Genomic DNA, 119,743 nt, shown 5'->3' with positions numbered 1-119,743 from the left:
CTGTTTATTACAAGAACCAACACTTCACAGTATCATTTCTGTCTCTTTCATACACAATCATATTGTCACATTCCTCTTCTTTACATAGGGTGGTAGTCATGAAACACATTCAGCCAATAATTGTAATAACTATACAAAAATTCATTATTAAACATTTTGGAGGCATTATACCAAATGTATAATTATACCAAATATTTGTTATATTTTTTTGTTATATTAAAACACACACAATTTGATTAGTCAAAACATCCCATGTGTAAAGACTCATGGTGAGATATTTAATTTAATTCACTTTTTGTGCCATCACCAGACCAAACAGCATCACAAATCCAAGATGTTAGATGTCATTTTTCTTTTATTCATCACATGTGATGCAACAATGCAGTGTCAGAGTCAATGCTTTCTTGCGACTATAGATCACAAACAGTAAAGTCATGTCAGTATCTATCACATCAATCAGAATAAATGAGACACACAACATGGTCTGTTCAATAAAAGTGGTTATTTTAATTTCCTGTGTGCTCCATCATGTTTGTACAGTTCAACACTTTCTTAAAGGTTCTGCTCATTGTTACAGTCAAACATTTCCTTTTGATTGTGTTGCCAGTTTTGTGCTGGGAGCCACTTCCAGCAGTTCCAGTGAGAAACACAGAAGAGATTGCTTACAGTGACCCGAGACCACTCCCAGTTCCCAGTTCACTGTAACAACAGGATTTAATCTACTGGATTAGATCAGCAGCACACAACACTGAGAGAGGAAGAAAGAAAAAACACACACACATTTAAACACCAAAGATCTACATATACTTTTACTTCACACATACACACACTCAAACATACACTCAAATACACACACACAGAGTCACAGCCGCTCAGCTATTTCGATTGAGAACAACCACACACTAACACTAGAAACCAACAGACACCAAAGTAACTTTACCTACAGTACAAAAATCAAAAAATATCTCAAAATATACAATTATTATTTACAGCTCAAGTATACACTCTTACTATAGATACTCAGTGTGATTTTATCAGAATGTCTATCAATATGTACAGGTTAAATACATTGTCTTAAATACTATAAATATAACTATGGGTTTGGTCACATAAAGACTATTTGCACAGTCAAATAAATACACTATTACTTTACTTTTGTTGAGTTAATCTCACTTATTTGACTGAGATAACCTCTAGGAGTTGCTTTGTAGTACATAATGCAACACAGCTGACACATGGACAAGACAAAGCGACCCTGGAGTTGGAGTTTTTCTCAATAATAGATGTCAAATATCAATATTAAGTGCCAACATCTTCTTACTGAGCAAATTTGAACGAATATGAGAAGACGTTTTTACACTGTGCAGAGAATTTCAATAGTGCTGGGAGGTGTTTTTTAAATGTCAGAGGCAAGACCTGCTGCGTCCGGAGTAAAGAAGTGATTTTGTGCAACATGTATTGAGTTCAAACATGAGGATGCTGTTTTTGAAAGACTATATTATCTCATGTGTTTTGATTGTGCTCTCTGTGTGCAAGATCCTCCACCTCAGGTTTGTCACCTCTCACACACCTCACCTATTTATTGTGCAGATCCTTTTGTAGCTACAGTGTGAAGATGGCAGTGCATTTCAGTGTGCAGCCCTATCTTCCACGGCGTGAAGGATACAGGGATCGGACCACAAACTATAATAATCTACGAGTTTCATCATCCAGTTCACCCACACAGACTCACAGTATTTTTTTTATCTCATTGACTGGTGAGATTGATTTCTTGCTGAGACATGAAACTCCTTTGTGCTCACTTTGCTGTGCTTCCCTAGATGTGCTTTACTGTAACACTAGATCAAAGCTGCAGGTGAGTACAGGTGAGTGCCTCCACCTGAGGGTATGTGCCATTTGTGTCACAAGCCAACTGGCAGAAAAAATCTGGTTTCTTGCATGCAAAATTTTAGATAACAGGTATAACAGGTTATAGTCTGGTGTTTTAAAGACGTTAAGAGCATGTTTACATATTCTTTGAGCCACCTCTTTTCCTGTGATGTAGGAGGAGACCAGTGTGAAAAGATCTCTTTGTTTAACATCGGCATATTACTGCCCTTCCCTCCCTTTTTGTTTACATAAACAGTGTTAAAGAACATAAAAACCTATGAGAGACAGGCAAAAAAATAGATTAAATAAAGGGGTTTATGGTCAAAAAGTACGGAATCTATTCATAACTTCAATACAAAAGTACATACCGCACAATATATCAAAGCTATTGTAGGCACTACTAAGCACTAGGTACTGGAGCCTGAAACCTGAGCAGATGCAAGAGGCCACATGACCACAGCAGCCTCGACATGGTAAGCGCTAACATCACATACAACAGGGAGGATCTAGCAGTGAGAGCCAATGGCATGGAAGCAGAGTGCAGCGTATCCACATGCTTTGAACGTCATAAGATGCCAGATATAACTTGTTAAAATACTCAAATTTAGAAGATCTTGCATACTAACACACAAGAAACTAGATGCCTTTTCAGCCCTTCAGCCCCCTCTCTCTCTGTATATATATATATACATATTGATAACTAATAATAATATTCTCTGACAGCATTCTTGTGATTGATGTGTATAAAGGTTTTTGTCAAATCTGTACTCAACAAACAACTCCAGGGTCTTTACTAATTAAAGTGCTCGAGTGAATGAGACAAGACATTGGTCCGAACTATAGACACATTCACTACATAATCAAGAAAACCAAATGACAAAAGCATAAGGCAAACAGACAACAGAGATGCTGTTCAGGCACCAAACAATGTGACTGACTGTGCTTCACACTACATCTGTTCAGTGTCAAGTATTGGTGTTGTCTCAGGGAGGGGCTACGAGACAGAGATAACCTGTTGTCGGCTCTTCTGCTGGCCAGCAGAGACACCCAGTGGTGAAATCTGAGTATTACCACTTATTCCAAACATTTATATCACAGTACATTTCGCACATTATACCCCGAAACATACATTATACATTAAAAAATAAAGAAGGGCTTTAGTTTTCACAAAAAGACATCAAAGTGTAGATTTATAGTGCTTATGAAATGATGTCACAATTTGAGGAATGTATAATTAAACCCAAAAATCATTATTTTAGGGAGGAAGTGAGATAAATCCACATGGCTGTGAACCTCTTTTTCACTGCACTGTCACAATATTAGAGATATATTCTTGCAGGACAGTAAAATGTCTCATCTCTGTATTGCTGAGCAAACAGCCGTGCAGGTGGAGCAGACAAAGCAAGGTGTCCGCTCTCCTCTTCCTCCTCCACATCAGAAGAGAATCTGTATCTATGGTGCGTTGCCACGGCTTCCCCTGGGTAACGCAGCTATTTTTAAAGAGGCAGGGTCACCGGGAGCTCTCATTCAGTGGCAGACAACACACTGACGCGCACACAGTTGCGCACACTGCCACCTCTGCCCTTCTAAAGGCATTGATTAAAATGGAAACGCTTGATTGAAGTGATTGATTAAAATGGAAAAGCTTTGTCTAGGCCAGCTGCGTCTGCAACAGCACAGAGATGATGTGCGCAACGCTGCTGGCACTAACTCCAGAGCCTTGTTTGTCAAGGTTGTTTCAAAGAAAAGTGCTGCTCTGTGTTAAGGCTCAGAGATGCTCTAACGATAGCGGGCGTCTGTGCTTCGGTGTTCGCGGAGACGAAATGAAGATGTGAAAAGTTTCCCCTTGTTTTGCACTACTGAGGTGTATGTACACAATTTACGATGACTCAAGACTATTGCACAACACATATGTACAGTATTCTACATTAGTGGGGAAAGTAGGCATAGAAGGAGATCTGCGGTTTTACGAGGACCCTACTTTGACTGGTTATTATTGCTGATGCATGATAGGCACAATAAACTTAAAGATGTAATGTGCTTGTAACACTGTTCACACTATCAGAATCACTTTTTACATACTGTTATGGATGTATTTGTGATCATTTTATTCTCTAGAGAAAGAAATGTTCTTGTATGGAGATACAGGCCAGGGCAAAATGTTTGTTTTCTTTGAGTCTCCTTCCATCCTATCCCCACAAATAACAATCCTCTGCAGCTGAACCAGAATAAGATGATGATCTCCCAAATCTAGGAACATCAAACTGTCTCAAAAATAACCTTCTTCAAACGGATGAACACATGGGATTAGAGTTCAGTACAATCTAAAGCATTTTAGCGTTGCACACACCTTAACCTTGGCCAGAACTTATTACAAAACAAAGCCTGTATCTGAGCCCTCATTGAGCCTTTCTAAGCCTCATTCCTCCCTCTGTTCCTGACTCTGTCCCCCTCTCTCTGCCCCTGTAATACGTTGACAGATGGAAAAAGGTCATCATATCTGGTGGGACTCACACTCCACGATCCCGTCATTACATCTGGGATTGACAGGCAGTTAGCAGCACAGATCCTACGGTGGGGAAGAACCACAGGCGAGGAGCGATGGAGCAGAAAAAGGGGGATAGAGGGATTCAGCTCTGGGGGTTAAGGTGTGATGAACGCTGCAACAACCGGCAGTGGATTTTCTCTCTTGACCTTCCTCTCTTCCTCTTTTTCTTCCTCTGTTTCCCTCTCTCCAAGCAGGGCCGGGGATTAATGGACGAGAGGATCTATGAGCTCAGTGGATCATAGTTCAGACTCAGGCGAGCCGATGTTCTGGTAGCCTGTCTTGGTGCTGGTGCCATAGTTGGTGTTGGTCATTTCCTGGGTGCCACCCGGGCCTAAGTAAGCACGGTGGGCAGGCATCGGGGAAGGAGTCTCGCTGGGGTTCTTACCGAGGATGAAGCGCTGCTCATCCTGCTCTTCGAGGTTGGAGATGTCCTTCATCATGCCTTTACGGTAGGAGACGGACAGCTTGTTGGAGCCGTCTGAGATCAGGTTGAAGTGTCGGACGATGTAGACTATGGGTAAAGGCAACATGGCCACCACGATGAGGGCATAGGCCATGGCTAAAGCCCAGGGAGGGTAGCTATGGAAACGCTCTGCACCCTGGCAAAGAAAGAGAGCAGACGTAAGATGATGAAGACAACAAAGATGTATAAAAAGGAGGTAAAGAGGAGAAGGACATTTATGGAATAATCATGCAGGTCTGATAGTGCTTCCACCACTCTGTTTATCTCTTTTCCTACTCTCTTTCTTTCTTTGAACACAGATTAATAGGAGAAACTGAACACTGACCTCAGCCTCCACCCAGGCGTTGTATCCTGCAGGACTGATGGCCATCTCGATGACAGTGGCGATGATGAGCACCACCAGGACAGCTGGTGACACGTACCTCCACATGTAGTAATAGAATGAGTACGGCTTGAAACCGAGCATGTCCTCCAGGTCCTGCATGAACCTGTGAGGAAGGGAAGGAAAGAAAGAGTGGGAAGGAAATCTCTTTAAATGGACTGAACCATGACAGTTTAATCTGTGCTTTTCATTATATGACAACTCAAAATGTCTGCTGCATACGAGCTCTCCTGTGTCACTTATTTACTACTCCCCATATGATAAACACTTGTGTATCAACATTTTATCACTCACAGGCATCACATGACTAAAAAATATAAATATAAAATGCAGGGTATTGAATTGTGGGATTGTTAGTATAAAATAGCGTACATGCCCTTGATCATATAGTGCATAAATCTGCTCGAAATTCAGACACAGAAATTAAATAGTGGACAGTAAATACTGTACCATAGCTATAACTGAGTGATTTAGGATATAGACCCAGTGACTACAGCCACACTAGCAACTCTGTGAATCTTAACCATGGTGTTTTTTTGAACTAAATGCTAATATCCAAATGCAAACAACAAAATGAATGTGCTGATATTTAGCAGGAAATGTGTACCCTGCTCACCATTTTAGTTGAACCTGCCAGCTGCTCCTTATTTGTTAACAAACATTTGCTTATGAAGACAGGTGGACTTAATCACTGTAATGATGGCCCAGTTCATTAAGTAACAGTCAAGGTGAACCAGCTTACACAATAACAGGACCTCCCCCAAGTGAACTGCAGCAGTCATTAATATACCGGTGATTTTCCAGTTGTGCAGCCAGTCCATTAGCGCCAAACACAACTGAGGCTGATGTGAATGTCATTAATTTTGTAGCTCTTGCTGGTCATAACATATTGGCCAATTGCAGAAATTTCACATGATGATAAAAAGGACCTGGATTATCAAAGTTATTACAAGTGATTTTAAGGGGAAGATTCATGTCTTGAACTGATTTTACGCCAATCCATCCAACTGTGTTATAAACATTTCATGGCGGCACTAGAGGAAGATCGGGAGATCATCAAAAGTCAGAATTCTGATAATGAGGCTAAAATTAATTAGATTGTGAACTTTCCTTTTGGACTTGAAATTATTTTGAAATATGGCCTTGTCTGCATATCGAGTTGAGTTACCTCTTAGTGCCGTAGATCCAAGCTACAGAGATGTTCTCCAGGATCACCACCACAGTGAGAGGCAAACCAGCTGAGTAGTCGTCAAACATGGTGACAAAGTAGTTTCCTGATCGCTGCACAAACAGCAGGCCTAACAGGAAGGCTATGACACAGCAAGCCACTGAGGAGGATAACAAGAAACATCCAGTGAGAATCACAAATATCTCATCAAACACAAGAGATTTGAGTTTAATAACGGCAGAAGTAAAGACAGGTAGCTCACCACACAGGATCTCTTTGCGGATCTTGAAAGCATCCAGTATGGGTGTGGTGATGCCGGTCATGGTGCCAATCATGCTTCCCAGACCTAAGTTGATCAGCATGAAGAAGAACATGACAGACCAGAAGGGACTGGCAGGGAAATGTGTCATGGCCTCTGTGAAGGCGATGAACGCCAGACCAGTGCCCTGAACCGCCTGGGGGACGGAGAGAAGAAGCGTTAGAGTAGTCAAAAGAAAATTAATATGAATTCTAGGTTAACTGCAACCATTTTTAAAATAATCAACATAATGATGATCACTGTGTCCTGGCAATATTTATGTGAACACTGAATGAACTTATTTGAGGACATAATATAATGTACATGTGTAAATTGGAGATGAACAACCAAAACTGGGCTTCGTATCCAATGAGAAGTGAAAGCCACTAGATTAAATCTCACATGCTCACTTTTCAGTCCAAGATATTAATTAGTCAGTACAGTAATGACTCCACCTGATTGATCGACCCTGGATAGGGTGAACTGTGGGCAGTGGTTTAAATTAACAAACAGCATGACGGTGAAAATGAAAATATGGATTGACCTCATCATCTGCAAAGTAGTTTTAGCTTTCTACTCAGTGATGAAGCTCCATGTTTAAAATATACAAAATATTGTATATATTGCCTCCGGTAAGTGGTCATTAGAAGGTAATACTACAGTTGCAATAATACAAAGAGATGTCCAGTTATAGAGGAAACTGAAAATGCATCTAATGGTTATTTTGGTCACAATTTGTCTGCTGATTATTTTCTCAGTTAATCAATTCTCTTATCTCTCTTATCTTGTTAAGCTGTCTGACCTTGTTGAGTTCGTCTTCCAGCATGCAGGCATCCAGGCCCAGTTGGTCAAAGCTGCCCTCCTTCACCGTCTTAATTACGCCGTACATCTCTGCGTAGTCTTCGGTAGACAGGTGGGAGAAGTTGATGTGAGGAGGGATGAGCTCTTTGCTCAGCACACCTGTGTTTAAAAACCCCAGGATCTTCTCTGCATTGCTGCACACGTACAATTATACATGTGGAGAAGAGGGATGTGTTAGTGAGTGGTTACAGTAATAATAGCTGCTAAAGAGAGACATATCATGTAGCGTTTTGTTCAAGTATGATGCACTCACTCGACAACACACTTCTCATTCATTACGTTTGCTTTGAACCCCAGGACAGCAAACACAACTAAAGTGGCCAGGATGGAGGTAACGAAGTTGATGACGGAGACCAGCGTTGCATCAAAGTGGCAGTTGTTGTCACGCTTGTTGTAGCTGGAGAAAGCAATGACGCCTCCGAAGCCCAGGCCGAGGGCGAAGAAGACCTGCGTGGCTGCTTCTCGCCACACCTGCGGCTCCAACATCTTTTCCAGCTGGAGAAAAGATAAAAAACATCAAACATCAGTGACAGATTACATCATATTTATAAAAAACACATTAACATTGATGTTCTTTCCTCAAGTAGCTTCATGCCAATATTTCATAGATATTCTATATCAAATTGACAACTCCATGTACATTATTTTATATATCATCTCTCTGTAATTCAACATATTTGGTATATTTGAAGACATTATTTGGTGAGATTGGGAGGTTTTGAGAAATGAGATGCTATCTAACATGTGTTTGTAAAAACAGACCCACATGTGAGTTTGTGAACTTCTACAGATTTATCTGGTCTTATCTCTAATTCAAGCTTTTTAGTTTTAATATTTCATAATGCAATAGTAACAAAGAAATCCATGTGCCTACTTGCAATATATGCAGCACAGTGCATCAGCTTCATCACAGCTCTGATGAAGGCCTGCGTGAATCTCAGTTCATTGCAAATGCACTAAATTGCTAACTATTTCTACATCTACATCAGCAGATTAAAAAAATAATTCACATTATATAAAGCAACTAATAAAATAACCTTCTTTTTTTTTACAACATGTAATGACGCTATATGTTTTCCACTTATCTATGTAATTACACATGTTCGCCACTGGAGGGAGACATCAACCCAACACATGACACAATGTGGATATAATGACATTTCTGTATGAGCGGATCTGACTGGCCTTGGTGGGAAAGCAGTTGAATGGCTGAAGAACTTGCACAGACAGTGTGACTTATCTGTTTGGCTAACAGTCTGTGAATGAAGGATAAGGACCAGCGAGCTTGAGAGTGCAGCACACAACGTACATCATATTATTTTTATTCTCTCACTTTTGGGGTGAACATGTGAGCAATGCCGTCCACCGCTCCCTTCAGCAGCAAACCTCGCACCAGGAAACAGAAAAGCACCACATATGGGAAGAGAGAGCTGAAGTACATCACCTTAGAGAGAAAGAGAGAGTCAAGTACATTACAATGTTACCATGGACACGCTTTTCTGAGGTCTCACACATGAAGAAAGACAAAAACTGCAACCAAACATTTCACACACACACACATGAATCAAACCAAAAACTGCTTTATGTTTGCTTGGCACTGAATCTGTGAAATTTTACCAAATGTGGAGAGAGGACTCGTTGAGGTTTGGAGAGACGAGTCAAAAATCCTTCATATAGCATTTCGGGGAATCATAGCAGTACTGACTATGATAATTGGATTACTAAGTTTAGTGTTTAAAAAACCGTGTCAAACCTTGGCGATGTGTGTATTTTCCTATTGAAAATGTGAGCTGGATGTTGTGCTGTGGTACGTGACTCACTCTTTGGATCGAGATTACAGGATGTTGTTCCAGTTGTTGCCAAATGGAGCATTTTCCATCTGCATCCTGAACCAGTCTTTGCTTGGTTCTGTTTAAGCTTATTAATGTTGCATGTGTCTCTCTTCCATAATATAGATGAGATCCAAAAATAGACCAGTGCTGATGACAGGCTTTAGGATCTTACCTTTGACTGAAAACCATTAGTCAAAGTGAATAAAACTCTCACCGATATGAATCAATCATAAATTAAAAATAGAATTAAAGCTTTTGTTAAAATGATTTATTGTGTGCATAAGCGGTGTCGTCTATGGTGCAGTAATCTCTGTAATTTAGTAGACTCGGCCCCTGCCATGATGAAGCCATGGAAACCCCGTACCTTCCCAGAGGACTGGATGCCCTTGATGACAGCCAGACAGACCAAGATCCAAGCCACCAGCAGGGACAGTGTCATCTTCCAGTTCAGGCCGCCCGTGTCATCAATGGAGCTGGTGATGTTGAGAGTCTGGCGGTACCAAAAGTAAGTGGTGGCTGAGCTCTTTTCACACTCTGGCACCACGACTATGACAGCAACAAGGATAGAGAAAGAAATGGCATTAACAGTGCTCTGACAGTAGAGTCTGCACATTTACAAAATTAGTGAAGGGATGCCCAATTAGTTGGTTTATTGTTGCTGCATTTGCATGTGTGCAGTATTTTAATGTAGCTACTCAGATAGATATATAATTGAACTATAAAACCTGCAAAAACCTCTATCCTAACAAGTACCTATTATTGATTCAGAAAATCGTTATTTTCTTAAAACTAGAGAAACAAACCAACTTGTCAAGTGTCATCTTTCTTCATTCAATGCAGCATTATTATACTGGAAACTCTTGAAATGAGCTAAAATCATCTCACTGCACTGATTTAATGCAAACAACCTATTAATATAGATATTTTTGCACCTATGTTTTGCATGTGCTATGTGCTGCCAGGTGCTATGCAGAGTTTTCTTGTAAACAAACAAAAGTTTCTATTTATATTCAGTGTTGAATGCATTTCCTTGAACATTTATTTTCATCCCAGCTTGTGCTGGTGCATTGTATGCATACGTACACAAAAACTCTGCCGACTAGCAAGTACTGGTAACTGCAAAACAGAAAATACTAGTACAAGTACTTCATAATTACATAACTCCAGCTAAATCCTATTGGATGCTCCACAGCATCTCAGCTGGACTCATAATAATAATAGTCAGAGTCAACATCCTGTGCTCGAATGTTAATGAAAGCTGATGCCCTTTATTTTGCCAGAACCTGCATGTGCCTCCACCCCGGGCTACCAGCTGACACTGTCAGCCGGGTCATACCATCTGACAGGCCGCGCCAACAGAGCTGCTCTGCGGGCTGAAGTGCAGGACCATCTTGGCTATAGAGACAGCACAAATACATCTCTGTTAGCCTGCAGAGACACTGCTGCTTGACTGCAGAGCCACGGTGAGGCAAGCTGTTTGAATGCAAAGACACGTTCTGCAGCTTTAAGCACCGTCCTGCGTAGCACACAGCCTGTGTGTGTCTGCATCTGCTGAGATACTTTGCTGAATACAGAATTGTCTTGTAGGACTCTGCAGTATTTGTTTTTCTTCTACGTAGTGTCTTTTGTATGGGGACTTGTCTCTGTTATAGTTTCAGCTGTGTTGTGCACTCACTGGCTTGGGTTCCATTTCTCTGAATAGGGCATTCAGCCCAGGGCAGTGGATACTGGAACGACTGGAAGAAATAGAAGATGCTCCATCCGATAATCACGTTATAATAGAGGCCCACGAAACCGCAAACCTGAGGGGAAATGAAAGAAAACAACACTCACTCCCAAATATACAGAACAAACACAACCAGCACAAGGGAAAAACAGCAGGCAGTGTGTTGGGGTGAACGCGTCTTCTTGAGTCAGGGCACAGACACTGAGCATACAGCTTAAGTCGGAGAGTGTATGAATTATTAAGCTGTTTGCTCTCAGCAGCCAAGGTTGGGGTCCTCTATGAGAAGGTATTTATAGCTGCTGAATCTCCCTCTGCCACATTCGGGCTTCCACACGCCTCACTGCCCCAGGCTAGGCCTCTCCCTCCTCGCTTTTGACGAAATCACTTTCAGAAGGACTAACAAACAGAAGGAGTGACGCAGTAGATCACAGACTGACCGGTTCAGCCACTGGCTCACTACGTTTTAGGCTGATAATGCTGATGGGATGGGGGACATTATGGGTCACTGCTCCTGCAGATGATGGAGACAGATTATGACAATGATTGGTGCTGGTCTTTGCATGCCGCTTGCTGTAAAACATCAAGAGGAAGTAAATATGAGCAGGCAGAGGGAGTTCCACAGTACAGTTTGTCGTCTCTGAGCCTGCACATGACATCCCAAAGTCTCATGTGGGGCAATGACCATCTTCGATACAACACCAGTCCAACAACAGTAGGTGTCTGTGTTTAAAGATCTTTATCCTTAATACAGATTTTAGTCTTCAGCCTAATCATGTGTACAATTATTATGGTATTATGGTACTGTATATAATATTTTACAGAAGGGATCATAAATTTTCACTAATTAGATTATAATGGTAAATCAATCATTCATTAATACTTAACAGATCAGTGATGAGACATTAAAAACTAATGAAAAGTCAGTTAGTGAGGCCGCAAAAAGCCCTGATGGTTGCTGCATATTTTTTCTTAATTGTAGCTTAATTGCTTTATTGTTTTACACGTTTACTATAAAGTGGAATAAATATGTCTGTATGTTTTCCACTAATAATTCATCAGTCATTAATAAATCAGCCTCCCTGCAGAAGGTAGGAACTCACACAGTTTAATAGACAGGTTCCTTTATGGATACATAAGGAGACAGATGAGTGGAGTCAGCGGCTACAGTCAACTTGAATTCAGTGTTGGTTGGTCGGTCCACTACTTTGGTGATAAGAAGTGGAACCAAGTCCAGTTTCCCCTGATTTAACTCTTCTCGAAAAGATAAATTCTTATATAATTTTGTACAGTCAATCATGTCCGCAGAGGACGAACTGCAATGGCTTTGGTGATCCTTTAGCTTTTAATCTAGCTCCACCATTCCAATTTTAATTTATCAAACACTTTTATGACAGTCCTATCAGCCTCAGTTGCCCTTTGGATCAAAATTATATCTGCTAAACAACTCCCTATTAGCACTGTCATTCTGAGGAAGCATCACTGTGTCTAAATATAGCCTCACAGAGCTGCTAGTAAAGTGGGGGGAGCTATTTTGGGAGCCCCTGTCCTGTTGGTAAAAGTCTTATTAATTTTCTCACAGTCAGTGTCTCATGTGGCTCACAGTTGCAGCTCTTCATGTTGGCACTCACCATCAGACTGGAGACCCCGATGCCTCCCAGCTGTGGGTAGACGTAGTTCCACACCCCGATGCTGCCACGCCTGATCCTCTGACCCACTGCCAGCTCCAGGAAGAACAAGGGGATGCCGATGAGGAGGAGGAGAATAAAATAGGGTACTAGGTATGCACCTGAGACAGAATAGGGACAGAGGAAAAAGGCATTTTTGCAAAGTGTACAGCTTGATTATCTGGATGTTTCTTTGCTCTATGTTTGACATCTCTGTATAGTAAAGGACAAAATGCTCATTTAAAAAACAAAAAAACATCAGAAGATTAATTGTTAAATTCTCTGTTTTGGCATCTTCCTTGTCATCGTCACCTTCCATTCACCATCTTTTTTGCAGAAGGGGCAGAGAAAGAAAAGTGCAGTGCACACGCAAAGAGGACAAGTCACGTCCATGTCCTGCTTACGTCAAGACATGAAGGGGCACCATGGTGACAAAACCATCTACAGCCAGAGAGGACTGGCTCATACTGATGGACAGCTGGAGGGGGCAGCCTGTTTCCAGACTATAAAACAAATGTCGTTTGACTCAATCAAGAATACTGATCGTGCCGTGAGTGGCTATGAGAGCTTGCAGCAGACAAGGGAAACAAAGACAGGGACACAATGTCATGTTACACAGTGGTATCATTATCTGTTAGAACTGACTAATTTCACTGATCTTTGATGTCTATTCTGAGCACACAGAACAAAGGAAAACAAAATGTGTTAGTGAGGATATAGGGAAACTGTCTTACCCTATTGTATTTTCTTGTTCCTTGTTTCCTTGTATTTCCATTAAAGGAAATATTAATCCAGAATACATGATGTTACAGGTTCAACTCTTTATGGTTGGTACAATAAGGTCTATGATAAACTCTGTGTAGCTACAGACTGTTAAAACTGACCCTATGTACAGAGCAAATATGTATACATTGAAATATGTTAGTAACAACAGTTAATTTCAGAGAAACATATATATGTGACTGTGGACAGGAGATCAAAGAAACAAATATCACATGTAAGTTTGTCCTAGGTTTGATGATGAGAGAAACACATTACAGTTAAAGGAAAATACTGGATTAATCTAAGCATTGATAAATAAAACAATTCAACACTTTAAACATCAAATAGTTTATTAATCTCATTAAGTTTGTTAAAATATTTACCACTATGATTTACTCATTGTTCTGTTCTGTGTTGCTGTCAACTTTATTTCTCTTTGTTTTTATTTTTTAATTGTAACTATGTCCATAAACCTCCTTGAGGGGTAATCATGGAATAAAAAAACAGTCTAAAAAGTCTTAAAAATCTCAAACACTATTGGTCTCATGAATACTAATGGCCAGGTTTTAATGAATTTGCAGCAGGTATTCATACTCCTCACAGTCTCATGTTTTTGATGACCTTTCAAAACGCATTCAGGCTCCACAGAGGACAAACCCTTTCCTCTTGTGCCTCCTATCACCACTTTCACAGAGTCATAAAGAGCATAAAAGATACAGCTAGTGGTTCCATTATCTTTCCCGGAGAAAAGTTTGGTACTTTTTGTCTAGTGTGGACTACTGTGATCGACAAAGACAAACGTTAACATCAAAAAGGTTCCATCAGGAAGATAATAGAAATAAATTACTTAAATTATTTTTTGTAAGACAGGATCATTTAGATTAGTTTTTCTTTGGCTGCAACTGCTTCACTGAGGCAGACTGAGCTTGATAGGTGAGGTAAGGAAGCCTGTCAACATATTTCTTTGTGTTTTGTGTCCATGATTTATTTTAACATGAGCCTTTGTGTTGAAAGATAATACTATAAACCTTTGCTTGCCTAGAAACGATGAAAAAATGGACAAAGATGGACTAGAGACAGTTTGTTCTCATCTCTGACAAGCTTAGACAAGACAATGCAGCACCGCCTCCAGAGTCAAATTCTGCAGGGGATACACTCATACACACTCTGAATAAAATTATCTAGCTTTGTTATATCATGGATTTCAAATACCCTCGTACACACACCTCCCACGCTAGGTAGAGCCAACAATGTCTGAAAACCCAGGAAATCAGTGTTTACTCTTCCACTTCCTCCATCTTAGTCATAACCGCCCTCTCATCTCACCACAGAACCCGAAAATCATAAAAGGAAAGAGATAAGGCTGAGAAATATGCAAGAAAAGCAAATAAAGACTAAATCCTAACGTGTTATACCTGCTGTGCAGAAATTATTTCATCCTGTAGCTGCTGACAGCACAAGTTTACAAAGTCTGAGAAATGTCAGAGAGACTGCTTCTCCTCGACTTGCACGGTTAGTTGGCTAATTGTCTGACAGGATGCAATTTCTCAAGGACAAGGAGGAGGCTGAAGCTCCTTCAGAATGATGAGAAACTTGCACACAGGGCATGATATTTACTGGTAATTCGTATAGTGCGATGTATGCAAAATGACAGGTAAAATATCATCAAATGTATTTAATGCAATCAACTGCAGTTTGTTTGGAGTCACAAATCTGGATGAGAATTTTGTAAATCGACAACAATATTATCTTATAATCAACATACTATTAAACTAAACGTCAATATATAATATGACGCCTAGTCTGGGATATTTTAAGAAATAAGCTTATTTATGTGATTGCCAAGAGTTAGATGAGAAGATTGATACTACTCACATGTCAAGGGTGAAAACAGAAAAGAGTGGTATCTTCTCATCTACCTCTTGACAATAAAATAGAATAAACTTATTTCCCAAAATGTCAAACTTTACCTTTAATCAAAATGAAGAATGCAGGCTGAGAATCGATGCTATGTGTACACAATTTTATCAATCAAATTATGGTGCAGCAAAAATCCACAACACAACAAGACAAAAGACAAACTTTATAGGAGATCATCTTCATCACATCCTGGCTTATTTTAGAAAAGCTACTTTGTAGCGTGCCACTGTTTTCTTTTCACTAAACTTACTCCTCGGACAGATGGTCAATGATTCAGAATAATGTAAGATGTTGTGGCAGTTTGGACAAGTGCAACATTTTAGGTGGCTGAAACTGTCACCACGCTGTTTTCTCCTTGGGCGAAATGTTTACATGCTGGGAAGAGCAATTGGGTTAGTGCTGTGTGTGTGAGTCAAGTAGAACAACAGCCATGAAATACATAACTGTGCTTATTGACTTGATCCTGAAGAAGAAATCATTCTATAGTATTTCTTTCTGTAATGTGATGCAAATGAAGATTTTATGAGATAGAGCAATACTGCATTAAATGTCATCACAGAGACCAGTTGGTATATCTGCCACAGAACAGTATCACGGATGAGACTGCAGACAGGAAAATGTAAATCCTGTACTCAAACAAAGGGAGAAAACTGAAATTGTGTTATCAAGTTAACTACTTCCATCTGGTAGCTTATTTCATTGAGGATTTTATAGAACTAATAAAATACAAATTGTATTAACAGCATTGACTCAGCACAACATTTCTTGTTGTTAACAATTACTCAGCACCCTGAGGGGACACATGATCACCATGGGTGGCCCAATTAGGAACCGACTTCCAAACCTGGGAAGTGTTACTATGCTTTGCACGTTGGGCTACACAAAACTTCAGGTTTTAGTGATTCAGACACTGAACTGTTAAAACACACCAAAATCATGTACACACATCCATCTGCTTACCTCCACCATTTTTCTGGCACAGGTAGGGAAACCTCCAGACGTTACCCAGGCCCACAGAGAAGCCCACCTGAGCCAGGATATACTCCAGCTTGTTATTCCAGGCTGGTCGCCCGTCCTCAGCGTCTGGATCAGGGGAGGGTAGCAGGGCCTTTACTGGAGCAGTCGAGCCGGGACTCAGACCCATACTCATCTGACTGCTCTTATAGTCCATGGGATGCTCCAGGGACAGCAGGTCAGCCACAGACTCAGTGACTGGCTCATTGCTGTGCTCCCGCTGCGTCACCTTGGTGTTCTTTGGCATGGCTGCAATTCAGGAGCTCCTTCAGGTGGAGGGTGGTTCAGGCAAGAGGAGGAGCCTGAGGTGACTGAGTGGAGGGAGATCAGGAGGAAGCAAGGGGAAGAAAGGTGTGCTATTTTCTTAAATCTGTAAAGAGAACAGACAGATGGGGAAAGTAGGTGGCTTAGGAATAACTACAGTACTTCTTTCTGCTTCTTCCTAAACCATAAATGTTGTCTTAACACCATACATATAGTTATACTGTAACTGTTTCTCCCTCATTGTCAAAATATGATGATCTTGTTCCATAGGAAACTAGCAACATGAAAACTTTCAAATAAGTGAATGACTAAAAGTAAAAAGGTTGGTTGCTATTCCTGTTACCATCACACTAACTGAGCTGAACTCTTCTATCATATAAAACAAAAGCATTTTTAGCATCTGATCTGCTGGTTTGTTTGATGAATAAACAAATTCATCGTAAAAAATAATCCGATTAAGCAATAATGTAAGTAATCATTAGTGGCAGCAGAAAAACATATCAGGAGTCAGACCTGTCACAAGTCACTTTAACCATTGTGGGTCAGAATCATATGCACTGTTTTTCCGGTTTGCTAGTTAGTACGTGGAGTATTTTAAGAGGGTAGTAAAACTGCAGCACTCTAGAGCCATACACGAGGTATTTCAGTAATCCACTTCATTACAGAGAATGAAACCTAAAGATTGAATTACAATGTTTTTCACAGCAGAGCCCATTATACTAAAGTTGAGTCATGTGAACAGCATGAACAGCAGTGTGTCTGTCTGTGTTACTGCTGGTCTCAGGAGAACGCAGGGCAATAAAACTAAGGCCTCTAAGCACAGATTCAATCAGTTATTAGTGTATTTGTTTCTAATCACATGGCTTTAACGTCTTGTCTGCAGATTGTTTTAAAATTTCAGAGTCTGGTAGTCTTTTTTCCTAAAGAGAAAGTTTTTGGGCGTGTGTTACCTTTTCAGTGCCCCTTTGTAAAAAATCCACTGATTATCCTACAAACCTGTGTAGTATCTGCCTCCAGGGAAACTGGTGTAGAAAGTAACTCAGTATAAGAGCTCCTGTGTCAGAAACTAGAAGGTCTGATTCTCCTGAATAAATTAGATTTTTACAGTTACTGTTTTAGCAGAGGAGGTAAGCATGATCACAGACACCTCTTTTGGTTTTGTGCCAATTTAATTTAGTAGATAATAGACCAATAAACAATAGGCACATTAAAAGAGCACTGATGTTGTTTGATACTATACTGCCCATCATTGGTCCAATAATTTTATAAGAGTGCAATACTAAAAGTATCAAGATTGATACAGCATAATCAGAGATATTGTGTTTTTATAACACACATTCTTCTTCCCTGTTAAAACATAGTGCCTACATTACCCACAATGCAACCTGAACAGTTCAGTCAGATATTCAGGTGTTTTATGCTGAAAGCAGCTAAAGCGGCCTCAAGCACAGCTAACTCACTTGACGCACACAAAACGTATTTCACATATGCAGTAGTATGAACTCGCTAACATGTGTAAACAAGCTTTGATGGGTAATATCAGTGGAGTTCCTCTTTAAATACATTTGCCGAATAAAACAGCACCTCTTCCCAGGATGGTGTTGCCCACCTCTTCTATAAAGCACTAGGAAACCTTGTATACATGGAGGCTTAATACCTTTAAATTAAAACTGAAATTTGTAGCTGCAAGCATGAAACACTCAGAATGACGTGACCTGTGACCCTCAGAGGCTGGTGCTTCTAAATTACATGAAAACATGATGAGATGAGTTAGCATTTATTGCACATTAACTAATTAACTAAAGGTCAGCAGAACAATGAATGATGCAGACAGCATTGATTAAATGCCTGAAAAGAACAGAAAAAAACAGAAACCCAGACAGGGTTAGATGTGTGGGATGGATGAGATTTGACTTTTCACTTCAAGGGCTGAGAATAAAAGCCAGAGGTGTTTGATCTGAAGACAAGGCCTTTAATCTGAAAACAGATGCAGCTAACTGAAATCAGAGCTGGGCTTTTATTCACAGTGACTTCTCAAGTACAGTTGCCAGTCGGCTGGACTCTAAGCCTACCCAGAGGCCGCACCAGCAGCACGCACATCACATTCCTCAACAGTGGCGATAAGCCCCTGCAGTCACGACACATAGCAGCTCCGAGGCCGAGAGCTCCACACGGAGTCCCAGAACAGGAGTGACCTTTCCCACAGCAGTCTACAACTTCACAGTACTGAGTCATCTCTGAACACTCTCCAAATGAGGTGTGGAGTAACGACATGCATGTTTGGAAACAAAAATATTTTGGGGCCAAGCTGCTGAGTTTTTTGGGGGGATTTTGAGATGTGTAGAGCCGAGCTCTGAAAGACTTTACACAAAGTTTTGCGGTTTATAACAATCCGTTATTGGCAGAAATGATTCTCGCTCTGGCTTATTAATCATGGGCAGTGAAAGTTTTCGATGTTGAAGCAGAAATTCACAGGCAACTTTCCGAGTTTCACAGTATGTGCTGACACAGATGGCACATTACAGAGACAGCAGGACCTCAGTGCAAGACACTCTTGTAGATTATAACTCAGATTTCAATCTTCATGTGAGGGAAACATAGTGAGCGGCAAGTTTTTTTCAGGATGCTATGAGAAAGTGTACTGAAGAGAACAAAATGCATGTAATTAGGAATGTTGTGGAAGCAAGAAAACACGAGAGAGGTGCTAACAGACCCCCAGATGTGTGAGTCTGCTGCATGTTCCTAGAACTACATATTCCTAATTCTCCATAGATCCTTTGGTGTTGATGATGCAACAGCACAGGTTCTCTGTGTCTCCTACAAAGATACGCTCTCACTTTTATCTAGTCTGGTTGCTAAGCAATGGCTCTTCCTGCAAAATTGAAATCACATCCCTGCAGCATCAATGGTCGCCTATCTCGCCTCTCACCATCAAATGATATCCCCTGAGGGTCTGCTGCAAATATCATTGAGCTGCCCTGACAGGACTGAGAAGGGATGATAGATTGTGGCAAAAGGGTGATTGGTCTGTTGTGGGATCTGCTGCTGTGTGTCAATCAGGCAGCCATCACAGACAGACTTTAGAAAATGGTGTCATTGTAAAATGTAACGCCACTCAGTAACGATGAGTTACTTTGCCTCCCAGTGGGATGTGAGCCTGGACAACATGGTGATTCCGACAGGTACAAAACAGCACCTGCACGGCCATGTTGAGGTATCCTTCAAACACGTTACACAAAGGCCCATATACAACCCAGCTTTAGGGCTGTACGTGGATATAACCTCCGAAGCAAGCCTGTCAAGGTCAAATGAACCACCTTATAACAGCAATGCGGAGCTGCAAACAGCACAGACAGCAGTCAGCAGGTGATCGGCTGCTCCGCGATCTGTCATATACGAGCCAAATGTGGACACACATGGCGCGGCATCGTCAAACACGGAGGATTAATGAGCGACGCTCTCTGTCAATGTTATCAAGACATTACATTTTTACGTGCGGGGGAATTAAACTACGGCAAACTAATATCATAACATAATCTGAATTCTGATCAAATTCTTCGTTCTTACCTTGTATGCAGTGTTATAACAGGTTATAACGGGTCCGAGTCAGCGCGACAGTATGAATCCAAAAGTGATGTTCGCGTATCTTCATTCAGGGACTGTCTCAGTGTGCAGCATCTCTGCGCGCAAAGAGATGCGAAATCACACAGCTTCCAGCCACACGCAGCGCATGGTGCGTAAAGTCTGACGCAGGAGCTCAACGCCTGCCACAAGTTTGGATACTATAATGATATTAACCTATGCAGGTAAACGGCTCACAGCGACTGTTTAGTCTCAGTCCGGGCACATCAACGATGTGATCTCGCAGCCCTCTCTGGTTTCCACGTGGTTGTGTGGCTGTGTTGTGGGATAAATCAGCTCCCAGTAGGATGGATAAATTACTATGGAAAGTCACGACGAAGTCTGACGCAGGTTTGACTCACCCGGTCGTGCGCACGTCAGCAATTGATGAAAAAAAACAAAACGCACACATCTGCAGTGTTCACAGGACGGTAATAACAGCGTCACACAGGTAGCCTGCATTCAGGTTCATCAAACGAAGTAAATGAATCCTGCTTGTGCAAATGGTGTCTGGATTGGCCAAGATGCGTTCCCACCAGCCTAAATGTTAAATTCATGGGCACATTATCATTATTATTATTATTAATATTATTATGTGCATAAGTAGTAGAAGAAATGAACAGATCTATCACTTTCAGATTTGTCCACATTGCTCTACACTGATGGAAGATACCCTGACACAGTTCACATCCATTACACAGGAGGTGCTTGATGTTTATACTTAATAGACATGTCAGGCGTGTTGTGTTGTGCACTGGGATGTAGACTAAAACAGGTTCTTCCTAATGGATGTTTCTCAAGTGAAGATAATTTGTGGCGCAGTCATTTTTCTTTCTGACACCAGCCATTTATCCTGTCCTTGCCTCTGCCTGCCACTTTCATCTTCTGGCTCAGTGGGTGGCTTTTTATTTTCCGAATATAGACAGGAGAGAAGTTTGCATGGCCTTGTTGTGTTTTTGCAGCCGTGTATGTAATTCTTTGCCTGAATGATATCAAGGATGGGAATCATTATTCTAAAAACTCAAAGGTTTGTCAACTCAAGATCACCGTTCAATTTGAAACACTCAGCTCAGGGCAACATCCTCCCTCTGTCACCATAATGAGCTTAGAGAGTGAAAAAGAGGCTGTCAGAAGGTATGAGTCAAACAAGGACATGGATGCTGTTTGAGGCATTAGAGTATTTAGAGATGCAATGTGCTACTTGTGTGTCGGACACTGAAGGCTATCCACAGGAGTGACAGTTTGACTTTCCAATGATAACATATTGACTATCATCATAGTCCAAAGTTTCCAAACTGTGCATCATGTTCCACTCTAATGTTTTAAAAAGATAACATAGAGGGCATCCTAACTGCACTGTGCGTGCAAACTGTGCTGCCCAAAGTTTTTGAGTTTCATATAGTGTCAGTGTTTGATGTTCACAGTAACATTGCTGTGATAAACATAGAGGGCATGCTAACTGTGCTGTACGTGCTAACCCCGGGCAATTCTCTGCTTCCATCACAAGACAACCCTAAAACACAGACACACACTCACGCACGAGTAGTTCTGCATCAACTGACAACATGTATGCACAGTATGTCTCCTGCAATTCACTCATGTGACTCACTTTCCAAGGGCTGACTGCTGGGATCAGTTGCCATGGCAACCACTGGTCCTATGACGATTATTCACCCTGTGAGCATTTTTTATTTCTTTTCTAGCCCCCCCCCTCTCCCTCTCCCTGAAGCCACTGAAGTATCGTAAAACACAACTTATCACAGGGTTGGTTTACCTGCCTGTGTTTCACCGCTTCTGACGTGTGACTCAACTCATGGACACATACTTTAAATTATGCAGATACCATGCGCCCTGTTTCCTAGTCATAGCCAGAATTCTGCTGCAGTATTACTCAGCTTAAAGCTTCATGAATAAACACATAATTCTCAGAGTGATGGCACCGAATCACTGAGGCGGGCACTGTGCAACATCAACACAGCTCTCCATCATTACAGCTTTGACCTGAAACATCTTGACCTTGAGCTGGGTGAATTTATTTTTAATTCATGTCACACAGCAGAGAGGGTAGTGGAGAGAGAAGATGCAGTGAGGCCAATATTTCACGTTAAACTGGAGCACAGAATTAAGGCGTAATGAGCCATCCGATGGGCTGTGATTTACCGGGTCTTTCAAGACCATCTATAAGAGTTCAGTTCTGTGGAGTCGGGCTGCTAAAGACCCAGTAAATAGAGAGGAGATAAAGAGCACCCTTAAACTGACTTCAGTCATATGCAATAATATAATCCAAGAGTGCATCATCAAATATTGATTCTGGATGTGAAAACTCGCATTGGAACAGGTGGGAGATAACATGTTTCCCCATCGCACCGCTCAGTAGGATTTATCAGCTCGACAGAAATTTATGAATGGTGGTTATATTTATACATTTGATAATATTGTGAGAATCCCATTCACCATCAGTGGAGCACCAGTCTTTATCTCAGGAGAGCCAGGTTGCCAGGCCACAATTACATGCTGACGAACACCGGCGGCCTAAATCTGATCCATGTCTCGGGGGGTGTTAGTGTGCAGCTGAGCCTCTTCGGCACTCACAATTTAACTTCCTCCCTCTGCTCCCCCCCTTTGCCTGCTATAAATGGTGCAGTCCCAACCCTGTCAGTGCACTGACACCTTTGCCTACCCCCCTTTGGGTGTGTAATCACTGCCATAGGAAAGAGATGAACAAATGTGGAGGGAAGGATAATTTAGCTAGTCCCCTGGCTGACTACCTGCTGCTTTTCTGTCCATGAATAAACAGCAGCAGTAGGTTGCAGGGCAACTGTAAACACACTGGCTCACCTGTCCTCTTCATAGAAATGCTGCTGGTACAACAGCACTGAAAAGGAGCTGTTTTTTTCACATTTGTTCACCAAACATTACTATACATAATCTTCTGGGACAGATATCTCATTAAGTATTCCTACTCTGTCCCTTTAATTTTTACTTTCCATTAATCGCCCATCCCTGCTTTTCAACTAGTAAAGCGTCACTCTTCTTTCCTAGATAAAGAAACATAGAAGTCACGACTGTGAGAGGACAAGCAGTGGTATTGACATCTGTGATGAATGTGCTGCGGTAAAATCAATGCTAAACTGATGATGCATGATAGTCCGACACAAGACACCATCAATAGGCAACAATCATTTAGGTTTGGTTAAATAGCTCCTGGAGGCTGTGACTCTGTTGGATGAGTACAAAGATGTCCATCTTTCTCAAAACAAACTATAAAAATGTTTAATACAAAGGAAACCTCACAGAGTGAAATAGTTTTTTTATGAGCGCAGAAAGAAGACAGTTACTAGAACTACTATACTATATACTATATACTATATACTATATACTATATATAGATAGATAGATAGATAGTAGATATGATAGATAGTATAGTATAGTATAGTATAGTAGTAATATAGTATATATATATAATTATTAAGACTCAACCAATATATATATATATATATATATATTGGTTGAGTTCTTTAATAATTAATAATTTTTATTCACATTTGAAGGGCTTGTTCAAATGGAGAAGAGAAACTGCACTACAAACCACTCATTGTGCCTTGTGGTTGTCTATGCAGTTTGTGTGTGTGTGTGTGTGTGTGTGTGTGTGTGTGTGTGTGTGTGTGTGTGTGGGTGGGTGTTTGAGGACAAAAGGATGCTGGAAATAGATCAACAACTTATCATGCAGGATTGTGACATCAGTAACTGTTCTATTCTCTTAAATATTGTGCAGTGTTTCTGGAGCCATTAGTAGTATAGTGTGATTGTGAAATTGTTTCTACAAAAGGCAGAAACAAATCTGCACTCATTTCCTCGGAGAAGAAAATCAATGAATTGTGAAATGAAACAAATGTCACAATCCTTGTATTAAATCTGCAGTGCAGCTGCTTTAAAACAACGTGTTGTTCTTTTTCAGACACTGCTGTAAAAGTCATCGTGTAAAGTGAAGCTCAGGGAGGGTTACAGTCATCCCTGTAGATTTTGGTGATATAGTGTGAACACTGGTCCGCCTTGTCCTGCCCTCCAGTATACCAGATGGCAGTCCCACTGTTCAAGGCTGTACAGTAAAAGAAATAAACAAACACTAAAGACTTGTACAGATCAATGTGCATTCATCCTGATCATGCATAATGGAAACTCATTGGTCCATGTTGGTATTAATGGGCATGAGCTGGTTTGTCCTGATTGAAACAACAAAACAATTGATTGGAAGCTGCTCCTGTAAATAAATAAAATAGCAAGCAAAGGTTTGGTCACATTATTTATAGTTATAATTACAGTTTTTGGTTGAAAGCCTTAAATACATCAGCTGTGCAGTGATATGTACCATGGTGACATGATATCCCAAACCCCCACAGACCCGATCAGTGGCCTGTGAAAAGTCTACATCAGACTGTGGACACTTCTCTGCCACCTCATGATGACTAACATGCAGCAACTTGTGCCAGAAGGACACTACGGCGCTTAAAGAAACAGAGCACGCATCGTATGTTATGTAACAGGATAAAAGACTGTGAACAAAATGTTTGCACTCTGGATGTTGTGACCCTGCAGCTGCGTACTTGTCATAAATCTGCACTCCCTGCGGTCCATCGGGATATGTTCACGTGCATGTGTTGTGGGTGTGTATTTGTGTAATTTGCAAAACTGGATTAACCAAACCTCCTGTGTCTCTGTCTCTTGGTTAACCAGCCTCAACCACAGCAGATGCTACAGTTCAATTAAGAACAGAGGATGTAATGAGGTCTCTCTTTGTCATATTTCCCAAAAATCCATGTTGCACCCAAAGAGTCCCACTTCACATCATGTTAATTAAATCATAATCAACCCCTGCTGTGCTGGCACTGCAATGGATTTTTAGTAAAAATTTAAATAACACAGCACGCAATATTGGCATCAGGAATCTAGTGTTGGATAACATTACTACACCCAGCTATGGAAAACCTATGGGCTATATTTATTCATGGATGAACATCTAATGGACCTACGTGATTTAAAGGCCACTGCTCACAAACAGACCACAGGGTGACTCATGTTCCCTTGGCGTCAATACCTCAGCCAGCAGCTAAAAAACTGAGCAGCTCTGAATAATGGAAAAGACAGGAAGTCCTGCACAAAAATTGGATTTAAGAAATTAGATGAAGGGGATTCTAATTCAATTCAGCCTCTGCACTCTCTAAGTTGTGAATTAAAAAATCCTGTACATTTTTTTTCACACTCCACTCTACACAGCTCTGAGTGCGCAGAAGTTCATGTGTCACACAGCAAGCGGCAGTCATAAAGTGACATGTAAATAACGGTCCAAACGAACTGAACGTATTGCTGTATGTAGTCTGTGCATCGTTTATATAAATTCCAATAACAGCTCTGTCACATATTCTACCTTTACTGAGCTGATAATGGCATGTTTTTGTTAAAATTTCCACGTTAATTTAGTGTAGGATGGAGTTAGTGGTGGTGTTTCACTGAACTACCTCAGTGCAACACCACAGTTTGTAAATCAGATACAGTTCTCAATATAATGCAGTCCACCACTGCAACCACAATAATGCACACTGAGTTGAATAGTTGAATGAACACCTTTCTGACAGTGTCAGTCAAAACTGAACATTATAATCTTTATAAATTCTGAATTAATGGCTGAGCTTAGATTTTAAAGCTATTCCCAATAAAGTGGTGAGTGAGCGTAAACCTTAAAGAGACTGGTCAAAGTTAGGATGCTGGTACTGTGATATTATTACGCCCTCTACTGGTTAGAAGTGCAGCAGCACCATCAAACCTTCAGGCTGTGAGATCGTTTCAGTACAGGTAACATCTTCTTCCTGCCTGCAGTGTCAAATGAAAATGTGGGAAATTATCAGAGAATATCTGCCCATGTTGATGACATGTTATATAAACATGTTCACTTTGTAATGTTGCTCAATTTACATTGGATTGTGCAATTTGTTGTTCTATGAGATCAGTAAATGAGAAACATTAGATATAGATAAGCCATTTTCCACAGTTTTGCACAATCAGTCTCATGTCTCAGAATGATTAGCATAGTAATCCTCTCTCCTCCCTCCATCTCGTCTCCGGCTGTTGAGGCAGGCTGCCGAGACCTCTGCTGTGGAGGGAGGGCTTCGCTGCCATCTGGGCTTATGCAGCAGGGAGTGGCAACCAAGACACCAGCACCAGACAGACATTCAACCTCTATGTACCATCAGAAAGACACATGGAGGAAGAAGTGCCTCGTTTAGGATTGAGGACAACGAGAGTCGACAAAGACAAATAAAATCCATCAAAATAGCAAAGATGGAAGGCATTTAAGTTTGGTCTTCATATAAATCAAAGGCAGCATCACTAAAAACATCCACTGTTACAGCAAATGGATGCTTAAGACGTTAAAAACTGCTCAGCTTTGCAGAGTACCTAGCTTCAAGGTCTGTTGTGAATTATTCTGGGATGACAGCACACTGTATCTAAAAACAGGCCTGTATTTACTTTAGGAACCTCCAGAAAAAAGTCTGTTCTTTAGAGTTAGTCTGAAAAGCTTCAATCTGTATTCGAGAGAGCGTTAGAAGCGTACGGTTTTTAGTGTATTCAGAAATGCTCAATAAATGAACAACAGCCAATTATGCTCTCTTCTCAAACAGAAGAGAATACAGTGATTTGCACCATTAAAAACATGAGTTATGAATCTAAAAGCAGGGTGACAGGGAGCATAATGAGATGAGTTATGAATCTAAAAGCAGGGTGACAGGGAGCATAATGAGCTCATGTGTACGCAGGCGAATAAAGTATAAGGTAAAAAAAATTGAAAAATGTGGAGGGCTGGGCTTTTCAGCTGAGAACGGCTGATATAACTCTGTGCTCTCCAGCCTGATTCACTCTCCATGTTCAGATTCATGTCTTCATCAGTAACAAGGCCAGCAGTCACTGTGATGAATTCTGCTGTTGCTCAGATGCCCTCATACAGAGTCTGGCAGGCTGCCAGCTCCATCGGCAGACAGCTTCGTCTGTATACCTCCTCTTCTTTCTCTCGCTCTTCCTCTCCTGAAGACAAATGACCTCATCTCTGCCATCGCTCTGTGGCCTCATCAATTATCACTGCTGGCTGTCTCGTTCTCTCGTCGTCTCAGCTCTCCCTCCATTTATACCTCACTCTCATTTCATTTCTTGTTTTCTTCACACCCTGTTTCATCGTCAATTCGATTGCAGGGTGACAAAGGCTTGATGTCTCTTTTGCAGTGGGCTCTTTTGTTGTTTTACAGCAACAGTAAAAGGTCCCTCGGGCTAAAAGCAAATATAATAACAGCAGGAGCCATCACCTATATATTACCATCCTTTTCACAAGCTGTTGGGTTGACAGGATGATTCAAATGATTAAGCGAGAGTGTCATTCTTGCTGTAAAGATGCTTAACTTTGGGGTCAGCAGCATGTTGCCTGAATTAAAATCAGCCACCGCAGCCATGAAAGCTGGCAACAGTCTGCCATTAAAACCATAAACAACAGAGTAAAGGGTGAAATGACCTGGTCATAAAATCTGGCTAGTGACTGGGTTTGATGTACAGTTCTGGGCTCTATAAAAACTGCCTTTGCTCTGTGCTCCACGGCCATTAGTGGGAATGATTATTGCCATATATTTCAACCTGTAGTCGCCTACTGAAGTTTTAGGTAATAGCAACTCCAAGGTCTTGCTCGTGACAGTAGGGAAAACAAATGATTATTATAAGAGGGTAAAGGTAATTGGCCATAATTCACAAGGCCCACAAAAGAGTTTCTGGCTGTAATCAAAGCTGGTTTCCATACATTGAAGGTGCCTGTTTGACAGGCCGTTTGTCTGGCTGCATGAAGTTATTACACTGCCAGCTCTCCGTATATGTGCCACCTTTAAGAGGAAAATAAAGTTTTGATGATACTATTTCACTGGTCAGAATCTAAAAGCATATTTGGGCTTCAGGACATTTATCAATTATAAGACCTTGTTCTCCACATTTACAGGATACAGAAGTGAAATACAGTGCAGGAGGAAGCATTCAGATCCTTATACAACTATCTCTAATTTAAGAGCAGCAGTTGATTATACTTAGTTTACTTTCCACCACTGGTGAAATGTTCAAAGCTGAAAACCTGATTGAATTTTATGTTGTAAAATCAGTACCTACTAATAATATACTGAATGTTTCACCCTTTACATATAATCATATAGCCATAAAGACAACCACTGTACTCACTGTTGACAAATCAAAAATAGCGGAGTGCAAGTGCAAAAGATTTAATTTGGTTTGGTTGATATAACCATTAATCACCACTAGATGGTATCATTAATGTCACTGTGCTTCAGGAAGTGACACAATGAGGATGACTAGCTGACTTTAGGCTTGAGAAGTCCATCCACAATAAATATGTCAGTCACTTAGGACAGTTTAGAAACACAAGCTGCATGCTGGACGGTGGGAAGAGGTGTCTTCATCTCCATACACACAATACATCCTGAATCTTAATTTAAAGCTCCTCTTGACTGTATGGAGACATTTTGTGTCTCATTACACAGCAACTAGACTGAATGGGCATAGACAATGACATCTGATATCACTGATATCTACAACTGGGAAGTTAGTGGGCCAAACAAAACAAACACTGGTTTCTGGCTGTAACTATAGATAGCATCTTACTTGTGTGTGCAGGAGATATATTTTAGCATCCTAATAAAACAGCAATAAACTGCACAAAACAAGTTAAACTTTGCTGCAAGTCTTAGTGAGGCAATAAAAATTAATAGCTTTTTTTTGTAAAAAGTGTAGACACACAACACATGGACAAACAGACTTCAATAAGCACAGTTGCCTGGTTGATACACAAAGGCCGCTGCTCTTTAGTATTTTTCCTTGGGGTCAAAGGTAAAGCCCTGACCTGATGAGGCCAACATGCCCTTGTTAATAAAACAATAAACAGCAGTCTTCTCTCAATAACCCCCCAGTCAGCACCCTCAAAAGCAGGGTTAGCTTTCTGAAACCCGCACTTTCATCCTCTTATAAAATACAACTAACATGCATGCGTGACATGAGGGCGTGCTCAGACACATGCATGATTTTGTTCATCATTCTTACCATGGGAATATAAGGCTCATAATCATGATGTATACTAAATCCTGTTTACGCATGACTGCTAAAAAGGAGTTTAATAAGGCTTTATTTACTCTCTGTCCACCATATGTGATGTTCCTGAGTGTTTGAAATCTAAGATCAGTCACAGAGGGGGGGCCCTGTGGCTCCCAGGATACCTAATACTCTGCGTGCTCCAGGGTCGGTGAGAAGAAAAAGAGCACAATTGGATTAGATACCAAAATAGGGTCAGTGTTTGTTTTAATCAGTCTGGTGACACAGGGAGCTCTTGAAAGCACTGGGTAAAGAGAGCCTGGAGAGAGAAAACGAGAGAAAGAGGAAGGCAGAGAGAGAGAGTAACAGACACAGATAGTGAAAGAGAAGGAGAAAGGGAAAGAGAGAGACAGGGAGGGCAGCCGGGGTGATTGGTCCCCAGGCTATGGCTGGATAATGGAGACTAGGCTGGAGGGAAAGCTGTCTGGGAGGTGGCTGGCCTTTCAGAGTTCACTGTCAGGTCTCCAAACCAAGGGCAGTGGTCACTTCCACTATCCCACTTTTTGACAAATAATGTGGTGTAGCTGGGGTTTTTTCCCACACTAACACCAACAAATCATGCATGCATCATGCACAAAGAGTGTCTCTGAAGAAATGAGCATCCATGAAATTGATGATTTATCCATCGACAATGATTTAGATCAACAACTAACCATTGCTTTGTTGGTTTTGTGTTGGCGGGAATTCAAATAAAGTTGTTGCAAAAACATTTGAAATCTGAGGCCGGGGAATGTCAACTGTCTTGTCTTAGTCCTGGCTATCTGATTACCAAACGTTTTTGTAATCTTAGGCACACTGGATGAGAAGTTAGTAAGTGAGAGTGCTAAAGCTTATGATTGAGAAAGATAGTACACTATCTGGCAGAGGCAGATCTAGTGTAAGTGCTAGGCTTTGGCTTTTTTTCCCCCCATTTAGGTTGTTGTAAGATTACACTCCCTCGCCAAGTCAGCGAATTGTGGCTCTTGGGGAACGCATCGTGGTTGCAGCTGACTAGACTTTCCATGGCAGGGCTTAAAATCCTTACTGAGATACACCGCTGAATTTCAGAATGTCAGAAATGATTTTCCTATGTCCCTGGACAAATTCAGTCTGTTCGGGGGGTGACACTTACTATTGTTTCCCACGGACACAAAGAGACAAAAACAGCAGTATCTTTGCCCATTATCTGTGATCTCACATCTCAGCACCACGAAGAATGAACAGGAAAAGACAGAAAGGTCGGTGGATTTTTGATCAAATAGATGTATTTTCTGGTTCATTACCAACCTCAAAGTCAGTCTGCAATTTATGGTCAGTGAAGTAGCTCCAGACTGTGGATCTAAGTGGTATTACAGATTAATGTTTTAGTTCCCTGGCTTTGCAAGTTACTTGGTTATTCAGTTTCAAAATACCCTGTGAGCCATGACATACAAATACTTAAAAAGAATGCTATTCCCCTTTCAATGCCACCCATATACAGTCAATTGACTTAAGTTAGTTACACATACATTAAGGAAATTAAAAACAAGGCCATCTAGATCAAGGTAAATACAAATCTTCATGTCATTATTCCTATGTAAAGTTGCACACAGTTAGTTGTAGTGTCATATACTGTATTTTGCTCTAGTATGCAATTTGTCTGCTATGTGAGCATATGCATGTTTGTGCGCCAGCCTCTATAAATATACAGTATATTTGTGTGTCGCAAAGAGGCAAGAGAGCAAGAGCGAGTGTCCCAACTATCCATCAACCTTCTCCATGGTGTTTGGTAATGGTATCCCCTGGTCGGAAGTGCAAATCCAGCTGCTGCGAAGTGGCCATAAATTAGATTTTCTGAAACTTGGTGCAGACGGGGTCTCCAGTGTGTCGTTTACTGGAGCGCTCAAGCCCCACTCTCCCACTGCAGCTTTCATTGTCATTACCTAAAGCCCCTAACTTCACTGATCAATTGTCACATACCTTAAATGATCTCAGTTGTGCATCAGCTCTTTCGACTGCTGCATGGCTGCCTCCCTGCAAGTCAACGCAAAAAAAAAGAAGTTAGTTTCAGTTTTACTTGAATCTCCCGCAGTGCAATTTATTTCTTTTAAAAAAGCGGAGACATGTTGAAAACATTACAACGCGTGCTTTTGCTCTCTGAGCCTAGAGGTTAGTGTGATGTGCCTGCTGAAAGCTTTTCCAAATCGTAGAGAAATCAACTGAGTAAGTTCAGATTTTTGCAGCTGCTTTCTATTCCTCAATGTGCAGAGTAATTCCAAACAGTTTATTTTCTATCCAGCCACTTCAGCCCCCAAGGTCATTTGCTTTTTCTCTTTATAAACAGCCTGAAATCTCACATGTCCTTTCTTGGTGGAACTCTACTCAGTCTAATTTGCTATGCTGGTCTGTTCTTCCCCAGCAGAGTTGTGATAGCCTCATTCAGATGTGTCAGGAGTTCCTTTAATTTACAGACCTCTTTTTGCCTGAGATCCTCTGATAATAACAGGGCCATTCCCCACAGCATGAAGTCATTCACATGGATTATACACTTAAGAGCTGAACATTTAGTGTGTTGATTGAGATGTTCTCTGTTGCTTTTATAATCATGCACACACAAGAAATAAAGGAATACCTTCTGAGTGTGCAGATTGAGTTGTATGTGCTTAAATGTTTTTGCATATACTGGCATAACTGTAGCTAAGTTCTATTTGATAAAAATACAGTTGAAAGCCAAAGATGAGTCAGAGTGGAGACAAAACACCAGCCACCATGCTAGCTTCAGTGAGCTGAGGGTGAAGGAGGGCATTATGGACAGTATCTGTTTGGGGGGTCGCGCTCTGTGCCCAGGCCCTCGGGGCACCAGTAGCAGGATGGGCCCAAGCATCCGCTGAGAGGATGACCCCAGCTATCCCTGTGGAGTTTGGCTTGTACAGCTGTATCTGATTGGACAGGAACAAAGAGCTGCACTGCACCAGGGGGTTTGGCATTCAGCAGATATAAGAAGTGATCCTCTTATATGAGACTCACTCCTATATTTTCACAAATACTTTAAGATTGAGTTGATCTGCACTTCCTACACTGAGAATAAAAGAAAAATGTTTAAAGGAACTAAATCAAATAGACATGGTGGCTGTTATAACTCATCTTGACAGTACTGCTGATGTTAATGTACATTTTCAGACACATTTTTTGAGTATTAAAAAAAACTGTAAACACTGTGAGTTTATATTGTTCAAATGAATAAAAGAATACATGAAAAAGGACAATGAAAAACTGATTTCCTTCAGCGTGTTGAACTTTTTGTTCCTGTTTCTCGTGGACTACAGGAATATTTCTAAATGCAGACTACTTACCAAACTTTTATTGTTCAGGAAATTTTTGACGCTGTCACATACAACTAAAAAATATTTCTCTGACATATTCTGTAAGAGTCTAAATGTATGAAATATAATCACATGAGCACCTATCTATCTATCTATCTATCTATCTATCTATCTATCTATCTATCTATCTATCTATCTATCTATCTATCTATCTGTTATTTCACGTTGTATTGCGTCAATGATTGCGCTTGTACGTCTGGAAAATCCACTACAGAGGAGAAGCTTGAGGAGATTTCACACCTTGACTCATTTGTACAACCTATTAAATAACATAGTCCAACAAATCCCTCTGACACTACTGATAGCAACAGAGAAATATGAGCACATTAAATTGGTTATAATTTTTTGCAACTGTCATCCTTTCCCTCAGCTGAACTCGCAAAAAATTGGCTGATTTATTGTGAGGCGCTATACACGAACAAAAAAAAACGTGTTGTTCTTCGGCGGACTTTTCTAAGTATTTATCCAGAATATAGCTGACAGGTTTCTTCACCAAAAAATGTGAGAAAGCTGGTCGGCTACCGGAGACCTCCTGTGCGTCAGGAGTTTTCTCATTTGATGCGCTGGAGACGGAGGCCGCTGCCAAAGCCGCAGGTCCTGTCTGGAGCCTCAGGATTACAGACCTGTGAGTGTCTGTCTGTCAGTATGTCTGTCTGTCACAATGCCAGAGCAACCATACAGTACAGACTGTCACACACACACAAACGTAAAAGCTTTAATGAGAAGAAGACACTTGATCACCAATATCTCAACTAAAGTCAAGTGTGCTTTCAGAAAATTACGTCTCCATGGTCAAATATCATGTTTGTTGTTTTATAGCTATGGTCAGCTTATATTTAGTTAAACAGTTGTTTCTATTTTCAAGAAAAGTTGTCGATGCCTGGTCTGTAATATACCGTAAAATATAGAAGCGAGAGTAAAAATATGTTATTTCCCTACATTTCTAAACTGGGAGTAGGCTATTATATTTTATAGACTAGGCTGTAACGGCTTCAAGCTTTTTGTGAACACAGATCATCATAATAATTTCACTTATTTTGTAATTCGTCTAGCTATATGTTCCTATTTATTTAGCCAAGGTAATTTTGATTTATCTTACTGAATTTCTAATATCTCCTCTCAGTTCTTCGTCCTGAAATAATTACCCAACAATACATTTTTTTTTCGCTGTGAAATTTACAGTGCAGCTGATGCATTGGTAAAAAAAAAAAATAGCTCCTGCTAAATTTATTGTCTATCCTTTATTCGTTTTGGTGCTCTAATTCATTAGTTCGCATTGGAAATATGGCCTATTTTGGCAGAAAACTGTGAGATGATATGTGGATTTCCTGCGATCATCAGAAAAAAGAAGCTCGTTTCCTTTAGTCACATGTTAAAAACGATCTTAATTTACCTCCGGAAAATAATCCCAGAAAAAAGGGGAGTTTACACACCTGAAAAACATATTTCCGCCCAATATTCTGCTTTTATTTGGCTGAGATTGAAACTATAAAAAAGAGAAATAGTGCTGATTAAGGCATTATTAAATCAAATCAATAGATAAGAAAAGATCAACTGAGCTTTATTCACAATAAAACATTCGTTTATTAGTATGTTCTTCCTTGGTTAATTTACCCTGTATTTTCACTATAATGGCACACATTAGGTAGGATTTTAGGTTTAGTCGTTGCCTAAATTGGTTAAAAACTACAATACATTAATGTTATTTAGTATCATTATAGCCTGCCGTGATTTATTTATTTATCTTTTTTTATTGATTTGTAATTAAATGATTTTCACAGATCAAGTGTGCACTGTTTTGACTGACAGGTGAACATCAGGTACCACGGACACTCTTAATCCACTCACCGGAAACCCCGCAGTGGCTGCGGGACTGAAGGGCCTGAAAAAATCCCCTGTCTGTCCTCTTTGTGCCTCTGGATAATGAAAACCCCATGATCTCCAGTCCGTGCTGCTTATCGCTTGCTCGACCACCAACTAATTCAATCCGAGACCCCGGGTCACGGGCAAAAAACAAAAAATAGCATCAATACGATTATAGCTTAAAGTGATCCAACTATTCGTAAGGACATTAGCCCACTTTCTCCTTAATATTTGGGCGGAAATCAGTCAAAAATAGGCTAATTCATAACCTCTATCTTAAGCTTGGCCTGTAATGGTCAAACAGACAGACGAGGGTGTGAGCTATAGAATATATACTTTAAACTAAAAGGAAATAGCCTTTATTGACCATCTCCAATCTGATGATTAATGCTTAATTTAACCTGCGTCATAAGGAGGATGATTACTAGCTAGCTTATATTTGACTTGGGTTACCTCAGAGATGAGAAGAAGGATATAAACGAGGGATTTTGATAGGCTATAATATAATAGGCTATAAAAATAATTTCGATACTTAGCCACAGGTGCTAACGGTTAACAAACGCTACGAGCTAACTTTGTTTTAACGGAAATTGCAGCTGTTGTCTACGCATGCGTCAGGGTCTCTTCGTCAACGGCTCCCCGTCCGCTTTAAAACATGTTTATATTTATTTTTAGCTCTGGCGTGTGTCTGTGTATCGGGGCCTAGGCTTGTGATACACCCAGATGGTTTTTGCTAAGGTGCATGTTTACGGATTCCTGGAGATTGTGAGTAAGGACCGAGTCTGTCCTTCATTAAGGGCCAGTCGGAGTAGAGAGGCATTTATCACGACAGAGTTAGCTTTTATAACCCGGTGTTCCCACACACACACACACACATACAGACAGACAGCATTTCTCTCTACTGTGCCTCCTCTTTCAGCTCTTTGTAACCAATATAAAAGAGGTTAAGTGCTCATATTAAACCGCCAAAATGTCAAAGAGTAAGCTAGCACCTGTGTGGGTCCTTTACCTTGTTACTATGACAACCCCAGCCAGTGTAGTGTTGTAGCGCAGCTAGCTAGCCATTGTATTTTTTTGTTTCCTGCGTCTCATAAAACATTCATATTTACTCTGAGAAAGTAAGTAAATGTGCACAGTGAAAAAACAAACAAAAACAATCTGAGTCAACTGGCAATTTTCATACACTGTAGGGTTATCTTCTGTGGGCCTTGTCAGCCTTTGTGGTAGCCCTGTCTTGGTGTGCTCCCAATTTTCTAAAACTACAGTAAGAAAGCAGCACACAGCATGCGTTGCAGTAGAAAATCTCTTTTATGATAAATCAGCCATAGACGAATTGTGTCCAAATTTAAATTAACAAAGGGTGCAGGACTTGTCATTGTTAGCCTGTCTACACTGTCAAACATCAAAGTCCTTTTGTTTGAAGTACACCAGGGGGTTAATTGAGTAGCTTGATATGTCACGATCTTTCCAGCTGTGAAATGAATGGAAAACCTCATCCTCTTCAATGTTTTATGCTCTGTCAGGGCAGTGTGGAAAATAATATTTTTATACAGTAAAATCCCAAGCAAAACAATACCATCTACCATCCATTAAAAGAAGCCTTGGTCTTTTCTTCTGACAGATATGTACCCAGCTCTTCTTGTATGTTGTGGCTGTGGATCCTGACTTGCTGCTAACACTCACTGGGCTCCAGTGTGCTCCATGACGCCTCGTACGAGGTCAGACAGAGGACAGCAACCCCACTTCCCATTTCCCTTCAAAACCTCAACCCCCTTTACTACAACGGACCAGTTTTGTGCTTCCCAGAATGCACCTCTCCAGCCGGCTGACCCCTGGGTCGGCAGCTGTCAATCACGTCCTCAGCTGGCTCTGCAGCTTCTGGACATATTGGAGGATGTGAGGGAGGCCTCTGAGAGGAGCCCTGGCTCTGCATATGGGATCATCTCTGTGCATTCATGGCGGGTAATTAAATTAGCTATCCTTCTCCTATTCTAATGCAAACCTCAGGTTGAATCGCCACCCTGTACGTGAGAGGAAAGGCCCCGGGCGGTGATAGCCAGACAAAGACAAGCCAGCTTGTATGAAGTACAGACTTGTACTTCATTCTCGCTGGCTGTCCGTATTCATCTGGCAGGTCGATCTTAGTAAGTTCTCCATCTACATGCTGTTGGGCGATTGTCGCTGAAAAAGGTCAGACCTTTGTTTACTCTCTGCACAGATGACAGACATGATCCACTATTATAACGTCACTAAATTATTCTATAAACTTTGAAAAGTTAGATTTTGTGTTGTGCCCGATTACTTTGTTAATTTTATTTAGGCTGTGACTGTGTCAGTACCATTAAGTTGTATGTGAAAGAGAGAGGATGTAAGGTGTAACAGGGTGTGACAAAGCCCTGCAGACTGACAGTCGAGAGGATGTAGTGGAGGGAGGGTGGAAGTGGCTCTCTAGCCCCGAGGGCCGCAGGGTGCGCGGTTAGAGTGCAGGGTCACCTTTATCCACGCTGTCTGTGCCCAGAGCCGGGAGGCAGCGGGGGGAGACCTGGGACTCCCAACAGGCTGAAATGATTTCCTGTGCAGGGTCATGCCCAGGACAGGCTTGGGGGACAAGGGTTTAGGACCACGGGGAGTAGAGAGTGAAGCTTGTCATGGTATGGACAGCGGGTTGTTGCTATTTTCTGCCATTTCCCTGCTTTTAACCACCGCTCCTTTCCCCGCGAGTCGGTGAAGATAAAATACACACTTCTCTGCCTGAGGTAGGATTTAGTTTTAATTTCATATAATGTGCTTATTTTACAAAAGACACTGCACTGTTTTGTTTGATGTGGCAGAGATGTCAATGTCTATTTTACTCTTAAAGTTGGAGTTTTCGGTGCATGCCCCCCCCCCCCCCCTACAGCACACAGACATACACATTTGATTCCTCAGCAAATAACATACCCATAATCCTCTACATCTTATACTTTCTAGATGCAGTATTCATATAAACACTTTTACCTGCGGCGGCTCTGAGATCATAGCGCAGACGTTCTTCCTCTTGCCCACATTTCTGGAATGCATTTACTCAGCTGGGTTCGTGTATTGAAGAGTGCTTTGCTGCCTCAGGCTACAGAGGACATGCTTGTCACGAGATTTGAGAAACATATCCGTGTCCCCCTGTGTGTACATCTTAAAATGTATATTCCCCTCTAATAGAATTATGAGGTTTTAATGGCGGTCAACCAGACAGTTTGATAAATGCTGGCAACTACACCTAGGCTGAAGTTTACGGGGATGACTACACTCAAGAGTGTGAGAGGGTAAAAGGTGGCACTGTGGTTGTGATTAACATGACAGCACGGTCTTTGCTCCACTGACCCAAACATGTTAATTTATGTCATGTTACTCATAAATGTCATTAGGCCTTATATATCTAAGGAACTCTTCCTTTTCATGCAAGCAGCCATGTCTTTGCAATTTGTGTCCAGATGAAGACTGGAATTTTCATTTTGTTCATGACTACACTTTTATGAGCCTCTTGGTAAAGTGAGGAATGTAGTTTATAAGCACATTGCAGTATGAATAAGATTATCATTAGGATATAAAAATGTTTTCCTTTCGGTTCATTAATGTCAATTTTTCGACAAGTACAGTTGCTAGTTTTTGCAGCCTTTCTCTATTTGTCATTGCAGTTCTGATGTAAGTTGGACTTTGTACAAATAATGATTCAAACAAAAAAATCTGTGCTCACTTGGAGCCATCATTCACAACTCCATACATTTGGATCTGTAATGCGCACTGTGAAACACTTTGATATTTCAGAGCTCAAAATGGAATCAAATGGGGCTTATGAGGCCTCTCAGCCCAAATGGACCTCATGTTTACACACTTGTCCATCAGCTGAGCAGCGGGCGGCCTCAGGTATCCAGAGAGATGGTGAGATGTCCCCAAAACCAATGGTACCATGTCTGAACCTGGTAAGTGCACTGTGTTTAGATGAGGTTTGTCTAGATCGGAGATAACATGTCAGTATCAAAAGCCTTTTATCGTACTGCTGAGTCGAACTCTGAGGATGTTCAGTCAGTTTCGTGCTGCATGGTAAAAAAAAATGAATAACACATTGTGTGCTCTGTGCCATGCACAAAGCATATTTTTCTGCTTTTATTTGAGATATTGTTATTCTTCTATTGGCTCTTATGAAAACAGTTGTCAAGTGAACTCAAGTGAAAAAAATCCCACAAAGATTTAAGCTTTATATTCCATTAATTAAAACTGTATTTCACTGCAAGGAAAGAAATGTTATGACCTTCATAACTATTGTTTTGCTGTTTCCATCATTTCTAATAGGCATTCAGTATTATTCAGTACAACCACATGGAAATCAGCACCATAGTTTAGAGCGACAAGGAAACGGCGAGCTAAATTATGTCCGGCAGACGCATCGGAAACATAGTCTTTTGTATTTAATCGGTTTGAGAATTATGTCGGCCTATAATTGTTTTTCTGGGATGTTGCGTCGGATGATAGAATAATTGTTTAAAATAATAAGCTGATGGACGTTTTGTGCTGCAGTTCAGAGTTAAGCATTAATATTATTTATACAGAAGCCCCCCAAAATACACAAATGATCAAGTTAGCTGTATATCTTTGTCTTAAATAAATGTAAATTAAATACGGTCTAAATATTTTTTTATATACTTTATATATGTTTATATCTTTTTTTATTTAACGCCGACGCATTTTCAACGAAAATGTTTTTTGGGCTGAATCAGTCCAAAAACAAAGCCGGGGAACAAAAACTAGTGCAGTGAGTCGACAGTTAAACGAATGATCTGAATAAAGTTTTTTATATTTACTTTACATTAATCAGCATATTTAATGATTATGTTTGCGTTCAAATTTGGGTCTAATGTAATTGTAATGTAATTTTGTTTGACCTCGGCAGCCTCTTGAATTTATTTCCACATGCTCTGTAATTTCATTAGTCGTTTTCTTTTCTTTTTCTTTGACATCGGGCCTTTTAATGGTCAGAGATTTGTGTCACACAACAGTAAATGTTCTGTGACATGGAGGATATCAGTGGCATCTCTGGTTTAACGGCAGAAGGACACAGGCTATTTAGTGGCAGGGGAATAAAGCATCGGAATCTAATGGGGGAAAAACAAATATGTTAGATATTTGACACGTTGAACACGTTATTGTGCGTGCAGAAATGTTTAGATTAAAATAAGAAAGTCTGACACCCTATATGAAAATAAAAGATTCAGGCCCGCGCGTTATGCCCGGCGTCCTAGCAGAGTAAACCAGAGTAAAATGAAACACAATCTAATGAAAAAAGAAAAAGAAATGATACACGCTGTCACGATGGCCTTCGGTGAAAAAGTGTGTTTTTATTCTGCCAGTTTTCTGCGCGTAAACAGTTGTGTGTGTGTGTGTGTGTCCGTGTCCGTGTCTGTTTCTCCTGTCCTGCTTCATTTGGTGATTAGACCCATAACAATATATGAAATAGGAATTAAATGGTTAATTGAAGGGACAGAAAACCACACGTGATTGAATTTTTGGCGGATTATATCAGACTGCTGGATGCTGTAACAGACACCCCACCACACACACACACACACACACACACACGCACACAACACATAGCCTCTCTCTCTCTCTCTCTCTCTCTCTCTCTGTCTCTCTCTCTCTCATACACACACACACACACAGTCCAATCCCGGTTTCACGGGTCTTTGTTTCTGATCTGTTAAATCCCACCCACTTGACATGAGACACAGAAGAGAAAAAAAATCTCTCACTCCGGCGCCCACACTATCAGCGCCCAGTCGCTGTTGTCTCTGCTGCCTGCTGGACCCGTAAGATGGACACGGAGAGTTGTTTGCCTTTCTCTTCGCAGACCAGCAGAAGAACTCCGGAAAACTCTCCGAGACTGGAGCACGGCGGCTCCGGCTCCTTTCTCCCCTGCGATGAGCTGCAGAAACCCTCGCACCTTCCTCCTCCTCTTCCTCATCGTCTCAGCCTGCGCGGGGATCTGTACGCCGCCGCCATGGGGAGGTTTGGTGATGCTGCGGCGGACTTTACGCACGGGGCTGCCTCGGCGAACCCGCCCGGCTCACCGTCCAAACACAGCAAGTTCTTGGACAGTATAAACCAGGATCAAAAGGAGTCAGCGATTAGCGGCAAGCCGGCATTTTATGAGAACAACTCCGAAGGTAAGTTAGAGAAAAGTTAAAAGAAAAGGAATGAAAAATGAGCAAGTGACCAATAAGTAAAATTATGAGAGCAACAAGTAAAAAAACGATCACCTATTTGCTTGTTTTTATATTTGTGTGCGCTGTCTTAGTATGGTGACAAAGCACAGTTGATTGACATTTATAATTAAGAGGAATAAAAAATAAAAGTATTACATTTCTCCAGTGTTGAAAACAACGCTTACATGACCCTTTTAGATTTTCTCCTAATTTTAATATTTCATAAATAAAACAATGGCCCTCCTACACAGGTAAAGCAACTTAAAAAAATAAACATAGGAATAAAATATGAGAATAATATTTGAATGAATCACGATGCACTTTGTGACTCTCTAAATGTGACAGTTCATCTAATATCTACAGAGAGAAGTGTTACTTGATTTTCCTTTTTTCTTCAGGCTATGCAAATGAAAGCAATGCCTTGATAAAAATGGCAGCGAGTTTTCTTTCACTTGACAGTCCTTGATGTAAAGTGAAGGTTAAAGGTCAGACTGGCAGTAAGTTGGGTGTGTCATTGAGCTGCTTAGTCAGTCATGAGCTCTCTAGGCTAATTAATATTTCTCTGTATTAGCCCTTAGACTCTCAATTCAATTAATTATTTTTCGTTATATGAAAGTTTTGTTTTGACTGAAAATTCCACAATCTTAATTTATTTTGAACTTTGCAAGCGGGCGGGTGCTCAAACGCTGTCAGACATTTCAGCCTACAAATGTCCATTTGGGGAAGAAAAGTAACGGCTGTATATGTTGAACCGAAGCCTGAAGAAATGATGTTGTCTTTCACTTTATTTATTGGTGTTGATGATTCTGCAAAGCAACAGAGGATATGAGCGCCGATAAGGTCTTTGTGATATCTGTGTCCAGAATAATATACAACAGTTTGATTCATGTGACTGCCAAAGACAGCTGACTTTTTTTTTTTTTTTTACAATTAGTTATGACAATGATATCAGCTCTCCTGGCTGAAGTTGGACTTTTATTACTTTTCTTTTAAATTCTGTTTAAATAAGCGAAGGAGGGCATGATGAATGTTTCCTTATTCCTCTTTTGCGCTCACACACACACACATACGCTTGTGCACTTACAATTGTTGAAAATTTGTTTCATTTATTTTGTAAATTACTAGTTTTATCATTGTGAGTGAATAGTGCGTTTGCATGTATCCATGTGCAGAATGGATACCATGTGTGTGTGTGTGTGTGTGTGTGTGTCTGCGCATGCTACTCTATATTTGTGTTTTTTTGAGTTTGGCTTCATTACACCTTCAAAGACAGACACATCTTCCTGTTATGTCTACAGTGGGAGGAAAGTTCAGTGATGGTGGGACAGGCCAACACATTTAAAACCCTTTGATAATTTTCACACACTTTGTACTTTTAATTTAGTTTCCAGTATTGTTTTTAGCTGTGACCAGCGGCTCCATAGCTCTGATGGTTGGTCACTTGGTCCGCAAAAATTTCACCACCCTTTGGCGGCCACAGTTTTCGCCCCAGGAGTCTGAAATTTGCCATGGAGGTCAACTGTTCGTGAGGTTGTGTGTGTGTGTGAAAGCATTACTGCATGGATTCATGCATGTACAGGGTTGCAGCTATTGCAAAATTATGTTTGTTTTGTAATACATTTATGCAGTTTTTATACAGATTTAGAAAATTTTAATAATTGGGTGAGTTGATTTTTATAAATTTGGTTTCACAACAAATTGCATGAATTTTGTCACGCAAACTTGTAGTTTTTCAACAAAAATTGCCAAAAGATTTCTCACTAATTTTACAAATTAAAAGGCATCAGAATGTGAAAAAATGCTTCTTTTCCATTTACTTATTGAGGAGATTTAACACATTACATATTTGCTATATTGCTAAATTCTATTTTCTGTTTTCTGTATGATAATCCCACTGGGAGATTATTTTTTTGTCTATATATGTGCGGCATATTCGTCACAATATATCTCCAACAAAATGTATCCACAGGCAATATATTTCTGACGTTATTCATGTTTTGTATAGAAATATGCGACACACATCTTATTTCTACATAAAAATAAAATGAAATACCCGGTCACTATTTAAATCCTTTTGTTAACTCAGCAGCATAAAGTTCCGACCTTGCTATTAGAGGCCGAGATTACTTTATTTTAGTTATCTAAATTTTTCTGATTCATCTACTGGAATAACTATAGCAGATTTAAAACCAGTGAATATTCTATATCCATCAAGGACACAGGATAAAACACACGCTTTAAATACGGAAGTACCGTTTTGCACAAATTGAAAACCTTCATGTACAGAGCAAGAGCCAGGCGAAGAAGCAGCTTAAATTTCTACCACGACTCTTTCAGCATATTGGAACTGATATCCAACCTCACAGCATGATACTACCTACACATTTTGAATTTATCCCCTATTTGCCTTTTCCTGTATTTCGCATAGCTCTCCAGTTACACTGGAGTGGAGTGGCAGAGCGGATATGGGTGTTTGACAGGGTAAAAGCTATACAATGTCCTGCTGACCCCAGTTTGCAATCTTACCATATTTCAGCACGAACTGCGATGTGAGGTGGGATCTAATGGACACGAGGCTATTAATGCTGCAATGAAAAGTGCTTTCTGTTGGGCCCCATATTGAATTAGGAGAATAGCAAAGTAGTGTCTTAGTCGCCCCCAGTGTGTAAGTTCCTGCAGATAGATGGAGACTGAGTTTTGTTTTGGAGTTCAGGGTTAAACATAATGAACATGGACAACAACATCCAAACACTGCAGGAGGGAACAGCCCTTTCCATGGTCTGTTGACAGGAAAGGAAATAATGCTTTCAGATTTCCGCTTGTGGCTCAATGTAAAGGACAGAATGTATATTATTAATTCAAACCATCATGTGCTTTCTTGGACATCAATTTGTCATAGAATTCAGTGCTGTAGCTTAGTTTTCTTACTTAATGTGAATATTTTGACATGGATATCAAATTGAGTCCCATAAAATAAAGTGGTATGTCTGTTTGAAACGTGACCCTAAACATTCCTTTTCTATATTTTCAAATGAACCAAATCAAATTTTGTTTTTCATTTATTGCCTCGTGGGTTTAATTCAAGCCAAAGCACAGAGAGTTCACTGCCTAAACATGGGTTGTCTGAGATAATCAAATTAAAAACATTTTGTCTGCATTAGTGTTGCGTGTTGCTTTTCTCAGGCGTCTCACGGTTCAGCCTCTTATAGCACTTTGCAAATCAAATTAAGAAGCATGAAAAAAATAAGCAATAGATTAATAGTTTTCAGTGATACCTCACAAACAAAATGTTTAATGTGATATCCTGTTTAATTTAAATTTTGTGTGTAGAATCTTAATGAGTTGTTCTTAAAATCTGACCACTGTGCCAGAACCATATCAAGGTCAAAGTGTGCTGTTGCTGACCTTTTATGTACAAAAGTTGTGTGTTTCTCTATGCTAAAATTAACGATTTCCTCACCATTTCAAAAGATAAGTTGGCTATGATTCCTCTGAAAAGGCTGCAGATTTGTCCGTGGTGTTTCTTGTCATCGATCGTCATACACAAAAATATATATATATTTATATTATGTGACCTTTGACCATGAAAGCTTCACTAAGATTAGATCAAAATTTTATTAAGATGTTCTTAAGGGTGGCTGGCAGCAACAACAGTGGAATCCAGACAGAAAAGATAAACACATAACACAAAATATTTGAAACAGACACAGTTCTTAAAATCGTACTTTATGATTGCAAAATCCTTAAATAAAATCAACACTATGAAAAAGACAATCTAACAGCTGTGTAACCCATCAAAAAATAAACTGAATGCTGATGAATTGACAATAAAAAAGGCTAGAATTTTCATTTGAATTTATTTAATATATCTACAACTGTCAACCTTTTTCTGTGTGCCCTCCATGCCTCAGTCAGAGAGAAAGGAGCTCCAAAAACCATGGGCTATCCTGGTATCGGCACGGACTGTTGTGGCAAGCTGAAAGAGCCAGGTTTGCATGGGGACTCTATTGCTGACTCCATTGACCTGTCAGGCAAGAACAAGAAGCGGCGCAATCGCACCACCTTCAGCACCTTTCAGCTGGAGGAGCTGGAGAAAGTGTTTCAGAAGACACACTACCCTGATGTGTACGCTCGGGAGCAGTTAGCCCTGAGGACCGAGCTCACTGAGGCTCGGGTTCAGGTGTGTTTTCGTTCAACTATCTCATATTTTACACTTTTTCAATTTCATATATACGCAAAAAAAAAAAAGTTTCTGACCTGAATGAGACCTGTTGTCTTCTGAGACTTTCCTCTTGTACTATATTTTTCTAAGGTTTGGTTCCAGAATCGTAGGGCCAAGTGGAGGAAACGGGAACGCTATGGGAAGATCCAGGAGGTCCGCAACCACTTTGCTACATATGATATTTCTCTTCTCCCTCGCCATGACACATACCAGGTGAGCCATCTTAATCTGACCTTTGGTGATATTGTATCTTGATTCAGTGTTCAAAGTATGAAGTATTTCCATGTTCATTCCTTAAAATTCCAAATGTGTTCCATCCGAAATGTCTCCAGATGCAGGGCAACCTGTGGCCGGGGGCAGCTTCAGGAGGAGGTGGTGGTTCAGGTTCGGGCTGTGTCCTAGGAGCTGACTCCATCCCCTCATCCTGCATGAGTCCATACCCTCACCCCCACAGCAATCTACAGGGTTTCATGGGCATGCCACCATCCCCCGGCCATCCCCATCATCACCACCCGTCTCACCATCCGGGCATTAATGGCCTCTACTCGCTCCACAGCTTCCCAGGAGGCCTTGGGTCCCCTTCCATCGAGGGGCCTGAGACTGAATACAAGCCAACGGGTCTTGTGGCGCTGCGAATGAAAGCCAAAGAGCCAGGCAGCATCCTCTCCTGGCCTACATGACCACAACAGTGCCAACTCCCCATTATGCACTGACTGAGCCAAAGCATATTACATTGCTGACCTGACAGTGCCCGGTGTACACACCCACCTCAGCATATGACTCGGATATTTCCTCCTAACATTTATATAAGCCGACTTGGAGACTTTTCACAATTCAGAAGATCTTGAAATAGGAATACATGAACATTGAGGGCAACTTGAGCCCCTTGCACGAAAACCCAGCGTATTAATAGGAACTTTATCGTTTTCAGTTTTAGTTTGATATCAAAATGCTGAAACCAAAGAGAAAAAAATTATTTAAGCATGTAAAAATTGTAATTATCATATTAATCATTGTTTTTGTTTTTTTTGTCTGTTGTGCTTTATAGTGTGACCAGTAATAAAGGCCTCCATCTAAAGCATCTGTCTTATTCAGCAGGAAACTATTTTTGGGAGAAAATCGAAAAACTAGAAGAAAAAGAATCTTCGCCGGTATTATTTTAGGCTGGCAATGGCTCTTTTAAAAAAACGATAACCAAGAGAGTTAACCAAAAGTCTGTGTCACAAATTTAACTGGGAATGTGGTTGTGAGACAAAAATGCTTCACAGGCTGCGGTTGCCATAAACACAAAGATTTCTGCTGTGTGGGAAGTGAGCTTCTTTGTATTCGTGAAGTGTACAGAGTACACAGACTGTACATGTGCAGCCTACTTGGCCTCACTTCAAGAGGCCTTCAGGTGGCTCCTCATGTATCAGGAGCGAGTGGCAGGTTCATTAATGAAGAGCTAACTGAGCGACCACACTTCACTATTGATGATAAAGTAGAGAGCCTCCCACGGACGGCTGGCTTCGCATTGGGGCAGGCATTTCTCATTCACATCTGGCATCAGTGGTAAACCCGACCAACTGAGTAATGAGTTATAGTTTAATCGAAGAAACTGGGGTTACCATGGCCCAGAGCGTGTTTGTTTGGTAATATTATTCACTAAAGCCATTTCATCTGCTTTCTGCTTTTATTTATAAGTACGTATGTGTTCATGTATTATCTTCTTTAAGAAGAATATGTCATAAACATGTAGCTGTGGCATTCTTAGTCTCACATGTATTCTGAATGCATTCCTAATAATTGTTTTCAGGAAATCTCCTTGTTGTGCTTTACCCCAAACAATTTACTTTATTGTCAAGGAAACACTGAATAGCATGGTACCATCCCATCTGGTAAGGATTACTAAATACCAACATATTCATGTCAGATGTGCAAACATTTCAATCTGTGTGAGATTGAAAATGCAACTTGAATAGAGAAAAAAAAAAGGTTCCACTGGTGGACAAAGCCTTTCCAAGCTCCACTTACTCCCCAGGAGTGTACATGGCTTACGGCGGAATATATTGGCTCTCCTTTCACTTTGCTTGCTTCACCATGACAGCCATGCTGGAGCAGATTATCTGCCATTCCCTTAGTCTGTGCCGGGGTTTTGTGTGAGCCACTAACATGTGGTTCCAATAAAAGAATGCACAAACCCATCAGAAACACTTTCCACACCCACAGCTTCAAATTCCAGCCAGGCCCTGGGAGACGGCAGCCCTTACTGCAGTTACATAGCCCCCCTGATTAAATCCCAGATTAAGTGGAGAAGATAAGAAGACCTGTCAGTAAAGATAAGGGATTGAGACGATGGCCATCTTTAGGAAAGCTGAAGAAATAGCAGATGGTGGATCGGTGCTCAATTTTAATATTTATTTTTAAGGTAGGAAGCAGGTTAATCAAATGTATCTGTCCGTAAACAGGGAAACTTGGTGGCTTAGTGAATTTGATATGTTAACTCTTAAACATTGTCAGGACAGCTGTAATAGACTAACTCACAATATTATAAATGCAGTATATGGTTTATTCCACCTTACAATAGGCTGTTTTAAGTTACAGTTATGTGGCATAAGCTTTGATCTGTATCAGCTCAATATATCAGGCTACAAAGGCTGTTATGATTTGTCAGAAACAAAATGAAAACTCTTGAGTTAAGACTGCACAAAGTTGGGGTCAGTTATTAACTAAGCATCACTGTGTGTGTGTGTGTCAGGGTCACTGGGTGAAGACTGTCACTAGAGTCTGAAAATTACTATACCCTGAGCCTCATTAATGGACAGAAAATATGATTTAATGCTCATTAAAATCTGTACAGCTGCCTCTTGGCCACTGTTCTGAGCTTTGATCTCAACAAGATTTATTTGGCCTTCAAAAGCAGCTATTGTGACACAACAGATCCTTACATTTGAAGTAGTGGAACAACATTATGTCCCACTAAGCTAAACAATGTGGTATGGCCCACTCTGTAACACAGTTAAACAGCACAGTGAAGCACGTTCAACACAGTCTGTGTTGGCCTCATCCAGACATTTATCAGTAGAACTTAATTTAGCAGGTCATCGTCTGTAGGAAAATAAGAGATTCAGATTAATACATACCACCATGAGTCAACTATTTACATGCACAACATTTTTTTCCAGGCTGATAGAAACAGATAATTCAGTGTTATTTTATTTAAGCATGACTCTAGCAAATGTTTGACTTCAAATAGAGAGAAAATAACTCACTTGTTTTAATGTGTACCTCCAAAAAGTAATGAATGTGTTCAGAAGTAAGCTATTAAAAGGCACTAATGACATGGCCTACAATCCATCCAAAGGACCTACAGTTAACTGGGCTTATTAGTTACTGAATTTTTCATCTCCACAAAAGTCCTGCAATTATGACTTGGCTACTGTGTCCTTGCTGTGTCCACATGCCCACAGAGAAAAGACCATGTGTTTATCCAGGGTCTTTTTTAAGGATTAGTTAAGGGGGGTTTATGGGCTACTGTAATCTTTGAGCTGCTGTTCAAATACTGCCATCTTGTGGTTTTAGGTCGACGTGTTAAAAAAAAAAAGAAAAAAGAAAAAGTTTTTTACCCCTACCTAGAAGATTTACTTTTTCCCCTCCTTTGACTCCTTTGTGGAGGAATTTTATTGTCACAAAAGTAGAATAAAATAGAAAGCGTTTATTGTTATTGTACAACAGACATACTGTAAGCACAACGAAATTACAGGGGGCTTCAACGAGGTGCTGGTCCTAATGTAGGTAGTAGTACATATAGTATAGACAAAGATAAAACCACAATATAAATGTGTGCTGTCCATAATAAGTGAGTCATTTGACTCACACAATGATGGTAAATTGTAAATATCTAGATAAATAGCGCTTTGTTATGCTCACAACAATGACAAGAACTGTCCTAAAATGTAAAAAAAAAACATTTTCGTGTAAAGGTCCCAGCAGATGATGATTGACAGGCGCTGTAGCGTTTTCCACCCACTTTTTCAACCAATCAGAGCGAAGGGGCGGGAAGTCGCGCTAATCTTTACAAAATGGCGACTGTTGTTGTTTTGCCGCAGGGTCAGTGAATAAATCCGTTTTTCATTTCAGTAAAATTCTGCACTCAGCTGCAGAAACAGCGCTAAAAAAACAAGCCCAGGCGTCCCGAGGGTCGGCTCCGTGTGGACTGAAATGAAAGGTAAAGAGCGGTCGCCTATTAAAAAACGCTCCCGGGCCTTGGATGATATTCGAGACAGGGGAGGATGCCACCCGACCAGCAAGAAAATGGGGGCTCTCTCCGTGTCCAGTGGGAGTAATAATGGAAATAGCTCGACCAAAGGCGACGGAGGCTCGACGAGAAGGAGTCTGCTAGGTGAAAAAAGAGACAGAGATTTCGACGGACATAACAGAGCTGGGAATAATCACAGTTTGTCTGCTGCCGCTAGCTCCGTCGGTAAAAACCACAACCTGAGCCTGACGCTGGATTTAGCCTCAGCGAGGACCAACTCACGAGGGGATCAGCGGGTTCAGCCGCCCGGCGCCGAGAGTGAGTACAAAACCCTCAAAATAAGCGACCTCGGCACCCAGCTGAGCGACGAAGACATAGAGGACGGACTCTTTCACGAATTTAAGAAATTTGGAGACGTGAGTGTTAAGATAAGCCGCAGCAACGACGAGCGGATAGCGTTTGTGAATTTCAGAAAGCCGGAGGACGCCCGAGCCGCGAAGCACGCCCGGGGGAGGCTGGTGCTGCACAACCGGCCGCTGAAGATCGAGGCAGTTTACATCAACAGGAGGAGAAGCCGCTCCCCCGTGGAGAGAGACTTGTACGGCGCAGCTCAAAGCCATAGACACTTGCCTAGACCCCTGTCGCCCACCGGGCTCGGGTATAGAGACTACCGGCTCCAGCAGCTGGCCTTGGGTCGGCTTCCCCCTCCCCCGCCGCCCCCTCTACCCAGAGAACTGGAGCGGGACAGAGAGTTTGCCCTGTTTGAAGCCAGGGCACGTCCAGCTTTCATTGCAGAGCGAGCAGCTTTCCGTGAGGAGGATTTTATATCTCCAGAAGATGACCAAAGAGCCAACAGAACATTGTTTTTAGGCAATCTGGACATAACTGTTACAGAAGCTGACCTGAGGAGAGCTTTTGACAGGTTTGGGGTCATAACAGAGGTGGACATTAAGAGACCCACACGGGGACAAATCAGCACATATGGATTTCTGAAATTTGAGAACCTCGACATGGCTCACCGTGCCAAGCTTAGTATGTCTGGCAAAGTAGTGGGCCGCAACCCCATAAAGATAGGTTATGGGAAAGCAACTCCCACCACACGCCTATGGGTGGGTGGACTTGGACCTTGGGTTCCTTTAGCTGCTCTTGCAAGAGAGTTTGATCGTTTTGGCACTATAAGGACCATTGACTACAGAAAGGGGGACACTTGGGCCTACATTCAGTATGAAAGTTTGGACGCTGCACAAGCAGCATGCACGAACATGAGGGGCTTCCCGCTGGGAGGTCCAGAGAGGAGACTTAGAGTTGACTTTGCTGACACTGAGCATCGTTACCAGCAGCAGTTCCTGCAGCCTCTCCCAATACCACCGTTTGACATGGTGGCTGAGTCGTTTGTCCACCGTGCCACTCCTGAACCTCTGAGGGTCAGGGAACGGACTCCTCCGCCACTTCACTTTAGGGAGAGAGAGCTCTTTCCTGGAACCGAGTGGCCCAACCCGGCTATTCGCGATCGAGTACGTGCCTCACCTTTTGAGCCTCTGGAGCACTTGGAACGTGAACGGCGAGCACGGGAGCCCTGGTCTTTGGAACGAGAGCTGCAGGGACGAGAGCCCGCACGCAAGCGACGTGTAATGGAGGACGGACGCCATCTAGACCACTCCCCCGACAGCACTGAGAGGACAGTAAGGCGTAGGCGTGCTTCTCCAGATGGTAGTCCTGGGGGTAGCAGCAGGGATGGAGGGCGATTCAGTGACTCAGAGCGCCCTCTGCGGGGCGAGAGACCCTCCCCGGCACGAGAACATCACAGCAGCCTGGAAAGAGGTGGGGCTGAAAGGAGACTCAAAAGCCAGAGTCTCTCTGACAAGGGACCTTCAAGCAGCAGCGTTTCAGCTGTTGGAGAACGTAAGCGCAAAACAGGCGATGGTGGTAAGGGGCCAGCCAAAAGAGAACGTTCTGAGAGCAGTACCAAGGGAGGCCAGCCACCCAAACCAGATGGCACCAAACTCGGTTTGGCCTGGCAGGGCATGCTGTTGCTCAAGAACAGCAACTTCCCAGCTAACATGCACCTCCTCGAGGGCGATCACAAAGTAGCCAGCGACCTGCTAGTTGATGGCACAACAGGGAGGCAGGTGAGCGAGCTAAAGATCACCCAGCGTCTCCGTCTGGACCAGCCCAAGCTTGATGAGGTGTCCCGGCGCATCAAGGTGGCGGGTCCTGGTGGCTACGCCATCCTGCTGGCAGTTCCTGGGACCACAGAGGATACATCATCATCCGACCCTGCAGCATCAACTCAGCGCCCGCTTCGCAACCTGGTGTCCTACCTCAACCAAAAACAAGCAGCTGGAGTCATCAGCCTGCCTGTGGGCGGGGGCAGAGATAAAGACAACACAGGGGTTCTTCATGCTTTCCCTCCCTGTGATTTCTCCCAGCAGTTCCTGGATTCCTCTGCTAAAGCTCTGGCTAAAAGTGAAGAGGACTATCTGGTCATGATTGTGGTTCGTGGAGCATCTTGAAAAAAAATCAGAACACACTAAGTTCAAGTGGTGTAAAAAAAAAAAAAAAAAATCTGCTGTATGTCAGTAACTATTGCATGCTGTGTGTTCTGCATTATGGGGTACACTAGTATGGTTCTTGAGTGTTTGTATGTTGCCATGTAATCCACTAAAAGTACAAACAGTGCCCTCCTACAAAACTAAAAGGATGTGTGTTTTTGAAATTATTAAGGGTGTTTGAATTGCTCTCAAGGTCATAAACCTGCAGTAATTCAGTCAGAATACTGTAAAACAGTAAAACACGAGGAGAATTTGTTGAATAAATTTTAATTTAAGAAGTGATAAGTTATATAGAAAACAAAGTTTTGGTTCATTTACAGGTTTAAAATCTTAGCTACCAAACTCCACTACAAGAAAAGAGCGAGCGAATTTAGAAATGCAATAAGTGGACACAATAACACCACTATTACAATGAAACCCAAAACAATGGCCTCACAAGCTACTGTAGTGTTGAAGCCACATCTCTCTGACACAGTGTTAACAAAAGCTGGAAAACGTACAAGCGTAACAAAGGTCAGTTTTGTTTCTGTACTATTATACTGTATTGCCTCAGACTGTATAGGTGTTGTTATTGTGTCTACCCCTGATACAGGTATTTACACGAGGGGAATCAGAAAACATCCTTTTTCAAAAAAAAAATAATTACAGTGCAATAATATTTTTACTATTATCATTTTTTGGTGGATGGAGACAAAGAGCGCATGACATTTTTGATGGTATTTAGTAAAGGGAATTATTTGGTACTGTTACAAAGCTACTCTCTCTGGAGAAAGATTCCTGGTAGCATTTTGAAGGTCAAATATGTTGCACAACTCTTCTTCAGCATGCCACACTCCATTCACACCAGATGTGGTGTTTTTTTTTTGTTTTGTTTTTTTGGCTTGCCTCCCTCAGGTAGCCACCCTGATGACAACAAGATAGTTTAAAAAGTTTGGTGAGCGCAGTGTGGTGTGCTGTAGCAGATTTATGCGATCTGTTCAAATTTTTATGGACATCTCTATTTACACGTCACACATTTCAGTTACCTATGTTGTGAATTATGTTTTGAAAAATGACAAATTATGTTCAGGTTCATGGTTTGGATTTGAGTGTATCTTTTATTAATGTGTTCCTCAGTGTTGGAACACAAAATTGCAAGATAGACAATGAGCCCAGTGTGTGTGTGTGTGTGTCCACTGGTAAAACTAAGTTGTTATGTCAACTCTATGTGGAATGCTGAATACTAACAGATGTGAGATTTTTTTTTTTTTTTGCCCAGGGAACAGCCCATAACACAATACACATAGCATAGTCAAGCAAATACTAACATTTTTTTTTACTTTATATTTTATTTTGTGCATCCCTACCTTTTAGAAATGGTTGTGTAATGTGAAAAAACTACAGTAGTAATGGGTAAAAACTTAGAGAGTTTTGTGTTGTTTCATTTATTACGCTGAAGCCAGTAGGTATTCACAGAAAAATAATCTTCAGTATCAGTAAAATGTTGGTACAAAGTAACAAAAACCTGCTATTTGTTCAATAAGTTGGGTCTGTGTAATTTAAAAAGTCTTAGAAACACTTCAGCAGTTAATGTTTGAATTTAAATTTTAGTGGTCTAAATTGGACAATATTTTACTCATGCCTGCCAACAACATGTTCCCAAGGCCTACTTACCTTATTTTGTTTTGACATTGTGTGTTTGTCATGCAATAGTAACACACCCTGCATTATAATTTGCTGACTTTGGTTTGTATTGAAAACATTTAATATGTCAGAAAATTGTTATGTGTGTGTGTGTGAACATCACACCCGCTTCAACGTTGGACTCCTGAGGAGACGAGCGCAGAGCTGAAAACCTCTGCAGAGAAGGCAACCTCTAGTGTTTGTGAGTCCTCACTAATGAGGCAGCTTTTAAGTTGTGTGTCCCATCTGCACCTGTGATGACTTCTGTTTTAAGTGGAAAATTGAGCAATGTACACTTTGATGTCATGGGAAAAGGAAAATCCGTAGAGCCCATGCGAAGCTGTTCACATACCTGCAAGTGCTTTTGGGCACCTAATGTGACCGATTATCAATAAATTGTTCATTTGAAGGGAAACATGTTTCTTCGATGGAAGTGAATTGAAGAAACAAGCAGCCGTGCCTTATTGTGTTTCGAAGGAGTTGTCACTTGAAATTTTGTTTCTGCACACGAGACAATTTGCAGTTTGTTTAGCAACAGTGAAGAGAGACCCCTGTTTCGTGTGAGGATCGCTGTTTGCTCACAGGCCTGTTCTCGACTCCTAAGTTACACATCTTAAATTACTCCCCATCATCCCCTGTTATACCCTCGACTGTTCCTGTCGGCATGAGAACACACCTGATCAGGATGGAGGAGCCTCGGCTGCCCCTTGTTTACAGCCAGAATCCAGTTTGCAGTGTGAAACATTGGCAGAGGCACACAGCGGTGCAGTTCGGGAGTCAAGGGCTGGAGCAAACGGCAGCACGTGCCAGTATCTTCCCTGCTCATTACTCTAAAGGTTTCATGCGCATTGTTCCTGGTTCTGAATAGGAGCTGAGGAAATCCCATCACCGCCTGTCACACACTCCGCTCGGGAGATTGTGGGTGACACCGCTCTGAAATTTCCATAGCATCTACAGTTCAGGCTGTCTCACTGCAGAGGCCAAGCTGAACCACTGGGCTGATTTGTCTTTATTATACTTTGCCCAGTTATGATTTGATTTGACTTAAAGTTTGGCTCAGGAAAGAGGATTGGCCCAAACCTCAGCTAGGAATATTGTTTGCTCTCGTCTCGGTGTTCTCCTCTGATTGAACCCGCCCCGAGGAGACGAGCGAAGATGTGTTTACTGTGCTGAAGCTGCTGTGCTCCATCGTCATCTGAGGTCTGCTGCAGCATGGAAATGAAATACGAACAGGGCAAATTGTTTACCCTTTTTGACACCGCTGGAAGGAATCCACGCTGCGGACCCCAACCCTTCCCCCAAATTCTTCTAGGAGACCTGTTTATTTATGTTTATGGCCACTTTACACAGGAAAGAAAGTTTTCCATATACTCCTACCATCCATTTTAGTCATATTAGTGTGAAAACAAATGCTGTCCTGTGTTGACAAGGACCCACTTCACTAGAGAAACATTGCCATCTTGAGGACCACGGAGTTCCAGCTTTCCTTCTCGCACAGTCTACCTGACAAATCACACTCGTGCACACCAGACATCCAGGACAGAGCTGGTATCACTGTACGACTGTTGTATAGAATCCGCATGAGGGTGAGTAAAGAGAAAAAGTGCTGCCTGCCAGGTCTGTATCGGTGGTTTAGGCAGCAGTGGTAAGTATAAAGTGTCAGCACCACTTGTTTTACAATAACAAATGCAAAAATGGCACACTGTAGGTTTCAGTCATTACTGACATTATTTATTATTATTTATCGTTGGCATCAATCCAGTTGACAATTTACTGCCCAGTTGTGCTGCTTTGATTAGCAGCTTAAGAATCAGCAGAACAAAACGATGAATTTCCTTCAAGTATTGAACATTTGAAAACACATTCTTTTTTGATAATATAGTCATGCAGAGCATTTTGTTTACATTTAATACAAAATTTAGTTGTTTTACAGACTTAGTAGATGTAAAATTAGTATAATTCACTGACTACTGACACCTTCATTCATATTGACTGTGTTAATGCGCCTCTCCCGATCATAGATAGTGTTATTGATCCTGCTAAAAGAAACCCTTATTAGATTATTTCATAAAGCATTATCAGTAAGCTGTTGGGCAAATTAGGTGATTTAAAGGAATTGTAATAACAGAAGAAAATGACTTCTGCGACAAAATTGTCTTTTGCATTAGGAGACGTTAACAGCTACAGGCCACAAATAACCTCCAGCTAATGAAATGGAGAAAGATGTACGTCTGTCACGTCACCAGTTGGCAATCAATATATAGCTTGTGAAAATAGAATCAATCTGTGGACAATACTTAAATCTGGCAGCCAGCACTTCACTGATAACAGTAAACTGAGGCTGTATGAGCAGCTACATGTGCTATTTGTCAAATAATACTGAGCTAATCAAAACCAGAGACATGCAGCTACATGGTAAGGTTTTTTTTTTTTTTCAAGAATGAGATATTCACAATTGAAAAGAAAAAAGATATACATAAAAATAAACTTTAGTTGTTAGTTTTTGATTTACAGGCCAGACTTTTGGTATTGATCTATTGTCTTGAGACACAGTGTTAATAAAACAGGCACATTTTCATATGCATAAAACGAGTAAAAGCTCATTAACATATACTGACTCTGGTCAAAGTGTGACCAGTTTTCCAAATGTAGGTTGTTACTCATAATCATTTGCAAAGGTACATGGTAAGTACTAAAGTATTAAAATTTTGTGCCAGTGTTTGTAAGACATCGTTTGGCAAACTGCTGTTCAACACATCAGCCTCATGTCATAATGTTTTCTCATGTTTGAAAGATCATCTAATTTACTGGTAGACTAATTTATAAAAGTTGCTAATTACAATTTCACGCTTGACTTATGTTATCTGTGCTGATTGCAGTAAAACAAACACTATTGTGTTGCTCAGTATATACATTTTTAAAAACAAGTGTTGACTTGCACTAACAAGCATTTTCAAATAATTTACACTGTCATAAGTGAACATATATAATAAGATTAAACATGTTTGTATGTTTTCTTCACAGAGCTCTGCTGGACAGCAGTTGAATCATCAGTCTGATTCCAGGCTGCGAATAAAAACACCATCTGGTGTCATCTACTGTAAGTAACCTGTTTGCTTTAATTAACAGTAACAGCAACAATCTTAAATGACAACTTTTTGGGGGTCAATGGCTCTACTTTTAAAGCTAATCTGTAATATATAAAAAAAAAATCATTGTGTTTATTCACATCAGTGTGTATGAATAATCTGTCAATAAATCATGTTCAAGATGTTGCGATGAAGTTGTGAGTGTTTTTTTGCAGAGAGATAGAAGGAGGTCTGGTATCAGTGCATTTATTGCTTGTTTTCTGAATCACAAAGGAACAGACTTGAGTCACATTTCAGTTTATTACAGCTGACTGTGCACTGTTACAAGGCTTAAAAATGAACTCTAAGGGCTCAGAACAGGATATCTATGATTGGTTAAGCATATTTTCTAAACTATCAGTTCACAAATCTATGAGCCAGAGTAGTGACAAAACAGTGCTTTACCCATAACTGCAATTGCTGCAACAAAAACATGAGATCAAACGCCTTATCAGTGGTGTTTGAGACATTACCAAAGGGACATAAAAATTCTGTAATATATTTCTCCAACATATGCTTCCTTAAAATATCCAGATAACTAACAAGTCAAATAACCCGAAACCAAATTCTACCTTTTTAAAGCATCAAATACTTTCCATGAAAAATGTATTATGGTACAAAATATTCAGTGGTCCTCAATCACAAAAGCATACTGGTGGTGAATGCAACTCGTGAGCCAAAAGAGCTTTTGTGCATGACTGTCGTTATTGAAACAATACAAAGAGCCTTGCTCAGTATTGTGAAAGTGAGTTGAGGGGGAATAATTTGGTACTAATTGAGACAGCATTCTTTGCGTAGAAGCATTCCTCTGCCACAAGAGGGCAGCATAATAAAACATGTCTGTCGCTTCATGGAAATGACTGAATAATGTGCGGTCATAGTGGTTTAAATGGTATAAATCTTCTAAACTATTATTATTATTTACTAATGATAAACTTCAAGTTGTAGGTAGGTTTCTAATGTGTCTTTGGCTGACATCACAGAAAAGTTAGTAAAGATACAATACAGTACCTTGTAAGGCAAACTGGTGAAAACACAACAACCTCTGCTACATAAAAAAAGGATTCAACAGACTCCCATATATTAACACAATATAATTAAAAGTTGCATTGCCATTAATTGGCTGCCTGCAGGCACTGTAAAGGCTGGGCAACAGTTTCCTAAAAGTCCAGTTGGGGCACCATGCATCTACATTTATATGGGCAACCCCGGCAAAACATATTTGTAACAGAGTGGGTCAGATGATTCACAGACATGAAAGTTGATAAAATGACACATAATCACACAGAAACCCCTGCTGTTCAGAGGAGCTCATCTGCTCCATATCCACTCAGTTCAAATGTAATCAAAATATTTAGGAGGCCAACTTAAATCTTGAGCAAACAGGCGTCTTCTTTCAGGAGGTGGTCGGTGAGCTGTTAGTGACAGGTGTGCACTTGCATAGATAGCTCACAGGCAATGTCTTATCTGAAGGTATTATTCAAAAGTGGATTCTCATTGCTGCTCAACAAAAAGGAGAAAGGCAGTTTGTGGTTTTTTTGCAGTGTTTAAAAGGTTTCAATTAAAAAAGAAAAGTATTAAGCATGCTCACTTGCACTAAAAACTGCAGGTGCAAACACCAAATGGGTTAAAACACATTAAAATGTGATTAACATTGAAGTGCTGAGGTGTCAGTTAAAGCGTTAGAGCTAAAGGCAGCTGAAATCAGTTGAATTGTGAAATTTCATTCAGGAGACAGGATGTGTTTGGGTCTGAACATGGTTATCCTGTCTGTTTAAGTACTAGATGCGCAGTTGAAGTGTGTACTCTCTTAATTGTCAGTTGCTGTGTACTCAGTGACAGCAGCTGACTGAAGTCACTTTAAGAGAGAGATGAAAGCAGCTGTAATGTCAAGATGTGTTTACTGTGGGGCGTAGTTGGAAGTGAAATGTGTGAACTGTAAGCAGTGAAAGAGTTCATCCAAGCAGTGACACTGAAAGCACTTTAAGGTCAAAGAGTAGGAGATGAAATCAGTTGACATGTAAAGAGTTTAAAAAAAAAAAAGGATGAAAGGGTTACTTTATGTGAAATCAGTAAAATAAGTTAAAGGGTCAGGTTATGTGCTGAGATTTTAGTCCAACGTCTCACTGCCTTTGAATGCTCCATTGCCAGAAATCGGTGTCACCAGCACAACACACATTACTCCTGAAAAGCACTGAAAAAAAGTTTAAAGCTTCAACTGCGATTCCAGACAAATGATGAGATGAAGAAAAACAATTAATTAAGTACAAAAGGTAGTATATAAGTATAAATGAATATGAAGGGATTAAAAAGGAAAAGAAAATGACGTGTAGAAAAGCTAAATGATATCCAGAAATCTGAAGAGGTGCACAGATATCTCAGCTCATGTTGAAGTTTGAATGGTGAGTCTACATGAAAGCATGCTGAAGTAATTGACAAAAAAGCCTCCAGTATATTAATAGTAAAGATATATACGAGAATATGAGTGTACATCACGGAAATGTGAGCACACCATTTATACCGGTCAGGGGAAATGTCATGCAGCATAATCACAACTTGGCCCAAAGTGCATATCAGTGAGTACAGGTTTACAGATACAGATAAAGGCTTCCAAAGGAATCAGGTGAAAATTTATGTCTTCATGTGTTTCCATTAAAGTCATCACAGAAAGGAATAGCTGAAGATGGGATTTTGATTCCAGCAATAAAAAGGTACTGCAAAGCGAGCGCAGTTTTGTTGCACTTGAAAAAATGTTTAATAATAAGTTATGGCTGCAAAACTGCTACTATTAAAATCTGCTGGATGATGTATGAAAGGGATTATCTTCAGTTTGGATGCATGTATTGTACCTCTGATAAGAACAGAAAATCTTGGATAAAATATTTTGGAGAGCACTAAAATTTTGGCTTTTTCAACATAATCATCTCTTCACCAACATCCAGACTACTGTATGTTCTTAGACATCTTAGGCAGGTCATAAACTTTTTCTCCTTGGCCCATGTTACGTCCCTGCTCAAATTAAGGTTCACTTGGGTCCAGACTTTAAGATAGTGTCCAAGGTCCAAGGTATGCAGGCCTATACCACGTTATTAGCATGCTGGTTCAAAATCGAAGGCCTTCCCTGGGATTCATTTGTGCAATTCTGTAGGCGTTCAGGGGTGAAACAGCCATTGGTCTTACAGCTGCTTTCTGCTCTCTTGTCCCGAGTCAGTTTGTTCCTGGCCTTCCAACGCTGAGCCAGTGGCTCCATGAACAGCGAGAGGGAGGAGAGCAAATAACAGAGGCCAGCCAGGTAGAAAGAACAGTCATAAGTCTGAGTGTAGTCATACAGGAACCCTGCAAAACACAAACACAACACTTTAAGAGAAATTTTGAAAACAACAACCATACATGGAGGCACAAAAACGAGCTGGGATAAAATCACTTTACAAGTAAAGCACTGTATCACATTTGTGTGCTCTGTTGAGAAGAAAATGGGAGACAAGTCAGTGCCTGATAGAAAACAGGTCTGACTTAACTAAAGATCCTATTGACAGTTAGGAAGTGACAAATAGGACAGGAACAGGAATGTTAGCCCGTGGCCTGAAGGTGTTACCATCATTTGGCCAATGTCAGTTTCTTACTTGACTGCAGGGATGGTAAACAGAGCCACGCACTATTTTCGTACTACTTTAAAGGGGTCATTCGTCACATTTCAACCCTGAAATCCATAAGCTCCTCTGAGGGGATTGCCCAACAGAATGGGCAGGGACCATGTCACTAGGTTCAAGGTAACCCCCAGGTTTTAACTAGAGCCAAATGGGTAAGTTATTTTTCTTTGGAAATGCCTAAATTATTCACAGAAGAAAAAAAGTGTAGCTGAATGCATGCATTTATCATGATGACATGCTGTAGTTCAGGTTCTGTGCAAGTTTCAGCATTGTGTATATTAGTATGTTCATGCACCAGTTCACATGTTGAGCAGATGATTGATGGAGAAGGGATTCTAAAAACTGTATCCGAGATTAGAAACTGCTCTCTAAGACTAACAATGGCAATCTGCCATCACAACAAAGTGAGTCAAACTGAGCCATGAACACAGCACTGACTCGCTTGCTGGCAGGATGAAATTTGACCCAGTAACCCCTCTATGCATTTTCCTCAAAGCAACTCCAAAATCCCAGTCTGCAATGAGGGCGGCACTAACTATAGGTTGTTTTTCTCCTGTGTGTTTCTTTTTTCACACAGACTGGCAAACACACACATGGAGCCACTGCAAGGAATTCAGGGCCCCAAGAAAAAATGTGCTACAACTCCCCCCAAAAAATGAAGGTTTATAAGAAAGGCTTATCATCCCCTTCACTGATCCCCCCATTCACATACTCTGTTTGAGTCATAGACACACATGCAAGCATGAGTACACACATAAACACATGTACAAACTCCACATTGGCCTCTGTGTAACAAATCACTTATGAACAGTAACGTCACAGCTACAATCCCATGCACATGCAGAACATATGTGTGTTTGTTATTGTATGCATGTGGAAAAGTGGGTTAGCACATGTCTGACTCATGAAGGTTTTCCATGACGTGACCCACTTACCTGCCAAAGGAGGCCCTGTGAGGCAACCCAGACCAACAAAGAACATGGAGAAGCCCATGGAGTTATTGAGTTTCTCCGACCCCACAAGATCTACCTGCAGAGCAGAACAACACATTCAACCATAAGCTTTTCATACACTGGGGCTGACATCTTATTTCTTTTTTGCATTTTGAAATAAAAAGATAACAGTTTTTTACATGCATTTCAGCACCGTGCACCACATATAACCACATATACTTCACATTATACCTATTTAATGTGAGATGAAAACATTCAAACATTGTTTTTCTTCAGGAAACCCATTAGGATGAAGTTAAATATATACAAAACCAGGAAGACAGACGAGTAGCAATTTTAATAAATAATGCTTGAACTGAAATAAACTGGAGAGGATTCCAAAAGCTGTATTCTGAACCATAATTAAACAGACACTCCTTACTAGTAGTTACAGAAAACCAACATGATATTTTTAGGGCTAAAGTGATTCTTGAGGTAATTACTTCAGAATCCAGAATCATAGTAATCATAGAGTATAAAAATAATTTCAAATATAGGCAGGGGAACAAAAAATGCAGTTATTTTCAGATGATATTTTAATATATATTTAGCAGCAAACTCAACACACCTAAGACACCTGAGTCCTTGATTTTAATTATGAGCCTACTAGATTTACAACAGAAAAATACCAGCTGAAATGGGACACAGATTCAATAAATATTTCTGTGCATAGTTAAACAAAGACCTAACAAGCTTATCCAGCATCAACTATAGACCTAACTCCCAAGATAAAATCAGATGTAAGGAGAGGAAGCATCATTTTATCTCTAAATTAAATGGATATTCAGCCATGACTACTGTATCTCCTCCAACACTAACCAGTTAAAGTGACAACCTAGGAGTTAATGTGATGGGACAGACTCTTATCCAGGCATATACAAATTACAGGAAACCAAGAATTAATTATAAACAACATAAAGAACTTGGAGGAATGGACCGCCAATTCTTACTAGAGTATTATTATGCAGCCAGGTTAAGGTCTCTCGTATGCTGGTGTAACCGTGCTTATTTTGCCAGATGGAAAGAGTTACAGCTGGCAATGACTGCTTGGGCCCCATTTCAAGCCACTGAAACTAGTCAACCATCTCTTGGATAGGGCAAACCCATTTATTAATTGGTCTTTTAAGATCTAGCAATAGTCTCAAAGTTTACTTTAAAAATTAAATTTTAATTAAAATTAAAACTTATAAAACTTTAATTTAAAAGTATCAAGAAGTTTGATGGTGCCTTTGATAGTGGATTTCCTCCTAATCTGATGGACAAAAAAAGTCTCAATATACAGGCACAAAAAGTAAAAAAAATTCAATCATACTTGTCAACTTTTAGGTCCAGAGGCATGTGCTGCCCTTTAAAGACACATCATCGCCAAGTGAAATCACACTATATACTGTACATCCTCACGTTTTTGTTTTCAGGTGTGATACGACCTCAGGACACTGGATACTCGTTGACTTAATCTTGTTCCACCCATAAGAGGCAGTTAAGAAACATCTTCAATGGTCTGCTTCAAGGATACTTTTCCCTTTCTTGCGTGACACGATGATGTAATGAAGCCACTTTTACATGGTGTAAAAGTTTCCACACCCAAATACAGTTATTGTGACTTCACCTGATTAGAGAGTCTGATATTGTAGGGGATCTTGCATGGTAAATGATCTACAGACGGATAATATAGTGAGGCTGTCAAAAGTCAAATGATATAGAGAAAGCACACAGCGGCACTATCTAGGAGTACCACTGATTCTGCAATATTTATCTGCTTTAAATGGAGACATCTGTTGAGTGTTTGTTGTCCACAGCCAGCTGCTTAAATCATATTAAATCCTGCAGCCATCTGAAGACAGCAGGACAGATAAGTTGACAAATCTTCAGCCTCCAATTTATGAAGTGCTGCAGCAGATTGCCATACCACTATGCACGGCCGTGCAAATGTCACCGCAGCTAGAAAATATTCCCATACACCTCTACACACATCAGATGAGACGACTGTAACTCGCCGTATTGTTGTTCATGCGGGAAATATCATATTACCAGAGCTCATTATTCCTGGACATCTGTGGTTCATGTTTTATTCCTGAAATGTATCAGGAAACACTTCATGCTGTTCTGGACCAGCCAAACAACAATGTAATAGAAGTCTGTTGTCAATACAATAAGAACCTTCATATGAATTTAAAGTTACATATTTATTATTTTCCAAGAAATTCTACAAAACTGTCAGACCTATAAAGCAAAGCATTACTGAAAATGAAACCCTGTGTTCAGATGGGGTGGCTTTCTTACTAGCACAGGCAGCAGCAGAGCCATGTATCCACCACAGAAGATGGCAAAGAAGACGGCGTAAACCATCAGCAGGATGTAGGAGGTGGCCAGTGGGGACAGCAGGTTGACCAGGCCACAGAGGATCAGGTAGGCCTTGTGGTAGTGGTATTTATGGAACAGGTTCCTGTCTGTCACCCAGCCCGAGGCTAGCTGAGCAATAGTTTCTGTGATACCTGAAACAGAAGTGGACAGATGAAGCCTGAATGGGTGGGGTAGGAACAGAGTGGAAAGCAAACAATAGTTGCAAAAATTCTAATAATTTTAAGCAAAGTAAAACTGTAAGATGAAGGATGAGTCTCTGAGATAAGAGCAAGTTGTTCCTGTTTCTTAAAGGAAGGAATAAGATAAGAGAGGCAGACTTTTCACATGCTCTCACGCTACACGTCCATTCACCTACAGATTTATGTTTCGCGCTTTCTTAGTCTGAAATGTTGCACGGTGCTGCTTGTCTGTCTGTTTGCTGTCTGTGTCCAGTCTGCAGTGTTGTGCGTTGTGCTGTATTATAGACCTGTGCTGTCACTTGGTTTTTAAAGTTTTGTCAACATGTTAGAACTATTCTGACAGAGTTGTGTAAAATAACGACTTTGTCTGGAGTATATTTGTGTAACTGGCTTCATTCAGAGGCTTGCCTGGCAGCAGCACAGCGTCTCTACCTCCCGTCTGGCACTGTGAGTTACTATGGTTACAGGTAAGCCCTGAAACTTTATAATCTTTCTCAATAAAATCATGTAGCCTGATTGTTCCTCAATGCTGAAATCTTGAATTATAACATAAGTGTACGTTAATTTACTTTTCACACAGTGTTTCTGTTTGTGACTTTCTGAACCCTCAAAGAGAGTGAGAGATGTGATATGAAGCGATTTGTCCATCTCTATTGTGTGCATGCTCATTCAATTATTAGCGGTATGTCCAGTTTGTTGACTGCACTAGGAGTGTTTTAGGGCCACAAACAAAATCTTGTTTAGGGCCACTAAAAGCCTAGGGACCGGACCTGCTAGATTTTAAAATGTTCTTCTCACATTTCTGTTTCTTTGCAGTAACCACAACATTAAAAAAACCTGACAGTGAAATACTTGTGAAATGTGAAGTGAAGTGAAATGAAGAGTGGGCTCTATTTACAGAATATGGCAGAAATTGAAAATATGTATAACTCTGTTTTCATTAGTGTATAGCCTTCTATATCTACAGATGTCGTGCGTCCTCTTCCAGAGTCTGCCTTGTTTCTACGAGGTTTCTACAGTAGCTCAGACAGACAAACTAAACACTGGCTCTAAATCTGGACTTTTGTTTTTTTTCTGACTTTACACGACCACTGTAGTTTCTCCTTCACACAAGAAAGGAAAAGGTGAGGCGAGAGCCGCTAGATGCTTTTAAATCCTACACACCTTTAACTTTGAATCAAACATAATCAGGTCAATTTTATGTTATATATTTGAAATTTGTCCAATACTGTTACGGCTGCCGCCGTTTCGCCCCGCGCATATGTGTGTGCAGTGTGTTCCCACTAGGTAAATACAGGTGCGGTTGCCGGTCCCTGGTTGGCCCCAAACTGGAGGAGGCGGGGACAACATTTCGTCAGCGGCAGGGCCAGGATTGGTGCCAATGACAGCGCCCCCGCAGCAGCATCACCGGGCATTTAAACGACAGCCGCCCGAGCATGGTGGCGGCTTCACTCGTTGTTGTGTGTTTGTGAGCTTGCCTCGTCGTATGTATCTAATGATACTCGTTTTGGGTTGTATTGTGACGTATCGGATGATACTCGTTTGTTTGTATTTTGTGTTTCGTAACTGGAGGTTTTGTGTTTGGCTTATTGGGACTGGGCAGGGTTTAGTTAGTTTTAGAGATATCTACTGATTACACGTAGACTACTTTTGTTAGACCCATTAGATTTAGAAGTGCTGTTTTGATGTGGTTTTGTTATTTAGAGTTAGACTTAGTTAGTGAGGTTTTTCTTTCTCGTTTGGTTTTCTAGTTAGATAGTATAGGCTCTGTTTAGAGTTCTTCTTTTGTTATATTTGGTTGTTCGTTTAATCAGCACTTGCTCGCCCTTAGTTCCCTTTTGCCTCACCTCCTTTTGTTAAAACAATCTTAAAACTTTCATTTAATAAAACGCTTTTGTTTAATAACCTGTACAATCTGGTTTTATGTTACTACTTTGGTTTATAATTAAATACATGCAAAACTAATGTTATCCTGAGAACACGCTCAACTACGATGGTTACCATAACCTGCTGAACATCAGCCTGTTAGCACTGCCACTGTGAATATGTTGGCCTCCTTACATTGGTATTTTTTGGTCTTATTGTGATTTGAGTGAACTGACCCTTTAAAATTTAAACTATTATGTAAGGTGTAATTGCTCCACTAAAAGGCATGTTGGTTTTCCCAGCTTCTCTCAACTATACAGTTACATGACTAAACATTTTACGGTTATGTCTCTATTGTGTTAACAGACAAAGTGGCATACAAACAGAGATTACCACATAGTGCCTGTTACAGGAGGTATCTCCATCATCATGACAGACACTCAGAGACTCACAAGGTGAACACAACACTGTTACAACATGACATTTGTATCATAAATCAATACATGTTGTTTTTTTGATTTTGAGATAAACCTGTTGGGACTTCATTCTAACGTAACAAATTATAACAATTCTTATTTTGCTTTAATTATACACTAATGTAAGCATACATATGAATATTATAGTCAATTTCTGACATTCTGTAAATAGATGTCCCTTAAATCTGACACACTAGACCTTTAAGTGCACCTAATCTATAAAGGTATTTACAAACAAAGTTGTTTGCAGGGACCTGTGAATTTGACACATCTCGTGCAGTGACATACTGTAATGCAGCAATTTATTAATCAAAGCCTGGAGGGAGTGCTAGTGTGTGTGTGTGTGAGGGAGAATGTGAGTAAGGGTGGGGCAAAGAAAGCATGTGAGGAAAGACTGATGCTCTGCAGCAAAACTACACAGGCCTGCATTATACATAGAGTAGTGTCTAATCTAATTATAGTTGTTTCTGCTGTTCTTTGATCACAAGAATGTAATCAGAAATGGCTGTATGGATGTATTACAACAGTAACACCCAGGCAAACTACTCTTTATGCACTCTCTACCATCTGATTGATTGTTTGCTCCATTCGGGTATGATGACTAGGCAGATATGTGCTGCTCTATGCTGAGGTCAACTGGAACGCGATAGGCGGTGCAGAAACTGCAGTGGTGTATTGACTGTTGCAGGAATAGCTACAAGCAGGCAGCGCTGAGCCATTGATCAATGAAACAAACTGGTTCTATGCAGATCAGAGTTACCCATCCTTTGCTCAGCCTCTGCACCACAACGGCAGAGGCTGCAGCCACTCAGGCACACAGCTGGAAGTAAAATCTGATCAAAATTCTGCTGAATATGTTTAAGGTTCTATATAATATGTACGTATTATGAAGTCAAGTGTTTATATTTTATTGTGAATAAGGTTTACATTAATCTACATAAATTAACAAATGGATGTAATTAATGATCAGCTACATCCTCAGTCTTCAAGGCTTTGAATGAAGTTCAAATGAATAATCAATGACATGCCTCGACAGTGAACACTTGTTTCCTTACATAACAGAATCTAGAGCGTCCCTCTCCTCTGAGGTTAGCGAGATGACATGAGGCAGCTGTGCTGTGTTTATGTGTCCTCCTCTAGCGACCCAACACAGTGTCCTGGGGTGTCCCCTGCTTGCATACAGACAAGTTGTGAGTTTGTTTGTGTGTTTTAGCCTCAGCAGGTTGGTCCAGGCCTGCAGCTGTTCTTCTTCAAACTGAGCACAAGTCCGTTTAAATTTGGCCTCTCCAAGTAGCACCTTGAGCCAACTGCACCAGGGAAATTATTAGTTCTGTCCATTTCTATCTGTATAAAAGGTGTTCAAAAAGAGACATAGTTATAAAAGGCATGTTGGTTTTCCCAGCTTCTCTGAGGTTGCAGTTGGCTTGTCGTGGCTCCTCTTTTGTACATACTGCTGCTTCAGTGCTCCTCCGCAAAGTATCAGCCACTTTAGAACTGGACTCAAACTAAATTGTGAGCCCCTCTTGTCACCACGCCAGCAAATTTACTCAGTTAGCTGTTGCTTAGCGACTTCATTTAGCTCCAGTGTTGGTGGCTGAGGGTTGACGAACAGACTGACCCGGACGATAGTGGCCTCCCTCCCTCAGCTGAGTCAATGGGCCTCTATGACAAGCACTTGGTCGGGGAAAGAGGAACAGCAGGATACTGGCATGGTGGCTTTGTGGTGTGGGTGGCACCCCGTTTCTCTAGCTCTGTCTCCCTTTTTCTCTCATTGCCGTGCACATGACCAGAGAATGTGACAGAACAAACGTGTCTGAGTCAAAAGAATCTGTCAGTCTTGCTGCTCGCTGGCACTGATCGCTGGCATGAAGCTCATAAGCAACCTCACAGACCATCAGTGAAAATTCAGGCACCTACAGTCCTCCGGTTTTTGTTACACCTCCATGGAAACATTGTAGAGATTAGTTAAAGATCTCATACCAGTTACATTTAGTGTGTGTAATTCCATACAGCAGTGTTATTTGACCCCAGTCATAGTTTTGGCTCTATCCATAAATGTTTTCATCCCAGCTGTGTTTCGTGTGCAGGCCATAGTGTCCTCTTTCTTTCATTTCTCCAGCAGTGGTGGCATCCAGCTGCTGTTGCACACCAGTGCTGACAAAGAAAACAGTGAATTTTTCCAGGCCATCGACATACCATACTTTAAAATTACGATTTTCTTTCAAAATGCATCACCTAAACAGTCCTTTAGGCAGAGCATTGATGCAAAATTGAAACAATTATTACCTCGTACAGTATGTGGTAACATATGTGTTTCACACCACTTAGCTGTCATTAATCTTATGTAAAAGACACCTTTCACCGAAGGTGGTACAATATCTGTCTACTGAAGACTGATTACCAAGGGAAGGATTATAAAACAGAAGCATGTAACTCAAAAATGCATAACCCCATCTGCAGCATTTCAATTATTCACAAAGCCAGACCAAGCACTCTTAAAGAATTACACGCACATGTGGTCAGTGGTCAAAATGTTAATGCTGTTTTCTGTTCATATAGAGCAGCCTCATCAATGGCATACTACTGAACCTCCCCACCCTGGCCAGTGGACCAAAGTTCAGCTTTTATGTAAGCACATTCATTACGTAAGACTGCAGAGTCTGAGCAGCTCACAAATAATTAATGCCCAGAAGTTGACAGAGGACTTTTTTTGCATTATTTCTTAAACATATTTTTAAAGAAACCTGGACCTCCCTCCTCTCAGTCACTGTATAATCCCTGCTGGAAGCCACATTCAAACACAAATGGTGCTAATCAAGTGTGTATTTAATCAGGAGTCACGCTCATCAGTTTTGTAAAGAGCATGAGGTTTTTTATTTGACTATATGACTGGTGTCTAATCTAGAAGATGAGAATTACATATTTAGTCCAAAGTCAGGAGAAATACTGTACCTGACAGATATACTTATAAGTGACTGTTTTGTATCTTTTCATACTTCTGTTTTAAATGATAACCTTAAGCAACATATGATATATATATATATATATATATATTATAAAATATATATATATATAGAATATATATTATGGCATGCCGTTCATGAAATTAAACCTTGAATATATGGAATGAAACTTTGAATATATTGAATGAAACCTTGAATATATTGAATGGACCTTTGAATATATGGAATGAAACTTTGAATATATTGAATGAAACCTTGAATATATTGAATGAAACTTCACTGACGTCAGACTTCGTGGCAGTGCCTGCAGCCATCTTGTGTAAAAAGCGAATGACAATGAGTCAGGCCGCCCGCAATCTAGTTGCAGCAATATTAAGCAATGAGGACATGATAAATACACTGGCGAATGCGTGCCAAAATCCTCCCGATACCCCTGCCCAATACCCTGCCCGTACTTCTGACGAAGAAGTTCGCTCGATTTTTAAGCGTGGCAGGCCTACAACAGGCATAAAGTTTCGGCATAATCTCATTATGCATTTGTCTGTCTGTCCACAGTCCGCTGTGTGAGTAACGTGCCCAAAGCTGACAATGTGTAGCAGATCATAAAATATTCACCCTGCAATGGTCTATGAATGTGGGTGATTCTTATGGTATCTAAACAATATATGAAGAGCTTCTCATTCAGTTCATGAAATCCCTGTAGCCGCAGCAGCTTCTCCAGTCCCGGAGAAGTGCCGCGTCAGAGCGCAGTGCCATTACGCACGACCATTCACTGTGTTTTACCTTCATTAAATCACCTGAAAACTATATCCAGCTAACCATACAGTGTCTTGGGCCCTTTCTTGTGTACGGGTGGAGATTGTACACTGGGTGTTGTGGGGCACACCTGTGAGGTTGAAGGCATGCAGGTTGGCCTGATAAACAGCTGCCGGACCTGTTTTATGTCTGCCACGATTAAAAAGGGAGCGAACTTCCTTGTCAGGAAAACGGTATTGTTCAGGGGTATCTGCGGTATTTCGGCCCGTACACGCAGTGTTAATGATGTCCTCATAGTTTAATATTGCTGCAACGAGACTGTGAGTGGACTGACTCGTTGTCACTCACTTTTAGCTATAGCATCCACACGTTACACAAGATCAGTCAAGTTTCATTCAATATATTCAAAGTTTCTTTCCATATATTAAAGGTTTCATTTAATATATTCAGACTTCATCCAATATATTTAAGGTTTCATTCAATATATTCAAGGTTTTATTCCATATATTCAAAGGTTTAATGTCCAGAACAGCATGCCATATATATGTGTATATATGTGTGTGTGTGTGTGTGTGTGTGTGTATATATTATATATATATAGATAATATATATATATATATATATATAGATATATATATATATATATATATTATATAATTATATAATACACAGTAGTATAGTAGAAACTGGTACCACAGGTTTTTGGACCACCAGGAAGAGGAGGTTTTTTAGTCCCAGGGTGTGGGATGGGGAGAGTGGAACTGGGAACTGGTGTTGTGTTAAAACTGGAGCTGGGCAATGTTACTGGGCTCTGCAGACTTTATGGACATAATAGCAGAGGCAAAGAGAACAATAATGGAGTAGGCTAAGAGGTGAAAAGGAGAGAGTGGCCAAGCAAGAGATCGCTGGAAAAGATCAATCTTGGCAAGAGCTTTGTAAAATAAAAGGCTAAATAAAAGACCGATGCTGAGCTGGGTTTCTACTGTTGGACTTGTAAATAATATTAGCTGATTGCTATGTCTTGTGTTGTTGCACCTGCTTGATGTTTGGCTGTTATTTTTCAACTCAATGAGTTTTTGATCAAAGGTAATATACATGTGCACTCTGAAACTGGGTGCACTAAATCATATAAATATCTATTTCTATGCAATATTGCTCTAAAGGTGTTGGAGTTGTATCAATTTTCTCATGTAACTTTCTTTAAAAATGTGAATAAACAGTATTTACCAAAAGGTAAAACCATTCCTTTGAAGTGGACCATAAGAACACAGTGGAAACTATATATAACTTATTATTGTGGAAACTAATGTGTGCCTTACCTGCCACAGAGATGATAAAGGAAGCATCCATGGCATCGATGCCCAGGGTTCTGGCACGGGCAGACAAGTGGAAATATGGGATAAAGTAGGCCAGCTGACTGAAGACCAATGACCAAGTGTAGATGCAAAAGAATGGGTCCTTTAGCAGGGAGAAATCCAGTACTTTGGCTTTGCTAACAGGCATCTCACTTGGTGTGCTGGCGTGTGAGGGAAATCCAACAATGGTAGACCCATTCATGCTGCCATTGAGGTCTGCAGAACTGTCCTGAATTGTGGGTTTACACTGACCCAAGTCATGGTGGGGTTCATGGCCATTCACACCATTGAGGACCAGTCTGGTCAGTTCAGGGTTCACAGACTGGTCCTGGAGTTCCTGAGTACACTGCCCCCCCAGTTTTTCAACATCCTCGTGAGGGGCAGGAGGAGGGGATGGGAATGAGTCTGATTTGGAGATGCCATTGGATAAGCCATTCAAGCAGCTCTTAGTGTATTCCTTCTCTGAGGAGCTCTTGAGGGAAACAGCAGGGCTCTTTTGGATGGGAGAAGAGGTAGGGTTTGACACAGCCGGCTTTACATTGATGGGTCGCAGGAGCATCCCAGAGGCCACCAGATTCAGCATGAGGCCGCCAAGAATTAGCATTGCCCCTGTGGGGGATGAAGAAAGCTCAGGACCCAAAATGTCACCTTATATATTCTGTGTTTCATCTATATTCTAACTTTATACAATGTGCAACAGTCAAAGAATTGCATAAGGGCCTGACACTGCCTGCTCATTCACAGATCCTGCCTACCTTGCCAAGCATATTGGTCCAAGAGCAGCTGAGTGAATGGAGCAAGTGCGAAGGTCAAACCCATCCCAGAACGCCCAATCGCATACGCTGTTGCTAGCTTCTTTCGGAAGTACATCGCTGTGACTACTGAGAATGATTGGTATAGTAGTGCAAAACCCATTCCTAGGAAGAAAAAAGCGTTATCAGTCACAGCAATGTGGCCAGACAAGTGAAAAAATTCACATGATTTCCATATTCAAAAGATGAGCTTTGTCTTTCAGCTTTGAGTAATAAAGGCAGGTCTGAGTCTCTCTGAGGTATCTACTCACCAACTATCACTCCCATGCTGATGTAGAGGAACACAACACTGTTGGCGAAAATACTTATGAGGAAGCCTCCACTAACCAGCACTGCTCCGGCAATGGAGGTCACTCTGGCTCCTAACTTGGCACAGGCCACAGAGGCAAGGGGTGCTACAAATGATACAGGAGAGGAAGTGTAAATCTCAAACGTTTTCATTTTCTGCTGTTCAACATCAAAGTTTAAACATGCAGCAGAAACATGGCTCCAAATGGTGAAAGCTTTGCTCTTGTTCTTACAAATTCATTGGGGATGTGAAGGAGAGAGGGCACACATATACTTTATATCCAGCCTATGGAGTAAACACACAGTTGTGTAAGTGATGCAATACAAACCTCCAGACAGACGCAGACTTGACATGATGGAACCGATCCAGCTGATGCTCTCTGATGAGCCTCCAAATTCATCTTGAAATGCCACGAAGAAGATCCCAAAACTCTTCAGTGTTCCCATCACGAGGACATTTACCTGCACAAACACAAACATGCAAATCATGGGAAAGATACCGGTGCTAGCAGAGACTGCATGGTGCAAGAAAATGTATTTTTTCCACCTTATTGTCTACTATATTTCAAATATTTTGACCACTTTACCTTGCTGTCAGACAGCCCATTCCAACGAGACAGTGAAACATTTATATAAATCTTTGTTCTAACCGATCTAATATGCTGACTATAGATAAGTACTTCATACAAGCCCACTCCAAATAATCCAAACTGACCCTTTAAATGTCTTTTTTCAGGTTTAATTAGTGTTCTTGTTGCAGCTCTGTGGAACATATGAACCCTGAATGAATGAGTGGAAGCATTACATCGACAAATAGTTGGTTAAAGTTTTGTCTTTCCACTGCTACTATTCTATTGGGAACACATCATTGCACACAATATACGGTATCTGCATTTTCACAGTGGTTGGGAAAACTAGTACTTAAAGATCCGTTGTGCTGTTCAACGCTGTTAAACTACATGATGGCATCTTTGAGAGCTTAAGGATCACAAACAAGGTGGACATACCAGGAAGCAATGCAGCACCACCATCCAGCCCCAACCTCCATCTGGAGGGTCCTCATACTGGATCTCTTTCTCCTTCTCCTTTTTATTTGTCATGCCATCCTTCCTGAACAGATTCATGGCTGCCTAGGTTTCACTAGGAGAGAGAAAAAAAAAAGGAAAATGTCAATAATCTCCTTGAGTTAGTCTCTTTGATTCAGTGTAACAATAAGGTTTTGAGGAAAGAGACATTTTCACAAAAAGAGAAGCTTGATCATTTTCTAAATCTGTAATATGAATTTCTTCTTCTCTCATCTTCGTCTTCCCCCGCTTATCCGTTTAAGTCAGGTCACAGGGGCAGCAGCTTCAGCAGGGAGGCCCAGTCTTCCCTCTCCCCGGCCACTTCGTCCAGCTCTTCCAGGGGGACCCTAGGCCAGCCGAGAGACATAGTCCCTCCAGCGTGTCCTGGGTCTTCCCCGGGGCCGCCTTCCAGAGGGACGTGCCCGGAACACCTCACCAGGGAGGCATCCAGGAGGCATACTCACTAGATGCCCGAGCCACCTCATCTGGTTCCTCTCGATGCAGAGGAGCAGCGGTTCTACTCTGAGCTCCGAGTTTCTCACCCTATCTCTAAGGGAGAGCCCAGCCACCCTGTGAAGGAAGCTCATTTTGGCCGCTTGTATTCGCGATCTCATTCTTTCGGTCACTACCCAAAGCTCGTGACCATAGGTGAGGGTAGGAACGTAGACTGACTGGCAAATCGAGAGCCCTTCTTTACCACGACAGACCGGTGCAGAGTCCACATCACTGCAGAAGCTGCACCAATCCGCTGGTCAATCTCCCGCTCCATCCTTCCCTCACTCGTGAACAAGACCCCGAGATACTTGAACTCCTCCACTTGAGGTAGAATCTCATCCCCGACCCGGAGGTTGCATTCTACCCTTTTCCGGCTGAGAACCATGGCCTCAGATTTGGAGGTGCTGATTCTCATCCCAGCCACTTCACACTCGGCAGCGAACCGCTCCAGACAAAGCTGAAGGTCACCCTCCGATGAAGCCAACAGGACCAGATCATCCGCAAAAAGCAGCGACCCAATCCTGAGGCCACCGAATCGCAGCCCCTCGACGCCCTGGCTGCGCCTAGAAATCCTGTCCATAAAGGTTATGAACAGAACCGGTGACAAAGGGCAGCCCTGGCGGAGTCCAACTCCCACTGGAAACATTGTCCGACTTACTGCCGGCAATGCGGACCAAGCTCTGGCACCGGGAGTACAGAGACCGGATAGCCCATATTAGTGGGTCTGGAACCCCATACTCCCAGAGCACCCCCCACAGGACTCCCCGAGGGACACGGTCAAACGCCTTCTCCAAGTCCACAAAGCACATGTAGACTGGTTGGGCGAACTCCCATGCACCCTCCAGGACCGTGCTAAGGGTATAGAGCTGGTCCATAGGTCCACGACCAGGACGAAAACCACACTGCTCCTCCCGAATCCGAGGTTCGACAATCCTCCTCTCCAGGACCCCCGAAAAGACCTTCCTGGAGGCTGAGGAGTGTGTTCCCCCCATAGTTGGAGCACACTCTCCGGTCCCCCTTTGTGAAGAGGGAAACCACCACCCGGGTCTGCCAGTCCAGAGGCACTTCCCCCGATGTCCATGCGATGTTGCAGAGACGTGTCAACCAAGACAGCTCCACAACATCCAGAGCCTTAAGGAACTCCAGGCGGACCTCATCCACCCCCGGGGCCCTGCTGCCGAGGAGCTTTTTGATTACCTCGGCAATCTCAGCCCCAGAGATAGGCGAGACCACCACGGGGTGCCCAGACACTTCTCCACCGACCCAAGACGTCCCCAGTCGAGGTCAGCAGCACCCCGCCCCCACTGAACACAGTGTTGACAGTGCACTGCTTCCCCCGCCTGAGCCACCGGATGGTGGTCCAGAACCTCCTTGAAGCCGTTCGAAAGTCGTTCTCCATGGACTCACCGAACTCCTCTTCTTTACAGTGATTTTTGTCTCAAACAACTTCACAGAAAACCAAAAAGTCAAATAATTGTTAATTATTCAAGGAGACAACATGGATTTGTTATTATTATGTCATGGCACAGAATGGTCCTGTAAGGATAACTGACAGTAGACAAAATGTGGTTAAGTCACTGAGCTGTGAAACAGATCAGTTACAGTACAGCTAAATCTGGTTACTCTTCCACCTCTTTTGCTCTTATTACAACTACTGCACTGGACCGAATGTCTGAGCAGTGTTCACATTAAGTGCACCCTGCAAACTTCCTGTCAGCACATAACAGGATGACCTTGACATGTTGGGGTAAAGATTGCTCTGATGATGATGATTTTTTAACTTTGATATTTTAATTTGTGAACACAAACCCAGAGAGACCAGTTCCAGAAAGTTGTTCTCGAACCTTTTGCAGAGCAAAAAAATCTGCTACTTGGAAGGTTTCACACTGTTCCACTAATTAACAGGGGCTATAATGATTACTGAGTGCATTCAGAATTAAATGTTTCTTTCTTAGATAAGTCATATCTAGTGTGCGTAATGTTCTGGTGTGCATGCATGTCCCTGAATGACATTTATTCTATATAGTATATGTTTAACTTATAAAGTTAAGACTTAAACCATAAGACTGCAGCTTTGTGAAATGAATCTGTGCTCCTGTGGTTTGTAGTGATTCTGAAATAACCTGATTATTTGTATTAGAGCACAACTCTATCCTTTAATAGTTTGGTCTACAGACAGGTTAGACTGTACATACAAACAGACAAATACAAACATAAAACCCTGTTTGGCTGCTGAAACTTTGTGAACTTTGTGAATTTGTAACCAACCAGCTAAACTAGATTTAAATACACATGTTGTCCTTAAACGCTAAGAAAAGTAAACAGCCATTGTTGTTTCCATACAAAGGCACAACAGAACAGTGGTTATTATTTTTCTGCTGTACCTGTAGGATAAAGCAATTTGAAATACAACAAATCAAATATTGATGAGAAATCGATGCACCCTGTAAGAAGATGAAGTCTCAAGCAAAGAAACAAACTGCTTTATAAAAAGTGAGCAAAAGCTCTGAATGGTGTGAAAAAATGAATCAATCCTTTCATTTATTATCTCCACTGAAATCTGTAAGCAATGTATGGCAGGAATGCTGTGTAAAATTTTATATATATAATATTATATTATTAATAATGCTTGAACTTGTCTGTTATTTGGGCTTGGAAAGTGTGGTGGCATCCATTTTACTCATCCTGTGATGGGGAGAGGCCCATGAAGTAAAAGAAAATGTTTTTTTGCCATTCAAAGTGTTTTTTTGTGGTCAAAAGTCATGATTTTTTTCACGTTTGAAAAAATCTCACGTGTTAGTGCTTTAAGAAGTCGCTTTTGTCAGCTAAATGATGTAAATGTGTTAATGTAAATAGGGTTTCGCTGTAGTTTCTCCTTCACACTTGGAAGGGAGGGTGAGGCCAGAGCTGTATTCAGTTGGTTGCAATTTGCATCTTCACCGTTAGAGGCCACTAAATCCTACACACTTGATTTTGAAAACCAGCCCTTTTTACACTGTCAAACGTGTAGAGCATGAAAAATAACTTAACCTCAGATGCTGGAAAGCAAAATGACCTGGACTCAAGTATAGGGAGAAGGCATAGTAAACCATAGTAAAGTTTATCACCAGTCTTTTGTAACCTGCATCCTTAACTCAGTCTGACTTGTACATGTATAAGAAGCCGAGACCAAATTAGGCAGAGAGCACAGATCGGATTAAAATGGGAATGAATTGGGCCAGTGTACTGCGAGGAAAGTATTTCCCCCCATGTGCTGTTCACAAGTTGTCCTCAGAGTGTGCTTGAGTGCATGTTTGTGAATGTGCTGGGGGTCTGAGGGTTTTAAACGATGGGGGATTGGAGATCAGTGCTTTGTAGAGTGGTTTTAACATCATGCTTCTGCACACCAGTAGGAGATTATCTCAGATTTTTACATTATGTGGCCAGTCTAAATTTGAATTTAAGTTTTTCCAGGGGAAAAGGCTCAACAACAGCTAATAAGATACTATTAACAGATCTTTTCACCTTCACCTTCTGAATGCCTGATTTATGAGTCCAAGTCTGGACCGGGCAAACTGAAAACAGAAGTCTTAAAGGGGCCCCGTGCAGTTCCCTTGTAAACAAACAAAAGTTTCTGTTTACACTCAGCGTCACCAAATCACAACACACAATAACGTGTGTATCTGTGAGCTCTAACAACTGACAACAATGTACATTTCCTTCCTCAAAACTAACTTAACTATCTAAATTCTTCACATCCATGTTTACCAGCTTGTTTTCTGCCTCTCTGCCTTTGCTGGTACAATGCTGCATGTTACCGTCAACCGTGAATCAGTGTGAAATCACTGGCATGATTGTGTGTATCACATTACCTGCATGCATGTGCGTAAATAAAAAAGCTATTCACTTTAGATGAGAAGATTGACACCTCTGTAGGTAACAAAATGACACCTACCAGAGTCTCTAAAGCTCACTAATCATGATGTTAATAATTAAGATGTTAAATCTTATTTTTTCACATTTGTATAAAAATTAAAGAATAAAAGCAACTATCTGTGGGGCTTCCTGAAAGCTGAGGGCTGTGTTGGGGTGAATTCACACATCCTCGGTTCTGGTCGGGGACCTGTATTGCATGTCTTCCTGTCTGTTTCTAGACTGTTCTATCTATTCTTTCGTGGAAACACTTCAACATGTTTTTTTACATGCCCCAACCAGACAGACAACATTCTTACTGCCTCTCAATCTAATGAAGCTCGATTGCAACGTGACCTTAAAACTTAAGACAGTAAAACAAGGTGTGACATGGCTATAACTCTTTCATGGGACTAGGGGTGAAATAAGTGAAAGGATCTAACAAAATGCCAAAGGCTTTACAGATGACAAAATCCACCCATCAGCACCTCTAAAGCTCACAAATCAACATACTGTATGGTTTGTTTAAAACTGAAGCATAAAAACAACTATCTGTGGGACTTCCTGACAGCTGAGTGCTGTGCTGGGGCACATCCACACATCCTGTGTTTTGGAGGAGCCATACCATTTCTCTCTCCCCTTGTGTCCTGGCTGCTTCTGGACTGTTAAGATCCAGTAAAGTTGTGGAAACCAACAATTTGCTGTTTTATTTGGGTTCAGGGTTAAACAAACATGGTGTTCTCTATATCCGGTGCACTAGTTTAGAGAGTTGTGACTTGTCCAGGGTGTACCCCTGGTCTCAGCCAAAGTCAGCTGGGATAGGCTCCAGCCCACCATGACCCTGATGAGGATAGACGGTTACAGATAAAGGATGATAGAGAGTTTGGAGTCATAAAACAAACTTGAGAGAATCATACACTTTTGATGAAAGATGCAGTTTCAGTGTTAATTTTTTTTATAAGACATGTGATATAAAAGATATAAAAGTGCCCTAAAGCCATACGTTCTTCCACTGCTATAGTGGCCCAAATATTATCATAAAACAGATGGGACTTCACACTAACAAGACAATAACTTTGGAAGATAACCATTGATTTGATTAATTCAGGCTGCTGAAGCCTCACATTAACTTCATTGCTTTCTCTTTCTTATTCATTTATTACATTAAAAAAATATTTCAGAGATTCCTTTAAATATTACTGTAAGGAGGTCACGTACTACCTGTGTTACACATACCGCAGTTTGAGAACCAGTGTATCTGTAATATTTCAACAGCTTATGAATTGAGATTCAACAATTCAACTGTTTCATGAATAAAATTGTTCTAATATTACCATAATGTTTTTAAGGTTTGATCAGGATGTTCAGTGGATGTTCATTAATTGGCACATATACTCCATAGATAAAAAAAAACTCACATTATTTTGACAGACTATTTGGCTGTTTGGTAGATAGACTTTGGCGGACTATCAAAATAAAATAGATAAAATTAAATTAAATTAAAAAGATTTTTAAAAATGTTGCCTAATATTTGAACAGAACATCTAAAAAGTGATGGCCATTACAAAGAACATTTTACTAATAGCAAACCCAAAAACAACAATAAAAACCTCTCCTAACTTTGTGACATAATGTGATGTGATGTGACCAATGACAGTATAAAGAGCATGAATTACGTCACCGGTTTTGAAGCTGAAAATATGCGACGCTGGCCACCGCCGTGCTGGGTGTACTGCTTCTTCTACCTCCCGGGTAATCTAAATATCAGCAAAGACGCGGATCATCAGCTGTCCTAAGGCGGGCCAAATGACGCCTGGGTGGTCTAATAAACCCTCTGTAACGGCACTAACATGTCAATCAAAGTGGCCATGCTGTTAATACTGCATAAATTTAAGCCTTAATATCATTTGAGTGGGTGAGTTAAATAGAAATTCAAACTCGGCACAGTTGTCATGAATGGGAAAATTAGCTATAGAGACCAAAACAGTTTTTTGTACCAGGCTGTAAACATGTTTATTTCTGCTGTGAAGTTGGACATTTTAATATACACACTTATACAGATTGATTCACTTCTGTGACCTGTCTCAAGCGGCTGCTCGAGGAATTACAGTTTTTAGCACTTGGCCTCATTTCCCAGACATGGGAGTGCTTGGGTGTGACATGACATCAGACTTATTTTTTTGTAGTGACGGCTCACCTCAGATGCACTTATCTTAATGGAGATAAACTGAATGTAAGTTACATTGTACTTTTAATCCAGCTGGATATTTAGGAAACAAATTTTGGGAGCAAGACTGTAAGAGACAAAGAAATATTATGATAAAGCAAGAATATTGAGTTACCTCTTATGCTGATTTGGTTGAATACCTGAAGGCTCTGACAAAGAAACTCAGGAATCCTATTGTCTGAGTGTCATTCTCAGGTTGGTCGAAGGGCACTTGTAACTATGGCTGCATCAAGATTAGTGTTACACCTGCAACAAGAAGTGGACAGTGATAAGTGAAGTAACAAATGTCAAGACCAGATAAAAATCAATCAGTGCAGATCACATCTCTAACACCTGAAAGCAGAGCATAAGTAGCACTCTCGACAATACTACAATGTAGATGTAGATTTTGGACATGAATATTCTGTATTTACAAATTCAATGCATCCGGTAATTGTTGAGAAGTTAAATAACTGAATGAGCACATACTTGCCACAATAGAGATGGACAAATCAAATCAAATCAAAATCAAATCTCTTACTCTCTTTGAGGGTTGGCAAACAGCTACAAACAGTAACATGTGAAAAGTAAGCATCATTCTGTCCAGAAAACAAACTTATTAAACTCGAAAGTCAGTCTAGAGAGAGAAGAGAGGGAAATTCTTCTTTTGCATTTTGTTCAGATTTATCAGGATTTCTCAGCATGTCAGAGGTGCTGTGGTTACACAGATTAACTAAATATTTACTGCAGCGAAATAAAGATTTTAACCAGTGGTCCTGTCTGATCAATAAGAGCAGGAATAAATACCTACATAAAGAATAATAAAGCATGATGATGATTTGCACACACGACAATTTAACATACATAATTCGTTATTTATTATGAGGGAGGGGCTTTGAGGCTTCCCGTTTATTTGGTTTTTGATTTGTCACCTACACTTATGTTAAAGTTCAAGATTTCAGCATTGAGGAAGAATCATGAGAAAGTTTCAGGTGTAACCATAGTAACTCATGGTGCCGGAGGTAGAGACGCTGTGCTGCTGCCAGAAGAGCCGCTGAATGAAGCCAGTTACACAAATATACTACAAACAAAGTCGTTACTTTACAAATGTAGCACACGACTCTCCGTGTCAGACCCTTTCTCACGTGTTGACAAAACTTTACAAACCGAGTCTCAAAATGACAACACAGGTCTGTGACGCAGTCAAAAACAAATTGATAACTGATAATGACAGTGTGCAACGCTGCAGACAGCACACAGACAGACAGACAGACAGACAGACAGACAGACAGACAAGTAGCACAGTGCAACATTTCAGACTGCAGGATGAAAGCAACAGATATGAATCTGTAGGTAATGGACATGTGGTTCACTGCATGAGTCTCACGGTCATTGCGTGACAGTACACAGCTTCTGAGCAAGTCAGTCAACCTTACACCGTAGAAAGTGAGGAGCAATCGACATACGTCCAGGTTAATGCGTGGCTCTTCTAGCAGTTGTGGCTCTAAGCAACCGCCTGCTTATACCAGTGACCAGCCTTGAAGATACATCATGTGGAAACCCTGAATGTCTGCACAGAATTTTGCACAAATCCATAGATATTTCACTGGATGAGTGAAGAGTTTGACCTGTACTGTTGGTGCTAAAAATAAAGTCTGGGCATCACCAAGGTCATTTGATTCCATCCTATGGATACCACCAATGCTTGCACAAAATTTCACGGCAATCAATCTAACAGTTGTTGATATATTTCAGACCAAAGTGGCAAACTGACCAACTTAGCTAAAAACTAAAAAAAAAGTACTGTTCAAACATCTGTTCAAAGTGTATGTGTGACTTCTATTTTTCCCCCATTGCTTTTTTATTATATAAAGACAAGGTGATATTTGATATTTACAAGTGACTGACTGCATGAGCTGTTCACATATTTGGTGAGCAAATTCAGATTTCAAAGAATGTGGCCTATGAACTGGGGCCAGTCTGACTTAACATAGCCCTCTCTGTAGCACTGAGAATATATTGCATTCTGCTTACTCCACAAATTAAGTTAGCCAGGTGCCCATCTGTTTCTGACTTCTCAGCTCTTGCTACATCCTCAGTGAGAAGGAAAGTGTCCACACCTGCAGGAATTAGGAGAGCAACCCTTTAACAAAAGCTGTGCCGTGTAAAACAAAACAAAAAACTACAGGTTTGTCTTGTTCACTTGTGTTTGTTTTAGTTTAGTAAACTTGTCATGGATATGCGGTTTGACTGCAAGAACATGGCGCATCTGATTGTTCTAACAAGACCACTGCATGAGAACACTTAACCTTTTTTTCAGTTTCAAGAGAAGAGCTGACACTTCAGAGCAGATATGTCTTTTGGCAAACAGTCAATCGTATATTATTTACATTACTGACACATCGTCAGCCTGGGCTTGGAGCCATGCCCTGGTGCGAAGACAAGTTAATCAGCTTCAAGGTAGGCCAGGCGAATTGTAAAAGAAAAAAAACAAAGTGGGTCAAACAAAAATCCCACTTCCAAAATAGCTACAAATCACTCTCCAACACTGCATGAAACATTGTGTAAAAGTCTGAAAAAGTGGGGTAGTTTGAGAATACACACCACATCACATCTGCTGATGTCACTGTAATAGATCCCTTTTATACAGTATACAGTACATATACAGTATACACCATAACCACAGAGCAATACTTGGTAAAATGATACTCCCTCTCCCTCTCCAGCATTATTGCCTTCAAATGTATTCTTTTTTTTTTAAGTGCAAGTGAAAGTAAAAGTTTACTCAGACAGTGGTGATAAATCTTGTTCACTTGTTCACTCTCCCAGTGATCAGCAGTGCAAATTTTAATCATACCAGGACACTTTGTTTGACTGACTCCTCCTGAAAAGATTTAATTAATCATTCCAACCCTGCCAATAACCTGTTTTTGTGCAGACTATGCATTGATAGCTGGAGCTTTTCTGAACTAACCTTTGAACTTTAGAGTATTTTGTATTTCCAAGTAAATTTTACTAACTTGCTTTTAGAAACTCTTTTGTGTGTGCAATCTTTTTAAAACAATAATAATTATTTTCTTTTATCCTGTAACTATTTGTCTGGCTATTTCATCCACCAAGGAACTGGAGCCTCCAACTTTGACCACAATGAGTTCTGAGAGCAGCCAGTCATCATTCCTGAAGAATTGTGAGATTATGTAGTAAATGCGTATTTAGTTCAAAGCTTTTGGCTTAGTTCCCAGATGCATAAGCAAAACCGTATTACAGTGGGCAGAAAACAGGGCGGTCTTACCGTATGCAGCTGTGAACTAGTTGTTATCTCCACTAAACAGGCCTGTTGCATCGTGTTCCTCACTCAACTCAACACTGCTGGAAGAGGAAAAAAAAAGATGTGAGATGTGAGAGGTCAGACGCTTTGACACATTAGGCGTAGCTTTTGAAAGAAGAAGAAATGTCATCCTGGTTAAGTCTGTCAAAGGGAGGCGCAAACACGCGCAAACCTGCACTGACGCAAAACTGGGTTAAAACAAAAATAGCTGTCGACGGTCAGTCTGGGAGGATAACTTGTGCTTGATGTTTCAGGGGAGAAAAGTTTGTTGTGAGCAATATTTCACCAATAAAAGAAAAAAAATCGTAATATTATTAAAAAGGAATATTTTTTATTTAGTCATTTCGTATTTTAAAACGAAGAGTGTGCTGATTTATGTGAATATGCAAAAAAAAAAAAAAAAAAAAAAAAAAAAAAAAAAAAAAAAACATACCTGAGCTCTCCTCCAGTCCTCGAAGAGCTTCTGTCCCAATTTTCAATTAGTTGAACTTGACGCGTAATTGTGTGATATCTCGTTGCGGAGTTGCGCATCCCAGAAAGCCGTGCTCGTCACCGGTGAGGGACTTTTTGGCAGAGAAAATTTGCTGCGGGACCCTTTTCTCCGATGATGACCGTGCCATAACTTTGCCTCTATGAGCGAGTCCCTCTGTGTTGCATCTCACATTTCAGCCTCAACATCGCTGGCTGTGCCAAAGAGCCGCAGAGAGCAAAGCCTTCACTGAGGAGAGCCACGTGACTGAGACGTAGCAGTGAACCTCTTCGAGGGCTCAGAGGGAGGAAAAAAAAAAAGAAAAAGAAAGAAAAGCTCTGCAGTCAAAACACCAGAGCCACCGCAGACTTTACACGAGTCCTGGCCAGTGCGCCACCAAGACGTGCTGCACTGTGATGCAGGTAGGAAACCATGTGCCAGCAGGATAGGAGGGCTTTCTGAACACCACTGCAAGAAATTTCTCCTTTTATCATGAGTGGGATGAGTGAAATCTCCCCTGGTACATGAATACCTGCATACACGTGCATACACCTGGCCCAGTTCTGGCTTCTTATAATTAATGATTAAAGCTGCAAACTTGTTTTTTTCTTTTTCTTTTCTGGGAATATTTTCAAGCTTCTGTCAAAGAGAGTTAATTGGTTATCCACGAAACATTAAGCAAAGGAGAATATAATGAATACTTAACGCAGAGAGGGCAGCACAAAGTCACAAAGTTAAAGTTTATTAAAGGTTGTTATTCTGTGCATGACTGCCTTGGATTTGAGAGTAACAGAGCAAAAAGACAAGATACACATGCCTAATTTGTACAACAATAAAATAACAATGCTGACAGATTGGTTGCTGTGTGTGTGTGTGTGTGTGTGTGTGTGTGTGTGTGTGCGTGTGTGTATATATAACAAATGAATCTCACGCAGAAAGTTAGCAAGCATGTTCTGATTTAAATATGAGAACTGAATATACAGAAAACACAACAGACACATTCCAGATTTCCAGGTCTTTCTCAAAAATCATTCAGACTGTGTGAAAATATGTGTGTGTGTTTACATGTACAGTTCTTTACAATAAAAATTCATCAGTGAGTCCTGTTGTCTTCAAGATGCTATCTTGTGAACTGCTACTGTGATGGTCCCGTGAGTCCTCACCAGAATGTTTCTACAAAGCAAAGAAATAAGAGAGATTAGTCAACTGAGGGTTTGAGTGATAAATCTGATCTGTTGTTGTCCACTGATATTATACAATGTATACTATCCTGTTTGACTAGTTATTTCATGACTGATCAGTACTGCACTCTTTAAGGACATGAGGTCTGTAGGATATAGAGACGTCCCAACCTCACGTTCCAAGTGTGCATGGAAAATAAGATGCACTATATGTGAAAAAAGCGTTATCTAGAAAGAGTGTTTGCAACATGGTGGAAGAAGACCTGTGGCATCTGCAGACATTAAAGGCTCACAGGTTAGACTTTCAGGTGATTATACACTAATGAAAACATAGTTATACATATTATATTCCATTATATTATATTATATTATATCCTGCCATATTCTGCAAATAACCCCCTAAATCTAACACACTGGACCTTTAACCAAATTCCTCAAGCATGCACTATTATTGTTGCGATGGTATGACTATAATAATTAATATTCATATCATCATTGTGGACAAAAAATACAGTTTAATTGTCCAAGTGTCAATACTCTCAGTACTACTTCTCAATCTGGCATGAATGACATCTGTTTGTTTGTTTTTTTGCATAAATCTGAAATTTAAAAATAAGAAATATCCCAAAAAAAAAAAAAAATACTGAATGTTAGTAACTCCACTTACAAAATACAAACTCGAATAACTTGACCTAGTAGTTGACTATGGACTGAGTGGATGAATGGCCTGTCACATTTCGTTTTGAAATGTGATCTCTGTCCCTGTCATCATGTCACTGATTTAGAGTTTGTTGACAAACACTGTAATCTTAGAAGGCAGTCTACAAGTGACAAAGCATCACGTTCATCCACAGTATACAGTTCATTACTATACGGGCTAACATTTTCAATGACTTCTTTTAATAAAGTACTGGACGCAGTTGAAGTCACTAATACTCATTCAAGAGAAGTTGTTTAGTCCAGAAGGTGGCAGCACAGCCACACAAATGAAAAAAGAAAACTCCTTTGCTAAAACTTTGAGCACAGTCAGAGCTACAAATAATGGACTCTCAATCTTTGATTCTGGATCTCTTTCAACAGTTTTTTCCCCCCACATTTATTGATCTCCTGCAAGTTTTAATCAAAACCACTACAGTCAGACCCCTTACATTAACGGAGATGGAGCGAAAGAGGGAGATGGATTCACTCTAGCAAAAAAAGACAAAAGGTTCGGTCGGTGCTCACCCTGACTCAGACTCCAGGCACACAGTCGGAGAGTCTGTTAGGTCTCTGCTGAGAGCCGCAGCTTGTTTGGCTAAAACTGACACAACGCCGCCGTGTTCATCAGACAGGGAGCCGCGGCCTGGTGATTGTGACATAACAGATGTGTGTTACTGTACAGAATTAAAGAAAATGTCAAAACGGATGTAACTGAAGTGCGTCTATAAATCCATCACATCTAAAACTTCTTACTTTGTCTCTTCAAAGATAAAAGTTAGATTAAACACTTTATAAAAAGTCAACATGTTTTTGTTTTTTAATCACAATATCAACATTTTTCTGTGGTGATAACCGTCCAAACATAAATGTTTTGTAGGTTTTAGTCATAAAAACTGATAACAGATGAATGTGTTCTGTACGTTCAGCTGTTTCTTCTGCAGCATGTTGTCAAATTTCTTAAACACATTACACTATGTAGGAGCCACAGTCAGTGAATGTGGACTAGGAGGACGTCTAAGTGGGACAATGCTCTGCTTATACAGAAGGGAAGACGTGTTCAGGTCAGAGAGGTGGACATGGAGGAAGAGACAGGAACAAGTGCATGTCTTGTCTTTGAGGACGTCGAATCAGATGAGGTTTGATCACATGAGGTTTTGGAGAGGATCTTAATGTGTTTATTTTCAGTTTAACATTTCTTCTACACATGAGGCACTTACTGTAAACGGTTGACAGAAACGTGAACACTGATGATGAGAAACCAGCTGGTTTCTGACAGTGTTTTCATGACACGGGTTCATTCAGTTGGAGAATATTTGAATAACTATCACTGGCATGCACTGAGAGATGACATGAAGAAACATTACCGCGGTCACACTGACACAGTTTTTTAAACATTTGACTGTCTTGGATGAGGTAATGATAAAGTGACTGTAACTAATGAGTTAATTAGTTACAGAAGGCTGAAAATACCAGAAAATATTCACATCTGAGACACTAGAACAAGTCTGTTTTTGTGCCATTCATGTTTAATGACAATAATCAATCATCACAGCATTTTTCTGTCGATCAGGTGATCAATAATCAATGAATTGACTTCAGCTCTCGCTCTGTGTGACCTTTTGTAGGACAAATGAAGTGTCCTGCTGCTCAGTCTAAAACGATGTGGTGACTGAAGTGTTTAAGGAAACGTGCTGAACAAATAATATCCTATCACTGGCGCACAATGAGTCAGCTGTTTGTGTTATTGTCTGAAGTAAAAACGCCACTTTGGTTTAGAGAGAAATAACTTGAGTGTTGAGTGTTTCCTTACAGCCCAGGTTGTGTCCCTGCTGGTCCGTACACAGCACACCGACGATGGCTGGGTTTTTCATGCTGCCAACACAGACACACATCAAAGGGATGAATCGTCTTTTAACGCCCCAACATTAAAAACAGAAACTCGGACACAGTCTGGAGTTGACTCACGTATCATCGAGATGCTGTTCGAGGGTCGACTCCATCGTTAACTCTCGTTAATAAACTGTAAATATCAAGTTTGGTGCATGAAGTTTTGTTGTTATTGTCGCTTCCTCAGAGCTTCCGGCTTGCGTCAGGTGACAGTCACGTGCACTGAGGGTCGCTGTGAGGACCAAACTGCACGAGGCGCGGTAAAATAATAGATAGATAGATAGATAGATAGATAGATAGATAGATAGATAGTAGTGTCTATAATGTATGTTGTAGTGACAGTTCAAATTCTGCTATCATATTTGATATATAAGCTTAATATACTGCACATGCAAATGTTATTACTAGCTTTTTCTATATGGTTAGGTCCCCGTATACTAAAATCATTTTCTAAACTCCCTCAGTTATGTAATGAAATCCTGCCTCTCCATATTTCATCATTTACACGTCAATCTCTTCATCTCAGCCCCAGTGACAAATTCATTTTGTTATTCATAGTTGCATAAATATGCAACTAACATCACAAAAGTAATTTATATCCTTCCCGAATATATAATCTTTATTGATAATACAGTTGCCACTTTGTTCCCACGCGTTGCACAGATGGTCACAATCAGATGACTCTCACAAAAAATGTGAGGTTGTCTAAAACAGCTCCATGTCACATGCTCCTCAGTCATAAAATAGATATTTGGAGAAGTTTTTGTTTGACACTCAGATCTTAACACTGCAAACTGAAATTATCTTTAGAGACAAAAACATTCAGGTTAGTCATAGTAGAATGGTGCAAACATTACAAAAACTTATTTAACATTTACCTACATAATATGAACTTTACAAGTGTCTTTATTGAATATACAATATAGTATTAATATTTAAGAGTACAAAGAAGAAAACTTCTTTCTTGCAGCTTTTATTGATGGATCTTGTTAATGTGTTTTACTTCAAAGTTAGCTGGGGGCCACCGCCTGGGTTCAACTTCCTGCATGATTTCTGCTGCCTGTCCCAAGACGGTGAGGCTTCAGTGCTCCTGCTGACAGGGCAGAAATGGGTGAATGTAATTATGTTGCTGCTGCATTGGAGGAATCCATCACCTGCTCAGCAGCAGGGTAATGTCCTGCTGACTAACCCACAGGGTACTCTCCTTCTTCTCTCCTCTAATTCCTCTCCTCTTTGCTCACTCATATTTCTCTCCTCACAGTTCACACAGATCAAAGCTCAGACGCTTCTGCTGACAACCTGCTGCCCATCACTGTCCAAGCAGGTACGTAGGCAAACACACAGACAAGTGCAAGTTTATGCAAGCAGAATAATTTATAAGGTCCAGATACATGTGGTATCCTCTTCCCCTGTCACACACTTGTGCATTACACATACAAACACACATACACACAAACAAAGCATCTTTAATCTAAAATGAAGGTTGGCATACAAACTAGACCCAGTTATTTGTCTCATATACTGTAGGCACTTTACAACCACAATAAATCTCCATATGAGCTGAACCCAACGTAGAGATCTGACTCAGAGTCAGTGTATCATCGCCCTGACGTATACTGTATAATGGGCAATATAATTCAGGGATTTCACTATTATTTATGTAGTTTAGCACAATATGAGACCCATTATTTACATTCTGCTATCTATTAAATGACATTGTAGCTTAATAAGAAATGTCAGTGAGATGCAGTGAGCACAGGCTTATAGTGTTGTAATTTTGTTTTCATATGAAAAAAATGCAAATGAATTAATGAAACAATAATAAAACAAACTGAGGCAAGTCACTGCTTCACTCTAAAAGACCACATCTGATACATTCTGAATACATTTTACTGTCAAAATAAATATACACCAAACACATACTACGTCACACTGATCACAGAGTGGTTTAAGTGACAAAGCAGGTACCTTCTTAACCTATAGGCCTTATTCTCACAGTGTGGATTAACTGGTGCTTTGCTTAAGTTGATAACAGCTGTCACAATACATGGCACACATATCCCATAATAAAATAAGGAATATCATTTCCCAACCTATAAATGCTTTACATGAAGCCCAGTCGATGAGTCAACCTGTGGTAATTTCAGTAAACTCATTATATTCGGCCTTGATGATGATTTGTCTTGTCCTGGCTGTTTCAGACTGACAAATAACTCTGGATCTCATGCCACCTGTGCCCTTTTTACTCATGGAAGTGTCCGATTCTTCTTTTTTTTTTCAAATGAATGGCATCCATTGTTCAGTAGTTTTCCATACTTTTTATGTTAGCATGAACTACTTGAGTCATGGAAACTCTGTCACCTTCTGCCTTAAGCAGATGTATGGTCAAACCCTAAAAATCTACAAGTACAGGGGACTACTGTGAGCCTCTTTTGGCCATCATCTGGATGAGTAAGATGACGAAGCTCCAGAGGAGACAGGCAGAGAGGGCGTGGGGAGATCTCCGACATGGGGAGGGGGAGGAAGAGAGCTTTGTGTGGGGGTCGGAGGTAGATAAAGAGAGGGAGAGAGTGTGCCCCCCCTCCCCTGAGGAGTTCTGGGAACCTTTATGACTGACTGGAGAGCCAGGGATCCAGTGCGAGGTGCCAGAGAGACTGCTAACAGCTGTTTTACAGTGTTGAGGGTGTTGAGAGAGTCCAGTTCTCCTGTTGCTGTCATGGGCTTCAGGGCGGTGCTGCTGTCCTTCCTCTTGGTGTCTCTGAGCTGGACCAGAGGAGCCGTCATAACAGGGGTGAGTGAGACATTTTCTGGCTCTGTTGCACTCTGTCAAATGATTTTTGTTCTATTAGTTCATCAGTTTATTAGATTCATGTTTAATCTGTTTTTTTTTTTTATAATTTTGCACTTTTGAGTAATGTATAGTTAAAAAGAACATTTTAAATTGTTATTGTCTATTTTTGTGATTATCCTCTTTTTTTTAAATTGCTTGTTTTTGTCTGACAGACAGTCCAAAATATTATAAATATTAAGTTTATGACCACATGAAACAGAGAAGAGAGCAGTAAGTTTACACTTGAGAAGCAGGATCCAGCATTGATAGCTTATAGTATAAGAAAATTGGCAATTAATTTTCTTTTGATGGGATGTTTGATTAATTGTTTTTATCATTAATCCTGTCTATGCATTGGAAAACATTCCATACTTACACTCTACAGTTGAAAGTGTGTGTGTGTTTTTTTTTCAGATTTAAACTATAACAATGCAAATAACAATATATATATATATATATATATATATATATATATATATATATATATGCAAAAAGCACAATTTGCTTTTCTGGATAATTTTCTAAAATTTAATTACACATGACTGACAGGAGACCACATCCTCCTCCTCCGCTTCAAGTCCACTGGAAAAATGAGAGGAAATTATCTCAGTCCTGTGATTGATATTCATTTGTAAATGGATTAGGGAGATGACAGGCAATGGATAAAGTTGCTTACACTGTATGAACATGAGAGCATCTCTATTTGCATAAATAAAAATAAAACTGATCTACTGGCATCAAAAGAACTCTCCTCATCTCCCCCTCTGCCTCTTTTATTCTTTTTTGTCTGTGCTTCCACCACCTCACCTCATCTCTTTATCTTTATCTTTACCTGCAGGCCTGTGAGAGAGACATGCAGTGTAGTTTTGGGTTTTGCTGTGCTGTCAGTCTATGGCTGAGGGGTCTGAGGATGTGCGTCCCAAGAGGTGTGGAAGGAGACGAATGCCATCCCTTTAGCCATAAGGTGGGGAGAAATGTGATGTCACACACACACACTTATTCTCTCTCGCCCACACTTGTTTTCTGCGTTAGTGGAAATTCAGATCATATCAAGCGCAGGCAGTTTGGCTGAAGCTTTAGAAAAGCTGCTGATAACTGCAGAGGCTATTGATTTGTCCACAGTGAACCAGTCAGAGCCATACATCACTTTGATCATCTGGAGATGTCAACAATTAGTTCTGCTAACACCACGTCTGTCTCTGAATTTAGACTTTTTTTAAGCATTTTTAAAAGACATACAGCTGAGGAAGGATTTAAACTGTCAGATTATCCTCCCTCTTTCAGGTGCCCTATCCAGGCAAAAGGCAACATCACACCTGCCCCTGTCTCCCCCACTTGGTGTGCACCAGGTATGATGAGAGCAAGTATCGATGTACTGAGGACTTCAAAAACATGGACTATTAAAAGACAGATGAAAAAGCCTGCAACAGAAACAGCATTTCAGAGTGAAGACCAGGCTGTGGATCTGACACACGTATTTATTCTTCACTGACTGTACAGTATTCTTCATTTGTGTACTCTATACACTATAATACATAATTTGGATTCCATTAATCCACACATGAAGGACAGAAAATGTCAAGACAGTGTAACCTGTTAACAAGAGCCAGACCCTTTTTACTTTATAAAAACAAAAAAGTTATTTGTGAACAACTGAAACATTTGCTGTTTTATTTTCATGCTCATTTTATTTTAATTTATGGAGAGAAATGTATAAATATTATTGTCAATAAAAGTATAATGACAACATTGTTGTTGGCAAAGTGCTTGTGGAGGATTTTTTTCCATGTACAGTTTATATTGCTTGATTAAACATAATGTGTGTCATGGGATGGAGGTGTCAAGTGGTTTTAGTCTGATTATGATAAAGGTCATAATCATGACCTTCATGAGAAAACTGATGACTTTGCTTTTACAACTGAAATGGCTCAAATACCTGCCTGGTGCCAAACATTTGACTGCTGCAAAAGTCAATTAAAGGGCAATTCCACCAGAACATTTCCAACAGAAGATTTAAGCTATTGTTTTTCTTAGACTGGGAGCCTAACAGGCTCCTACAATTCTTGGTAAGATTAAAAACAAATTGATTTAATAGAATAAATGAAAACAATAAATCACCAGGGACAACTGGGACATTAAATATAGCTGCTCTGACAGTGGATGACAAAATCAGCCGATCCTTAACCAGCTGCAACATAAAAAGCTGCTTACAAATGAATGCCTAATTAAATAATTAAGTCATTTAAGTCACACTTCGAACGCAGGACTTTTACTTCTATTGTATTGTGTAGTAATATAAGTAATATTATGTATCTATGTAGTATGTATTATGTAATCGTAAAGAATCATAATGCTTTGATGGAAGTTACCATTACTATTTCATGGAACAAATTGCCTTTTTAACTACAAATCTGAATAAAGGACTTTCAATTTAGATAAAAAAAATAAAATAAAATATGCAATATCAGCTTTGTCAGTATGACATGAAATTAACTTTGGAAGCAAAGTCGAACTACACTATATGTACTGGGTTATAAGTAGGCTCCACTGATATTTTTTGCTCACTCTTTGCTCACTCAGTCATTTCCCGTGCCTTTGTTTTGTATATCACTGTTATCAGATAAACCTGTCCTGTTAACCACAGTTCACACCCTTGGAAATACATGGAAAATTACCATATCAACATTAAACAAAACAACTCTGGACATCAAATCTCCTGATCTACGTGTCAACATTTGTGCACTTTATTAATTAATCATTTTTTGGAACTGTATTTTCTATATAATATACTGCATATTCAAATGATCTGGTACATAATAAGCCAAAGAACAATTTTTGCTGAACTGTTTTGCAAGAAAATAAATCAGCAGTGCTGAGATATACATTAGCACAGCGACACTACTTTGTGCAGGATTTTCCTTCAGTAAACGAGTAGAAACAGTAAAACACAAAGTATCAATCAGCAACATATATTTTAGACGTATTGATTCTCCTCATGAATTGATTATATTAACAATATACCCTGCAAACAATATACAAACAAACTAAATATCAGTTTGACTTTATAAAGCAAACTTTGTTTAAAGTAAATTGTTCCTTGAAAATATTTTCATAATTCCGGCAAAAAGTTATCTTTGTTCAATTATTTAATGGAATATTTGTTCCTAGATAAGAAGCAATTTATCACCGTATTGCATATTTCTTATCACCAGCTGATGCATGATATCAAGTTATGTGAAAGGGCACAACCTTGATATGTTGTATATAAAGGCTGGACTCTGCGACTACAACTTCACTCGTCTGAGTCCGACACTAAAGTGACCGTCATGATGAAGTGGCTCATCGTTCTGTCAGCCCTTGTGGCTTTCTCCGAGTGTCTTGTGAGGTAAGTCTGACTTGACTGGTTGAAAAGCAACCTGTCCCTTCATTTCTTTGACATTTTACACCTCAATAGGCTGAATTGTTGAAAGACAATCGTTCCATCTAACATACCCGAGAGTAAATCTAAAGCAGGCATGGGGAACCTATTCCACGAAGGGCCGGTGTGGCTGCAAGCTTTTGTTCCAACCAACCAAGAGCACACAGTTTGACCAATCAACTCTCTGAAGACTGAGATCAGTTGATTAAATGAGTCAAGTCTGGTGTGCTGCTGCTTGGTTGGATAGAAAACCTGCAGCTACACCCACCCTTTGTGCAACAGGTTCCCCATGCCTGATCTAAAGGGTATCCACCTTTAAGTTATCACACCTTTAAAAGTTGAGCTCATTTTCTGATTTCTCCAGCTATAAAGTGCATTTAAAAAAATCTTTATTCACCTTTCTGTGTGCAGGATTCCCCTGATTAAGGGAAAGACCGCTAAGGAATCCCTGCAGGAGAAAGGATTATGGGAGGAGTACAGGAAACAATTTCCATACCAGCCATTGGTCAAGTTTATCCAGACTGGTACTGAGTCCATGACCAACGATGCTGACGTAAGTCCAGCAGAGACCATTTAGAAGTAGCGTCTGGTTGCACAAATAGCTGGTATTTATATGCTTTGAATCAAGTTGGTAAGTTTGCTTCTGTTAATTTGCTCTCTTGTGTTCTTTTAGCTGTCCTACTATGGTGTGATCTCCATTGGTACCCCTCCCCAGTCCTTCACTGTCATCTTTGACACTGGTTCCTCCAACCTGTGGATCCCTTCAGTCTACTGCAACAGCCAGGCCTGCCGTGAGTCTTACTTTAAGACTTTAATGCTAAGACTATCACTGTAACCTGGGCTAATATTCAGTCAGATTTACTCTGGGGGTTAAAAAATTAACTAACTACATTTGCTGAAGTACTGTATATGAGTGCATTTTTATTCTTATGAAATATAATGCATAGAAATTACCTAAACATGTATAAATAAAGTAACCTGCTTCATACAGAGTAATGCACCACTAATAATCTAGTAATATAATTATAGTAGCCGTTTAGTTTGCAAGACTGTGCTTATATCCAGTAAAACTTTGATTTCAGGACTTTAACTTGCAGTACTTTTAGTTTGTTGTATTGAGTATTTGTAGAAGATCAAAATTGCTCCTTGGCAACTAATATAGATCATTAACTAGAGAGATGGTCGAAATCTTTCACCATATTCCTAAAGGAACATTTAAAAAAATAATGTTCCTTCGCAGAGAACCACAGGAAATTCAACCCACAGCAGTCCTCCACCTTCAAATGGGGCAGCGAATCTCTGTCCATCCAGTACGGCACTGGCAGCATGACCGGATATCTGGCCAGCGACACTGTTGAGGTAGCCAAAACCCCTGGAACAAAATGCTTAGTCTATTTACACTTTAAACAGCCATATCTCCATGGTCTATTTAACCGTGACTGACAGCTGTCTTGTGTGTCCAGGTGGGAGGCATCTCTGTGGCCAACCAGGTGTTTGGAATTAGCCAGTCAGAGGCTCCCTTCATGGCTCACATGGCAGCTGATGGTATCCTGGGACTGGCCTTCCAGTCCATTGCCTCTGACAATGTTGTGCCAGTCTTTGACAACATGATCAAACAGCAACTGGTGCAACAGCCCCTGTTCTCTGTCTACCTGAGCAGGTAATGAAACAGAATGGAAAGCTCTGGGTTGAGAGTGTATGTGTGTCGTTTCCCATGACATAAATATATGTCTGACATTTGTTTTTTGTTGTTGTTTTTTTTACTATTTTAGCAAAAGCCAACAGGGTAGTGAGGTGCTCTTTGGTGGTACTGACAGCAACTACTACACTGGACAAATCGAATGGATCCCTCTGACCTCTGCCACCTACTGGCAGATCAAAATGGACAGGTACAAAAGAAACACTAACTAACCACAAAACACAAGTTGCACAAAGCTCTGTAGCTTGACTGCAATCCACCTTCTGCTGCTCCTCCTTACAGTGTTACCATCAATGGACAGACTGTGGCCTGCTCTGGAGGCTGCCAGGCCATCATTGACACTGGTACCTCCCTGATCGTTGGCCCAACCGGTGACATCAACAACATGAATTCCTGGGTTGGAGCCTCAACCAACCAGTACGGAGAGGTGAGTCATACCATCAAACCTTAACATTTGAAGTATATTTTCCCCATTTTTTTAACCCAGAGTAAACACACATTTAGTGCTCTGACGTCAAAACTCTGAAATAAAAATAATTAAGCACGACTTGCTGACCCGCTTTAGCTGGAAACCTGTAAAATACCAATAAATACAACATTTGCTGCTATGGAGTATTCAACTGTGTGCATGATGTTCTTCTTACAGGCTACAGTGAACTGCCAGAACATCCAGAGCATGCCTGATGTCACCTTCACTCTCAACGGACAAGCCTTCACCGTTCCTGCATCTGCCTACGTCTCTCAGGTCAGTTAGACCCCTGCAAGCCACTGCAACAGAAAGGTTCACACTGTAAGGAAGTTTAGGGAAGTAAATCTGTTGTCTCTTGTCTCTTCATAGAGCTACTACGGTTGCAGCACTGGCTTTGGCCAGGGTGGCTCTCAGCAGCTCTGGATCCTGGGTGATGTCTTCATCAGGGAGTACTACGCCGTCTTTGATGTCCAGTCTCAGTACATTGGTCTGGCCAAGTCTGTGTAATCAAATAAGACACCTGATAGATAATCTATAAGTGTGTATTTCTCTGTAGCAGCTTGTCTGATTGAAGACTAAATGCAAAAAACAACAATGCAAACAGGAGATTGTGTATACAATGAGTGTGTTGTAGGTGCCTTTGCATTAAATAGATAACCGCAACTATGAGCATTCTGTGTGTTTTTGTGTATGCGTCAGTCTGACTGTGTGACTACAATGAAGATCATGTATCAGTACAGCAACATCTTCCAAACATCTTTCATCGTCTTAGTTTTGTGTTACAGCGCTGCACTGAAATGTCACAGGAATAAGTAGCTGCAGTCTGTTCATTCATTTCCTCTTAAGAGAAACTCGACCTTTTATCGAGGATACAAAAGGGATTGCCACCAGCTTTTTTTGTGTAAAGGAAGAACAGGACAAGAATAGATTATTGAACAGCTCCCAGAATAGCAGAGGGCCAGGTTTCCTCTGAGACTGTAATCGAGTTGAAACTGATAAAGACAAAAAATTTATATAACAGTAGATAACCTGATGGCATGATCTGACAGCAGTGCTGCTTTCTCAGTCAGTGAATAGGATCAGTGTTGAAAAGGACTCAGGGAAGACCACATGGAAGCAAACACAAATATTTTTTTCTTAATTTTACCAGATTGTGTACATAATGTTATCATTTTTATGTCATTTATAATTTACACAAACAACATGCACTTAGAAGGGTGGTTCAGTGATTTAATACTGCACACCATAAAGTAGAGGGAAACATGACACACAAAAGAATAGTTAAAACCAGATACCATGATTTTAGCTATTCAAGCTTAAAAAATGCTGAATCCTACTTTACCCATAATGCAAGAAAATACATCTTTTTGTTTGATCATCTCTGCCTGGTAAACTACATCAGCTGAGTAGTGAGAACTATGACTAGGATAGCTGACATTAATTCATTCAAATACAGTGATGTAAAAAATACAATTGTTCCCATTAAAGGAATAGTGTGTAGGATTTAATGGCATCTAGCAATCTAGTTATTGATTGCAAGCACTTTGCCTCACCCTCTCCTTCCTAGCATGAGAAACTACAATGAAAACGAAATATTAAACTAATATTAAACTTCTGGGCTACTGAGAGATGGCAATTCAATATGGTGGAGTCCATGTTTGTTTGTTTTGTGCTACTATAGAAACATGGTGGACTCCATGTAAGTGGACTCACCCACTCTGCTGGTATAAAGGACCTATTATAAGGTAACAAAAACACATGATATATTATACACTCATCAAAACATACAGATGAATGTTACCTTCAGTCTCTGCCAATAGAAGCCCCTAAACCTTACATACTGGACCTTTAACTATTATTCTAACTATTATTATTAATCATTTATCAATTAATTCACTTGTGGATTGCCAGTGTGGAGTACTCCACCATCCCATCCAACTCTGTACTCCAGGTGGAATCAGGGTCCCCCATTTGTGTTTTGTACGTCTTCAGGTTTGCGTACACCTCGGACGGCTTCTGGTGAGCTCTGAAATCCACTGTTGTATAGACGATGCCACTTATCTCCTGGGAGAGACAAAAGAGACAGTGTTGCAGAGGAAGTCTGAAGCACAAATCTACTTTTAAAAACTAGTGACAGTGAGTCACATAAACATGTTCCTTATTTAGCACTTACTGGGGCCTCTTGTTTCAGTGACTCACATGGAGTTTCTCCATGTTTGTCTGCAAAGAACAATATCACTTTGGTTCTATTTATTCATTAACAACATTATTTTTAGAAACATCAGTGGACACTTTGTGACCATCATTTTAAAGAAACTGCTTACCCGCCTGTTTTGCCTTGACTCTGCAGCAAACCACACCAATAACTGAAGTAATTAAAAACATTGCTGTAATGGACACAATGACAGCTAAGGACAGGCCAAAACTCCAGGGAACTCTGGAAAGGAAGAAAATACAGTGCATTCAGATTAAATACTATTTTTCTTCTTTCAGGCAGCACACTTTGGCCAGCAAGCAACAGAAGATGAGTAATGTGCAATGTGAATACCTGCGACTCTCACTGTGATCCTCTGCCAGAACAGCCTCAGTGGAGTGTGGAAGTTTTGTCGAGGTGTTAGGGGCTTTGATAGTTGTTGTCTGTGAAGGCTGAGACTGGCTGTTGTGACTTGAAACTGCTGCAAAATGCAGAAATATCAAATAACCTACCAGAGTTTCTGTCTATAATTAACCTTTACAATCATTTTTATACTTTACAGGAAAGCTGAATAATTCAGTTTTGCTCAAATGTTATTGTTCAGACTAGAGGCAATTGCACAATACACATTAATGTAAAAATATCTGACTGCTTACCAGACACCTCGACATAGTAATCATTGTAGACGTGGTTTTGAGTTCCCAGCACGATGCATCTGTAAAAGCCTCCGTCTGCGAAGCTTACATTCGATATTTTAAATTCTATCCAGCCGTCATTCTCAGTTTTCGTGACTCTTCCTTTTAGTAAATCACAGGTGTATCCTGTGCTGTCCAACAGTGTGTAACATCCTCCTGGATAGAGTTTACAGCAGGTCTTCAGGTAGCTATTGTAAAATGAAGGGAAGGTGAATCTCAGCAGAATGTGTTCAAACTCCTCAGTCCTCTGCTGCCCTTTTAGATGAGGGATATCTGGAAACAAATATTTTGTATTAATGTGTCATTGCAGGCATTAGAGAACAGACAATTATCAAATTTGGCATTCCCCCTCCCAACATACCTAATAAAAGAAACAAGACAAATGAAAACTTCATCTTTGGTGCAATGTTCACTGAGGCTCAGCACATTTTTTGAAAGTATTCTTCTCTTTGTAGAGGATCTGAAGCCCCTCCTTGCTGAAGTAAAGAGGAAGTTCATCAGCTGGAGGGAACAGACAGGCTGTCAGCTCTTTACTGATATATATTTAATTTAAATACGTTTTAACTGGTTCTATAATGCAGATATGCAGAAGGTGGACACAAGAACAGGACGAACTGCAACCTACAACAATAACCCTGTTGAAACTAACGATGATGACATTGCCAGGAGGTTGTAGTTTGTGCCATGTTTGTATTAGATTACAATATATTGCTCGACTTCCTGTCATTGCATTCTTCCCTGTTGTGAAAACATTAACACATCCTGGAATTGCCATTAGTACTTTATAATGCAATGTAACACCACAAATCACAGCCTCAAGTGTGCAAACGTGGTGATTCGTTTGAACTTTGCTTTTATTGTGTCCACTGCATTGTAATATTATAAGATATTTATAGACACACTAAATAACGTAGACAAGTATACACAAAGTGATTTATTTGGTGTCAGCTTTCAGCTTATTAAACACTTTATATTCACCAAATCAACACACAATCCCCCATCGCAGAACAGAAAACAAATGCAAAAGATATGTACATATTAATATCCAGTAAACACAATGTTGTGGCATTCTAACAAGGGATTACAGATCAAAAATGAACGCTCCCTTTTCATCTCACTCTGTTCAAAAACTAAAATGTTTGTTTAGACAGACGGTACATTTTCTAAAACATGATGTAAGCCATTTGATAACATTGTCTTGCAAATAGGAGCAGTTGAGGCACGTCAACGCAAATAATTTTTAATAACTACAGGATAGACCAATCTTGCTTAAATTAACTCTTAAATGCACAGCCCCTATGATTAAGTTAGAAGCAATGGGTGCAATAATTTCAATTTACAAAAAGCTGTTCATCTTATTAAAACAGTGCAACCGCCCCAAAGCAAATGATTCTGAGGAGGAGATAATGCTTTTGTTCACAGCCAGCTGAATGCATAAATAAGTTGAGGTCACTGCACTTGTCAGTATATAGTGGTTTGTGTTGGTCCTGCTCTGTGCAGGTTTGTACCCGGGTAGGTTTAAAAAGCCGCCTATTCGTCTGTGAAGGTAATGACATCATAGTGGATGCCTTGCTGCTGCAGCTGCTCCAGCTGTTCAGGTGTCGCTTCAGTGTAGACTGTCTGCGTCTGTGCCATGGCTGCATCTGCTACAGCTACAAAAACAACAAAGATTTTACACTTGATTTGTTGTCAGTGAGTTGGTAACAATGATTTTATAGCTCATGTTATTATTATTCATAATGGTTACGTTTATGAACTAGTTACTCACTGGACCACAGAGATGGGTTGGTATATTTTAGACCACTATCTGTAGCTGATATATGTTCACTATTTTATAAAGCATCAACAATTAAAAAAAACTATATGTTACATCCTTTATGGTGCATTAAAGAATGCATCGGTCATCAGTGTTTTCAGTGTCAGCTGCCAAAGGAGCTAGATTGACATTAATACAGGATAGGAGTGAAATGCTTTTTGGCAGCTGATTTAAAAGTGCATCAGTGCATCATGAAAACCACCATCTAGGAGCACATGGAGTTCAAAGGAATACCTATAAAGTATAAAATCTTCATGATGTGCCATCATGCTTTTTTTTTTATCTAACAGATTTTAATACTAAAGTGCAAAGAGGTCATTTACAATCATAGAAACTTGTAGTTAGCTATGGATGCTACATGCGAAATCAAAAGTATAGCCTTAAATAAAAACAATCAAACAATGTGGTGAAAGACAAGTGATGTGCAATCTGTTCCCTAAGAGAGCCAACCTGTGACAGCAGAGTGGGCAGCAGCCTCCAGATCTTCAGGATTCACTATCTGTTGTTCCGAGCTCACAGGAAGGTACTGAATCTGACCATCTTCACTCACAGCAATCTGAACACATCAAGAAAATGTTGCATTGAGCTTTTGTCAGAACAAAAACCTCTTTTAGGTTATCTGTCAACTGTAGAGTGTTCTACATTATCACCTGTTGCTCTTGCAGAAAGGCCCCATCATGTTCATACTGGATGATCTGTCCGTCTGGCATCTGAGGAACAGAAGAGCAGTTAGAACAAAACATACCGCCTTAGAACATTGCATTTATCCATCAGTTACCGTGACTTCTTATGGGGTAAAACACTGACTTGTATGTGGTTGCCATCAGCTACTACGACATACTCCTGGGGGAGTAGGTGCTGCACTCCATCCTGTGAGATGATGTACTGAACCTGAAACATGTGACAAATGAGTTGACATGAAAGAATATAATGATGACTTTGTTAAAGATAGACATTATTTCTGACATTCCATTATTACTGTGTACATTAAAACAGGAAGTGGTAGGATCTACCTCCGTCACCTGGTTGTCTCCTGTCATCAGGTGCTGAACTGTCTGTCCATCTATGGTGGTGATCTGCTGGATGTACGTGCCTTCCTCCTGATTAATGTACACATTAATGCATTAGTTATAAAATGTGTGAGTGGCTATATAATGTATGCAGAATTTCCAAGTTAGTGTGAACGCTGGTACCTGGTCTGATAGTGCTTGTTCTTGAGCTACGATGATGTGCTCCTGTCCGAGGGCCTGCAACTGCTCTGGAGTGATCGCTGTCTGATGTGTCTGCAGGGCTATTAAACAAAACAGAGTTTTGTGATTTGACCTCTTTTTATAACTTGTAAGCCAGTTTAAACCCTAGTACCTGATATCATTCATTTGTTTTTATTTTATCAACATTGTACTGTGTTATGTAGAGTTCCTTACACTGTAGAGTGGCCAGGGCCTCCTCATCGCTGTTGACTATGATGGTTTGCTGTGATGTGCCGGTACGGTTCTTGCGAGTGGGATGATCCTGATTGTGGAGACGTTCCATGTGAAACTTCAGATGTCCATTACGGTTAAACCTGAGATATAGACAAAAAAAAAGTAATGTTGGCATTATGACTCTCCTGCATACAGTTATGTCAACTGAATGCACGTTTTGTGACAATTCAAACTAGCTGTGCTCTCACCTTTGTCCACAAAGTTTACAAGCAAACGGTTTCTCGTTGGTGTGCGTCATCATGTGTCGGCGCAGGTCTTTCTTGTTCTTGGAGGCAAAGCTACAGTTGGGACACTTGTGGGGGCGCAGATAGGAATGCTGCTCCATGTGAGCCTAGAGAAAAAACATGAATCACATTCAGATAGAGTTAAAGTCAGAGGTGCTTTTGAGATAAAAAAAAAATTAAGACAGTGCTGAACAGTTTGAGAGACTCACCTTCACCTCTGGCCAGGAGGTGGAAGTGAAGTCACAATCAGGACACTTGAAGGTGTTAGAATCCAAGTGCGCCCTCTTGTGGTTCTCCATGTCGGAGCGTCCGTGGAAAGACTCCATGCATATTCGACAGGAAAACCTCTTGGTGCTCAGACTGGGAGAGCCCCCAGCGGAGGGAGAGGCTGGAGCTTCACTGCTCAGCTGACACAAAACAAATGACACGGTCAAAAAGAGCAATACTCAGTGTAAACAGATCTTTACTTGGCAAAACAATAACTCATCTCTCACAGTTACCTCAACTTGTTGCAAAACACCATCAGGTAGTGCTGAAGTGAGGTAGTACTTGTCACTTTTCAGGCTCTCTGACCCAGAGACTTCCACAGTCTGAGAAGGACTGCTCTCACCATTACTGCAAAGACAGCAGTTTTATGACAATACAGTCTGTTGAGATGTCATAAAGGTAATCAAAAGGTCTGACATCAGTCCTATTCTAACCAGTCATGTGACTGTTTTCCAGTCTTCCAAATCAGAGAAAATTGGACAGTGTGTTATCTTACCTGTATTCAGGGCTATGATTCTCTTCAGCAGCTTGTTCCACCACACTGAAGTCTCCTCCGCTTTCGTAGGTTTCGATGGCGATCTGGGTGAGCTCTCCTGTTTCAGAGGTGGCTGCCTCATAAGCCTCTTGTAGCACCGTCTCACCGTTCTCAGACACATGGAAGGTCACAACTTTTTGAGCCTGTCCAGGTGCTGTGGTCACCGTACTCCACGTGCCTTTTTCCAAAGCTTTGCCTTCTGAATTCAGCACTGCCACCTGTGAAACATATTCATTCAGTTTTTACACCATTGTTTACACATATATGTTAAGTTACTTATGTAAAATGAAATTACTTGATGAACCACGCCACCAACCTGCAAAGTGTTTCCAACCAATTCCCGCGCATTGCTCATATTCAACAGCAGGTCGAGGGCATTCTGGGCGGACAGATCACTGGATTCAGCTGAGAAAAGTTGGAAAAAAACATCAGCATTTGTCCCTAAGGACATCGCTAGAAGTACAAAAATGTCTCCTGAATAACAAGAGGACTGACCTTGCTCGTAGATGATGGTGGTGTTTCCTAATGCGTCCTGGGACACAGAGGCATTTTCAATACCCTGCATGGCTTGTAGTGTGGCAGAATCCACTGCGACCTAAGAGAGTGAAAAAGTACAGTGTCACAAAAACAGATGCCATATTAAAACCAAATCAGGCCTGAGTTAATAAGAGAACACTTCTAACAGACTCACGATAGTGTTCTGTAAGCCCTGTGTGTCGTCATGTTGTTGTTTGAGCTCCTCTATCTGCTGCAGGGTAAAGAAGGGTCTGCGTCGCCTCCTCACAGGCTCCTCAGGGTGAGCCACAGACCATTCATCAAATGCTTCAGGGTGGCGACACTGCACATGTAGACGCAGGTTTTTCCTGTGCTTGGTCATGAAGTGACACATATCACAGGAGAAAGGCTTCTCTCCTGTTGAGGACACAGCACAGTATTACACTCATGAACAGAAAATCATGCTCAGTTTAAATAAACTTTATGAAAGCCTTTCTGCCTCACTGACCTGTGTGTTTAATGGCCAGATGGGAGACCAGGAACTCTTCTTTAGAAGTGGAGTATTTACAGTAGTCACACTTGAAGGGCCGGTCGTTGGTGTGGGACAGCTGATGGTTGAGCAGCAGCTTCTTGTTGTCACAAGTGTAATCGCAAAATTCACACTTAAACCTGAAACATGTACATCCACAAGTTATTTAATTGTGAGGATGTCATCATTACTAGCATCAAACAAAATGACTAATATTGATTCATGAAGGCAAACAGATTTCTAGTCTAAAATGCTAATAAGATAATTATATTTACATATGTTAAAATAAACTGATACATGAAAAGTTTTCAACACTGACTTGCTGTCTCCGAGACTCTGGATGTGGGTCAGTAGGTGCATTTTGAATGTGTACCGTTTCTTGAAGGATTTGCCACACTGCAAAGACAAGATTCTTGGCATTTGTAATGGTTGGTAATATTCTGTGACACAATAATAGTTAATGTAAGTGTTCTTGAATTGTACAAGTTTTGTTATATGACCTTGTCACACATGTGTGGTTTCTCTGAGCTGTGGGTCTTCATGTGCTGGGTAAGTCTTTTTTGCATGGGGTAAATTCTGTGACACACAGGGCACAGGAACTCGGACACTTTTGGTGCCTGAAAACATAAACATAGTTCAAAGAGTTAAGGGGCCAAAAAACAGCAGCATCCAGCCGAGACAGAAACAGACTGTGATAATTCTGTTACAACATTAACAACACCTAATATTATTATTATTATACCACAAGCATGTTAGTTGGCTAAGTGTCTTACCACCTCAGTCTTTCTTTTCCTGCCAGATGGAAAAGAGAAAGAAAAAAATAATTCTTTCTTTTCCTGCCAGATGGAAAAGAGAAAGAAAAAAATAATAATCAGTAACAATATTTAAAAATCATGCAATTTCTGAATTAAGGATCACTTATTGTGTCTGTACTGTATGTTACTCTATGAATGACTTACTTGTCTTTGCTGTGGACTGCTGAATGACGAATTACATCTTTCTTGTAGACACTTGTGTAGTCACACTCCTCACACTTGAACGGCTTGGTGCCTTCATGATTAAACATGTGTTCCTGGAAAACAACCCACAAGACTTTTAAGAGCCTGTGCAAACATACATGTAATCTGAGGTCAACCTAAATGTTGGGACCTGTTTTACTGCAACTGACCTTGAGTGAAGACCAGCGCTTGCACCGATAGTTGCACTGGAGGCACTTGAAGAGCTCTGGGTCATCACCTTCATGAGAGTCAACATGGAAGCGCAAATCTTCTTGAGTGAGGAAGCGTGAGCCACAGATCCAGCAGTTGTGAGGTCTTAGGAGTGGTTTGAGGGATTTATAATACCGACTGAAAGCCAATGAAGAAAAGAAATTAGTGTGTTGTGAAAGTTTCATTTTTTGTGATGTATTTAATAATAATTTGACACTTACTTTCGATTTATATACTTCTTATACTTCTTCCGAAGAAAACGCTTGGAGGGTCGGCCACGTTTCCTCTGAAAGAACTCCTCCTCTGGCTGTGTGTTGGATGAAGGATCCTTGTTCTCAGAGTCTGATTGGCTAATCGCTGCCTCAGCTGTGTCTCCATCAGTCACCATAGTGGGACTATTGTTTATCCCTGAAGAACTTGCCTCTTCAGGTGTGCTGGCATCCCCACTGACCCTGGGCTTCTTTGCGGCACTCTCTGCTTCTGTAACAAACATGAGAAAAAAAACAATGAAAACACAACAACCTCAAGCTTAAGTGTTGCTCTCCTATGCAGTGACACATTATTTGTTTCACTCCATCAAAACTGAAAACCAACCTTTGCCACTGTAGCCTTCTTCTAAAAGGCTGTACTTCCTCGGACGACCAACTTTACGTCGAGGACGCCCTTGAGAGGAGGAAGAGATAGGAGGAGCGGGTTTCTTTATAATGGCAGGTGGTCTTCCATTAATATCCTCATCTGCTGGGTTGTAGTCACTATCCTCTGGGATAAACAAAGCGCAGCAGGGAGAGGGATATGTAAATATGATTCTTATCCTTTGATGAGTTCACTAACTCAGAAAAGTATGAATGTTATGTTATGAAGTCTTCCTAGCTCACCTTCAGGATCATCAATAGCACCTGCATCCACAATATCATCCTCCTCTTCTTCTGCTTGCTGAGGATCAGCAGCCTTCGCCTTTGCTGCCTTCCTCTCTTCGGCTTCCTCCCTCTCTGCCTGCCGACGGGCCAGCGTCTCACTTTTAGGAGGCCGTCCACGTTTACGCTTCTTTGGCATGTCCCCTGACGACCAAACATAACACACAAAAAATGTATTCTTTTTTTTTGCATGTCATGTCTTTGTGATACATAATCAGCTTTATAACTATGCCCTACCTGTAGGTTTGAAGTGTTTATCTCTCATGTGGTTAATGAGTGTGTCTTTAGAGGCACTCTTGTATGGACACATCTTACACTTGAACTGCTGTACAATCACTACTTCCATCATCTCCTCCAGCTCAGCCAGGTTTGGTGGTCTGTCTCCAGAGCCTTCTGCCACTGTTGATGTCTCCATCTCCCTGACCAGCCGAGCTTCATTCTGGGGCCCCTGGGAACCCTGGGGCTCCTCTTGGCTTGGGGAGCACTGCTGGGCCAGCTCAGGCTCTGGATTGGAGGTGTATGTCCCGCTGCTGCTGATGTAGGGTCCAGGCTGACTCTCACTACACTCCAAAGCTTCAGGAAGCCCACCTGAGCATGCTGTGTCTGCCAGAGGGTGGTCCGATGAGGAGCTGTCATCAGCATAGAGAGAAGCCTCTGGACCATTGCTGCTTTCCATGTAACAGGAGTGCTGGGGCTGCTGTTGGGAGTGCTGTGGCTGATCTGGATCTTGGTTCTGCTCATCATCTTCATCATCGTCCCTTGCTTGATACCGAGAACAACCTGGTTGCTCAGAGTCTGCAGCTGCAACACACTCCCCACTATACTCAGTCCCATACTGCCGACTTGTCTGGGTCCGGTGGTCTACACTACTGTCAATGTAACTACGTGAATGATGCGGTCGCTCTCCATCGTCCACCCCACACTCCAGATACCCAGCGCTGCACTCCACCACATAGTGACCTCGGCTGGTAGGGTTCGAGTCAGCGCCACTGTATTCTACATATCCTGGCAGGTCCTGGTCACTGTTATCGCCACTGTAGTCAGGGAACCCTGACTGGGAGCGTGTCTGGTCAGGTTCCTCTCCTGAACACTCCACATAGGAAGATGAAGACTCTCCTGTCTGGTCTGGACCATCTGCGCTGCAGTCCATGTACTGGGAGGGGTGGGAGTGCTGGGGCTGGTCAGGCTGACTGCTGCTGTCTTCTGGGTAACCCGAGTGACCGGGCTGATCGTCGGGCTGGTCAGGTTCAAGGTTGCCCTGCAGGTCTCCCTGGTCCAAACAGGTGGATGTGGGGCCTTCTGCAAGAGCTTCTATGGCTATACGATCAGAGAGGGCCGAAGATGACATCTGGGCTACCATAGGAGCACCTATAGTGGACATATAGATGAATTGTGTTTCTTAAATAAACAGGACTAAAATGAAATCAAAGTAACATCATATCAGAATATTCAGTATATTGTTTTTTTTACTGTATATAAACATAGTGTTCATTTTCTTATCAACATTAAAAATGTTTTGAAAAATGAATGAGTTGGCAGCAACAAAAGCACACTTACCATCATCTGGCCCTTGTAATATCAGATACTGGGTTGTTTCTGCACCTCCATCTTCTGCACTGGTCACAGCTATGCAACCTGATAGAAGAACAGTAGACAGTAGCTGTTCAGATATATGATACTTTATGGTAAACTAATCACAATCGTCAAGCTACTCAGGCTATGATAAAATGGTAAGTCATTCAGTAGAAATACCATTCATGATGTCAGGGCCGATAGTGGACTCTATGATTTTGTCAATTGCAGACCCCAGATCTGACGAGGTAGAAGCAGTTGAGTCAGAAACCATCATGGCTCCTTCAGACACAGCACTGGAGTGGACCAGCACTTGGGCTGACTCAGACACCAGCACTGACTGAGTCACTGTGGAGACGCTTGACACGCTAGTGGACTGGGCCACTGAGGAGGAGTCTGGGAGATGGACTGATGAAACTCTCACATCTGTACTGGAGCTGGTTTCTGGGATGAACACCTTGACAGGGAAGGACAAGTATGGTGAATGATGGTGATACGAAGAAAGTTTTGTCATAAAGTCAAAATGCCCAACTACTATATCTGATTTTGTAGCTTTTTAATGTTTTATCCACATACGACACAAAGAATCTTACCACAAGTCCCTCTGAGCTCTGTCCCACGTGACAGTCAGACTCCGGGGCCTGTGGATGAGAGGCAGCAGCATCACTGCTGTCTGCAGACATGGCCTCCGATGACTCCATGCCCATGCCGCTTTCAGATGGCTCTTCCATCCCCGAAGGACCTGCATCACTGCTGCTCTCCACCTCATTCTCCTCTGAATCCATAACTATTTACAAAAATACACAGAAATGCACATAAACTCGATATCCAATTTGAAGTGTGTGTCATCATTAAAACACGCCTTAAGCTACCTGCAAGTTCATCACATTAAAACTAACACAACTCATGATGTGTAATTCCTTGGTTACTTGCCACATGACAGCACTATTCGTCATTGGTGTTAAGAGTGTTTGCACAACTTATATTACTAATACTATTGTTATTATTACTATAATAATATCTCATAGCGCCACCCAATGTGTCACCAAATAAACCGTAAACAGACAATAGAGATCCTGGATGGAAGAAACATCTAACATATTGTCTGTCTTAAGAAATGCATCACCATCATGCGTCACTAACTCTAGCAGATCCAACTGGAAAATAACTGTGGAGCTATGTTTGGTTTGAAGAAATGTATATTTATTCATGCCAATTAAGAGTGCACATGGAAACATATCCAACTGAGCAATATCATTAGATAGATAGATAGATAGATAGATAGATAGATAGATAGATAGATAGATAGATAGATAGATAGAATAAGGACACTTAAAAAACACAAGATAAACTAAATATCTTACAACACACCCATACCATTATATTAGATATAAAACAACAAAACATATACGTATAAGCCAATGTATGGGCTGTATAAATGTGATTTAACACCTTATTGATTATCAACTATCTATCGCTCCACATCCAGATAGATAGATAGATAGATAGACAGATGACTTTATTAATCTCTGAAGGGGAAATTAGGTCATAATAGCAGTCTGGTATATCTGAATACAACAAAAATGCAATAGAATAAATAAAACACAGAAAGGGACAAGGTTCCCATTAGTGGGACAAGGACACAATGTCATTATTCAAGTACATTTACACAGGTTCCAAGTTTAGACACTGACACTTTTACTCTACTTCTTATGATGGAGTTCATTTGTGATGCTATGAACAATTAACTAATATGACTGCAGATCTTTTGCACCACACTATTTAATGCATGATGATTTTTCTGTATTCATTTCAGTGACTCTCCTTGTTTTCCTGGTGTTTAGTGATTAGTGGTACCTGCACAGGTCACTGTTTGAAAACTTGGTACTGCTCTGGGAGTTCACCTGAGCTAATGACTGAGCCATGACATGAGCTATGTGAAGTGTTTTCACCAAGGACGTCAGTGTTGGTTTAACTTTAATGTCTTTACTCAGGGGGATGAACAGTTCACGGTTTGACTGTGCTCGTGAGGTGACATCAGGCCTGGTCAGCGGTGAAGTTATGACGCCGACGTTAGCTCGTGCTAATGTTAGCTCTGAGCTAGCCTGTTAGCAGTGCAGTAGCCGCTGCTGTGCAGTGCGTCGCTCGTTGATATAAATCAGATATAAATAAATCCTCGTTCATAGTTCGTGTGATTAAACACAGGACGCTGTTGAATGGAGCGCGAGCCGCTGGTGTAACCAAGTAACAGCGTTCGACTCAACGTGTGTGTGCGCGCGTGTGCTAGCCGTTAGAACGCCGGGGCCTAGCTGCCCTTCATCCTGCCTGCTCCGCGTCGCCATTTTACACCAGGCAGCCGCTTTTACACTCAGGCAATCTGAGAGCTCTACTGGGGACCTCGAGGGCCTGAGCTGCGGCAGACCGCCCAAATGCTCTCCCTGAAGAAAATGAAAACATTTCCCCTCCCCGGCTCGACCATCCACACGCTTTCTCCTTACCGTGTGCCGTCGCGTAGAAAGGTATCCTTCAGCGTAGACGCACTAAATACAGCAGGGATTAGTAACCGTTAATTGTTGCTTCTTTCTAGTCGGGCGCCATGAGACTCTCCTTGCTTCCTGTCCGTGCAGCCGGATCTTATTTATTATTATTATTTTTTTGTTAAAAACTGTCTCGTTGTTTTAACCAACAAATGTTTTGTAAAACATTTTTTCTGCTCACTAATCGATTGGCCTCAACACGTTGTTTCATATGGAGAAAATGTAATGTTTAGAATCACTTGGTGGACTATTGTTTTTAGAGGAAGGCGTATTACGCAATTGGATGCGGAGGAATATCTCATGTGTCCCCGGCTGTCGGAGCGAGAGATAGTTGATAATCAATAAGGTGTTAAATCACATTTATACAGCACATACATTGGCTTATGCGTATATGTTTTGTTGTTTTATATCTAATATAAAGGTGTGGGTATGGGTATGTTTGTAAGATATTTAGTTTATTTTAGTTTATCTGGTGTTGTTTAAGTGTCCTGGTCCCATTCTGTGTTTTATTTTTATTTTTTTCTACCTCAGTATTTTATTCTATTGTATTTTTATTGTGGTCAAATATACCGGACTGCTATGACGACCTAATTAATAAAGTCATCTATCTATCTATCTATCTATCTATCTATCTATCTATCTATCTATCTATCTATCTATCTATCTAATGATATTGCTCAGTTGGATATGTTTCCATGTGCACTCTTAATAGGCATGAATAAATATACATTTCTTCAAACCAAGCATAGCTCCACAGTTATTTTCCAGTTGGATCTGCTAGAGTTAATGACAGGTGATGCATTTCTTAAGACAGACAATATGTTAGATGTTTCTTCCTCACAGTTGAGAAAATCTGACAAACAGTTTCTTTCTATCTATCTATCTATCTATCTATCTATCTATCTATCTATCTGGTTTGTAGGTCAGTTTATCAAGAGCTTTAGTGAACGATTGAGACAGATGACAGTGTTGGGTAGGTCTCAGTTAATTTTTATTGCATTGAAAGTTAAAACCTTAATACAAAACATCAGTCTCATAAATAATTTCAGTGAAGGAGACATGCATTGTCTTCCAGTGCAAGTAATTGGCTCTTAAGCCTTTTTTCTTTCAGAAATACACACAGAATTATACAAAACAAACAAAGCGTTAGGTCACAAAAATAATATTAGATGTTACTATAAATACCAAAATAATCCAAATATTATAAAAAGTCTGAACCTGTCAGACATAAAGACATAATTTAGCAAATCTGGAATCTGACCCAGAGAGCTTTTGTGAATGTTTTAATTGTGGTTACGGGTCTTAAATTGTACACCGCTATAACCTGATCAGTTCACAGATATTCAGACTGAGGGCAGGGAAATGACAAAGATCACAATTTGCTTTGCTTCCCCTTTGGGTCTCTGTTTGTATATTTCACAATTAGCCAACATCAATGATTAAATGACTAATTTTTTCACATCCTAGAAAGCACTTACATCATACAACAGACATTATACACAAATACTGCGTATCATTCTCCCTGGCACCTGCACAGAAGAGATAAATAGGTGCTACAACATTACAGACGATTTCCAGCTCATCCATGTGCATTCATCTCCTCAGTAGCGATTGCTTGAAGAGTCTGAGCACTTGAGGAGGTCGTATTTTACATATCCAACACGATCCACCTGTCTGCGGGAGTTCATACGCCAGTAGAAACGATCCCGGCAGAAGTAGAAGTGACCTGAAGCAGAAATATATAAATTAAATAAATATGAGGATTCTTACATGTAACAGCTGACTGTGGTTTGCTAAATCTTTTATTTAACATTGACAGATTTATTTACCTTTGTACTGGAATACATCATGAGCATCATTGGGGATACCACCAAAGACAGCATCTGTGTACCTGGGGTACCCTTTGTCGATTTTCTGGGCCTTCACATCAAGCCTGAGACACAAAATCATGTCATTAAAAAGATTGTAAAAACAACCAAAAAAGTAGAATAGAGAGGGTTGAATTTAAGTTGAAAATCTGATATGCTGAAGGCACAATTTTAACTCACCTCCAGAAGCTCTCCCCGCTGAAGAGCAGCACTTTGCCTTTCCCCCTCTGCAGTGCTCCCTCCACCTTCTGAACAGTGTTGGGGAGACCAAGCTTCTCAATGTTACGGGGACCCAGGACACTCTGCCCGGAGTATACCCAGAATCGGGTCCCTACAGAAGGAATGATAATTATGAAAGTTTTCTACACTTTTGGCTTAATTATTAGTGGTCCCTTATACATTGTATACACTTTATTACCTGAGAAGAAGTACAATTTCCTGGTCAGAAGGTCCTCAAAGGCAGAGTCAATGACTGCTGGCAGGGCTGGCCACTTCTCAGAAATGGCAAATGGTCCCTTGGGCCCTTCATCACTCCTGTCAGACATCTTCCAGTAATTTCTGTTGAACCACACATAAAATTAACACATGAACTCGGCCAGTTGTTGTTTATGTTGCTTCTTTTACAAAGAAGAATAGACTGATTTGCTCACCCATCCTTGAAAAAATGTAGTTCTGCCCCAATCACAGTGATGGTGTCGAATTTGGTGATCTTGCAGGCATCTTTGGTTGGATCCACTGGTCGTGTGGTGGTAGTGGTGGTAGTGGTGGGGGCTTCGGTGGTTTCAGGTACATCTGTAGGGTCAATCTCATAGTCAGTGGTGGTTGGGATGGGCTGAGGGGGGGTGGGGTCTGGGCCTGTTTTGCGTCCTGAAAAAACAAATAGTGTTGGTTAACAACCAAGAAATTGCTGAGAAGTCGAAAATGTAAACATTTTGATGTGCTTTGGCATGCCAAAGCAGTTTGTCATGACCTTACCATAGAGATATTGGATCCCCTCGATGTCATCTGGATGCAGGGAGAAGTCTTCAACGTAGCTGTACATGGGGTACATGAGAGCCTCTCTTATGCTGGAGTGATCCAGGCCAAGGGCATGTCCAAACTCATGGGCTGCCACCAGGAACAGACTGTAACCTGGAACACATACAGTATGGAATGTTACTCTATGAAGGGTGAAAACACATCAGTAGTGTTTTACCTTATATTTCTGTTATTTACCATCGTCTTGACAGAAGCCCCATTTCTTGTCATTGTCATAGCTGTCTGTGGTACTGCACCACAACTTGCCATCTCCTCGCCCCTCACTAGTGCAGGAGTCATACTGTTTACCCAGGAACTCAAAGGGGAAGTGGCAGGACTCTCCCTCAGAATTTCCACCGGTTACAGCATTGCCTGTCCAAACAAAGTCATAACAACAACAGTAAAAAAACAAGCCATTGTGGCAGCACTCCACTGCATTTATGTATTGTGGTTCTTGTTACTTACCATGACTGGGACAGAAGCCAAATTTCTTGTCTGTGTCAAAGTTGTCTGTGGTGGCACACCAGCGGTAACCATCGCTGCGGCCCTCTGTGGTGCAGCTGTCATATTCCTTCCCCAGAAATACGAAGGGGAAGACGCACTTATCTCCGCCAGCGTTTCCTCCAAATGTGTACAGTACTGTCAGGATGAGATTTATGGGCAAGGATGAGTTTATGAAGCAAGTGCCAAAAAAACACAAATGCCCTCGTCTGGCTGACATCTGGCCTATGATTTCTCTTGCTCAAAAAATTGCCAAACTCTTACGTTCACTTGGGCAGAAGCCAAATTTCTTGTCTCTACTGTAGTCAGCTGTTGTGGCGCACCATTCCAGGTTGTCTGTACGGCCATCAGTAGTACAGGTGGTGTAGGATTTGCCCTCGAAAGTGAAGGGGAAGTGGCACATGGCACCATTGGCATTTCCATAGTGAGTCTTCACAGCTTAGGGGAGATCAAAAGTCAAACGTTTAATGCAGTATACAAAATGAACACAGGGGGGAGACAATCTCACATTAATCGTTGATGGTGGAGTTGTATCTTTTGTGATTACCTGCTCCTTTTCCCAAAGTCCAGTACTCATCATCATCAAAGTGGGCATCTCCCTGCATGCCCTCACCAGGTGGATAAGCATGGGCAAGAAGGCCATTCTTACCATCAAATGGGTATGGGTCACCATGGTCTAAACAGAAAGTTAAATTACACATTAGTTTCAGATTTTAGACTTTAGTACAAAACATTTTAACAGTTGAACTATGTGACATAAACAACATGAATTAAAAGGCCACTATGCAATCACATACCGGCTTTTCCAAATGATATCATGATGTCAGCCGTCCCATCGAAGAGGCGGGTAAAAGTCAGGGGGGTTACATCACTCCACACCTTGAAGGCTCTGGCGAAGGCGTCATCGACCAGAGAGATGTCCATGTCTGGAGTGTACCTCATGATCCTTTTGACAAGAGCAGAATTACACTCAATGTAGGTGTGGTGCCTTGCAACACAAAGCCCAACCATTATAATTTCATTAACTCTAATAATAGTTTATTTCTCTCTACTCACCTATAAGTGACATCGTGATGGTCCCATTTGAGGTCTCCGTCAAATGTTTTATAGTTGCCAACATCAGGCACCCCACAGCGAGGACGTTTCATGGCCTCTATGGTTGGCTTGTCCAGTTCTCCAGTCTCCTCCAGACCCATCTGCTTCTGCATCGCCTTCAAAGCCTTGGCAGTTGACACCATGGACTGAAAGCCACTGCGTTTCATTGTGTCCATGTAGCCAAACTTATTCAGATAATTCTGTCAGGAGAACATGAGAAATCGCATTAATGACTGGGTTCTTTAGTTTTGAAAACAAAGTTCTATCCTAATGTTTTTTTGTCCCTTAATTTGAGAAAAAAATGTTTTCCTTTTCATTAACATTGTGATTGGTATCTCTGTTCTGTAAATTACTTCCCTGCACAGCCTGAATGTACACTGTGTTGGGAATTTTAATCTATCTAGACAAAACGAGCCATCTGCTACTCACTTCTGCCAGCTCCGAATCCGTCATGTTTTTGATGATGTCTCCTGGGAAGGTGACAAAGACTGATTTGAGGGGAAGGCTCCATCCATCCTGAATGCTTATCCCCAGAAGCAAACATACAGTTAAAGCACAGCATCTCATGATGAGATCCTCTGTAGACTGCTGTAAAATGCACCAAAATATAAATACTAAGAGCCTTGCAGTGAACAAGGGCTCACTTTGACAAAAAAAATAATAATTTAAAAAGCTCAAGATCAACAGTGGTTCTCCTTCAGTGTTCGCTTCTTCTCTGAACTCTTTGTTTTGACTGTTGGCTCTTGTTGTTGTCTCTGTTTTGTGCCCTTGCTGAGGTTGTGGACCTTGTTTTTATACAATGTAATGTCTTAGTCACTTTACCTCGCTCCCGCCTACAAACTAACCTCAACCCTCCCACTTACATCTTGACAGACTGTATTGGGGAAATTCCAGAATATCCACATTTAGCTTTACCTAATAGCTAATGAGTGGTTAAGTAATTGTTCTTCTTTTTTCTTTTTTTTCTTTTTAAGCAGGAAGGTTGTGGTGGACTGTCAGTAACAAGTCTATTGTGGGAAATTAGCATGAAAACTCTTAAAGTAGCTATTATCTTAAGAAGTTACATCATAAATACAATATAAAAATGTTCAGGAATTAACCTATAGAGAGCTTAAACACAATGTTTAGCTGCTAATTGTTATTGTCATATTTTCAGTGCATGTGACAAAAAGCTTTTGTGTCTTATGTTAATATATTTTTGCCTGAGTACAACACACTCATCATGGGACTCAGCCAGACACTTCTCCACTTGTTTTCAGAAATAGAGATTTGTTTCCTCTTAATCTATAGTTAGACACTGAATAAAATGTGAAACAGTGAAGCCAAAAGTAAGGTTTTACAGAAAAAATTGAAAAATATGCTTTATATTCTCTAAGATGGTGAAGCTTTGTTTGTGTAAAATCCTGATTTGTGTTTTAAAATGTTCTATGACAAATAATAGAGGTGATTAAGGCTGAGGTGTTGTTGGTCAAAGCTTTGGGAACTAGCTACTTCATCATCACTATACACTGACCTGTTGCTGATGCAACATCCCCAAAGTTTCCCAATTAATTAGAAATCATTCCTACGTCTTGAGTGTTACACAATTCTTCTGTATTTTTCCAACAAAAAGGATCTTCTGTATCTCCCATGCACAACTCTTTTACATAAAAATGTTGATTAATCTGAAATCTTAGTTATGCCAACTATGTGCAGTTTTAAGTTGCTTCTGGTTATAGGTTGGTGTTTATGATGTGAACATGAAGATTTGGTGTTCAAGGATCTGTCTCAGCCAGCATACAGTGGCTCACTGCACCCCACACAAATAGCCAAATTTGCTGATAAGGGGCTTATATCACACCGCTCACATCCTTTCTTCCCATGCGTTTGCTTGGTTGCCCCACTGCATTTTCAGATGCAAATTCTGTCTAACTGTTGTGCCAAGTCAATATATTCTCATGTATCAATGCCGTGTGGTTTGATGAGGAAACTATCCTTCCTCAATTTATGGTTTCCTGACGTGGTTGATCCTTGACATATGACACATGTTGAATGTTGTGACACACATCATTCACCCACTGTTTTGATGATGCATCTAATTCTAAGTAATATGACTTATTTTGTACAATGGAGAGCAATGTCTATAATAATATTTACCTTTTGCATTGTTAGATTGGTCTGTCTATAAATGTATATTTTCCCAGTCTTGATAATACACGTACCTCTTGTGATTTTGACAATGATAATGACAACAGCATAACAAATTTGTTTGTAAGAGAGAATTAAAAATTATGTTTTTATGTTCATATTAACATATATAAGAAACCCAACACATTGTTGTATCTTGTTATTTTAAATTCTGCCTGATCTGAGGAATGTGCTTTGTTTTCAGTCGATAGAGACATTAATGACATTTGGTTAAGATACAAAAAGAATACCAGCATCATTGTTGCATTACCACTACTCTTTACTCTGGAACTAATCTCTTTCTGTAAATTGCACACATCCATATTGGACACCTATTTTTGGTCACATGGATTAAATTTCATTCAGACTAAAGCAGTTGTATTCATCTTTAAATGCACAAGCTCTCTTTGATTTAATGCTGTTTTGTATGCTCATTCAGACACAATCACATGGTTATTTTTGTTTAAATGTGGCTCCTAAGAGGATCCCCAGGCTTCCTTTGAAAACATCTGCCACTGATTTGACATGGCGTCAAAGGCTTAATGAATTCGGCTCCATGTATTTAACAAATGCCACATTTCATTTGGTTTCACCACTTTTCTTCCAAAATGACGTCTGGCAGAGAGCCTTGAAAAATACACATTTTTGTGTGGCATTCTTCACACAATTGCCCTCAACCATAGCGCTGCGTGTTGGCACCACACACTATAACTGTATGAGGTAGTCAACTGCATCATCAGAGAACTGGATAATATCATAGTAGAGCAACAAGAGCCTCAGAGCTCACGTGGGCGGGATCTTTATGATTAGGTTAACCAGGCAACGTCAGAGCCATGTAATATATTTAAAAAACTTGTCATTTGTAACCTCTGTTTTTTTCTGGGGCTGCTAAAACACAGTGATGCAGAACACAACAAAATCCCTAACCTAACATCACAATTGCATGTCGCAGACATGGTCTAAATGTTGGCATTTTAAGATCAGTAATAGCTCAGGGTGAAAACTCTTTACATATGAAGCACTATGCTCCCATTAAATCAGGCCATGTTTAATGTTCTGATTTTCTTTAAATGATCCTTCAGTAGGATTTCAGCACTTTACAGCACGTTTTGCAACTTTGTGCTTAATTGTCACATGCCCTGTTTAGTTTCCATCTGTCTTGTTAAACCAAACTGTTTATGTCTTATGGTATGTTTCTAGCAGGCAGTTATAAATGCAAAAATCACTTCCTGTCTGCCAGAGTTGATGTGGTTCCTTGGCCAGCGTTCTCATTCAGCTGTGTTGTGTTTTATGACGGCTGGTTTGTTGACTTTGTGGTGGGACACAGAGACTGTGCAACATTCAAGATTGTCACTGTTTTTGATGTGGGGGGAGTGTTACCCCATCACCACGTCCAGGTACTTTACCCAGCACTGTTGAGTCTGCTGTGTCTGCAGTTATTCTGGGAATAGTTTATGTAAACTCATACAACAGTTTATTTTGGCTTTCCAAGAAGTTTGATTCTGCGTTTCCTTTTTTCTTATTTTGATCATTTCCTTATTACAATAACAATGAAACAGTAACGAACAGCATGTCTAATGTATTGTCTCTGAATATTTTTAACCCTTTCTAATTTGTCGAGATACTATGCATGCTTGTGGGTGAGACTGACACACAAAGAACCAAAACAAATGTCACAACCAAAACAAAAAGTGATCAAAACAAGCATTCGCCAGGGCGGAAACCATGCCCTCTAAACCCCCAAATGTCGCTCATATAATAGCATGTCTGTAATGAGTCATAAGTCAGGATGATAAATTTGACAGAAATAATTCCATGAACAAACTTTAAACAGATGCCATAAAGTTGTGTACAGTCATATGAATGGGTACGTAGGAGCACCGGAGGCTACAGCTTTGACTCATGTCTCCCTGAAGCAGCAGACAGTGTTACTTCTGCTTAACCAGCATTTAATATTATGAGCGTCTGATTCTGATCTGAGGGAGACAAGAAATTATCTTATTCAAAGATGTAATAAATACATATAAATATTTTCAGCATTTTTAGTGTTATAGTACTTTGAGATGCTGAAACAGCAGTAATAGTGATCATCATGTTCACTATCCTTGTCACATTTAGCTCAGCATGAAATACTAGGTTATGTTAAAGTAGGTAATTCCAAGATGACTTGCTGATTCTGTGACAAAACCGAATAAACAAACTAAACTAAATATATAGATATTAGTTATGGTGATCTGGAGAGCTCTGGTTTACATTAGCATACACTGACTTTTCTCAATATGGGGAAATGAAGATCCACCACACTGCTGAGAATCAAAGCACAGTGACATGTCGAGCTGAACAAAGCTCTGCGAAATGCTCGACATATAAACCATTATTCCTTAGCACTGTTTTCTTTACCATTGCTCCACTGACTTCAGCGGCAACTGCAGACCAAACATGCACACTTCCTATGCTTCCACTCAGGTACTCTACA

The 119,743-nt window shown here is 40.7% G+C and overlaps 10 protein-coding genes across 17 annotated transcripts; 4 read left to right on the top strand and 6 right to left on the bottom strand.

The window, feature by feature from the left end:
• Positions 1 to 483: 483 nt before the first annotated feature.
• Positions 484 to 35,346, bottom strand: slc6a17 (solute carrier family 6 member 17). 2 transcript variants are annotated; one of them, XM_027288737.1, is made up of 14 exons: positions 35,233 to 35,346; positions 34,765 to 34,893; positions 31,514 to 31,567; positions 16,454 to 16,877; positions 12,776 to 12,933; positions 11,097 to 11,223; positions 9,786 to 9,967; positions 8,923 to 9,033; positions 7,843 to 8,084; positions 7,531 to 7,723; positions 6,693 to 6,885; positions 6,431 to 6,590; positions 5,206 to 5,368; positions 484 to 5,016 (listed from the first exon to the last, which is right to left on the bottom strand). In XM_027288737.1, the coding sequence occupies exons 4-14, from the start codon at positions 16,752 to 16,754 to the stop codon at positions 4,654 to 4,656; spliced, it is 2,193 nt and encodes a 730-aa protein (XP_027144538.1). In that variant the 5' UTR covers positions 16,755 to 16,877; positions 31,514 to 31,567; positions 34,765 to 34,893; positions 35,233 to 35,346; the 3' UTR covers positions 484 to 4,653. The 2 variants fall into 2 exon arrangements, with proteins under 2 accessions (XP_027144538.1, XP_019114860.1); XM_019259315.2 differs by lacking the exons at positions 31,514 to 31,567; positions 34,765 to 34,893; positions 35,233 to 35,346 and adding an exon at positions 20,339 to 20,847.
• Positions 35,347 to 35,384: 38 nt separating this feature from the next.
• Positions 35,385 to 46,300, top strand: alx3 (ALX homeobox 3). 3 transcript variants are annotated; one of them, XM_010740656.3, is made up of 7 exons: positions 35,386 to 35,544; positions 36,401 to 36,741; positions 38,581 to 38,735; positions 40,658 to 40,973; positions 44,924 to 45,192; positions 45,325 to 45,447; positions 45,567 to 46,300. In XM_010740656.3, the coding sequence occupies exons 2-7, from the start codon at positions 36,735 to 36,737 to the stop codon at positions 45,912 to 45,914; spliced, it is 1,218 nt and encodes a 405-aa protein (XP_010738958.1). In that variant the 5' UTR covers positions 35,386 to 35,544; positions 36,401 to 36,734; the 3' UTR covers positions 45,915 to 46,300. The 3 variants fall into 3 exon arrangements, with proteins under 3 accessions (XP_027144539.1, XP_010738958.1, XP_027144540.1); XM_027288738.1 differs by lacking the exon at positions 36,401 to 36,741 and having other exon boundaries at positions 35,385 to 35,544; XM_027288739.1 differs by lacking the exons at positions 35,386 to 35,544; positions 36,401 to 36,741 and adding an exon at positions 37,519 to 37,535.
• Positions 46,301 to 48,977: 2,677 nt separating this feature from the next.
• rbm15 (RNA binding motif protein 15) lies at positions 48,978 to 54,100 on the top strand. Its single transcript, XM_027288363.1, has one exon. It carries the CDS (start codon positions 49,435 to 49,437, stop codon positions 51,982 to 51,984), a length of 2,550 nt encoding a protein of 849 aa, XP_027144164.1. The 5' UTR covers positions 48,978 to 49,434; the 3' UTR covers positions 51,985 to 54,100.
• Positions 54,101 to 57,055: 2,955 nt separating this feature from the next.
• On the bottom strand, positions 57,056 to 84,869 carry slc16a4 (solute carrier family 16 member 4). Of its 2 annotated transcripts, none has more exons than XM_010741166.3 (11): positions 83,932 to 84,869; positions 83,463 to 83,539; positions 80,307 to 80,437; positions 73,522 to 73,654; positions 72,844 to 72,976; positions 72,478 to 72,621; positions 72,170 to 72,331; positions 71,379 to 72,023; positions 63,739 to 63,950; positions 61,399 to 61,492; positions 57,056 to 60,149 (listed from the first exon to the last, which is right to left on the bottom strand). In XM_010741166.3, exons 4-11 carry the CDS (start codon positions 73,636 to 73,638, stop codon positions 59,890 to 59,892), a joined length of 1,767 nt encoding a protein of 588 aa, XP_010739468.1. In that variant the 5' UTR covers positions 73,639 to 73,654; positions 80,307 to 80,437; positions 83,463 to 83,539; positions 83,932 to 84,869; the 3' UTR covers positions 57,056 to 59,889. The 2 variants fall into 2 exon arrangements, with proteins under 2 accessions (XP_010739468.1, XP_019114822.1); XM_019259277.2 differs by having other exon boundaries at positions 83,463 to 83,536.
• Positions 84,870 to 84,879: 10 nt separating this feature from the next.
• Positions 84,880 to 87,987, bottom strand: lamtor5 (late endosomal/lysosomal adaptor, MAPK and MTOR activator 5). The gene is made up of 4 exons (XM_010740632.3): positions 87,813 to 87,987; positions 87,658 to 87,719; positions 86,373 to 86,490; positions 84,880 to 85,140 (listed from the first exon to the last, which is right to left on the bottom strand). Exons 1-4 carry the CDS (start codon positions 87,845 to 87,847, stop codon positions 85,080 to 85,082), a joined length of 276 nt encoding a protein of 91 aa, XP_010738934.1. The 5' UTR covers positions 87,848 to 87,987; the 3' UTR covers positions 84,880 to 85,079.
• Positions 87,988 to 90,089: 2,102 nt separating this feature from the next.
• On the top strand, positions 90,090 to 92,219 carry prok1 (prokineticin 1). Its single transcript, XM_010740619.3, has 3 exons — positions 90,090 to 90,525; positions 91,403 to 91,528; positions 91,849 to 92,219. Exons 1-3 carry the CDS (start codon positions 90,343 to 90,345, stop codon positions 91,966 to 91,968), a joined length of 429 nt encoding a protein of 142 aa, XP_010738921.2. The 5' UTR covers positions 90,090 to 90,342; the 3' UTR covers positions 91,969 to 92,219.
• Positions 92,220 to 93,842: 1,623 nt separating this feature from the next.
• LOC104926693 (pepsin A) lies at positions 93,843 to 96,819 on the top strand. Its single transcript, XM_010740607.3, has 9 exons — positions 93,843 to 93,949; positions 94,394 to 94,535; positions 94,656 to 94,773; positions 95,223 to 95,341; positions 95,446 to 95,642; positions 95,755 to 95,871; positions 95,964 to 96,108; positions 96,328 to 96,426; positions 96,520 to 96,819. Exons 1-9 carry the CDS (start codon positions 93,891 to 93,893, stop codon positions 96,655 to 96,657), a joined length of 1,134 nt encoding a protein of 377 aa, XP_010738909.2. The 5' UTR covers positions 93,843 to 93,890; the 3' UTR covers positions 96,658 to 96,819.
• A 546-nt stretch (positions 96,820 to 97,365) lies between these two features.
• LOC104927136 (uncharacterized) lies at positions 97,366 to 99,703 on the bottom strand. Of its 2 annotated transcripts, none has more exons than XM_019259245.2 (6): positions 99,401 to 99,703; positions 99,001 to 99,312; positions 98,699 to 98,822; positions 98,475 to 98,587; positions 98,324 to 98,370; positions 97,366 to 98,214 (listed from the first exon to the last, which is right to left on the bottom strand). In XM_019259245.2, exons 1-6 carry the CDS (start codon positions 99,432 to 99,434, stop codon positions 98,044 to 98,046), a joined length of 801 nt encoding a protein of 266 aa, XP_019114790.2. In that variant the 5' UTR covers positions 99,435 to 99,703; the 3' UTR covers positions 97,366 to 98,043. The 2 variants fall into 2 exon arrangements, with proteins under 2 accessions (XP_019114790.2, XP_010739456.2); XM_010741154.3 differs by having other exon boundaries at positions 98,699 to 98,825; positions 99,401 to 99,694.
• Positions 99,704 to 99,960: 257 nt separating this feature from the next.
• On the bottom strand, positions 99,961 to 111,387 carry LOC104926681 (zinc finger protein 335). Of its 3 annotated transcripts, none has more exons than XM_027288389.1 (28): positions 110,582 to 111,387; positions 108,677 to 108,870; positions 108,264 to 108,540; positions 108,069 to 108,146; positions 106,749 to 107,879; positions 106,473 to 106,655; positions 106,192 to 106,356; positions 105,819 to 106,077; positions 105,558 to 105,735; positions 105,349 to 105,461; positions 105,163 to 105,181; positions 104,890 to 105,006; positions 104,709 to 104,785; positions 104,369 to 104,529; positions 104,057 to 104,277; positions 103,861 to 103,960; positions 103,682 to 103,770; positions 103,327 to 103,583; positions 103,064 to 103,178; positions 102,773 to 102,970; positions 102,528 to 102,670; positions 102,280 to 102,419; positions 102,049 to 102,146; positions 101,878 to 101,955; positions 101,663 to 101,746; positions 101,506 to 101,565; positions 101,306 to 101,411; positions 99,961 to 100,691 (listed from the first exon to the last, which is right to left on the bottom strand). In XM_027288389.1, exons 2-28 carry the CDS (start codon positions 108,866 to 108,868, stop codon positions 100,570 to 100,572), a joined length of 4,761 nt encoding a protein of 1,586 aa, XP_027144190.1. In that variant the 5' UTR covers positions 108,869 to 108,870; positions 110,582 to 111,387; the 3' UTR covers positions 99,961 to 100,569. The 3 variants fall into 3 exon arrangements, with proteins under 3 accessions (XP_027144190.1, XP_019114823.2, XP_010738897.3); XM_019259278.2 differs by having other exon boundaries at positions 101,869 to 101,955; positions 105,166 to 105,181; XM_010740595.3 differs by having other exon boundaries at positions 101,869 to 101,955; positions 110,582 to 111,386.
• A 202-nt stretch (positions 111,388 to 111,589) lies between these two features.
• Positions 111,590 to 115,884, bottom strand: mmp9 (matrix metallopeptidase 9). The gene is made up of 13 exons (XM_010740584.3): positions 115,531 to 115,884; positions 115,063 to 115,301; positions 114,804 to 114,952; positions 114,554 to 114,682; positions 114,271 to 114,444; positions 113,971 to 114,144; positions 113,704 to 113,877; positions 113,464 to 113,619; positions 113,139 to 113,355; positions 112,907 to 113,046; positions 112,669 to 112,819; positions 112,450 to 112,553; positions 111,590 to 112,346 (listed from the first exon to the last, which is right to left on the bottom strand). Exons 1-13 carry the CDS (start codon positions 115,666 to 115,668, stop codon positions 112,222 to 112,224), a joined length of 2,070 nt encoding a protein of 689 aa, XP_010738886.1. The 5' UTR covers positions 115,669 to 115,884; the 3' UTR covers positions 111,590 to 112,221.
• Positions 115,885 to 119,743: the final 3,859 nt, after the last annotated feature.

The sequence above is a fragment of the Larimichthys crocea genome, chromosome XV (assembly GCF_000972845.2).
Source record: "Larimichthys crocea isolate SSNF chromosome XV, L_crocea_2.0, whole genome shotgun sequence".
In the NCBI taxonomy this organism is placed as follows: Eukaryota; Metazoa; Chordata; class Actinopteri; family Sciaenidae; genus Larimichthys; species Larimichthys crocea.
Note: the sequence above shows the minus strand (reverse complement) of the source record. Positions and strands in the feature narration are given on the sequence as shown.

Bases quoted from the DNA above. Each gene is read 5' to 3' on its own strand.
- lamtor5 (XM_010740632.3), bottom strand. From the start codon at position 87,847: ATGGAGTCGACCCTCGAACAGCATCTCGATGATAC. The intron at 87,720-87,812 runs GTGAGTCAACTC...CTGTGTTGGCAG, and splicing joins GAACAGCATCTCGATGATAC to CATGAAAAACCCAGCCATCG. The intron at 85,141-86,372 runs GTGAGCACCGAC...TTTGCTTTGTAG, and splicing joins TGCCTGGAGTCTGAGTCAGG to AAACATTCTGGTGAGGACTC.
- rbm15 (XM_027288363.1), top strand. From the start codon at position 49,435: ATGAAAGGTAAAGAGCGGTCGCCTATTAAAAAACGCTCCCGGGCCTTG.
- LOC104927136 (XM_010741154.3), bottom strand. From the start codon at position 99,434: ATGAAGTTTTCATTTGTCTTGTTTCTTTTATTAG. The intron at 98,371-98,474 runs GTAAGCAGTTTC...TGTTCTTTGCAG, and splicing joins AGTCAAGGCAAAACAGGCGG to ACAAACATGGAGAAACTCCA. The intron at 98,215-98,323 runs GTAAGTGCTAAA...TGTCTCTCCCAG, and splicing joins CACTGAAACAAGAGGCCCCA to GAGATAAGTGGCATCGTCTA.
- mmp9 (XM_010740584.3), bottom strand. From the start codon at position 115,668: ATGAGATGCTGTGCTTTAACTGTATGTTTGCTTCTGGGGATAAGCATT. The intron at 114,953-115,062 runs GTGAGTAGAGAG...TCTTGTCAAAAG, and splicing joins CATCACGATGTCACTTATAG to GATCATGAGGTACACTCCAG. The intron at 112,554-112,668 runs GTGAGTTAAAAT...TTTGTGTCTCAG, and splicing joins AGCGGGGAGAGCTTCTGGAG to GCTTGATGTGAAGGCCCAGA.
- slc16a4 (XM_010741166.3), bottom strand. From the start codon at position 73,638: ATGAATCTGTTCAGGAAGGATGGCATGACAAATAAAAAGGAGAAGGAG. The intron at 72,024-72,169 runs GTAGGCAGGATC...CATCCCCCACAG, and splicing joins GGACCAATATGCTTGGCAAG to GGGCAATGCTAATTCTTGGC. The intron at 61,493-63,738 runs GTAAGAAAGCCA...TCTGCTCTGCAG, and splicing joins CTCTGCTGCTGCCTGTGCTA to GTAGATCTTGTGGGGTCGGA.
- LOC104926681 (XM_010740595.3), bottom strand. From the start codon at position 108,868: ATGGATTCAGAGGAGAATGAGGTGGAGAGCAGCAGTGATGCAGGTCCT. The intron at 106,078-106,191 runs GTTGGTTTTCAG...TGTTTGTTACAG, and splicing joins AGAAGGCTACAGTGGCAAAG to AAGCAGAGAGTGCCGCAAAG. The intron at 100,692-101,305 runs GTTGGCTCTCTT...TTGTTTTTGTAG, and splicing joins TGCCCACTCTGCTGTCACAG to CTGTAGCAGATGCAGCCATG.
- LOC104926693 (XM_010740607.3), top strand. From the start codon at position 93,891: ATGATGAAGTGGCTCATCGTTCTGTCAGCCCTTGTGGCTTTCTCCGAG. The intron at 94,774-95,222 runs GTGAGTCTTACT...GTTCCTTCGCAG, and splicing joins CTGCAACAGCCAGGCCTGCC to AGAACCACAGGAAATTCAAC. The intron at 95,643-95,754 runs GTAATGAAACAG...TTACTATTTTAG, and splicing joins TTCTCTGTCTACCTGAGCAG to CAAAAGCCAACAGGGTAGTG.
- slc6a17 (XM_027288737.1), bottom strand. From the start codon at position 16,754: ATGCCAAAGAACACCAAGGTGACGCAGCGGGAGCACAGCAATGAGCCA. The intron at 12,934-16,453 runs GTAAGCAGATGG...ATTCTGTCTCAG, and splicing joins GTGCCAGAAAAATGGTGGAG to GTGCATACCTAGTACCCTAT. The intron at 6,886-7,530 runs GTCAGACAGCTT...TCCGTCCCCCAG, and splicing joins TGGAAGACGAACTCAACAAG to GCGGTTCAGGGCACTGGTCT.
- alx3 (XM_010740656.3), top strand. The intron at 45,193-45,324 runs GTGTGTTTTCGT...TATTTTTCTAAG, and splicing joins TCACTGAGGCTCGGGTTCAG to GTTTGGTTCCAGAATCGTAG. The intron at 45,448-45,566 runs GTGAGCCATCTT...AAATGTCTCCAG, and splicing joins CTCGCCATGACACATACCAG to ATGCAGGGCAACCTGTGGCC.
- prok1 (XM_010740619.3), top strand. From the start codon at position 90,343: ATGACTGACTGGAGAGCCAGGGATCCAGTGCGAGGTGCCAGAGAGACT. The intron at 90,526-91,402 runs GTGAGTGAGACA...CTTTACCTGCAG, and splicing joins GAGGAGCCGTCATAACAGGG to GCCTGTGAGAGAGACATGCA. The intron at 91,529-91,848 runs GTGGGGAGAAAT...TCCCTCTTTCAG, and splicing joins GCCATCCCTTTAGCCATAAG to GTGCCCTATCCAGGCAAAAG.